Genomic DNA, 144,179 nt, shown 5'->3' on the forward strand with positions numbered 1-144,179 from the left:
TATATATATATATATATATATATATATATATATATATATATATATATATATATATAAAATACACAGTTACAACAAACACTTAAGGTTAATTAATCAAGCAAAGTGCATTTACAATGCAGTTTTAGCTGTCTCAACGAGAAGTCTACTTGATGTGCATTATGTGCATTATATATATATTATTATATTATATATATTATATGTTTTTTTGAAACCTGTATAAACTTTCATAACTTTTTACTTCTTTAATTAGCCTGGAGCACTTGAGAAACAGGATAATTATATTACTGATTAATGATTAAAACATTGACCTTTTGAGATGTCTCTCGCCCACGACAGAGACGCTTTCCGTCTCTGCGTGTAACTATCAGAGGCATGTTTTCATCGAAGTGGAGTGGTATTACATATACCTGGTGTTTTACAGAGTTTTTACAGAATCGAAGTTAGGTCTGACTGTACGCCTCAACTCGTAAAGCTGTCATCTTGGTAATGCGAACTGACACTGGGGTCAACGAGAGCAAAAATGCTTGCGGGTGCAATGTGGCGTTCTGCCTCTGCGAGACAGACGGGTGAGAGCAAGAGAAGGGGTAAGAAATAGAGAGAGATGGGGAAAAGAGAGAAAGAGAAGGGCAGAGACATTTGAAAGGAGATGAGACTGTACCTGTTGGAAGAGGGAATCCAATACAGACGTACAGAGACCTCTCCCCCGCGGCTCTTGGCATGTTTTCAGCTGCTTCCAGAGGATTCTCTTAGATCAACCATCAGACAGGTCAGAGTCTCTGGTAGCATATTTGCCTCCCAGCCAACATCTCAATACAACCTGGAATAAACAGCTGCAAGAGGAGAGAAGAGATTGAGTAACTTCATCCTCAAATTTGCGGGGGGTTAGTATGTGTGGATCGTGGGGTTGGGGCTCGCGTGGGCGGTGGTGGTCAAATGGGCAGTGGATGTCATAAAAGTGGAACGTGCAGCACTGTGTATTGTCAATCCACCAGAAATGAAAATATATATATATATACTGTATGTGTATATATATATATATATATATATATGTATACACAGTATATACTGTTTATATATGTATATCATAGATAGATTAAAAGAGTTTATGATGCGGGCCTGAGTACCCTCCATCAGTGGCAGATGTTTCTCCGTTGTTAATAAAGCAGTCAGTTTATCATTGCAAAAACTCTTACAACACATTTTAGTTTCTATTCACATCTTTGTTGAAGCCTCCAGTAGTTCCAAATATTTTGTAATGAGAGATTGTACATCACTTGTCTCAAACATCAAGTTTGGGCTTGAATTAATTTCCAGAGACGCTGTTCTCCCTCCTCCACTCCACCTCTGCTTCTCCACTCCCTCTTCTCTATCGCTTCCCTGTCCCTCTCTTCCTCCCTCCCTGCTCTGCCTGTCTTTATCTGTGTAGGGAGGAGTCTGGCCAGAAGCCCAGTGGCTCCTCAGGAACAGCTAAAGGACACACAGACCTGGATGGACCTCTGTTCCATCGTAATGGCACCAAGGGAGATGGTGAGTTTACCTTTTCAGCTTTTTTTATGCATCATTATGGGGTATTACGTTTCTCCACTAACTTTTCCTCCTCCATTCCCATCAGACTCTGACTCAGACAGTGAGCTGTCAGTGGATGAGCACAGCTCCTCCTACGCCTCCTCCCACTCCTCCGACAGTGAGGACGATGACATCGACGTCAAGCCAAAGTGGAACAACGAGAGGCAGCCCATTCACAGCACACCTAAAGGTACAGTACACGCACGGTCCAACTGAGCCTGTGAGCTTTATATTTATATTCCACTCAAAGAAGAAAAAGACACTTTTTACTCAGTGACTTCAATTAGACGTCTATACTTGTCCACCAAAAATATGAATGTGATAAACTTATGAACATGTGAATATATGAAATATAGCTATAAATTAAACAGATCATTTTTTACAGTGAAACTAATAATATGCTGCCTAATAATACTCAAAAACATCAGTATGGGTAATTATTCTGCATTATGGGTATTTTAACTTATGGTATAAATACATACAATTATACGTACATACTTTTACTTGTGCTATATTGCACTTTTCATGTGATATTACTGTAGTAAAGTATCTGAATACTTCATACACCACTGGTCGTAACGCACCAACACTGCCAATGATTTGGCACACTGGTACCTGTGGCCTAAAATAAAGAAATCCACAACCAAGACATAGTGGTTTAAGCTTTTCTAGGGTGGCAAAACAAAATTGGACTTTAAGATGAGACTATAAACCACGAGTTAAATCAAGTTGAGTCTTGTGTCTCTGGTGCAATGTGTCAAGTCCAAATCCTCATGAAATAAGTCCTGAGTCATCCAGTTTGTGCCTGAGTCCTGTTCCAAGATGGGTCCAGTGCAAGTACTGTATGAGATTACAACAAATTGTTATGGCTATTAATAAAACAACCAAGAATCTAACTTCTGGGCGTGAATGCAGTCAGTGCCTGAGTTTAAGTGTGAGCTATCCATCCACAAATTCAAGTCAAGACCAAAGTCCAAGTCCTTGACTGGAAAACTACAATATGAAATAAACACTGTAGGAGAATCTGAGTGGAATCTTGTTTTATTGCTTCTGCTTCAAATACGTCTTGTTCCCCCTCCATCAGCGGAGTCAGTGCCCAATCACATGAAGCCTTACTGGCCGACAGAGGCCACCACAGCCAGCGACAGCGAGGACCCTGGTGGGGCGGAGAGACTGAGGGTGGAAACCAAGGTCAATGTGGAGCTGCACCCCGAAAATAAGCTCAATCACATCGGAGAAAGAGAGAAGGAGTCGCTCCAGGAGAGAGACAGGCAGACACCAAGTAATGCTAAAGATACAGCGCCCTCTAGCCAACCAAACAGCAACAGCAACCATCAACCGGAGCAGAGAAAAGGTAAGAGAGGAGGAGAGCTCTGCTGGATTTAATCACATTTTTTTATATATTTATTTTCGAACATGTAAAACAAAATAAGGCACAATTTCAGTTTGTTCCTTCATATGTAAATAACATAAACAAGTTGAAGAACCAAAAACACAATATTCATACATATTCAAAAAGGAATGAGAAGAAGCTGTGCCCTTTTCCCAGCCCTTTTCCGCAAATCATAAATAAATCGATTACTTGTCCCACTTCATTAATTGCACTTTATTCCATTGTTAGGAAAAAAAAGAGAAAAAAAAAAAAAAAAAGGTAAATAAGGATAAAAATAAAAAAAGTTCAGTTCTTTGTTTGAACATCATCTTCCCTGTACCCCTCCAGAGTTATGTTTTTGTACTAAATGCTCCATGTTTGGACATTGCTTTAATTCATTCTTTAGACTGTTCCATAGTTTCACACCACGTATAGACATGGATGAATGTACTATTTGTCCCACTCAGGTATCTTAAAGAACAAGATCAGCTACCCTCCTCCGCTCACCGACAAGAACATGAAGAACCGCCTGAGGGAGAAGCTGAGCGACTACAGCTCCCCCACCATCACCTCCCCTCCGCCCAACAACAACAACAGCACCTCCTCCACGCCCCTTTCCTCCATCAACATCATGACTCCTTCGTCCCGGCCTCCCTCGCTGGCCTCCAACGATGGCGGCCGCCCCGGCAACCACGACAACAGCTCCGTCATCAAGCCGCCCATCGCCCCGCGGCCGCAGATCCCTGTCGGGTCCCCGCCGGCAGGCGTCTACAGGGAGACCAACGGGGGCGTGGCCATGCACTTGAAGTCAGGGACGGTCAACGGAGGCAACGAGTCTGATTCAGAGTGAGTAGAAGCTGAGAGAATGCGAGCATGCAACTATGACGGCTGTTGGTCATAGTTGGATATGAGTTATTTTGTCCTAATGATGAACTGATTGAATTAATTTATTATATAATTTAAAAAAAAATGATTTTGAAGAATTATAAAAAATAAAATAAAAAACTTTTTAGCCTCATATGGCTCAATGGAATGCATGTATCATAATAAGGTAAAGGAATAGTTTCACATTTTGAAACATGCTGATTTATTTTCACGCTGTGACTCAAACAAAAAAGACTGATACCACTATCAAGTCTGTTCTGCAAATACAAAGCTACCATTAGTAGTAATAATAATAATAATAATAATAATAATAATAATAATAATAACTTTATTTAAAAACTCAAGTTTACAAAGTGCTTGACAAAACAACACATAAGAGACAAGTCACATACCAGTGCCATAAAACCATAAGAGGATGGATGGACTGCCCAAGCAATACAGCAACATAGGCAATAAGAGAACCCAACAACAAAGGAGGACTCCAATTGAAATGGAGGATGCAGTTAATTAGATAAAAGGGGGGTATATATGATAAAAGGAGGTAAGATAAGATAAGATGAGAAAAGATGGGATAAGAGAGTTAAAAAAGAAGAAGGCATAAAAGTAAAACTAAGAGCATCTGAGTAAAACTGTGAGGTGTAGTGAAGGGCGTGATAGTTGGTTTAATTCCCCATTCTACTTTTAGATTCACTAAGAGAGTACGTGCACATTAAGATGGGGAATAAAAATGGGAGTAAACAAAAGGAAAACAATAAGAAGATAGACACATAGAAGCAAGCCTGTAAAAGTGAGTTTTTAGAAGACGACATTAGTCCTGGAGCTCACAGACATGAACTTGGTCTCACTCTTATTGAATTTACGGCAAATCAAATCAGCACATTACACAAAATGTGAAGCTGTTGCTTTGACTGTAGCATGAAATAATATGATCATCCTACTCCAGTGTTGCATGACTTCCCGTTTCCCCGCACTCACTTTTATATTGCATGTTTTCACCTTCCTTCCCCTCTCCTTGCATCCTTCCTCCCTGCATCCACCCCTCCACCAACACCACCCCACCCCCACCCCATCCCTCTTCCCTCCCTCCCTCCCTCCCTCCATGTCCTCTGCTAACAGTGGCAGTAACGAGACTTCGATCTGACCTGTTAGGAAAACCCAGACCAGCCTACCTTTGTAAGGAGGAGCGAGCAGGGGAGACCGCTGGGGGAGGAGCGCAAGAGTGTGAGAGTGACGGGGACTGAAATGAACAGAGAAAAAAAAAGAAGATGGAGGGGGGACATGAAGATTGGGCTCTCGCCTTGATCTGTCCATCCTTCCCTCCTCTCGTGTTCCCCACTCTCTCCGGAGAGCAGTATTAATTGCAGACTTTAAGACTGCCTGAATCAAGGAAATAAGCGATACCGGAAAGATGTGAGAAAAAATAAAGGGAATGCTGTGTTGGACTGTACCAAGAGAGGATGAAATGGAGCCATGTGTGCCAAAACCACTAAAGGAAACGGAGACGGAGAGTCAGAAGATGAAGAATGCCCCCAGCATGCATTGCACGCCCCCAAAATGGCCGTGGTTTTTGGGGGGGTCGTTATATCGCTTTAAGCTGGACAATAGTTTGGGACAGCTTCTTTTCTCGTGGAGAAAACAGATGTATAACCACTGTGCATGAACCCATACAAGCTGGTACAGTCTCATTTGTAGTCCAAATGGATTTCAAGGACTACAAGTCCCCCTAAAGCGTCATGAGACGTAAACTTGACACAACCTGTTCTCATTGACTTTTGGACACTTCCAACTTGTTGATACCGAACAGCGCTATCACACACCAAGTGCTCTTTTCTTCTTCTTCTTCTTTTTTTAAGTCAAAGAAAGGCCACTCCAGCCTCTCCATGCAGTGCATTTAGAGTGTAATTAATGTGTAGATAATGTTAAAGGTGAAGAAGAAATGATCTATTTTGTACTTAAGCTGTAGCAAGGACAAGTCTCTAAACTAAAAATCGTTTGCCTGTGTTACGTTGGGATTGTGAAAAATCACTTGATATGCTGGTTTAATCAACTGCGAACAATAATCTGTGCCTTCATCCTGGATCGAGGCCTTTACACACATGCACATGCTCACACACACACACATACACATATTGTATTAGCCTGCCTGCAGTGGGCTTTCAGGTGATGTGACACACCTTATTGTGCACACATGCACAAATAACAGAAGCAAGACTGTCATGTGTGTGTGTGCTTGTCCCAAGCACGAGCACAAACTATAGGGCTTGAATGAAGACTAATCATACAGAACGGAGGGGACCCCCCCCCCCCCCACCCCCTCTGTTGATAACTCAGTTTAAGCACTATGAACCTGAAGCCTTCTGTCTCCTTACTCCTGGTTACCAAAGTCATAAACTATATTGCATGTGCAGAGTAGGGTTGGAGTCAGCTCACTTTTAATTCAGTTTCATTACCAAAAAAAAAAAAAAAGTAAAGCACAGAATTAGGTTTAATAGATTCAATGTTTTTTGCATTTTCAGAACTATTTGTAAGTTTCACTATTGCCACATAGCTAGCGTTAGCATTAACAGCTGTTTACATAGCAGTCTAAAAGAAATGGAGTTATTTCAGTATCAAACTTGTTTTCTTAACTCGTCAAGAGAAGAAGAGAAGAAAACTTACACATACCCCCTCTACATCGAGCTGATAAAGCAACCCCTTAATGTGAATGAAAAGTCTTTTTTTCTGAGTCTGAATTCCAAGTGACCCGCTCTAATGCACTCTTCAGCTTGTAAGTAAACTTCTGTCTGTCTGGTTTACCACTCCCTGAATGCCTTTATACTATACATACTGTACGCCCCCAGTGTTTTGCCCTCATGCAGTCACTGCTGCCGATAAATGTCTTTGGTTTTTTTTTTTGGTTTTTTTTAGTGATCCAAGACACTGGAAATGTTTTGTAACATAATGTATATTTATTTTTTATGGTTTTAAGACACTGGAAAGAAAAGATGATTGTGACTGTAAGATTAAAGATGACATGATGAATTTGTAACCGTGTTGTGGCCTTTATACATCTTTGCTGAGGCAGAAGCTTTGCTAACTGAAACTTGTACACAATCCAAGGAAAAATTAGGCAACATCAAGTGATGAGGAACAGAATTTCTTACTCACTCACTTTTATAGTTTTAGGCTATATCAATTGTATGTGGAAATTGTTGGCAGCTGTCAATTTAGATTAATGAAATGAGGTAAACCTGCGCAATCAGTGATAATTAATGTTTTATTTACTTATCTAGCCATGTACAGAATTTTCATCCTGCTTTGCATATAGTACAAGAACCACATACATTTTAAAATGTACTTTAAAGATGCTGGATTTCTATTTTTTTTACAGTTTAAAAAAAGGATCAGGCACTGAATTAATTTTCTGTTGATGTTAAAACAGTTTAGGTCAGTTCACACGAGAATCTTCAGCCCTGTATACTCTTCTCATGCTTTGATTGGTACTTCTGTTCTGTACATCAACAACATTAGAAATGTTCAATTTGTTGCCAGGCACTGTCGATCACATCTGTATGTAAAGATGTGACAGATGTGTCTTTTAGGGGCTTTAGCGGTATGCTAAAGCAGGTAAGGTAGATAAGGAGGGAGGACAGAGGAACAGATACATTGACAGAAAGCTGGTAGGAATTCAACAGTGGTGACTGATTTCAAACAGAGAGTCAGTCTGAAGGGCAGTGTGTCTACTGTGCAGATATTGTCCATACAAGGTCATGTGTAGGGAGAGCAGTCCGTCTGAAACCTGGTAATCAGTGGACGATCGGACGACTGAGTAAACCTATGGTGTAAAGTCAGCACAGTGTGAGAGCTTATTAATGGTCAGCTGCTTCTCTGTTGGGCTGAACACATGGAGTCTGTTTGAGTCAAAGTGGGTGGGAGGCTTTATATGTGAGTATCTGTGTTAATCCCTATAGAACAGTGGTGGCTGATAGGTTGCCTCACTTTGATCTGGACCCGCAACTCCACAGAAACCCTAGTTTCTATAACATTAGGACAGAACAGACCTACTGTACAGTAAAATTAAGTTTCTTTTATTATTTGATACTGCTATTTATTTCACAAATAAATATCCTGGTATGAGATGATTATGCTTGTACTTGTGTATGTAACTGTAAATATATAAATTATATAAAACTGTCATTGAGATGTTTTTGACATGAATTTCTATTAAGCATGTGTCTGAAACCACTGGTTAGCCCCACACTAAACCTTTCCCCCCACATTGTTTACATTTTTTCCACAGCTCAGCTCACTTAAAGACCTGACACTTTGCACTGGCATTCCAAGGTAAGCCCTTGACTTAAATGTTTGTCTTTAGCCGTATGCACCAGATTAGGAGAGATGCACAAAAGCTGCAGTGGATCAAAGGGCTGGAGAGAAGTATAAGACTGTAAGGGTTCGTTTTGATTAACCTAGGGGTGTGAGTGTCTGGGGTTCATAGGTCATAAAGGACTTATGTAAGGTTAGTCACCATGTCAGGGCTGGGAAATGGCAACTGTGCCAAGTCCATCACCAATGCACATATTCACATCTAGAGCCTGCTGCCACTGTGGGTATTGCCAAGTAAATTATTGTCAGCAGGTGGAGTGAAAGGTTAGATGGCAGAGTCGGGTTTCAGAAGCCTATTGGGCGGTTAGTTGTCATGGCGACTGAAGCCTGTCCTCCCTTCAGGTGACAGAAGGTGCAAAGATGAAGTAAGGAGCACGGTCTGAGGCAGCATGTCAACATATGATGAGTATCAGGTTAGCTGTCATAGTAATGCAGCATGTTTATAGTAGATGTACACTATCTTCTCTATTACATGACATTACATGAACTTCTGTCAAAACAGGTATCATTCTGTCAGGTGGTCTGTATTTCACTTTGGTATGAAACCTTGAGCTTGAAACCTGAGGAGCTATGCAGGCAGCAGTAACTCGTCTCAGAGCTGTATCAGACTGACCCTCTGCCCCCCACTTTATCTCTGTTCCATCACAACCTGGCAAACTGAATTATTTAGAGTCCGCAGAGCCACAGTTGGCAAGCTGAACCGTGCTGAACGGGACCAGGTGGGAGGAGGAGAGAGGATTACTGATGCAACTGTGCCATCTACTGGAGGACAATGGAAAATCAAAGCTCACGTAGAGTGTGTGCAGTTTGTGAGGACAGTTGATGGGGAGAGGGGGATGAAATGCAACTTGCAACCAATTTTTTTTATTTTACAAGCAAAGGAAATCATAGGAAAGCAATTTAATTAATTAATGAATCAATTTAATTTAACTCAGCAGACGCTGGGGGTTCATTGCTACAGCCTTTCTTGGTCTAGTGGCTGATGGTGGCCAACGTGACTCTTATTCAGCAAGATGACATTAGTTTAGGTTTAGAAATAAAGGTTCTGTATAAAAAAAAATACTTAAAGAATATTAATCACAGAATCTGAAATACCTTTAAAGGAAGGATCTGTAGGATTTTCCAAAAAGATTAAAAGTAGATTTATACAAAAGAAATCCTGCTTAATCATCACCTATTGGCTTCTAGTCATGTGTGGTGTTGACTGTGTCTGCAATTACTATGCTTGCCTGTATTTTGATGTAGTCGGGGGGGTGTTTTCCCCAGCCAATGAGTGGATGTGCGGTGCCATGGGCCTGTATAAAAACAACTAAGATAGCCACTGGACACTAGATGGTAGATACACACTAAGCAGCGAAGAAAAGGAAAAAGAGCCCGAGTGAGGCGCTGCAGCTTTGGCCCATACTCGACCATCCTCAATTTCTCCCGGCTTGACTGCGTCCAGTCGCTGTCTTGGTGGTAGTCAAAGGAGAACTTTGAAGGCCAAAGTGGAGAAGAATTTAGTATGAACAGCAGTAGATCAAGGGTCACTCCTGACAACTGCTGTTGCAGGAGGTGTGTGCAGTTGAGCCCAATAAAAATTTGAATGTTGTGTTTACAAACTTCAATGAATACACCTATATAAATTTGAATTACTGATTTTGGACTGCCCATGCGAGTCAGTGTACAGTGTACAGGCCAGTATTTTTGGATCACATGCATCAGAAACAATGGTAATAATGATTATAACAACTCAGTCTGAGCTGACTTTGCTTATTTAAGCACTAACGTGTACAGCCTATATGACATTTACACTGGGCCACAGCTCATTTATACTAGTGACACCCCTGGTTTAAAGTTATGGTTCCTGTTAAATTAAAGGGATAGTTCACCCAAAATTCAAATTTCATCAATCTCATTATCTACTGTACTCACCCTCATGTTGACTAAGGGCTGGGAGAAGTTTCAGAGTCCTCCGTGGCTTCTCTGAGTTACAGCGGGGCTCTGTGCAGCACTGCATGTCCATATGACGGTTGAGAACAGAGCTCACTTTTCTTCGTCCAAAAAGACACACCAAAAAACATCCAAATATCTCCATAGTGCTCGTCTGTAATGTCCCTCTTGTGTTGAAGCCCCAACATGAGAAATTGTTCAGAAAAAAATTAAATAAGTCTATGTTTTACGCTTGTTTGTAGCGGAAGCTCCCAGTGTTGCTCTGCCAGAATCTCACGCGATTTGCGGAGCTGTGAACTGGGTGTCAATCCAAATCACACGAGATTTTGACGGACCAGGAAGGCACGGAGGACTCTGAAACTTCTCCCAGCCCTTAGTCGACGTGAGGGTGAGTAGATAATGAGTGAAATTTGAATTTTGGGTGAACTATCCCTTTAAAATATATACTTATTTAATTTTTAAAATAATTTCTTATGTTGGGGCTTCAATACAAGAGGGACATTACAGACGAGCACTATGGAGGTATTTGGATGGTTTTTGGTGTGTCTTTTTGGTACAAAGAAGATTGAGCCCCGTTCTCAACCGTCATATGGACATGCAGTGCTGTACGGAGCCCCACTGTAACTCAGAGAAGGCAAGGAGGACTCTGAAACTTCTCCCAGCCCTTAGTTGACATGAGGGTGAGTAGATAATGAGAAATTTGAATTTTGTTTGAACTATCACTTTAAGAGCACAAGAAGGGCTGACTTAATGCCACATTTGTAATGGATCTTGTAGTGCGAAGGTTTCATATCATATCTAATTACTTGTTAGATCAAAGTGATGTTCATGTGTAATCACCCGTCTTATCCAAATGTTTTTTTTGCATCAGCAGCCTCATGATCCGTCCTCCCTCTCCTCCCCACTGTCCTACAACTGACTCTGAATACACTGTCTGTTGCATAAGACACGCATGGTTGTGCAACCCTCTAGAAAATGCCGGTTTGGGATTAAGAGGTTTATTACAGGGTTTCTAAATGAGCGCAAAGGGAGGATTTGGGAAATCTCAACAGCAGTAGTTTTGCTAGAAGACATCTGAAGAGGATAACAAGCCAAAAACCCATTGTGTGTGTATTTGATTATTTTTGTGTATTAAGAATGACTAAGGGGAATCCCATCTAAAAGCATTAGTCCCCTTGTTTGCTGCGTAATCTGTGATGACTGTGCAAACCCTGAGTGGTTTCCCATCAGAGCTTAGAGTATTTACAGATCAAGTTTTGCATGGTTATTCATTTCCAATGATACATCCTGATGCAGCTGAAATAACGTGGATGAGATGAAGGCCATAAAACCATGGAGGCAGACAAGGGGACAGACAGATTTTAGTTACGTCTGAGCTGACGGTCCCGTTAAGTGATGCCTTCAAAAATGATTATGTAATGGGGATTAATAAGAGATTACTGATTGATTCAAATAATGTAATCAAAAGTCCCCCATAATTTTCATCATGTCTTTCCATCATTCTCCCTTCTAGGCACACTAGAAACACCATCTACTACAATACAGCTCAGGTCAGCATTGGTTGAAAAATTACATTCTCTCTTCTGATTGGCTGAGTGATCAAATAAAAAAAATATGGCAGATTTCAGATAAACACAGACAACAAAAAAATCCAAACGAATCCTATAAGGTTGGACAGTGGATCTGGGTGGACTGGTCTTGGCATGACAGAGTTATGACTGCTCTGTTGTGACATCACTAAGTTACTGGACCTCAATTTAATTATTTTCAGTATTAATATAGCAGCTAGACCTGCTTTGTAATAATAATAATTATATAAAAAAAAATATGGAAGGCTTACTTTTTTGCCCACTTGGGGGCAGCAGAATCAAGTTGTGAAAGTAACACTATCATGTTTCAAGTTGATTTATTGAATTTGTTATTTGACAGTTGCTTATTTAGCAACAGTTACTGTCATTTGGAGTTGTGTTTATGGCTACCATGTAAAATTACATCCAATGTTCACTCTCCTTTTATCTCTGTGTTGGTCTCCACCACCATCAAAGTTAAATAACGTTCACTAGCTAGCTGCCAACTTTGTCTTTCTGTTACCTAGTGCCATGTAGGTGGTGTACAGTAGATTGCTGCTTGGTGGTGACTGCAGACTTTCCAAGCTGATTTTCATATTGTCTGATCATTGATGCAAAATACTATGAGGCATGTTCTAGAAATCAAGGACTGTAAACATAACCTTTCGTGTCAGGTCTGCAGAAAGTACACATGGAAAATCGTCGCTTTCAGGGCCTCAAACATTTGCCTACACAAATGTGAGGGCAATCTAAACTGGCACTGTCTCCTTGTCAGTTCCACCTACAGCCACACATGGACTCCTTGTCACCTGGAGCTGCAACTGGCAGAAGGTAAGACACAATTATGACATCTTTTTCTGTCTCTTTCAGGTTTTTAAAGACAGACTAGAGCCTAGATTCATGTGGAAAAATGCTGGCAACGCTCTAAAGTCTGATCCACTTTCATGCTAACATGTTGAGTTCTTATAGGCTGCTGACAGTGTGATTTTGGTGAGGAGGTGTCAGCACGGCAGGACAACCAGGCCACAGCTCAAGTGAGCATGGCTGATCCTCATCGGCCTCATTGGTAGTCAGACAGTCACAGAAAGTACTTGTGATTACCTCCCCATAATCTACAGTCTCATCTCAGGGGTCAGGAGTCAAGTCGGCTCCTGTTTCTCTCCTGCTTTCTATCTGTTTCACCCCCGACAATCAAGTCCCTCTTTTTTTTTGTCTGTTCATTCACAGAGTGCGCCATGCGGAGTGTGGTGACGAGGGGATTGTCAGAGGATTCTGTTAAATCAAGGCCATTTTATCACACAGAAACACAGCTGCTGAATTAGGCGGATAACTGGGACGACAGGGAAGCCTCCGAACCTGGATTCTGTTACTTACAGAAGCGGAGTGGAGTCTCACTGGCGGACAACACAACCATGCAAAGGTAAGTGCTTCAGAAAACTCAAGTCTTTATTCATCTGCTCAGCCTCTTTGAGCTCGCTGACTTATCTTTGACATCAGCCTACTGTAGACTTTGCAGGCAGTCAAACACAGAGATGAACAAAACCACATTTATACATACATTTGTTTAACCAATGTTATCTATTAGGTCTAAATCACCAGTAATGGGGTCAGAGGTAGTGAAATTACAGAAAATAATTTTACACAATAGGCCTACACAAAGTAATTTTTACTAGGCTACAATAGATCTTGGCAGCATGGCAACATAAAGAGGCCTGTCAAAGTCAAGTTCATATACCTATTTCGTATTATTAAGTTCTTTTTTTTTCTTTTAAAAAAAAAAATCATTCTTAATTTATTTGAAAATTACATTTGGCTTATACAATAGGATATAGCTAGGATAAGAGATGAAGGCTACCGTACATTCAAAGTCAATAATATAGGCTAATATAATATAATATAATATAATATAATATAATATAATATAATATAATATAATATTTTGTAATCATTGATGTTTAATTACATTATAATGAGGGCACTGTTTACCCACCTGTTTTATAATTCAGCACTACATGATGACAGTGGCAACCACAGGGCGGTGGTAAGGAGAGGTGTCTGTGTCTGAAGCATGGCGCGCCGCCCACGGCCCCTTTAAGACGGCGGCACCGAACACTGACGAAATTTCCTCGGCCCTGCTCCTTCGGCCGTTTCTCCGAAATCAACAAGAGGCAAAAAGCGAAGCTGGTATCCGCAAGCTCCGGAGCCGACGGCGCTAGTCAGGGTCAGGGCAGCTCTCTCCTGGGAGAAGGAGGAGGAGGAGGAGGAGGAGGAGGACGCAACTGGTATTTCCCCCCTCTCTCTTCTGTATCGGTGTCTGCCTGTCTGAACTGAAGTACACCCAACAGGAGACGACATTTAGCTCGTCACTGAGAAAGAAACCAGCGGATATCATTGGGGATGTGTGGACCCGAGTGAGCGGTGTTCTTTTTTTTCCCCCTTCTTTTTTTAAATATAATTTGGACGGTCCTGACTGAGCAGCAGGTGTAACGTTACTGAAGGATAAAGCAGACTACAGGGAATCTCAGTGTTCATGAAACTTTGCTACGATTTGCGTGCTGGGTAAGAGCATTCGTTGTTTTTCCTCCTTTTTATCCGTATCTATAGGCTACGTCTGTTATTTAAGACATGGTAATAATGAAGGGTATTGTTTAATGTCATCATTCCGGATCACACAGAATGCGGATTCTTCGGTCTGCATGTTGTTATCTCTTCATGCTACCGGATGAGAAAACATGTCCGACAATTTGAGGGTTTATTGAAACAGTTGACTCGAGGCCTGACTTCAAACTCCACCGTTTAATTAAAGCGTTTTAAATGTAACGGTCACATTGTGTAGTTTGGCCTAGCTGACATCTCAGTGTCAGTATTCATGAAGCCGTTAAGTCTAACGGTCGTCCTCTCCTCTGTCGGTGCTGTTTTTCAAAGTAACGTCCATTGCCGCTTCCCCCCCTCCCCACGTAGCGTTTCTTCTTAATCATTATCCAACCAAGCTAATTTGTTCGCATATTTGAATACATTAAAGGCAGCCATTGCTCTTGTGGTTCATTTATATTCGTGCACTAACTTAGTGGAATGAAACTTGACCTGTTGTCCACCACTGGTGAAATTTGGATTATAAACGTTACACATTGTCTGATATACGGTTAAAGTTGCGTATCATGTTATCTGAAAGTGAGAAATGATTTGTGAAGTGCTGGCTGTGATGTATAGATAGATTATCTAGCAATAGCAATTATAGCTTATGGTCCAGCAGCAAAAACTCAAGTGTGAATGGCCTATAGCAGATACAAATGTTAACATTGTTAATGTTAACATGTGCAAAGGCAGCAGCATCGTCCTAAGTGACTTTTTAATTAAATGACAAAAAAATAAACGTTGACATTTCTGAGGAAAGGTGCTGTCAAACCAACATTAACTCCATTCATTTTCAGTAAGGAGGTGGGGCCAGGCTTTTACTTTCACGTCCTGTATTGTCACAGCATTGTTCTCCCCACAGAGAGTAGTTCACATTCGATTACAATTTGACCCGAGTTAGCATTGTCCATCCAAACTGAAAGAGGGGGCAGATTGGCTGGTTGTTAAGGAAGAATTGATTAATAATATCCATGTTTATATAACTGCTGCCTGGTGAAATAATAGCAGCAGAGAGTAGGAGGGATGGTACATAGCTGGTGGAGAGTATAAGGGCAGTGCTAGAAGGTTAACAACAACAAAGTATTTACATGCTTCAAAAAGCTACTAAAGTTGCATTATCTTCTTCTAAACTCAAGATATACTCTGACATCTTTTAGAACCAATGGAGACATTGTTGTGTGTATACATTACTCAGCACAGAGGTGAAGTTTTCTGCTGTCATTCCACATCGTCACACACATCGTGGTGCACATGACTTATGATGTTGGAAAGAAAAGCCTCACTGACACAAATAACCCAAAACAATATGTTGGTTTTGAAAAATGTGTGTCATAACTGGCTTTTATTCTTGTTCAGCCAAGTACACGTTGCCCAGAGGGTTGCATTAGTGGGGTAGATAAAAACTAGTGCATTCTTCTTGTTCCCACCATTTCCTCATTACTCTTTTCTCCAGATTGGTTGACTGCCTGGGACTCTCTACTTGCTCATGTTTCTCTTCGCTCCAGGCCCTTGTTTAGCATCCGACTACTAACAGAACAGAATGTGTCTAATTGGTCTAATTAAAGTCCATCACATCTGCACCCTCCTTCCTTCCTCCTGCTCCCTTGACATCAGATAAAAAGAAGATGAAAACATTTACAATAACAATTATCAAGTTTGAGATTGTGTTCCAGTTTAATTAGTATGTCTCTGCTCAGTAGCTACTTATCTGTCAGAGATTGGGCAGCTTGGTGCGAGAGGTGATCAGTGTTTCCCCCAGAAAATGTGTTAGTTAGGGTTAGGGTTAGGGGGGGGGGGCGAGCAGATCGATCGCCGGGGGGGATATTGCTAATTTTATTTAGGCGGCAGCTCTTTGTTGTTAAACCAACACTAAGGAACTTTTCAACCTTCATAAAATATTTTCATAACTTTTGTGATGATACATCGACTTACAACAAGTTGAATGACACCTCTGTCGTGGCCTGAGGGGGTCTGTATCATTATGGTCTGTATCTCTTTCTCTGGCGCTAAGCAGCTTTGAGGAGCATGGTAGGAACCCTGCTCTCACTTTACTTTCACTTTCACTTTTGCGAGTCACAACAAGGAGGGAACAGGCAAAACGGCACTTTAGCAATGGATTATGTTTGTGTTTTCACTTTGAAATGATCCACTGGAAACAGAAACTTCTGTTAATTTTAATGCAGGATATTTACAGGGCTTCACGCTAGTGTTCATGGGAAATGGAGTCTTCCTTCAGACAAAACACTACCGCTTTGGTCCACAGGCGCCGCCAAACTCAACCAAAACTGAAAGTTCTTTAGTACTGCTTTAAGGCGGCCGCCTTAACAGGACAGCGCTGCGGGAAACCCTGGGTGATATAATAGTTGCCTGTGGGCCAGTTGAAAAATGTAAATCTTTCTGCCAGACTTACAATGGCACCCAGCAGTATGGCCTGGGCGATAAACCGTAAATTTACTGATACCGAAATTTACGATGATAACTGACGTCATTTTGTCCATGTCGGTATACTCGGTCTTTTTTGGCTGTGTGTGTTGGTAGGCTATGTGCATGTCCCTTTTTTTTTTTTTTTTTTTCGTAATTCACTTTTTATTTATTTTCAACAAGAAAAAACATACATACCAACCATACCACAGGTCGAACAGAGCTCAAACCGAGTTTCTAAAAAAAAAAAAACCTAAAACAAAACAAAGACAAACAAACACACAGAGGGAGTCCAACAGAGACAATAAACCTACACCAATATGAATATATGCATACAAATGATGACTGGTGACAGAAGTTAGCCTAAGGGTGCAATTCACAATTGTATCAAGATGCTGCTGTATAAGGGCCCCATATTTTCATGTATAAGTCTTCTTTGTCTTGCAACCTATAACTAAGACGTTCGTAGGAAGCAATCTTGGCAATAAGTGCTGTTCTACACCATATCGTCTGGTGGACAGTTAGACCACTTCCCTTTGGTAGCACACCTAGTAGACAAAGCAGCGGCTGTCGTAACAGTCTGTTTTGGGCTCTGCGCCATCTTGTCCTCCGTCGTGTTCTTTTTAGGTTGTTGTTTCGCTGAACGAGGATGGTTTTGCCTCGGGTCTTGTGACATATTCATTGCTCGCCCTTTCCAAAACTATCTGGCAAAGTTTAGTTGATATATGGCGGCTATAACATGGGGGTAGGGAAGCCTAGAAGAGCGGAGCCAGAAGCTATGCAGCCATGTTGGTGTCTCGCCTCACCGGAAGTCGTGCATGTCCCTTTAAGAGCCGTACTACGTGTTCAGCGTGTGTAGTCACGTGACTCCACCCCATCCAGTCTGTAACAGGAAGGGTCAGAGCCGGTGACACACCGGCAGCAGCGCGGCGAGCGCGCTCATCTGTACTGAGACTGTTGTTATTATTTCACCTGAGTTAATGACACCTACACACACACACACACAAGCAATGAGAAAACACCTCGCTGAAATGTCGGATTAAAAACGTGCAGTGTCAGTCGCCACCGTCACGTGATATTGTCAACAGACCAGTGTGAAGGGAGTGACAAAGAGATTATAGACAGAAACGGACATGTGGCATCTGCTCCGACCCCATTATGAAATATTGGCGCCAATAATTAAGAAGCAGCAGCAGCCACAACTAAATGTAGCGAAAACGTTCAAAAGTTGAAGTGGCCGCGGCTGCTGAGGTAGTCATCTGGTTGAGGAGGAGCAGCTTGTTCCAAAAAGAAATTCTGGGGCCTAATGTGTGCTGTAATAGTGTGTGCTTATCAGTTGTTCAATAACTCTTAACAACTAAAAGTACTTTATTTGTATTTTCTTAACATATTTTCAGACAGTGTATAGTTTTAAAGTGGCACCTCTGTAAATACAGCAGTTATAGCAAAAAAAAATTGCAATAAATACAGTAGGTCCAGGGTCCTGGGGAGGCATGCTATTTTTTGCACGGGGGGTGGGGGGAGGGGTTGAGTAGTTATCGTTAATTTATCGTTATTGAGGCGAACTGCTCAATATATCGTGATATTGATTTTAGGCCATATCGCCCAGCCCTATTTTGAACCATCCATCACTTGTCACTTCTTTATGAATAAAGAAACGTGAATTGAGGAAGAGTCGCAGGACAGCTATCCATGGGAACATCCTGGTCAGGCCTGGCAGATGAGATATTTTGAGGTCATTAACCTTTTTGTCTCTGAGTGTCTCATGAACCTTGTAAAAGTTGAGAAAAGTAGCACAGGGAGGTTTCTGGCTTGATTGGGCCCTGTTTCCGCAGTATTTAAACAACATGGATGATGATGATGGTGATGATGACGACAGGATGTCCTTGCTTGATTTCATGCAACACATATAAGTGAGAGCACCTGTTAAAGGAAGTGTGGTTTACACTAGCTACACTGTGGTATTTCCACCTAACACTTAGCTATTGTCAAACTTTCTGTTTTCGTGAAACCAAACCTGACTGCCTAATGTCCCAGAAAATACACTTGCATAGAAAGTGGCCTACTTGTGTGAGTGCTCTAGCCTTTATTGTGCTCAACAGTATGTGCCTGTTTGAGTGCATCCACTGGCCCCCTTCTCTTTCATGCATGGCTGATGGGCAACAGTGAAATAGGATGTAAATGTAGAAAGAATCATTCCCTTCTCTTATGGCTATACCAAGCCAGTATCCTCTTATAGATGCAAATAACAAGAGATGATGTAGGCTACCTCAATAGTTGTTAAAGATGAGCATGTTAGTGTAAAGCTGAAAACATGATGAGCCATTAGATCAATGTATTATTTTGAAAGACTATTTAGAAAATGTTGACCAATAGTGGGCATTTTAAATCAAAGTCACAATTCTTAAAGGGATATTTCAACATTTTGGCAAATCCGCCTATTGCCATAATCCCTATAGTTTTAGGAGTAGGTTCATTACCTTTAATTGTCGGTGCAAGCTGTTTTTAGATCGGCGGGGCAGAGACCCGCTATGAAATGAAAAGTCACTCCGCCCAGCAGCCGTGTCTGGAATGTAGTTCTGGCTATGCATTTGCCTCAAAAACAACTGTCTCGTAACGTTCCATTATTATCTCATAGCGTGGTGAATGTGCAGGTCACAACTTGTCCACGAGAGCATTTTGGATTGTGTATTGTGATTGTGTATTTGATGAGTTTGATGAGGGAAAGGCGAAAATACCACGCGCCGTGCAGAGCTCACGTCTTGGCCCCACCGATCTAAAAACAGCTTGCACTGACAATTAAAGGTAATGAACCTATGGCAATATGCCAATTTGCCAAAATGTTGAAAAACACAAGTCACTGCACAAAAATGCTATTGATAAATGGTATGAAAAATTGTTTATTGAGTTCATGAAGAAAAGAAATACTTAAATTTAGTAAAATAATTTTTCATCTTATGTCTCATGATGTTTGACCAATAATACATTTCTATACTGTCAGCTTTGGTAATTATATATTAATTATAGAAACTACTAATTACTTTCTTGATTCATTGGTTGGTCTAGCAGAAAATAAGAAATGAAAATAAAACATGAAAGATAAATCAGCCACCAAAATGATGACGTAGGCTAAGATGAGACCTTTCTGCGGTTGTCTTGTGTTATAAAATAGAGAAACACTGATGTAGAGCAAAGGGCAGTAGACCGCCTGTTACAGTCTGAGATCCACAAAGGACTGGGATTGGCTCTCTCTGCAAGTGTGACCTCTTTGGCCAAGAGTAACCTCCAGCTACTACAGGTCATTAGCAGAAGATTAAACAGACAGACGTAAGCATACACTCGTGCGTGTGCACACACACTCAAGACACAGTATTAGGCCCGTGGAGGAGGTACACACCGGGCTCATAAAACTACTCACGCTTGACTAATGTATGCAGTCGTAAACAAATACCATCAACCCTGCAGGGTTTGCTACATTGTCATCTTTGTTGTATTCCAGGTTGGTATATGGTGTATATGGTATGTGTCAGCACTGGCTTGATTCAGTAAAGGTAGCTGTAGGTATCTTTGTGAAAGTACAAGCTGAGCAAATGACTCATGGAAGCTGTTATAACCAGACAGTAACAGTAGACCTTGAGCTAAAGCCTCTTCCTCCTCCTCCTGTCCTATCTTTTCATCTTTTCATCCTCTATTAAAGATGTTGTGGTTGAGACTGCCTCTGGACTAAAGATATTATTTCAAAAAGAAAATAAATAAAAGAGAGGTAGACTGAAGAACACCGCAGCAAGAGGAGGAAAAGAGTAGCATTGGGACATGTAATGTGCTCTCAAAAGCAGGCTTACTTTCTGAAAGAATTATGGCTGTTTTTGTGAATGTTCACAGTACACTAAACTTTAGGTGTTACAGAGTTTCAGCGGCGCTCTGAATGAAATGTTCTTTTCTGTTATTTCTTTCTGAATAGGTGAATGTGCACCTACGCTTTCACTGTCATCTGTCATTGACTAGACTTGATGACAGGTAACCTAGACTAGTTTTTAGTTTACCATTGGCCGACTGAACTGTTGCATGATGGAAGTGGATTCAGGTGGTTATTGTGACAAAAGATTTCATGGTAGCAGGTGTCTTGACAAGAGGAGAGAAGTGTTTATTAACCTGCCATGTTTCCACTCACCCCACAGGGAGGGAAAGATCAACCCACAAGTCACTTCTGTAATTTCCACTTCTTTGTGCACCTGCAGGTGGGCCAAGTACACGTAATACAGTATTTGTTTCTAGAATTTAAAATCTGGGAAATCTTTCATTGCTTTTATGCACATTTATCAGTCTAGCCTGTGGGTATAGTTCTCTTTGCACCATCTACATTTTCCTGCTTCCGTCTTTTCCTTCCACTGAAGTGCATTGTACTGTGGATGTACAACGAGAAGCAAGACAAATGGAATTTGGACTATATTTACACAGATGATTAATGCTCTCTTCAACTGATGAGGGCACACCGTCAAGTAAAATATGATATCGGCCCAAGCATGTTCCCTTGGAAATGTATGTCATGTGTTTCTGATCTGCTTGTTAAATCTAATGATCTAATAATCCAGGAATCAGCATACCATAATGTATCACAATGATTTATTAGCCCCCGACTGTTTTAGGGAAAAGTCAAATACACAGTAGTTTTATTATCAGAAGAAGCTACTTGTCTTGACTTGACTTTTATAGAAGTTAAGTGAGCGAGCTTAGGTAAACCAGCAGTAAGACAATAAGCATGTCACACAATGAGCTTATCCGTTCGTCAATCATTCATAAAAGAAAAGAAACAAAAAAAATGGTCTGACAGCTTGTCAGTCGATAACCATCTTGGCAGCGTGACAGTCAGTCATTCAGTCAGACAGATGAAGTTATCCCTGAGGATTAGATCAAGAAGAAACTACGTTTAATCCCTTCCCAAATGACAAACCGCAGCAGTCAAAAACAACAGCAGTCAAATTTACTACACATTCTCTGGCTCCACGCTTAGCTGCCGAAAAAGGATGATGGATCGCTGAGAGAATTTTTTTGACGTACCGCATTCAGTCTCAGGAATGACCGTGTAGAGTACTATAGGGGGATTCCCACTTTTTTGTTTCATTCAGTCAGCACTTCTCATTCAAAGAAAGGCCTTGGACATGGTGGCTACTTGGCCACTTCGGGTTCAAGAAAGAAACGTGTCAACGAGAGACTAGGATATGCCGATAGCCGCTTCACATCTGTTGCGTTTAAAAAAAAAAAAAAAAAATCGATGCCTATCATCATCTAACACACTTGTACTGTAGTTGGCTTGTATCGGCTGACTTTCAGTCCGCATTAATGAGGTCAAAAATCTTTTGTGTTCTGTGTTTCCACCATTGGCATTAGTTTTACTGCAGTGTCAGCCACTGCTTCTGAATGCAGAGGACACGCTGCAGCAGCTTGACTCCGGTGCCTTTGCGTGTGATGACATAACAAGCCCCCACTGATCTATCTGTCATCATTACATCTCGGCCCCCTCGATACCCAAACACAACCATCAAGCATTTTAAAAAACCTCTCACCAGCCGCTGCCGCTGCCCCTGCTATGAAAATCAAATCAATAAATGAGGTCAGTAGATCTGCTCTCAACTGTTTTTAGCAGAGGAGTGAGAGGATGTGGTTGTCATGGGTATAACAGGGTTAGTGCTTCTGTCTTCCTGTGTAGGCCTGAAGGGGAGAGCAAATCGCACGCAGTGACAAGGTTATAGCATCTATAGCATTAAAGGTTAGAGGTTTCCTGGTGTCGGGCCATATGTCACCTTTGGGAAAATGTATTGTGGGCACAGAAGGGGAATTAAGAAGGGTGTAGGAAGTTTGTATTACTTTGAGATGCATACTGAAAAACCATTGCACCTACAGTCCTTTAAAAAAAAAAACCAAATGTCATCACGTCGCATCACTAGAATTCAATGTCTATGTAGAACTATTACTTCTGAAGTGAGTCAGTGAGATGAATATAATTTTTTGCATGAAACCATTAGAGATTGCTGTGGTGATTTAAAAGAGTTGTATCTTTTAGAGTTGTCACGATACCAAAATGAGTAACCACGGTACTATACCAGACAAAGTATCACGGCTCCGGGTAATATCACGATACTGCAACCTTTTTTTATTATTATTATTTTTATGAACTGCAATGTATTTGTACAAGTTATAAATACTTATTAATTACTTATAATGTTGTTTGATGCATGATAAACATAATACTGGTGAAGTAGGAATTAGACTGAAATAAGCAATAAAAAACAAATAAATGAAGTTAGAATTTATATGGTTGAAAATAAATAACCATTCAGTCTCTTGCACATTAATTTATGTTTAACAAATATAAATAATCAACTTAGGATAAAAACAAATCCACTGTCTTTTAAAAAAATCTATTTGACAATAATGCTTCTTCTCCAACATAATAAACCATAGAGGACAAGATACAATGAACTAGAGGACGACCGATAGTGGATTTTTAAATTCCGATATAATAACGATAGTTTGGAGCAGGAAAAAGCCGATAGCCGATTAATCGGCCGATAGCCTACCCCCCGTGATATGACGACCCCGTCCCCGCTGAGGAGGAACTCAGCTGTTAGAAAAGGACCTAAACCAAGTCGAGTAGAGCCCATAGAGCCCAACTTTGTAGTGTAAAGAGCCATTATTGTGCGTCTGCCCCAACTCTGAAGCTGAAGCGGCGCTCTCTCTTCCTCCCTCCCGTCTTTCTCTAGCCGTCCTTTCAAAATAAAAGCACAAAAAGCCAGAGGGGAAAAAAAAAAAAAACACTGACTCGTGAGCTGGTGGCGGTGAGATATTTAGCGTGGCAGCCGCCACCAAATTATCTATGCAGGAACCCAGGCTGTACATGATTAAGAGAACATACTACAGTGTTTCTCATTAAATAACAAGAGAGTTTGGTTCCAGTCAGCCCCTCCACCTGCCGCCTCTCTCTTACTGCCATTGCAGCCGTGTTGTCGGGTTTGCTCTCCATCTCGCTGCTTAACCGCAGATAAACAATCACAAACAGTCACTTTATGATGACGTAGCGCAATGCGTATGACGTATATCAACGTGATGACGTACGTGTCGGAGGCAACCGTGCTTGAGCACGCTTGGGTTCGAGGTAGTGTGAGTGCGGGCCAGCGGGGGACAGAGGAGGGGGGGCGTTCGGGCTTCAGCACGGTACGGAACAACTGGCCCTAGTGTGAGTGCGCACCGCACCTACCCTCACCTGGGTCACTTCTCCGCTGCTGCCGCTGCACACGCCCCATCTCTCTCTCTCCCATGCTCTGTGTGTGTGTGAAGAGCAGCCCCGCCCCTCAGTGATCAGAGAGACAGAGCGGCAGGGAAGAAGCAGTTTATGGCGCTGTGGAAAAAACTGCAGCCATCGGCCACTATCGGAGCCAAGTTCCGCTGATTCCGATAGTTTGTAAAACGTCCTATCGGCGCCGATTAATCGGCCAAAACGATTAATCGGTCGACCTCTACAATGAAAACTACATTTTAATGCATTTTCTAGGTGCTTTATACTTGGACATCCTTTAACTCTTTATTCCTCAGCCTGTACACGGAGCATAGCCTGATATTAGCCAATGAGAAAATAAACAGAGCTAAATTAAAAATTAAAAATTAAAAATTGTCGTGTACCGTAACCATGTTATAACTTCATAAAATAAAACAAAATTGTATCGGTTCATTGTAAAACATGTAGGCCTATTTATTGATGCAAATCTGGTGATTTCTGTACGTAGGCTACAGAGCCCCGGTGCAAAGCTGCTGCTACTCTGTGTGAAGCTTCACTTTTCATTCAAACAAACCTCTACAAACCTGCGGGTAAGTTACTTAACGACCGTTTCCTCCGCGGGCATGACAACGTAGTTTGACCGGTTAACGAGCAGCTGCAGGCGGGTTGCTGACGAGTCACTCTCCGCTCCTCTGCCTCGCTGGAGCTGCACTTCTCCCAACGCGAAGCAAACTTCTAAGCCGTCATTTGGATAAACTAACCGCACATTGGGGATCTAAACCCTTACTTTCTCGCAATAACAAATATTAAAACTTAATAAATTAACGACCCTTTCCTCCGGCGGCACGACGACGTTGTTATCGGCCGGCTAAACGAGCACTGCAGGCGGGTTGAGGAGTCACTCCTCCTCCGCTCCTCTGGTGCTCACTGCAGCAGCAGGCTGCACCTCGATCACTTCTCCCAACGCGGAGCTAACTTCTAAACAGCCGTCATTCGGATAAACTAACCGTACATTGGGGATCTAAACCCTTACTTTCTCGCATGAAAAAATATTAAAACTTAATAAATTAACGATAGTTTCTTTCGACGGCATGACGATGTCGTTCGGCCAGGTAAACGAGCGCTGCAGGCGGGTTGAGGAGTCGCTCCTCCTCCGCTCCTCTGGTGCTGGTTGCAGCTGGCTGCACCTCTCTCCCAACGCGGAGAAAACTTCTAAACAGCCGTCATTTGGATAAACTAACCGCACATTGGGGATCTAAACCCTTACTTTCTCGCATGAAAAAATATTAAAACTTAATAAAGTGACGAAATAACAGCGCTACAGTGGGAAATAAAACAACCCGTAATGGCGGCGCGGCAGAAGTCGGGGTGGTGGAAGAGAGGTGTGTTTATGAAAGCAGGCGCCACGGTGACGTCACCGTAGGCGCAGAATCAAAATCTCGTAATGTTGTGGTGTACAGCCTCATGAGCTACTCTGGCTTAAACAAAGAGCCCAAACGAAAAAACTCAGCCACTTTCAAACCCCAGGTTTTCAGGCAAGTTTCCACTGAGGTCCAACACCAGTATACATGTTTTAACAAGGAAAAATGCGATTTCCGGGTGATGACTCCTTTAAGAAGTCAGATGGGATTGCTGTTGTTGGCATTTTATAACAGTTTCATAACACAGAGGTCAAACACTCACTGTCACTCCTTGTTAGATCTCTCTGAGATCTGTCTGACCCCAAAACTAGAACAAAACACTGTGGATTTGATCTGGTTGTCTGGAAATGACAAGATACTGCATTGCCTGGCCCGAATATTTGACACCCCCGATTAAAAGAAAAGGTTCCCATTTCCCTTTTTAAAGATAGGAAAGACTTTTACCTGTTGGGAAAGCAGAAAAGTGTCCCCAGAGATACCCCTGATTCATGCATGAAACCCACATTTGCATAGCTTGTCACACCCTGTCAGACTCTTGGAAGCAGTTCATTTCAAAATGTAAGGAGATGTCATGAACTTGTCTTGAATCTGTTTCCACCATGACAACAAAAGCTAACAGAGCTACACAGTTACATAAGCTCTTAGAAACTCCTGCAGGTTTGACTGTGTTCAAACCATTATAAAACTTTTCCACATATTCTGTCAGAAAACCAATTGAATACCAATTGTCTTTTTTTGTCCCTTCCAGGGTTGCCGTCCGCCATGTTAAGGTAAAGCCCAGGTGCGCGGTGTTGACCATGCTAAAGCGCCTGGACAAAATCCGCTTCCGGGGCCCCAGGACGAGAGACGATTTCACAGATCTGGCCGAGTCACCGCCCGCCTCCGACAACGAATGTAGCGATGACGTGCAGCTGAAGCCCAAGGCAGCTCTGCGAGACACAGAGGACCTCCTGAGAGACCCTGTGAGTGCTTGCCACACATTTAGGAAAGAATGTTTGGACCTCTGGTCACATTTGCAGTTGATCATGTTTCATGGAGGGAGCAGGAAGTGATTTGTTTCATTTCATTTCATTCCCTTTTGCTTTTTCTATTTCATTTATCAGTTCTTCCCTTATTCCTCTTTTTTTCTGTTTCTTTTAAGTTCTGTTGCCCCACCTTCATTCATATGGCTCTCTATCTTCCCTGGATAGACATTTATCTTGTTCTTGTCATAAACCTACACATGATCCTGCACTGGCTAGGATGAGCACACATTTTTTTTAAGGTACTAATGAATTATTCCATCTGAAAAGATTCTCTGACCGGGGCAGCGTTTAGCTCACTGGGTAGAGCTGCCGCCCCATGTTGAGGCTCAGTCCGGGCTATAATCGGCCGATTTAATCGATCCACAGTTGCAAAAATGAAAGAAAAAAACGGGGGGGAAAAAAAAAACAATGAAAAAACTTTGCAAGGAGTTGGCTGAAAGTGAAACACTTAAAGGGGTAAAGTCACTTTGTGAATTGTTATTTGACACAAAGTGCAGCCTAACCAAATATTTTGTTATTGTGAAGTCATTTAAATGAATGTAATATTTATTTGATATAATGTAGGCTATAGCTTCATACATTTAAGACCACTATCTGCCAGCACCACAAATAGAATCTAATTCTGTGGGAAAAATAACTCGGGTGCTTCATCATTTTAGACCATGCAGACTTTTTTTTTGCTCCAAGTCTTTTTATTTATATTTGTACATAGAAAGATAAAGTACAAAGTACATCAATTCAAAAGTATAAATGATCAGGAATAATACAAATATAAACAACAACCCCCACCCGCTCCAACGGAGCCCCATCCCTGCAACAATATTACTGCACCATTCGACAATCTTGTATTGAGTTGGTATGCAACCACTTGTATTACATGCATCACATACATATCTATATTTATATAAATAAAAAAGTGACACAATTAGAATAATATGAAAAATAATACCTAATTAAAACAAAAGAGCATGATAAACAAGTAAATAAAAAAAAAAAAATCAGACCATGCTGACTTTTTTGACCCCCATTCTTAGGGTGTTTTCACACCTGCAGTGTTAGTGCGCACTAAATTCAGATCGCACTAAATTTGGTCCCGTTTGGGTCAGTGTGAAAGCACATCGCACTCTAATGCACCAGAACTAGTGCGGCCTGAGGAGGTGGTCTCGTCTCGTCTCGGTTCGGCTCCAGCCGAACTCTGGTGCACTAGTTGATGTGTGAAAGCAACCGCACTCTGGTGCGACCCAACTGCCAGGCCAACTCAACAAGTTTGAGCTAAAAGGGCTCCCGTAGTCGTTGACAACGGGTTAACGCAGCGGGGAGACGGCCCGGTGCTCCGGTCCTACGGAGCTCTGTCCCCACAAAACGAAGCAGCAGCAGCAGCAGCAACAGCAGCAGCAGCAGCAGCAGCGGGGCAGCCGGTCGGTGTGTGTCCACTGAGTCGCTCAGACACCGACAGGTCGGCGGGTCCGTCCCTCGGGTCCGCGGAGCAGCTGATTACCGAGCTGCAGCAGCAGAGGTCCACCCGTGTTTAACGTTTAACCGGGAACTAACGGGACCGAGCTGGGTGAACGCAACCGGAAACCAGCCGGAAGTACCAAACAGAGTTCTACATGCAAACAATATAGAAATAAATGACCAGAGCTACTAACAACCGGCCCTACTGGAGTCTCCATCATGAAAGTTTTATCAATCAGCGCTTCCAGATTTCAACCGGTAGTCATGGAGACATGACGCTCTCCAAGTTTGGTCCCGATTGACAAAAAGCAGGTGTGAAAGCAACCGCACTAACTGAAACATGAAACAATGTATCATTTTAACATTTGGTGCTGCACTAAACATGTGTGAAAACATCCTTAAAAGAATAGGAATCGAGAATCGTTAGGAACTAGAATCGAAACGTGGAATCGGAACCGGAATCGTTCAATAGATGGCATGCGTTTACGTCATGTTGCCCTCGGCAACGCCCCTTTCGTTCGGACTGAGTGGCAAAACAAACCTCCCTCAACGTGCTGGCGGATAGCCGTGGACTCAAACTGGATAAAATATGTTATATCAAAACAAATTGATGTCAAAAGGAATCGACAACCAGCTCCCCAAAACCGTCTGCTCCACAGACACTGACAATCCTGTAACCATAGCAACACACAGTGTGACCGTGGTACCTGCAGAGTGACAGACAGGCTCAGTGTTACTGTGCAGAGGGACCAGATTACTGTCGTCCTGACAGTGACTCCCGACACTTAAACACGAGCTGCTTTTATTCTGAAAACCTCTGACCAGTCAAACTGTAGGATGTGTTGGAGGACTAATTTATCTAAACATCATAACTATGACACCTGAAACTGTAAACACAGCTGATCCATCGAAAAAAAGTGACCGCTCCAGTGAATTTACTTTCCGTCATTGAGAACAGGTTGTTGAATGTAACTCGGTCAAAGTGAGACGTATCCTCTAGATGTTTAACAGCTCTGTTAGGTCATGCTGCTTTACATGCTGGCAAAGCTACACATGTCAGACTTGTGTGGGCTCGGAGAAAATCGCTTCGTTACTTGCGTCGTTTCTAAACTTTGCCGGCTTTGCCACTCAGTGGACGTTCCACAGCGACTTCGGAGTACCGTGACGTCACGTGCATACCCTCTATTTCAAATGATACCCAACCCTACCCACTGTGACATCTCTCATCATCTCTTCCTCCCACGCTAGATACTGTTTATATTTCATGAAATCTGCAGCTGTCTCGTCCTTGTGGCTGACTAAAACACCAGCACTGTCGTCATCATCATGCACAGGCACTGATAGGGAGATACCTGAGTTAGAAACACTGGATTAGTCACTTGATTGTATAATTTCCTGAATGAATGCTGCAGGGATCTTTCTCCCTTTCATTTTCATCTCCTTTGTCACATTGTTTCTCCTCAAACAGACGGCTGATTGAACCTTTTAAGTGTGTCTGTGGGTTTTCCTGCTCCACATACAAATCTGGCCAAATCCTGGCGGTAAAGGAGTGGTACTTAGAGGGAAATACATCATTAAACCTTAAGAGGCCTCACTGCACCTGCATAAAAGATAAAGTGTGGCTTTTTTTGATTGGTTTTAGAGCTCTTTCTACTCTAGTGAAGTAGCTGACTGTGGGTATGTTTAACATGTGTCTGTCTGTATTTGCATGTGTGCACTTGAGCTTTCCGCTCTTTCCCAGTGCGTCTTCAAGCTGGTGTGTGCATTTGTGTTTGCCTGCGTGATTATCAGCCCAGTGGGAAGGCATCGCCTACATCACAGCACTGATGAGTCACACTCTGAAGCCCCCAAAATAGACCAAGATAGCTCTTATTCCTGCTGGGAGACACTCACAAACACACGAGACATGCACGCTTTCTCCTGCAAAACATGCATTGCATTCATTGCGTAAGAGCTGCCGCCGCTTGGTGCAAATCTCCTCTCCCCTGCATAGTGTCCTTCGTAGGTCCCTAGTGACACGCTGGAGCCAACCCATATTGCAGTGATGTCAGAGGTCCACACCTCACCTTCAGTACCTCATCTGTCAAAAAGAGGACAGAGCGTGCCCTTGGGCTGCCGAGTCCATGAACTGAGACTTTATGACAAACTAGAAACTACAAACTACAAAGCAGGTAGAATGTCAGAAGGCAGATGGTGCTCAGTCAACGCAGACAACTGTTTGGACCTCACTGCACTGGCTTCTCATCACTTTTCCTGCTTGATCCGGTGGCCTCCTCACTGTGTCTGTCATACTTTGCCTTTGTATCCATTATTTAGTCACATAAAAAAATGAAGGTCACTTCATCAACATTAATCATGTAACATTCGATCTGCATGGTAGATTCACATCTACAGTACACTTTGAGAAACTCGACATCTGGGGGCAAATTTAAAGGGATAGTTCCACATTTTGGCAAATTCCTTTTACGCCTATTGCCATAATTCCTATAGTCATAGGGTTAGATCATTAATCATTATTTTGAAATCACTCCACCCAGCAGCCGTGTCTGGAATGTAGTTCCGGCTGCATTTGCCTCAAAAACAACTCTGTCTTGTAATGTTACATTATTGAAATCTTGAAATCGTATTTCATAGCGTGGTGAATGTGCAGTCTTCTCCACAAGAGTGTTTTGGAGTTGTTGGATTGTGTGTTTGATGAGGGACAAGGGACCTGTACCTTTCTCCTCCATTGTGTTCACTGAGCGGCTCGCGTCTCTGCCCCGCCGATCTCAAAACAACATGCACTGATAATTAAAGGTGATGAACCTAACCCTATGACTACAGGGATTATGACAATAGGTAAATGTTGAACTATCCCTAGTATTATTATTTATTTTATTTTATTTTTCAGTCTGTTCATGTCTTTTTTTTCTTCTTTTTTTTATTAAACTTTCAGTTTCTAGTATTATTGAATATAACCTCTAGAGTTCCCTTTAATGTACATCTGCTTGTACAGTAAACTGTTCTTGTTATTATATTTTTCTTCATAAAAAAATTTGACCTTAAATCTGAATGCATAAGATATGGATTGAAATTTACCAGCTAACTGTAGGAAGAGCTGTAGCTTGAACTTGTACCTTTGCTGCTGATGCTGCTTAGATGACTGTGGTTGGGTTTACCAAGAAGCCTGCTGCCTACAATCACTGTGGTTCTGACTTTTGCTTTGCGGTAAGAGATGCCTGTTGTAAGTGTACCCGTAGGCTGAAAGTCTTTGTATTTATTTTAGTTTCACTCAGTGATTTGCCGTTTTTTGGTCGTGCAGATTTGACAAAAGTGTTCTCCCGATCCACTGTTGGCTGCAACAAAGAGTTTTTATCAGACAGTGTTTGTATGTGCATCATTTTTAAAAAGGTTGAGTATGGCAGGGTTAACAGGAAATCAGGTTGGGTAGGAAGAGTGGGGGAGGGTGTATGGTTTCACTGGCAGGGGAAAAAATAGTGAAAGTAGAACAGGCAGTTTAGATAATTTCATGTCTGACAAGTCGAGTAAAACTGCATTATCCATTACACTGCCATCATTTCCTACCAGCAGCAGCACATCATTATCATCAACCTCTGCTTTCTTGTTTTTATGTTTTTTCCTCAATTAATTGCCTAATGATTTGACAGCTCTGTAATATTACTGGACAGTCACAAAGTCTACTGATCTTTCTATCATCTTTCTATCTAAAACATCCTCTGTGGTACGCCAGATGCCTTTGTTAAAGGGATAGTTCACCCAAAATTCAAATTTCACTAATTTTCTACTCACCCTCATGTCGACTAAGGGTTGAGAGTAGGGTTGTGCCGATTGGCGATCCAATCGTCTATCGGCGATTGGAAGGACGATCGGCGATGTTTTGTTTTCTTGCCGATTTTACACACACACACACTCGCTACTTTTTTTTTATTGATCCAATGCGCAATCTGTTTGTTTTGTTTTAATGAAGCCGCTTCGCTGGCTGCTAACAGATACTCTGTCAAATGACAGTGTTTCACCAATCAAATGCAGCCACTGGCGACGTCCAATCAGACGGCGCCAGGTAGTCATATGACCGCACACAAAATCTCTGTGGTGAACAGGATGGCCACTCCGCCTCAAATTTGAGGAAACACGTTTAGCTGGTGTTGTGGCTGTGACGCTGCCGACGCCAGCCCTGTGATGTCACAGCCCGACGAGGTGTTCACTGATATGCCACAAATAAATTACGTCCGCCATGAATAGATTTTTCGGCTTTCGGCAACGCAATAGCGTTGCGTTTATTGATCATAGTGCTCTTTCTCCGTTATTAGCCCTCACACACACAGAGAGAGAGAGAGAGAGAGAAGCGCGCAGGCATGACAGCAGGGCACGGTAAAAGCGAAACTCATACGCTGCCGCCGCCCGCTCGTCCCCCCCCGCCGAACGAACGAACGAACACGTACGGAACGTAGTTACAGGAGTTACAGGGGGGGTCCCGGGCAGCAGTGCATTGCCATATGATGGTCGCTCTGCCAGTTCACGGCTCTGCCGGCGTGATTTGCACTGACACCGGCGGAGCCATGACCTGAGACACTGGGAGCTTCCGCTACAAACAAGCTTAAAATATAGACTTATTTAATTTTTTTCGGAACAATTTCTCATGTCGAGGCTTCAATACAAGAGGGACATTACAGACGAGCTGTGTGGAGGTATTTGGATGGTTTTTGGTGTGTCTTTTTGGACAAAGAAAAGTGAGCCCCGTTCGCGACTGTCATATGGCAATGCACTGCAACCCGGGACCCCCCTGTAACTCAGAGAAGGCACGGAGGACTCTGAAACTTCTCCCAACCCTTAGTCGACATGAGGGTGAGTTGAAAATGAGTGAAATTTGAATTTTGGGTGAACTATCCCTTTAATAGCTATTTATTTGACATCACAGATTGAAAAGTACCACCAGCACCCTGCTGGACAGCAGCACCAATCTGCCACACTTGCAGAAGGTCCCCTGTGATATTTGTGCTGATGAGCAGTATGCAGCCTTGAAATCACACCTTGTCTATTTCACCTCCTACTGCTAGACTCACACTGAACCTCATGAGAGAGGTGCTAGCTGAAAAAGCACCAGAGAACAAAGAGCATGGAAAAAGCATTTGCTGTAAGGATACAAGACATTTTGTGTCAGTCCTGGGCTGAGGGACACCATGTAACCCACGTCCTCGGAGACGAGTATGGGAAATGAGGAATTGCAAACCAGCCAGCGTAAACCGCAACAAAAAATCACAACCCCAAAAAATGATGACCCAAAAAGCGGAGCACAGAAGAAGACTGGAGTGAGGATGCAGCAGGTGACTGACTCAGTGTGAAGAGCAGGTTAGAGATCAGTTTGAGGTCTCTAAACAAGAAATGTCTAAATTAGGGGTGTAAGGGTACACACAAGTCACGGTTCGGTACGTACTGTACCTTGGTTCGGGGGTCACGGTAAAGTACAACAGACACTAATGAATGTAAAACTAAAATCTGTCTTGTGTTATAAAAGTAAAAGAAAGAGACAATATAAAATAAAAGAAGTGCATTAGGAGTGTTATAATGCCATTCATTAATTCTAGAGGAAAAAAACTTGCACTTGACAACTGGCAACTATTATTAAAAAAAAAAAGAAACTAACATCAATGTTGGTTTACACTAGGGCTGAACCCAAAAAATCAAAGCTTCGTTCGTTGCCATGGTAATCGATCATGAAGTCTGTGATTGATTGATTTTTTTTCTTTTTTTTTTCTTTTTGACACCGGTTCTCATCGGCAATTGTTACATTGTTTGTTTGCCATTACTTTCATTATTTCCGCTACGATCGCGATTCTGCTTTAAATACAGTAAAACTTCAAATAAGGGCCGAGTCCCAATTTGCCGCCGGTCCCAATTAACCGCCGGGTGTAGCAAAATATTTTTTATATTAAACGCCCATCCCAAATAAACGCCGGGTCAAACATTGTTTTTCTGGTTGCCAAAAAATATTCTATGCAAATATAGCGGCTGTCTCGTGACGTTAAAGACGGCCGAGGACCGACGAGACGCGCTCAGCTGTCCACTCCTCTCATCCGTACTTCAGCACCTGTCCTGGGCTGCACAGTGTCGGCTCGGCTCGCTCCTCGTTTTAAATGACTTATTACTCCTTTTAAAAGTAGCGTAAACAGCCTACTGTTCTCTGATTTCTCATACGTGTATTTAGTTAGGCTATACGTTGTATAGTTATACTTCATTCCCTCAAAAAAAAAAAAAAGGACAGTGGAGCGAGCCAACACAGGTGCTGAAGTGTGGGAGAGGAGTGGAGAGACTGGGCGTCCGCGGGGGTTTTGCAACTTGCGGCGGATCAGGAAGGGGCAGAGGACCGACATGACGGGGGGTCTCGGTCTCTTCGTACCTGTGCAGGCCAGGACCGCGGAGGTCAGCGAGACAGAGAACGAGTCCGCCCTGGCCGTATTTACAGTAATGCCTTGAGAAACGCACATATCGTTCCACCGCCGCCTGCCGCCACGGAGTGAAGCCTCTTTCTCCAGAAGGAGGTCCAGGTTGAACACTATTAAAGCTATGGTCTACGATTTGGAGGATTGGTAATTATTATTAACATAGTTTATACGACGATTATGGTCCTGTGGTCCGATATACACAATATAAATAGCAAAAAGAACCAAAAAAATCCATTCAGTCTATCACTACTGGTCTTCCTCCTCTCCCCGACACACAGCTGCTCCTGGCCACAGCTGCAGCCTGAGCGGGTCTCTCTGCACTGCGGCGCCGCGGAGCAACAGGCCCCGGTCTTCCTGCTCCTCTTCCCCAGAGAAAGCACTAGGGCTGGGCGATATGACCTAAAATCAATATCACGATATATTGAACAGTTCGCCTCAATAACGAAAAAAATAGCAGGGTTTCCCGCAGCGCTTTCCTGTTAAGGCGGCCGCCTTAACAACAAAGAGCTGCCGTCTAAACTAACGTCTTTAAAAAAAATAAAAAATGTAGCGATATTCGCCGCCATTCATGTGGAGTTATGGATTGTTGCTAATTTGCGATTTAGATCAAAGAGTACTGTCTGAGAAAATGTGTTTTAGCATCAGTTCATCAGACAGAAGATAACTCTTATGTTTTAGAATGAATTCTGCCCAGTCATCTCATGTGCATCTTTAGCCTGAAATAACTGAAGGCTGGTGATATGTTAAGCACAGGGCTATTAATCTCACAGCACTCTTAAATTTATTTAGATTTTGCGGAATCTCATTAAATGGCTATTTTCACTTATTTGCATACATTTTATGGTTAGATAGGCTCCATCATGGTGCTAAAAAAAACCAACAGCACACGGCATGAAAGTAATCATGGAAAAGATAATAGTGTTTTACAGCAGTAGCACACAGTGAGATTCCTCTGCTCACATCAGCCACGGCCGTGAAACAGGGAGAGCAGGGGGAACACAATAATTAATCGGCCGATAATCGTCCGGGGTGACGTCAGGGTTTGACCTACTTTTGATGACCAGGAGGCTCTGACTAAGAGTTGATGAGTGCATCTAACACATGAAGGTGTTACATTACCTAGCTAACCATTAGGAGAAAAAACAGCCCAAAGAGCCTTATCGCCGATGGCTTTTAATGCAGCAAATGTTCTTTTCACTCCGATCCTCCAAGTCCTCCTCATCGTTGTCTTTTCTACTACCTTAAGCCTTTCTCTTTTTCATCGATCCATCTGTCTCCATGTTATTCTCAAAGTCCCAATTCAACATCCTTTTTCTTCTCCATGACACACCTCTCTCTCTCTCTCGTTGTTTCCTTTGAAGGGCTTCTTTATTCAGGGACACTCTCTAAATCTCTGCACCCGCCTCTCATGTTACGTTTTGGTTCTTTCCCGTAACAGATTTTTTTCAGGTCACTGTCAGTTTTATGTTCTCTCTCTCTCTCTCTCTCTCTCTCTCTCTCCCTCTCTCTCTCTCTCCCTCTCTCCCTCCCTCTCTCTCTCTCTCCCCCTCTCTCTCTCTCTTGCTCTCTCTCCCGTGTGCTCTTGCTTTTGCAGAGAGCACTTCAGCTGAAGACATTACAGTGTGTGTATGCAGACACACACATGCTGGGTGCTGTCGGGGAGAATCTGCTGCAGCGTGTGTGTGTGTGTCTGTGTGTGTGAATGAGTCTCTTAAAGGAGCCTAGCTGTAGTGGAACAGTGGGTTCATCCTGCAGTGCTCATCATCCTGTGAGCACAGCCATCTCTCCTCATCCCGCTCTCTCCTCTCCTCTCTCTCCCTCCATCATCCACTCATTCCTAATTCCTCACACTCGCTCCCTCATTCCTCTCCTCTCTTACACAGTCCTCATCTCTCAATCTACACACATCTACATCTACACACACGTTGTGTCGCTAGTTGTGTGTGTATGAGCGTCAGGGTTAAAGCCCTTAGTCAGAGGTGTGTGAGTCATCAGTGTTGCCGTAGTGAGAAGAGGGGGAATATCCTCTTTTTCGCCTCCCTCCTCCTCGCTCTCCTGCTGGACTTAAACCGAGAGAGGAAACATTACCGTGAGTCATGGCGCCACCCGTGTGTTTGTGTGTGTTATGGGGTATTCCTGCTTGTATTCTTGTATGTATTTTGTTGTCAAGTACTCTAAAACCAAACATGTCTCTTTTTGTTTTCTGTTTTTGTGTGTGCATGGACCTATGAATGTGTATGTGCTGTATGCATGAATGTGTGTGCAGGCAGGTTCAGGGTCTCCCACCATGGCTGCGGCCATCCAGGAGTTCCAGAGGTCGGAGTCGGACCGACTCAATGAAGTCAAAGGTCACCTGGAAATTGCCTTATTGGAGAAACATTTCTTACGTGAGTACACATACAAACATGACACCAGGCTTCGGTCAGATGAGACTTCACAGCTGTTTCATCATTACATAGTACTACACACATGGCTATCCACAATCTAGGTGTCTCTGTTGCTACGGTTAGAGGGTCAATCGAATCTGAGGGTTGCCTGTTTAGTATATAAACTGAAAGGTTTGCTGGAAGCACATTGGGACATGTTATGCCTTTAAGTTACAGTTTATCATCCGTCTGTGTTGGTCATTGATTATAGTTGGAGTTTACAGTTATGATTTCACAGCCTATCACTAATTCTAGTGGGAGAGATTTCCATCTTTTATAAAAATCCATCTTACTTCCCAAAAGAAAAGCTTTGGCTATGCAGAATATGTAGGTGGTGAGGTTGTTTGCAGCAGAAAGAACAAGAAAGCAGTAGAATAAGGAAGTATGAGTTGCAATGTCTTGCAATGGTGACTCTGTGTTGTGTTGTGTGCTACCTCTTACTATAGTTTCTAATCTTTGATGAGGATCTTGTTGATCTCAGTACTGCATATGAAAATCTATCCTCCATGTTGACACTTCCTGATCCAAATCTAAGCATGTTTGTATCGGTCTGCTCTGTGGTTTCACAGTCTCGTAGCAGGCTGGTTTGTGCATTGCTCTTGGTTGAGTGTGCAACTTGACTCTAACCGATAAACAGTCAACAACAATCCTGTTGTCTCACGCTAACTACAAAAACCCACAGAAATGTTTGGCCAAAATAAAAGCTAAAATAAAACCTAGTCCTTAGTGTTTTAAATTAATTAAATGCTAAAAATCAAGCCTTTAATGCTGTCTAACTGTTGAAATTGAGATTCATTCAGGGTTTCCCGCAGCGCTTTCCTGTTAAGGCAGCCGCCTTAACAACAATGAGCTGCCGCCTAAACTAATGTCTTAAAAAAATTAAAATGTAGCGATATTCGCTCATTTACCTCACAAACTAAAAGGTCAACCAATAGTGGATTTTAAAGGCATAACACTAAAAATAGTTTAGAGCAGGAAAAGCAGATAGACAAAAGTGTTACAGAATTTTAACACATGCGCCTTCTGTGTTTCTTCTATGTCGCTTATTAGGATCTCATCTGAACAGATAAATACAGTAAATGGGTCGGGTCAGTGTCGGATTGATCTAAACTCCATAAAATCAGGGTTTTCCCACAGCGCCGGCCAGCAGCTAAATGGCCGGACATCAAAGCATCTTCAGAGACTCCTCTCTCCCTCCTGACGTCCAGAGTCCGTCACAGAAATGCAGTTTTTAAACATGAAACATCGTTATTACTTTTTACCGTGTTATCAGTTCTGCTTGACTTTGAGGAGAAGATCTCTGCTGATCAGTTGGAGAAAAACAACAACATATTATCCTGGACTCAGTCAACACACACAGACGCACACACTAAGCATCACAGCAGAGCTGTGAAGTCACACAAAGCTGATGACCTACGCTCATAGAAGGGTGCTGGATATGCAAGGTGTCTGTGTGCAATCATAAAGAAACAAGAGCCAACAGAACATGACCAAAACCAAGCAAACCACCGCAGGGGTATCTGGAAGGCAGCAGCCATCCAGGAGGGAGAGAGAGAGCCATCTTGGAAAGGAACTGCCTTTATAGATGAGGCCACAGGTGGGATGGATCTCCCCGACGAGGTGGGAGGGAGAGGGGAACAGAGAGGCCAGCAAAACACAAATGGAGGGCCCATATCAGTAGTTCCTGTAAATAAGTGCAATCAAACTAAGTGAAAACCCCAAAACACTCCATTTCAACCTGGCAAACCAGGAATATATAGAAGCAGGTATTTTAGTCTCAGCCACAAGTTCAACGACAGACAACTGTCTGTCTGTCATCTCACCGTTTAACTTAGTTTGACACAAATCTAAAAATGTGTGTGCGGTTCTAACACACAGAGTGGGTCACACACTGCAGGGTCATACAGATGCTGCAGACTACATGTACAGGTAGAGTTAGAGGAAATGTGCAGTTTACTGATTGGCAGAGATCTTGTCCTCTCAAAAACTTGATTGAAAAGGTAAAAACCAAAAAACAAATCAGCGATTCTCCAACAGACTGAGGATGTCAGGAGGGAGGGAGGAGCCACTGAAGATGTCTCCATGTCTCAATGTCTGGCCCTTTGGCTGCCGGCCAGTGCTGAGGGAAAACTCAGGTCTTGGTGTATAATAACCAAAAAGCCTTATTGTGCTCATAGTGCAACAATATGATGTAGTTGACCTCTAGCACAAACCTTTCTATTACTGATTAATATATGAATGTATTGTTTGCTAAATGCATGCAAGAGTTTACAGTGAAGTCAATAGCTACACGTTAATATACAGTAAATCAGGCTGATGAAATACCAGGCTCATATTTTACTTGAAGTAACCCTGTGTCAAGAAATCCATTTGCTCTATCCTCTTAACTGTGTAATTAGACTGCCCCTTGCAAGTTCAGTGTTTTCCTTATTGTCACAAATCCCAAAAACCAACAGCACAGAACACTAGGGGTGCAACGGTACAGGTAGCCCACGGTACAATACGTACCTCGCTTTTTGGCCACGGTTCTCGATACGGTTTCGGTATGTGTTTTATGCAGATAACTTTTTTTTCCTCCCAAAATACTGTTTAACTGTATATTATTTCTAATATTAGGCTACTACTCCTTGTAGAGCTCTCCTCTCTCTCTATCTCTCTCTCTCTCATACACACACACACACACCTGAACTGTCTGTGAACAGCCCCTAGCTCCCCCCTCTGCACACTCCTAGTCTTTCAGTAGGTCAACATTCTGAAGCCACTTTCAAACCGAGATCGCGCTGTATTGCCGTCATGGAAGACGTCACTATGCTGCAGCCACAGTCTCTCACTGGGAAAGAAGATGTTAGTCTATTGTGTTTTTTTAAACAGCCTTTCACCACCTCTCATCCCTGTCAGTCAATTCCTCCTGCTGGATCTCAGTCTTTCTATCGTGCGGCGGCACGCGGATACACGACCACACACATGCAGTGTGCATGGACAGAGTCCTGCTGGAACTCTAATAAAAGCTAAATGTGCTAAGTTGTGCAATTTTCCCCGCGATTGCGATCAGCGACCGCTCCTGCTGCCGCCTGTTTGTTTTCTTTTTTTTTTATTTTTCCTCTTCTGTGTGTGAGCTGCACTTTCAGTGTGTTGGGGGGGAGTCACTGTGAGTGTGTGGAGGCTCAACAGTGATTGGACATCAACTCGCGGGGGCGGGCTTTCGCCTTAAACGGCCAGGCACACACATACACAGCTGTCTGTAAAGCAGTAAGAGCTGATGCAAGCTGAATCTGAAATACCGCGGTCCAAGAGCGTATTGCACCGTGCAGGCCGTACCATCCCTACAGAACACTGAACCTTTGAATTACTTTAAACTCCTGACACGATCCAGGGTTTCCTGCAGACCTTATTTGGCCAGGCGCCCCGCCGGCCTGAAATCTGTAGCGCCCGGGCTACAATGTCCGAAAAAAAAAAAAAAAAGCGTATCGCCGCATGTTTACCGGGGCACATGCCCCGGTAAACATGCGCTGTGCCCCTCTGTAAAATTCTCAATAAAATTTCATGAATGAGTCTATTTTTCATCACAGAATAATATCCCTCCCCCATGACACGTCTAGTTGACAGCTTCTTTTTTTTTCTTCACTTTTATTGATAAAGTCACGTCAAACCAGCCATGAGGAGCCAAATGCCTGACGATCTACTGGCACTGACGCACCTGTCTTAATATGGAACTCAACATGAGAGAAAAGGTGCGCTCTGCTCTACCTTATTTCCATCTCACTCCACACACGTCGACATATGGCTTGTGTAGAGTAAACATGAAGACGTACAGCGCGATGGAGAGAGAGAAAAAAAATGGATCATACAGGGCAGGCAACACCGCGCACACACCAGCCGACCGCCGGTCTACTGAGTGAAATATGCAAGGTAGTCAGATAAATATAACATGTCTGAACCAAAAGGTGGCAAAGTGACTGGACTGATGAGTTTAGTTTTATTTTACCGGACCATGCCGACGCTGAGAGTGACAAAGTGACAGCTGACGCTCTCTCTCTCTCTCCCCCTCTCCGTGTGTGTGTGTGTGTGTGTGTGTGGTGAAGGGTTGTACAAATGCTGAACATTTTGCAGATGGGTTTAAAAGTCTGCACTAATGGTATTGACAGCATGCATAGCTGTGTGCCTCTTGCTATAGTGTTGTTATTATTAATAACTTCTTTTTGTTGTTGTGAATATCAGAATATATTGGACACACCTGGGAGTCTTTGAACTACTGCTCGCTTCTCATTAGTGTGACTGCTGAGCAGTCACACTATTGTTCTTCTGTTTGGCCATTTTCTTCCGCCTTTTTACGGTCTTCTTCTAGTCCTTCATACTTTGTGCTATTTCAACAATTCATATATCAAAACGTGCAGCTTTTTTTTAACTTTATTGGCATTACTTTTCTCTTTTTAACTATTTATACTTTTTCAAATATTTAACTTTTTCTGATTTTTTTCAGCTTTATAATGTGTGTGTGTTGCGTCTAACGAGCAGAGCCAGAGTGGTGCCAGAGTGGAGAGAGGTGAAAAAACATTCTAGAGTTTTTCTGGCTAAACTGTCAGCACGGCCACAAATTAAACTCTAGACAAATTATTTTCTCCAGTTTTGTAGCCACACTTGTCTTCTGGCTAAAATTCTGGTCAAAAATGCAAAGAGACTTAGATAATATTTTAAAATATTTTTTAAATGCAGCCAGGGAGCTCTCTGCTCTCATCCAGCTCAATGCATTTTTTTCACAGCAGCAGGAGAAGGAGCTCAACTTTGTAACTTGCTGTTAAGTGCTTTTTAAATCATTTTAATTCACCAAAAAATAGTCACAGGTCACAAAAAAGTCCTCTTCTTACTTGGTGTGGCTAATTTATACTAATTTCTCTTTATTTTAAGCATCATTGAAAAATCTCACATTCATCAAAGTCTCAACCTCTCTTCTTCACAACTCTGTCTGTAGTCCAGTTGGTAAAGTGGCCGCTTGCCAACCCCAAGGTCACTGGTTCAAATCCAGGTTCAGCACTCTTGTTATATTATGTTGAATTCTGCTCCCCTCCATCACCCTCAATTGGTTACAGGTGGTCGTTAAGAGACGCGTTAATTGCTAGTGCCACCGTTTGCAGCACATCATCACATTACAATGGCAACATGCTTATGTCTGTGCTCTCTGTGGCGAAGTGGCAGAGTAAAGGTTTACTGATCATGAGGTCATGGGTTCGATTCCTGCCTCATTCATGTCGTGCTTTCTGCTAGAGACTTCATTCAAATTCTGATTTGTAGACAAACTTCTAATGGCTCATTTATGAAGCTTTTTTAAGCATCATTGAAAAATCTCACATTCATCAAAGTCTCAACCTCTACTTCATTGGAAGTGTTGGAATGGCCTAGTGGATAAGGTTCCTGCCATCCAACCACAAGGTCACAAGTTCAAATCCCACCTGAGCAGTCTTGTTAGTGTGTCAGCCACTTTGAACTTTAACCAATACCACTTGGTCTGGTCACATGATCAAACTTGATAATGCATATGCGCCCCCACCTATTCTCTTTACCTCTTTCAATCTTGGTTTGTGTTAACATGTTTCTTGTTTATACCACTGCACTAAGATTGATTTGCACTGGAACTACAGGTTTGGGCTTGTTAACTTCAGAGTGAGACAGAGTGCAGTTCATCAACAGACAACAGTCTCTGCAACTGTGTGTACACTGTGGCCTAGAGGCAGAGTGAAAGTCTGCTGACCATGAGGTTGTGGGTTTGATACCTATCTTGGTCAACCATTTGAATGGTGATAACTGCTTGCACTATTTGCTAATTCTGCAACAGCGTTCAGCTGCTTTCAGCATTCACACGCATTTCCATCAGGAAATGCTACTTTATCTAGTTAGTGTGACTGCTGAGCAGTCACACTATTGTTCTTCTGTTTGGCCATTTTCTTCCGCCTTTTTACGGTCTTCTTCTAGTCCTTCATACTTTGTGCTATTTCAACAATTCATATATCAAAACGTGCAGCTTTTTCTGGACTTTATTGGCATTACTTTTCTCTTTTTAACTCTTTATACTTTTTAAAATATTTAACTTTTTCTGATTTTTTTCAGCTTTATAATGGGTGTGTATTGCGTCTAACGAGCAGAGCCAGAGTGGTGTCAGAGTGGATAGAGGCAAAAAAACATTCTAGAGTTTTTCTGGCTAAACTGTCAGCACGGCCACAAATTAAACTCTAGACAAATTATTTTCTCCAGTTTTGTAGCCACACTTGTCTTCTGGCTAAAATTCTGGTCAAAAATGCAAAGAGACTTAGATAATAATTTTAAATATTTTTTAAATGCAGCCAGGGAGCTCTCTGCTCTCATTCAGCTCAATGTATTTTTTTCACATCAGCAGGAGAAGGAGCTCAACTTTGCAACTTGCTGTTAAGTGCTTTTTAATTCATTTTAATTCACCAAAAAATAGTCACAGGTCACAAAAAAGTCCTCTTCTTGCTTGGTGTGGCTAATTTATACTAATTTCTCTTTATTTTAAGAATCATTGAAAAATCTCACATTCATCAAAGTCTCAACCTCTCTTCACCACAACTCCACTGTAGTGTAGGGGGTAGGGTGGCTGCTTCCCAACCCCAAGGTCACTGGTTCGAATCCAAGGGAAGAACTCTTGTTATGTTATGTTGAATTCTGCTCTCCTCCACCGCCTTCAATTGGTTACAGGTGTTTGTTATCTCCTTGATTACTCATACCAGTTTGCAGCACATCATCACATTACAATGAATGACAACAGTCTTGAAATCAGCGTGCTCTCTGTAGCCGAGTGGCAGAGTAAAGGTTTAGTGATCATATGGTCATGGGTTCGATTCCTGCCTCAGTCATTTCACATCATTGCTTGACTTTTGATTCCAATTATTCAGCTGTCATTGGACAGTCTTTGATTCCTCATAGTATAAAGCTCATTGTAACTCAGGTTCTCTGTGGCCATATGGTTAGTGTGTTAGGTGTTGTGCTATTTCAACAATTCATATATCAAAACGTGCAGCTTTTTTTTTTTTTAACTTTATCGGCATTACTTTTCTCTTTTTAACTATTTATACTTTTTAAAATATTTAACTTTTTCTGCCACGATTCCTTACTTTTTTTTTTAAGCAGAAGCCAGTGATCCTCTTATCAAAGGTTTTCTTTACCCCTCACATACTGTCTCTGTCTGTAGCCTAGTGGTTAGCTTGCTGGTCTGGAGACCTGAAGGTTGCTGGTTTAAATCTTGCCTCAACAACAATTATAGTGAATTATTTTCCCAGTTGTCCTCTGTTGACTTCTGATAACTTGCTTCATGTTGAAACTGCTGCTCTCAGCCTGAAATTCACAGAAATTTTCATTCTAAGTCATTCAAGCTTGACTCTCAAGCTTTCTTGGTGTTAACTGTGTGTGCACCGTGGCCTAGAGGCAGAGTGGAAGTCTAATGACCATGAGGTTGTGGGTTCGATTCCGACCTTGGTACATAATTTGTATGGTGATCACTGCTTGCACTATTTGCTAATTCTGCAACAGCGTTCAGTTGCTATCAGCAGTCACACCATTTCCATTCTTGGAAATGCTTTTTCTAGTTTTCTTTAAAAACCTCCTTTTGATGAAGGACTTGATTATGTTTGAATGAAAAAAACTCTGTTCATGCATGTGAATTTAAATAAATCACACATTCACATAGGCTACCATCACCACAGTGCATTTGTAAGTTTGAATGGTAATCGAATTAATTCATCAATTTATCCTTTTTTTTTTGCTGAGAACGGTTCTCAGCAACTGTTCTGGGGTTGAACCCCCCACTCACCTCCCTCCCTGGCCAAAGTTTTTTCCTGCAGGAAACACTGTGATCTGTGATCAGATAAGTATTCTCGACCCCTCCCGTACCTGTTTGTGCACCCACCACGGTCTGTAGAAATGTTTATACACTTCTGACGTAAACAGTGTTTTGCAGCAGCTCAACACATGTTGACACTGGACTGGTTTGCCGTGGCTGGACTGACCATCATGTGCACCGAAGAAAGTCGGCCGACCGTTAGAAAATCCATAACTGGTTCTGACTCTAAATATGCCAACCCTCTCTGCGTGCAATGGTAGATTTTGCATGACCACAGTATTGAAGTTATGCTATTAGTAGTTACTATTGCCCTGGTCACCACCAACAGGATAACTGTGCTACTGATGAGAGAAATGGGATAGATCATGGGTTTGTTGAGGAATGAATGGGCGTTGCAGCATCCTGATGTGTAACAAACCGTATGATGCTCATCCCAGGTCCACCCACTCAGCTCACACACCATTTCCAGGCTTGTCTAACCTGGTATCCAGTGAGGGGTTACTGCTTGTCCTGTGCCACTGCAGCACGTTGACAGGCCCGTGGTGTGTAATGGACTGTGAACCCCCCCGCCCCCACCCCCACCTCCTCTTTCCTTTTCAACTGTGCATGTCTATTAGAGAGAGAGTGAGAGACAGGGCGAGAGTGTGTGAAAGAGAATACCTCAGGCTATGTCCTCCCTCATAATGCCTGTGCCTGAGCTAAAAGGGCTGAATTCATTGTCACATTGTCAGGAGGCAAGCTAGATGAGATGCCTTCCTTCCTGTTTGCCCTTTCCTTGCGTCCTCCTGTCTTTCTTTCCTTTAAAAGAAAATTCCTCTAGAGCTCTCTTTGCCTTTTTTTCTCTCCATCCTGCTGGGCTGCTCTTTCAGTTTCTGCCTGCCATTCCCCCCTCTTCATTTCTGGATCAGCCTCAGCTCTCTTTTTTTCTAATTTATCCTCTTTTGATTTGATTCCCTTTTTCTTCTGGGACTCAGTATTCTGAAGTGTGTTGGCACATGGAGCAGGTAAAACAGCTGTGACAGGTTCATGAGAAATGCCATCTCAGCTTACCTAAAATGGCAGCCACTTGGCATTTTGTAAAGAGATGAACCTTCATATCACCCTGTGTTGATGATTGTGAAACAGTGGTAGTACCTCTGTTTTTTTCCTTTTCGTTCTTTCAGGAGCTTTGTGTGTTTTTATTGCTTCTGATTTCTTGAAGCCTGTTACCTCACTCTGACCATCTCATTCTCTGGTTATCCATTTCTCTCTTGCCTCCCAATCTCATGTTCTCTCTGTGTGGTCGTACGTCGAGGAACAGTGAAGCGGGACAATCCATTAGCACCTGACCTCTCTGCCTTACACTCCAGTCAATGTGTATTCTATTTCTCAAGTTTTCCTTTGCCCTTTTATATTTTCCTTTGTGTGCTTTTTGTTGTCATCATGTGATATTATAAAATGGGAAGAAAGACCTACGTAAATGGTGCATGTTATGTGTTGAGAACAGATGAACAGTCTTAAACGCTTGTATACAGTTTCTAATCAGATTAGCAGGGTGAAACAAACGATTCCTTGTAGCAGATTCTTATGTGTTTATGGGTTGTGTAATGTCTTTTCTGGTGATATAGGGAACAACATACCTTACTGTGGAAAGACTAGCCATACAGTACATTGCCCATGGCTAGCTGCAGTACAGGCCTGTTGTGCTAACCTTGCCATCTCACTGCCTCTCATTGCCTCATGCAGGTTTTTAGATAAACATAATGTTTACACAAACCATTTTAAGATGAATATAGCTGTCCAGAACAGCCATTATGCTAAGATGTACATCTGGGGCTGTTGCCACTTGATCAGCTGCACAGCACACCTCTGAAATGTCACATTCTTTTTATTAATCACAGGAGCTTTTTCTCTCTACCATTAAAATTTTTGCTGACAGAGTGACCAGTGATATAACTAGAAGATGCTAGCGTTGATTGCTGATCTGATAAACACATTGTGATCCACACACCGCGGAACCGGGGGGGCCAGGGGGGCCATGGCCCGGGTAACTTTTGTGCTCTTATTATTTTATGAATAGCCTAAAAGCTGTAGTAAAAAGTTGTAGCCTATATTTTTAAGAGCCAAGTCACCACCACCACACACATGCTGCCGATAAAAAAAACTGTCACCGAGTGCTGCATTTTGATTTGAATTTGTGAGTCTATCAAGTGCATTGTTTATCAATACGTCATGCGTGAGTGTCTGAGGCGTATCACGAAGCTCAGCCTACCCGGGGTTACTCTCAGCCTATCCAGCTGAACCTCCACAACACTGTCACTCCATCAGTGGTACCACGACGCTGGTTATCAACTCGGTAACTCAACCCCGGCTTGTCTTACTGTGAATTTGTGAACGCGCACGTATAAAGGGCGGATTCAAGGCAGCAGACAAATCACAACCAGAGCACCGCAGAGAGAAGCGAGGTGAGCGCAGTGCACACCTTATTTCTCCTGTGAGGAAGAAAAAAAAAAAAAAAAAGAAGCCTGTGGTCCGACCTGACCCAGTTATTGAATGTTTACGTTTATTTAGAAGTTTAATTGGTGCTGATTAAACTTGTGAATGAATGCTGCTCTGGATCCGATTCTTTCCTTATATATATAAACTTTATTTCAGACACAGGTCCATATCACAATCAAACAATATAAAAATATATAAATATTATACAACAGTTAGTTCCGACCGGTCCCAACCGAGCAATTTGATTGGACAACGAGACATTCCATAGTGCTGATATACAGTATAACAGCACTGGGACTTTTCACAGACATAATCACTCCGCTGTTCAGCTGGACAGGAGCTAAGTCAGAGCTACGCTCCCCATACAGGAGCTGTCCCATCTCTCTGCTGCTGCTGCTGCTGCTGCTGCTGCTGCTGCTACAGTTATAAACGGACCTGAACATTAAAACCTGGACCTAGGCCGACCTGGTCAGTCTAATTGGAGATAAATCTCTACTAAACCCGGCTGGGGAAAAAAATCGCCGCGGGGGCAACTACGTTTTGACGGTGATGTGTTTTGATATTAGCATTAGCTGTTGTTAGCCACGTAGCTCAGCTACTTAGCTTCAACTGTGTTTATATTGATTACATAGATGATAAACAAATGTAATACAGTATCGATAGCGTCTCTGTATCTTCACGCTGGTCCCGTTGCTGCGGTGCTAATCAGACACGGGCTCAGAACCAGAACCAGCACTGGAAGCAGCTCGGTGGAGAAGCTTGTAGCTAGTAGCAAGCTAGTATGAAATGTTTATGTGTTGCCTGGCAACAGCCTTGTCTCCCTTCCAGTTGCGGAACTATTTCTGTTGGCGGAGCCAAATAAATGATTAAATAAACAAACAAATCATAATCTCTTGTAGTTTATTACTGTTCTAAAATGCGCTCGTAGTACTGTTGTATAAAAGCAATATCACACTCGAGGTCGTGCTGTTGTACTGTATATCAGCACGGTGTGATTATCTGCGGCACTCGGCCTGCGGCCTCGTGCCTACGACCGAATCACAGCCGTGCTGATATACAGTACAACAGCACTCCCTCTCGTGTGATATTGCTTAATTATATTCTGATTCTTTTAAACAGTGGCCAAATAACAGAACCATTTTATTATATTAGACTAGGCTATAGTAGGCTATATAGCTAGCCTATATTTTCCATCTTTGCTGAGCATAAGGTTTGTTCTAAATTAAATAAAAGCCTGTCCCATATAGACGCGTGTCTCTCTAGACGGTTCCGCTCGGCACACACACACCTTCCAAAAAAAAAAAAACTATTGGCAGAAGTCTGGGCCGTGAGAACCGGCAGCCTACCTCTCTTATGGATAATTAGCGTCCAAATTCAATGGATTTGATCTGTCCCTGAAAATCCGTTGTTTTGATAGACTGTGTTTTCATAATTCATAAACTGGATACAATCACCGCAATTCTGTCCGGAGCTTCGCTACTTTTATTTCCATATCCTTGGTAACAGTAGGGGTGGGAGAAAAAATCGATTCACATAGATATCGTGATATCTTTTTTGACGATTTTTAAATCGATTTTTTTTTTCAAAAATCGTTTTTTTTTTTTGAAAAAAAAATATTTTTTTGAAATTTTTTTTTTTTTTTTTTGAAATTTTTTAAATATTGTGCAATGTGTATTTGTTAGCCTCTTTTACATACAGAGAGTACAGGCTTTGAAAAGGGTTTAAGTTCACTTTATAATGGAGTATGTTAATTTATAGGCTCCTACAGTATTTGTGTGCAGATAAATGTTAAAAATGCGACTAAAAATCGAGAGAATCGGCAATATCGTAGAATCGCAATTTAAATCGAATCGCCATCCAAAAAATCGTAGAAGAATCGAATCGGGAGAAAAGCATATCGTCCCAGCCCTAGGTAACAGTAACCCCCGGTAACCCGGGCTGCACACACAGCCCTTCATGCCGTTTTCTCTCCTCATTGGATAAAGGTTGTAGTAGGATAGAAGAGGTTTTCTCCTCGGCTTACAGCAGAGCAGTAACTGTGAGTGAAACTGTGACTGAGCAGGACTGTGATGGTGACGAGGCCTGTGTGTCGTTTTCCTCCCTAATTGTTTAACGGACAGTAACTACAGTATTATCTTTTGTGCACTTGTAGCTATAGGAGTGTATATTACAAAAAACAAAGTGATTTACAGCTTGTTGTTTATAAAGCTGCTGTTCTGTGCATGAGCTGTCAGTCAGTGAATACAGATTGTTGCAAAGCATTTCCCTCCTCCTGTGATTATACTTATGATGGGAAAAAATATGAATGACGTCATCAGCGACTAGTTGACGTCGACTCGACTTTCATAACATTAAATTCGACTTTAAAAATTCTGAAGTCATGCAACCCCTAATGTGTGGTGCTTCTAGTGATCTGAACAGTGCTGCGTTGGTTTATGAATGAGTTCAGTGGAGGGGGAGCTAAACCATGCAGGAATTTAAAGACCAGACAGATGTTCCTATATTTTATGACATCTTCCCAACTCAGAAGCTTGTGTTTGTGTAGGATGGTACAGTGATGTGAGCTGTTTGGTTTCTGGTTCAAGACTTTAAGGGTCTGCTTGTACAGGATTTCCAATGGCTTCAATGTTGAGCCATTGGTTTGTCCCCAGCTTGTGAGGCAGTATGTTAAATGCGACATGACCATGGCATTCTTCATATAATTTGGCAGCATTAAAAGTCATTGTGTTTCTTATTTAAAGTTTGCTAAACTGAACCTAACTCTTTGACTTACTTTTTTTATGTGCTTTTTGAATGTTAGATTGGAGTCAATAACAATTCCCACACACATCCTCATATGTGCATATCAAACCTATATGCAGTTTATCTGTGCATATATGGTGTGCATATATATATATATATATATATATATATATATATATATATATATATATATATATATATATATATATATATATATATATATATATATATATATATATATATATATATATATATATATGCGTATATGAAACTGGCCAATTTTATGTATGTCACATATATTCAAACCTATATTCAAACCTATAGGTTCTTTCTGTGTGGGATCGCTCATCTAGCATTTTCTTTCTTCTTACTGAATGGAAGGAGTGAGTGTTTATCAAGCCAGCTTCTGTCTTTTCTTCAGTCTTTTCCTGTCATCACTGGAGATATGAATTTTTCCAAGTCTAGAATCATCATTTGAGTCCATCCGACTCTTTCATTTGATTTAACCACTCATCTGTCATCTGTGCTCCAGCATGGATAAATACGGTCAACCATCAAAGTGAAATGTTTTAAAGATTTTTTTGTATTTCAGACAGACTTGTATTGTTTTGATAAAAGTGTCGGTCAATAATCGTCCCTTTTCCATCTTGCCATGAGCAACCAGCATCTGATTCGATGCTGCACGTGGCTGGAGTAGTTTTCCACGCCACAGCAGGGTGCAATAAAGCTGGATACATTGCTCAGAAGTTGGAGGCGTGTAGTGCAGCCTGTAGCTCTTTATCCAGCAGTTCATTGTGGTTGGCCGCTCCAGCAGTCAAACATGAAGAATTAGTTTTGGTGGAGCAAAAGGATCATTTGAAGCACTATCTGACAAATGCATTGCATTTCCTGTGGCTGCTCCACAATAAATCGTAGAAAGATCGTAGCGGAACTAATGAATGTATGGCAAACAAACACAGCATGTCTCCAAAATCAGGCAGGTTTCCAGGATGCCAAGTAGCCTACTCATTTCAATGTAACAATTGCCGATGAAATAGGGTTAAAAAAAAACGATCACAACGATGATCGATTACAACGAACGAAGCTTCGAAGCTTCAGTTTTTTGGGTCTGCCCTAGTAGGCAGTTTGAATCCAGTCTGGGGATGGTGGGTTTTGTTATTGAAAGCAAAAACTTATGGGCAAAGAATTCAAGCACGTAGCTTTGAGTTCTGGGAAATTATGATAGGTAGGTTTATTTATTTACCTTTTTGAAGTGTTGTACAAACTGTTAATATAAACAGTGTATTTGTATCAGGTACAGATCGGGACACAAACGAGGAACTGAAGGGCTCAGGCTGACTCAGAGTCGTTTATTTCAGGCAGGGGTCAAAACCAGGCAGGCAGTACAACAGGCGAAGGTACAGGTAATCGGCAGGCTGTACTCTAGGTCGGGGAATCAAAAACTGGTCATACACAGAGGAATATACTCGAGGAAATAATATGCTGGAACTCTAAGGACAAGACGATCTGGCACAGAGAGACACGGCTTAAATACACAAGGAGGGGGAAGACAATTAGACACAGGTGAAACACATTAGGGAGGGGAAAGCAATCACACAGGCAGGAAACTTGACAGGAAGACAGGTAAGACAAGGACTTCAAAATAAAAGAGGAAGTGGCACAACAAGAACAGAAAATCAGCTAAAAACCTAACAGACACTAACGGACCCTGACAATTTGCAGTCTAAAGAAGTGTTTTGTGATTGACAGGCCAATGTTTTTTTTCTCTCTTTCATCAGCCAGTATATCACTCTTATTAATTTGAATTCACTTGATGTTACCTTCCACTCAACACCAAAGATATAGAGGATTTCCACTTTGGCTGGTGTTGGCTTTTTAATGCTTCTGGTCTCCCAAAGACTTTTTTCAGTTTATAGTTGAATTTCAAATTCACGATTTTTTTCACTATGGAAAACGAAGGTGTTTTGGAATAGCATATATTTCATCGTTCCAGACCTTGAAGTGTGTGTGTTGATTTTGTGCTCATTTTTCTAATGGTGCATCAGCATACGTATAACCCAAGAAATGATTGGACTTCGTAGATTTCCTGCACGTTCAGTGTAGGCGTGTTCTCTCTCACTGACGTCTTCCTCTCTGCTGTCTAAAATAAAGCTGGGGCCCACGCTGTATGCTAAAACAAACACACTGCTGCTCAACTATATTATTTCCTGCTTTTGCAGGAGGCATGAGCTTCCATTGTGTGGGTGTGTTTGTGGGGCAGTGAGGGTGTTTGTGGGTACAATGATCCGTGTCTTTTCCTTTGGCTTGTGACTGAGCCATGCTATTCTTAGGGCACTTCATTAGTTAATTTCTAACCATGTTTCTAACTGGACTCCTAACATAGGAGACACGCACGCACACACACACACACAGCGGGTTATGTGCGTCCCTTTCACACTTCTGCTCTCTCCTCTTCAGGTTCTCGTTTATTTCCTTCCTTTCATCAGTTTCCTTGTTATTTCTTTCTCCCACTTGAGTAGTATGTATATACAGACACCTTACAGCAATCTACATTGTTTTAGTAAGTAGTAAGTCTTTTTTATGTTTTCATCATCATAAATGGATAAATGTGGATCCTCACTCAGTTCTACCTTGACCAGGTGTGGTAGTAGGGGTGTAACGGTACACAAAAGTCACGGTTCGGTACGTACCTCGGTTCAGGGGTCACGGTTCGGTACGGTTTCGGTACAACAGACACTACTAAATGTAAAACTAAAATCTGTCTTGTGTTATAAAAGTAGAAAAAAAATAGAATATAAAATAAAACAAGTGCATTAGGAGTGTTATCATGCTATTCATTAATTCTAGAGGAGAAAAAACTTGCACTTGACAACTGGCAACTATTAGCCTATTTTTTAAAAAAAACAAGAAACTAACATCAATGTTGGTTTACAGTTAATTTAGACTAGATGCCAGTTGCTTTGGTGATGTTTCTGGTCCTGTCTGTGTTCATGTCAAGAGGCTTAAAAGCAGCGGGATAAGTTGTTACACAGAAGTTGTCTGTTTCCTCGCACCAGTGATTGACATGTGGGAGGGAGGGTGGGAGGGGAGGCGGGTGAACATGCGCTCATAGCATGCGCTACGTGTTTGATGCGTTTCTAGCGACGCAGCGCGCATCCGTGAAATATCGCCGACGGACTTTGTCCGGTGGACCCAAGGGGGTAGATCGGACTACACGCAGGCGTAGCTCACAGTCGGCCATATGAGGACGGGCAACTTGCTCTGACTCTGGCTGCAGTTACAGTGCAGTAGATGGTGATCCAGTCATCTGCACTAAAAAAACGATTCATAACTCTGTGAAAAATAAATCAGTATGTAGCTATTACTTTAACTATTTGCATAATGTCACTATAATAATATATAATATATAATTAATTATATATATAATTATATATATAATTAATCACTATAATAATTACAAAAAAATATACATTATTAAAATTATCCGTGATTCTAAGTATGCTGCATCATAACTGCATAAACGTTCGTACAAATCAAACCGTTTTGAAATCGGAAAAAAACTGAGTAAGTTCTGGTCATTATAGCAGAACATGCAGCAGAGGCTTGATGCTCTGAGGGAGAGAGTTGCCCGTCCCAAGATGGCCGCCGTACTGGCTACGCTTTGTCATTGGGAAACAGCTGCGGGTGAGTCATCTAGTTCTTATATATATCTATGGGTGGACCAGTCGCTCGCCGTCGCCGTCGCCGCCGCCGCCGCCGTTGTGTTCCATTAAGAAGCCACGGTGAGATAAATGAAGCAGACAGCTCTCCTCCTCTAACTTCACTCTCTCATCACCTCTCTTCTTCGTCTGTTATGACGGTTGTGGCAGCTTCGAGGCTCATTACCGCCACCTAGATTGGAGGACTCAACTTTTTTTTTTTTTTTTTTTTTTTAACTCATTGAGTGCCAACCACGTAATTTCTCGTTTTTCGTTCCCATGCGTTGAGTGCCAAAAACGTAATTTTACGTTTTTTGCTTTTTTTTTTAAATTATGAAAATAGACACTTTAATACACATTATATGTAAATTTGGGGACTCTACGACGAGGAGAACTGAAATAGATGACGATCAAAGTCACATGACAGCTCATGATCTGGAAGTTTTTATCATAACTCGGCTTCTGCAAACGGAGTTCTGCATGCAGATGCAGCAGCTGCTGCAGCGCAGCTGCTCTGCTCTCACCCGCGCTGCTGCTCCAGCTGCTCCAGCTGCTCGGAGCAGAAACAGGAAGCTCTCAGCCGACAGTCCGCCCGGTCTTCATCTGGAGCAACACCGTGTCCTCCCCAAAGTCCTCCCGTGGTAAAATCTGATGGTCTCTGGGCCAAAGCAGACCGGCATCACCGACCCGTACCACAGAAGGACCGCGACCACCGGCGGGACCGGTCTTCCCGAGCCGCGGTGGCCGACTGACCCTCACGTTCCGCGGCGTGAAGCTGTGACACGGCACGGCGCGTCTGTGTTATTGTTGTTTAGTGGCGCCCCCCCCCCCCCGCCCCCGATGGTGGTTTTGTGAATAGAACAACAATTGTTGTATATATTTATCTTACACGAGCCCTTTGATCCAGAAATGCGAGTGTGAGAAGAGCGACAGGCACAAACAGAGCACCTTTCATAAAAGACGCTCTATCTCCTTTTCTAGAAAAAAAGGAGGGATTTTGGTGAAACCCAGCCATGTTTAGCTGGACTTTTCTCAGGAACAGAGGCACGTAGAAACAAACGGTTTGTGGTCACTTGAAGCATTAAGTTAAACCTTTCAATTGAGCTACAGTATGTGTTGGTGGCAATAATATAGAATACACTGTGGCTCTACAAAAATCATCAAAAATGGTCTAAATTGCCGGTACACTTGACTAAAACTTTGGAAAGGAGCGCGGCACTCAATGAGTTAATATTCATTCAGACGTATTCGTCGTGTGACTGTGTGCACCGAACCGTGACCCCCGTACCGTGACGGCACGGGACGAATACATATACCGTTACACCCCTATGTGGTAGTGATGTGGTAGTCAGATAGTCCAGTTTACAAATCAAACATCTTGAGTGCATTGAAAATTGAAACTTTAAATTTTGTGCATGCAGGGTAATCCACAGATGTAGAAAGTAGAGTTGCACGATACCCACGTTACCTCGCGGTGCCAAGTCGCCATGGTTACTACTATACCAGAAATCCTACATGACGGTACTACCGTGGATTACTATACTACCGGTGCCACTTTCCGCTAGCAGCCGCCTCTCCTCCTGGCTTCTCACTGAGCGCTGCTGTTATAAAAAAAAATAAAAGAAACCAAGGCAACTATGCTGCCACCGAACTACACAGCTGATAAATGATTGGCTGTTTGCCTGTTACTGGCGTCCTAATGCAGCAGGATCTCTGTTTAAAACGGCCATCGGAGTGAGTGCACAGGGTTCGTACGGTCATGAAAAACCTGGAAAAGTTATGGAAATTGAAAATGCAATTTCTAGGTCCTTGAAAAGTTATGGAAAAATAAAATCCTGTAAAGTTTTGGAAAAGTCATTGAAATATTGCGTGGTTAATATTTCGGATGTGTAATAGGCCTATTAAAAATAAATATAGTGTAACGCAATCGCATCGCCTGGCTCTAGCCCCGAACATTTCTTATTCAGCCCCGGATGTTTTCTCAGACGGACAGAAAGTGCACATTGACTGAGAAGGTAGTTTTGTAATTTCCCGGTCACAGTGAATGCAACACAGGCACGACGCCACGACCAATCAGAGAGAAGTGTTGTGGAAGCGGAGAATCCTCCTCCGTGTTTTATTGGCTAACAGCCAGGTAACCAAGGTAACTATCTGAACTCTAGCGTTCCGAGCGTTCCCAAATCATCAGAAAAATTGAAAAACTGACGTTTTTTTCCACGGAAAAGGGGAGACGTTTCTGCAGTTGTGGTGGCTCGCGGCAGGGCGGACTGGCCATCGGGAGTACCGGGAGTTTTCCTGTGCAGTGTGCTAATCTGTGAAAACACGCAACACTGTTACCTGTCAAAGCCGCTGTCACTAGGTGCGTTTCCATCAGCTGTTTAGATGCATCGAGATGTATCGCATCAGAAAATGGTGATGGAAACGCCGTGATTCGCATTAAAATCCCCTGATTCGCACAAAATGAAATACGCTCGCTATGGCCGGGTTTTGGTTGATTCGAATGGGATGGAAACAGCTGTATGCGAATCAAGTGTGACGTAGCGCACTTTCACCCCGTCTGCTCCCATGTTTGCAGTTCACTCACAAGACAACATCAGGGTTTCCGCTGTCACACAACAATTAATTAATTGTGGCGCATCGCCACGGCAAAATAAAAGCCCCCACACACCTTCATATGTGATTACTGCACAGTTCTTCATAGTTCCTCCTCAGTAAAAACCAAACTTATCAACCAGCGCGTCCAGCGTTCATTAATAAAGACTCTCTCTCTCTCTCTCTCTCTCTCCCACACACACACACACACGGGTCGCGTTATGACGGTAATAAACATGTGCGCTAAATCGCGCTAATGTGTTCAAATCAGACCGTCCGTCCGTCCGTCCGTCCGGGGGGGGTGCAAAGTCCGTAGATGGAAACACACATGATTCGAATTTCTTTTAATGCGCATTTCCCAGTAATTCGAATCACTTTGGATGGAAACATGGCTAGTGATCACTGCCTTAAGAGTTTAAAGTAGAACTCCATGTGAACGCCGCTGAAACCAACCCGGTGCTTCTGCTTCAGCCCGGTGACCAAGCTTTACACGGATCTGCGCCAGTTTACAGTATCCTCACGTATATTAGCGAGGTCGCTAACGGAGCTTTATCCATGTAAAAAAAAAAGCGCTCGTCGCGGTGGATATGAGAACAGCTGAGTTTTCCTCTACTACAGCATGTGGTCACAGTCTCACAGTGCACCCTTCATTAATATAAACTTCAGCCTCCAAGCTGACTGCCCTGACCTGTACCTGAACATCCATCACACAGGGACAACATGGAGCTGAGTTTTATTAATGTTTACATCAGGCTGAGTTCAACAAATCAGTGTGCTACTGCGATTTAAGTAGTTAAATACAGCAATAAGATGTAATTCATATCAGAGTAAATAGCATGATGATAGTGTAGTGACAGGAAAGACCAATTCACCTGTATGCATCAAATATTGTGTTGGTCATACCTAGAACAAGTTATTGATTGTCTGTTGATTTTTAAAAAAGTTGAAATATTTCCATGTATGAGCCATCAATAAGTAATAACTTTTGTAAATTTTTTTTTCAAAAATATATACTATATTTTCATAAAAATAATAATTAAATTAAAAATAATTTTAAAAAGGCTGTGGTATCGTGATAATACCCGGAACCGTGATACTTTGTCTGGTATAGTACCGTGGTTACTCCAGTCAGCGCCCCTGACCAAAGGCACTGGCTCATAATCTGGAGTTGGTCCCAGGGCGCTGCACCGTGGCTGCCCACTGCTCCTCAGGGATGGGTTAAATGCAGAGAAAGAATTTCACTGTACTAGCTGTATATGTGACAAATAAAGTACCTTTACCTTACCTTTACCTTACTCATTTTGGTATCGTGACAACTCTAGTAGAAAGAAAAGTACAGGAACAAGACGTGGTCTGTGTTGACTGGTATTAATCATGTGTCTATAGACACTGTAGGTATGCATTATCATCATCACCATCATCATCACTTTAAAATTTATAACCTGGGTTAACCCGAGACTCAATTCAGCCAAGTGCTATAGCTGTGTTTGAGGCAGTAATGTCTGTTGTTTTGACAATAGTTTGTGGTTATGCTACTTTGTAGGCCTGGGACGATAATCAATAAATCAATTAATCGCACGATAAATGAAAATGAATTCGATAATTTTTCCGGCCTCGATAAATCGCCATGTGCATGCGCACATATTTGTTTGCCTCCAACCAGGCTGGATGACAAGAGGCTTCACTCTGTGCATCGGTCTCAGCACCTGGGCCGTTTGTTTTGCAGAATGAAAGGAGTGAACCCTCTTTTCAGTCATCCAGGATCTTTGTTTCCCAGAATGCATTTGGCAGCAACCGGCGCTAGCGCTAGCTGTAAAGCTAAGCAGCTAAAAGCTATTTTACCGTAATTCTTGCTGCCAGGCTGTTAACACGTCACTTTTCAAAGTTTTAATATTTTTTCATGCCAGAAAGTCACAGTTTAGATCCCCAGTCTGTGGTCAGTTTATCCACATAACGCCTGTTAGGAGATTTCCTCCGACGTTTTTGGAGCTAATGTGGTAGCAGCGAGCAGGAGGAGCGGGGCAGGGCTATTCAATTGGCGGCCCGCGGGCCACATCCGGCCCCGAACCAATGTCCGAGTGGCCCGGCTCGTGGTCACCCAAAAAAAAAAGACACAGAGGGAAACACGTTTTGCGAGAACTCAAAATCCCTACTGCAGTTCAGACAGTGAATGCACCACTCAACGCAGCCTAGCAACACGCAACCCACCCACCCAGTCAGAGCGTTGTTTTGAAAGTTACCGGTAGAACTGAGGCTTGGTCGGTCAGCTGCTCTCCAGAAACGCCGTGTCGGGCCACAGCCGCTCGTCACGGAGCGGGAGGCTTCGCCGCGGCGGACGTCCGGACGGCCGAGGCCGAGGCTGCCCTCCGTGGTCCTGTGGTGCGCAGCGCTACAGGTCAGCGAGAGACAAGTCCCCGTCCGTCCGGGACCGACGGACCTCACACTCCACAGCGGGCCTCTGTGGCACGACACGGTGTTTCCGGTGAGCACGCTGATCGATCCTCAGCCCTCCCATCAGCCAACAATAAACCGTGGTGGCTGGTTAATACTCCACCAGTCTCTCCACGCCTTTCAGTCACACCGTCCACGCAGTGACAGCACGCCACGCTCCGCTGTCCTTTTTTTCTTTTTGAGGGAATGAAGTAACCAATAATTTAATTTTAACGCAACTAAATAGGCTACTTGCAATGGAATCAGAACAGTAACTTGATTAGGATAGCTACCTTTCAAAGGAATAATCCATAATCAAATACTTTACCAGAGTAATTTGCCACAAATGGCTTTTTGCTCCTTGTTTTTGACCAATCAAAATATGTTAGAAAAGAAATCTTTGTTCATCTTTAGGCCTAATTTTAAGACTAGGCTACATTTAGTGATTTACATAACCCCCTGCTGTAAACCTCAGTGGAAACTCAGACAGTAGGCCTCAGGAAACTTTTAGTTCCTAAAAAAACCTCCAATTCAAAGCATTAACAGCTACACCTTTACTACTACTATCACTAGGTACTACTTTGAATGACTTATTCTCTTTTTTCTGGCTGTGTAGATTTGTTTTTAATAGCTAATGCTGGGTTTTAAAAATGCCCCTCATTTGTCATAACCTTTCTTATTGACCGCTGAAAATGTTCGGCCCAGCTCAAGGTCTCGGTTTTAAAATCTGGCCCCACTGAATTTGTAATTGAATAGCCCTGTATTATGGTCTGCAGCAGCTCACTGGCCGGTCAACCTATGTCATTGGGGGAGAAAACGACTAAGAAAACGTATCAGCAGGTTTTTAGAGGTTTACCGCCGGCTGGTTTAATACTTTATAGGAGATAAATGCTAGTCTCATTGATGAAATCTTACATCTGTGGAAGTCACATTAGTTTGTTTGAATGAAAAGTGGAGCTTCAGGTGTGTAACATTATTGGACAGAAGAGCTGCACTGCACTGTTTATTATTTTTTGTTTATTTTATTTATTTAGGATAGTAGCTATATAAGTTCTTGTCATTCCAATTACAATGGTTAAAAAAAAATACTCATGAGAAATAAAAGTTTATCGCATTTAAAAGGGTCTACTTGCATTATTATAAAATATTATTATTATATTGGTGGTTAATTTGTTCTCAAAAAAATGTGTCAATAATATCGTTTATCGTCAATAATTTGTGGGACAATATATCGTCCAGCAAAATTTATTATCGTCCCAGGCCTACTACTTTGGTTAATCAACATGACAATATACAGTACATTTATAATGTACAAAAAATATCTCGGCAATCATTTGGTCAACCATTCCTTGATTGTTAACAGCCTGGCTGCTCCCTCCTCTGCTGTTTTTGCTGAGCTTTATGAGTTTGGAGATTTATAGCAGCAGCCACAGAGGACTCATAACATAGATGTAAATTATGCAAGTTAGCATTAAACTGTACTCTGAATCTGCTGTGTACGTGTGTGCATGCATACGTGCGTGTGTAAAATGACCAAGGTGGGAATATGTGAACGTGAATTTGAATGTGTGCCTCTCGGTTTGCCCATAGAGCACAACACGATTTATGATAAGCATTCAGAGAACACTGTTTTATTTGAGTGGTACCCCTGCAGGGTTTCCCGCGGCCGCCTTAACAGGAAAGCGCTGCCGCCTAAACTAACGTCTTAAAAAAATTAAAAAGTAGCGATATTTGAACTGTAAAATATTAAAAAGTAAACATTATTTACAACTGTTATTGAATTACTGTACATCAATGTCAAACAAAAGGCAAAATCTTCTTGCTTCAAGGTTTTATTTGTCACTCCAAATTGAAGATTAGCCTGCCCTACAGTAAAAATGGCCTAAATGAAATAAGAAGAGGAGTAAAGCAATATACTGTATTAACTCATTGAGTGCCGCGCTCCTTTCCAAAGTTTTAGTCAAGTGTACCGGCAATTTAGACCATTTTTGACTTTTTATGTAGAGCCACAGTGTATTCTATATTATTGCCACCAACACATACTGTGGCTCAATTGAAAGGTTTACCTTAATGCTTCAAGTGGCCACAAACCGTTTGTTTCTACGTGCCTCTGTTCCTGAGAAAAGTCAAGCTAAACATGGCTGGGTTTCACCAAAATCCCTCCTTTTTTTCTAGAAAAGGAGATAGAGCGTCTTTTATGAAAGGTGCGCTGTTTGTGTCTGTCGCTCTTCTCACACTCGCATTTCTGGATCAAAGGGCTCGTATAAGATAAATATATACAACAGTTGTTGTTCTATTCACAAAACCACCATCGGGGGCGGGGGGGGGCGCCACTAAACAACAATAACACAGACGCACCGTGCCGTGTCACAGCTTCTCCCCGCGGAGCGTGAGGGTCAGTCGGCCACCGCGGCTCGGGAAGACCGGTCCCACCGGTGGTCGCGGTCCTTCTGTGGTACGGGTCGGTGCCGGTGGTCTGCTTTGGCCCAGAGACCATCAGATTTTACCGCGGGAGGACTTTGGGGAGGACACGGTGTTGCTCCAGCTGAAGACCGGGCGGACTGTCGGCTGAGAGCTTCCTGGTTCAGCTCCGAGCAGCTCGAGCAGCTGGAGCAGCAGCGCGGGTGAGAGCAGAGCAGCAGCGCGGGTGAGAGCAGAGCAGCTGCGCTGCATCTGCATGCAGAACTCGTTTGCAGAAGCCGAGTTATGATAAAAACTTCCAGATCATGAGCTGTCATGTGACTTTGATCGTCATCTATTTCAGTTCTCCTCGTCGTAGAGTCCCCAAATTTACATATAATGTGTATTAAAGTGTCTATTTTCATAATTTAAAAAAAAAGCAAAAAACGTAAAATTACGTTTTCGGCACTCAACGCATGGGAACGAAAAACGAGAAATTACGTGGTTGGCACTCAATGAGTTAACTCATTGAGTGCCGCGCTCCTTTCCAAAGTTTTAGTCAAGTGTACCGGCAATTTAGACCATTTTTGAAGATTTTTGTAGAGCCACAGTGTATTCTATATTATTGCCACCAATACTGTAGCTCATTTGAAAGGTGAAACTTTCTGCTTCAAATGGCCACAAACCGTTTGTTTCTACGTGCCTCCGTTCCTGAGAAAAGTCAAGCTAAACATGGCTGGGTTTCACCAAAATCCCTCCTTTTTTTCTAGAAAAGGAGATAGAGCGTCTTTTATGAAAGGTGCTCTGTTTGTGCCTGTCGCTCTTCTGACACTCGCATTTCTGGATCAAAGGGCTCGTATAAGATAAATATATACAACAATTGTTGTTCTATTCACAAAACCACCATCGGGGGCGGGGGGGGCGCCACTAAACAACAATAACACAGACGCACCGTGCCGTGTCACAGCCTCTCGCCGCGGAACGTGAGGGTCTGTCGGCCACAGCGGCTCGGGAACACCGGCCCCACCGGTGGTCGCGGTTCTTCTATGGTACGGGTCGGTGACGGCGGCCTGCTTTGGCCCAGAGACCATCAGATTTTTAGCACAGGACACGGTGTTGCTCCAGATGAAGACCGGGTGGGACTGTAGGCTGAGAGCTTCCTGTTCTGCTCCGAGCTGCTGGAGCCTCGCGGGTGAGAGCAGAGCAGCTGCTGCATCCGGTTTGCAAAAGCCGAGTTATGATGAAAACTTCCAGATCATGAGCTGTCATGAGTTTTTGATCGTCAACTATTTCAGTTCTGCTCGTCGTAGAGTCCCCAAATTTACACATCAGGTGTGTTAAAGTGTCTATTTTCATAATTTTTTTTTTAAAAAAGGAAAAATTACGTTTTTGGCACTCAACGCATGGGAACGAAAAACGAGAAATTGCGTGGTTAGCACTCAATGAGTTAAAGCAGAAGTAAGCGATCCGGTCGTTTTGGCTAATGCTGCGTTCCAGGTAGGCTTTTGAAACCGTAAATTACAGCTTCAAGTCACAACTTACGACTTTGTAGCGTTTCAGGCAACCCACTCGTGTTTTCCGACCTGTTTTACCTGTGAAAGTCACTATAAAGGCCACTCATAACTTCCGACCCGTGAACTCGTACCAGATTGAACTGGTATGACTTCACAGTTCGGAAAAACACGAGTTACGAGTTTCCTTGAACGCACCATAACAGTCCTCGTCCCTACGTCACCACATTCACGGCGTCCCTTGGCTGCACACACAGCCCTGCATGCCGTTCTCTCTCCTCATTGGATAAAAACTGTAGGATACGATAAATGTTTTCTCCTCGGCTCAGAGCAAAGCAGAGTGACTGACAGACCCGTGTTTCAGACCAAACACTCTATGTAAGTGATTGCTGTCAGAAGATATAACTATTTAAGACTTATATTAACACAAATATATCACTTACTTCTGCTTTAAGCGGCAATATTTAAACATCAAAGATGTTCACATAGTTTGAAACAACGTTCAAAACACACACAGCCAGTATCAAAACTAAACATTAGGTCCACTAGCTTAATGCTAACGTATAATGTAAAACCTCATAGACGGGCTAACAGAAATTAGCATTGCAGCCATAGCAGTAAAGCTGCTAAAAGCTTTTTTAATTCTGGCTTTAGCACTGTTAACACGGCACAACATGTGGACCAGCTGGTCTTCCTCCATAACAATCTGACCACCGACCCCGTTTGAACTGTACAGTTAGAGCAATAGGCTATAGCGCATTTACCGTTTATTAGCGGGCAAGCACGACCTGTCCATGCGCCCGTGTGTGTGTGTGTGTGTGTGTGTGTGTGTGTACACGTATGTGTGTGTGTAGCCTACGTGCCACGCGGCCGACATCACTTCTCCTTGCTACAATCACACCATGGATGAATCGCGCACACGCTGTTGTTGTTGTGATCATGTGATCTCTGCATGCTGGAGCCGGCCGCTCTTCTTCTCTGGCAGGCGGAGCACCAACATTAAGGTGCATTGCCACCACGGTGGCGCCACCTACTGTGTTGGAGTGTGAACGAGAGTCACCTAGGACAGAAGTGCTGGAGCGGAATAATGGACTGCTTTTATTGGAGCGTTTATATTGGAGATTTTAGATGCAGTCCGATATAATCCGATATTAGTTTTTTTGGCTGATATCGGACAGATATCCCATATCAATATCGGATCGGAACATCCCTATTTGACAGATATTGCAATTGCAGTATGAGTCATGATTTTAGTGGTGATATTTGAAATTGCATTATTATGTTTTTATTCTTGACTTCTTCTCACTTCTAGTACTTTTGGTGTCTGTTTTCAACATTACTAACAGACCTCATTTGAACTTGGAGCTGACAGATGTTGGCAAGCTAAAAAAAAAAACCAAAAAAAAAACCCACAAACACATGTAGCTATGGTGTCCACAAGCCAAATGGATAATCACACAGAAGCACAGATGAACTGGCCATGTTTTCTGTTCACATCCACTCTTGTCCTGGCATGCTCAAGAATGCTCGTCTGCAGTGCTTCTATAGTCTCACATTGCACTTTGCAATCAGCAGCCCCTGCCTTAGTTGGGCTCTATTGGTTTTACTGTTACTCGTTCTGTGACATTTAAAAGAGCTAGATGTGTTTGTGAGAGCGGCTATCCTGTTTGAGGTCATCTATTGAAGGTCAATGCGGGGGAACAGGCCATGCTTTGTGCTCTACAGTGACTGGGTGATCAATACAGTGTCCTAGCTGCTGTCCTACTTCATACTGGGCAGGGGAACACACACACACACAAAGTTTACACACAAGCGTGATGCTGCAGCAGCATAGTGGACAGCTAATGGATCCAGAGATGAACAGCAATAGGCCCACAAAGCAATGTGTTTTTCACAACACCATCTGCTACAGTACTGTATAAACCAAACTAGCACTGGGAGGTGTACGTTCCACTGGTGTATATCAGACAGACATTAGTGTCTCAGTCCCTGCTGGGCTGGATTTAGAAAGCATATGGATAGTAAGAATCCAGACTTTCACAATACCTTGTGCAGTTTCTGCTGGGATGTTGTAGGTTGTGTCCCCTTCTCTTGGGAGTGAGTGGCGGACGTAATTCTTTTGTGGTGGGCCGCCACGAATAGATGAATGTGTGGGAAACACTGCGCAATACATTTACGCTACAATCAGTGTTGTTTTTGGCAGGCATTTTAGATTTAGTCTTAGTCTTTTTGATGAAAATACTTATTAGTTTTAGTCAATTTTAGTCATTTCTATATGTGATAGTTTTAGTTTAGTTTTAGTCGACGAAAACTCAACAAGGTTTTCGTCTAGTTTTAGTCAGTTTTAGTAAAAAAAAAAAAAAAAAGTCTTTTATCAAATTAATTCAATAAAGGAATGGTTTTACACATAATGTTTCCACCCAATGGCTTATGGTCTAAGGATTATGCATTAGCCTACACACAGATAAAGTGGTAACAGTAGCCTGGTGCAATCAGTTTTTTTTCTGCTGGATTATATTTAAAATACGCCCATATAGTATCTTCTGGTCGAGTGACGGCAGGTGTGTTGAGCAGAATGTGCGCTGCATGTCAGGTGGTGGGCGTGACCACACAAGGATGGGATGCAGCAGCGTTGCAGTCAGATACGTGTTGATTTTTAATTGACAGGTTATACGCACAATAAGCAGAAATGTCGTGCATTTTGAACGTCTGACCACCCGTCAGTCACCGGAGCAGCTGATCACTACCTGCACTCTCCCACTCTGATCACAAGCACCGGGCGCACCGCGGGCCCGCGGCTCGTCTCAGCAGCGTTGTTCTACTTTTGATGGAGCCGTTGCTAAATCATGTGAAGCTTAGAGTAATGACAGTCCAATATGAAATGTAGAGGCGATCACAGCCCGACCACTAACATTTACGTCCGTTCTCGTCTCGTCAACGAAAACTCACACACGTCTCGTCATGTTTTCGTCATCAGAGAGCCATGTTTATCTCGTCACCGTCTCGTTATCGTCATGAAAAAAAGGGGTGTCAACGAAAATATTTCGTCATCGTCAACGAAAACAACACTGGCTACAATGCTATGATGATCATCAGTATTGCTTACACACAGCACAGTCTTAGTGTCAGCTCAGAATGAGTGTCAGCTCAGACAATCCATCCATCACAAGTAGGGTCATGTGTCCTCAGAAAAGCACAACTTGGGTATAAAGTCCTGGTTCTTCTCTTCAACATGTTCTCCCTGAAAAATTTGCTTCAAAGTCTAAATGTATTGAATCTGCCAGATCTCTCTGACCTTTTTCTTTCTGCAATAAAGAATTGATCAATTACAGTTAAGATGATATTAATCCCGCATGGCTCCTGTTTGGGTATACATAGCACCTACTGGAGCCAATAGGAGTGTCTGATTTACAAACTTAATTTCATACATCATCAACTAGGGTTGTGAACGATAAACCGATGCGACCGGATATTCGGTTTAACAAGTGAGAGATTGGGCTGTATCGGTAGCAGCCTCCTGAATCGATTCAAATGAGCCATGAATTCCTAGATGAATCGGTTGTAGAGTCATGGATCGGTTATCGCTATGGGCTAGAGTGTCTAGCCGTTAGCGGTGTCTTTAATAACTCATAAATCAATCAACGGGCCACGTAAAAACTATTTTTTTCAGCGAATATCTTAGTTACAACACGATTCGCTAACTGGAGTAGTTTCATGTTGTGTCCGATAACGGAGGGGAGGGGGGGTTTAACAGATGACGTCCTGATGTTAGCTTTGCTGCTGCTGTTAACACACTCCCCATCCAGGACTAGTGCTGCACAATTTGATAAAAATGTGCGATTGCGATTATGGTGGAAAATATTGCGATTTGCGATTGCGATTACGATATTGTAAATTAATGCTGTAAGGAGTCTATTTGCTTGATTATCAAGCACAGCACGGGAAATAACCATATTTTAGGAGTGTATTTCTCAAATAATAAGTGTTTCCTTACAGTATCTTTGTATTAAATAAAAATAAGTAACTTTTTGTGCAGTTTCATAGTCTACTGCGATGCCATCATTTATTACAATGCCTTTCTCCCCCCTCCCTCCTCTCACAGTACACAGGTAGGACACAGACAGACACACACACACACGCACGCACGCGCGCGCACACACACACAGCGGAGGAGACGAGAGGAGACGGCAAATGAGTGTGGCTGTTACCATAAAATAAAAATAAAAAAGACAGTTAAAAGAAAACCAAACACCGAAGCTTTCTGGTTGTTCGCTCCAACAGGCATATGCCTCCTCGTTTTTTAAACGCACTGCACATGTTGCGGAGGAAAACACAGTTCGCTCCGTGACGCTAAAGCTCCACACCTGCTGTAATCACGGGGAGACGGTCCTGCAGCACACGGAGCGCTGTCTGCCAGCTGGGTAGTCACGTGATCAGACCTGCTGGTCACATGACTACTGACGGAGTCTGCTATGCTGCACACATTAGCGGCTCCGCTCCACACACTACAGGAGATAAAGTCCCGTTTACAGGCTCACGCGGTTGCACATTTATGTACTTTAAATCGCCAATCGCACTCTTTCGTGCGATTACGTAATCGCACGGCGTGACATCGCGATTGCGATTTGATTAATCGTTCAGCACTAGCTCGTACCCTCCGTCCAATCCCCTCGTCTCCCCTGCTCCTCCTCGTCCCGCCTCGTCCCCACCCCCTTCCGCTTAGAAACTACAAGTAGTTGTAACCGCTCTGAGCTGCTCAGCCACAGACACATGAACCCACCAATTCAGCGCCTGCTGCCCCCCACCCCCGGCCGGTCTGCCGCTGAAAGCCCACTAGGATTCAGAGAAGAACAGTACAGAAGCACAGAATGTTTTGCTGCCCGTATTACTGGTACCGGTGCCACGTCGAGTCTCCCTGATCCTCTCCCCGACACACAGCTGCTTCCAGCCGCAGCTGCAGCCTGACCGGGGTGCTCTGCACCCTGCACACCGCGGCCCTGCTGAGCTCCTGGTCTTCCTCCTCTCCCTGTCACACAGCAGCTTCCAGCTGCAGCCTGACCGGTCTCTCTGCACTGCGGCGCCGCGGAGCTCCAGGCCCCGGTCTTCCTGCTCCTCTTCCCCAGACACAGCACCCTGTCGCCGGTCACCCAGCGCCAGGAGTCTCCCTGTAGCATGAGGCTGTGCTAACGGCTGCTAATGGCGACGCTGCCCGTACCAGCGGTCGCCCGCCGCGGTCCCGTTGCCGGGGACGGCGACGACGGCAACTGGCGTGGCCTCATTACCGGCAGCTGGTGCACAGCGGCGGCAGCACAGCCTCATGCTACACGGAGACTCTTGGCGCTGGGTGACCCAGGACAGGGTCCTGTGTCTGGGGGAGAGGAGCAGGAAGAGTCGGGGCTGGAGCTCCGCGGTGCCACGGTGCAGAGAGACCCGGTCAGGCTGCTGCAGCAGCGGTGCTGAGTTTATGTTGAACAGGTAATCTTTGGTTTTATTGTGGAAGTTGTGACTGTGAATATGACATTTTACTCCGCATTCAAAGCCTTGTTTGGTTTCTGCAGCCAGGCAGCAGCAGCTTGTTGCTTGCTCCGCTCTGTTTTGTGAGGGGAGGGGGGGGGGCGTGTCGCGAGGAGGCCCCGAGGGGCGGGCCATACGAGCTCGGAGGGGAGGGGCGGGGGTGTGTGAGAGGTGCTTTTTTCAAATTTTTCTCATCCTCTTTCAAATCGTAGACCATAGCTTTAATTAACGATAACTCTAAACCCGGCTGAAAAAAAGCAGCCGTCTCCGTGACCGGCAACTACGTTTCGACGTATATGTTTTGATATGAGCGTTAGCTGCTGTTAGCCACCGCCTGTAGCTCAGCTAGTTAGCTTCATTGATAAACAAACGTAGCGGTCTTGTTGCTAAGGTAACCCCGCTGCCAGCCCCTGGAAGAACCGGTTCAGCTCTGACCCAGCAGGGAGTTGGTGCTGAACCAAGAACTGGTGCTAAGCAGCACTGGCTCCGAACCAGCACCGGAACCAGCTCGGTGGAAAAGGGCTAATTACAAAAACGTTCTCACAGAAATTGGTCCATGTCAAAAAATAAATACATTGACATGTGATTGTGTTGTTATTCTTTTTTTCTTTTTCTTCTTTCTTTTTTTGCCAGTGCTTTAACGCAACAATGCTTGGGGATATATATTTGAAAAGAAAATATTGTAGGCTACTGTAGCCTACTGTAAGATAGTCACTTTCATAGAATTCTTTATTTTATAAAATATCTACAACAAATATTAACCGTAGAATCGAATCGTCCTACACTGTATCGAATCGAATCGGTCTGTAATAAAAGGATATCGTTTTTGAATCGAATCGTAATCTGTGTATCTAGATTCATATCGAATCGTTTATCACAGAGAGATGTGCAACCCTATCATCAACAAAGATGGTGGATGTAAACTCATTGATAGATAAAGATGGAATAAGCAATGCACACAGCAAATGGTATGACTATCCAGATTTGTTTCTGCTTTACATGTTAGTTTATTAATAGATGTTAATGGCTTACACAGTCAAGCTGTGGTTTGCTGGATTTAGTGACGCTCCAAAGACAACATGATATTTGGGATCATATAGGATTGAATAGGATAAAAATAAATCCAAAAACATGGATTTCAGTAATTGAAAATCTTTTGTTTTGTATTTATGGAGCTAATTATGCCAGTGATTGAGTATTCCGTGGGACACTGCCTCATTACTCAGACTTGTACTCCGATGATGATTCATTCTCTGTTTAAATGGGCAGCTACGATACATGCTGCATGATAATGAAGAAATCCTGCTCAGAGCTCGCTAAAGAGCTTCTTTTTTGTCACAGGTGAGCTCTGTACGACAGGATATGAAGACGTGGGGGCAGAATTGGTCCTGACAGTTCAGTGCCAAAGGTTAATGTATTTGGATATTTCAGTTAGGTACGCCTTTGTGCCAGTGGCAGATGCAACTGGAGGCTTGACTCACCAGAGTTTTAAAATTGTCCATCCATCCGTCTGTTCCATTCTCGTGCAAGTGATATGTATCACATGAATATCAGGGGAATTTTCTGTTCCAGTTGGACTCCAGTTGGAAGTGATATGATTTTGGTGCTGAAAGGTCAAAGATCACCTTTGCCACACAGAACACGTCTCACTGGCTCTCACTCTTTAATTCGTACACTAACATATGACAAAATACTAATAGCTTTGATTAAATTCACTGCAGTGAATCTGCATATATGCAGTGAATTTATATATATTGCACAGGTCTGGACAGACATGAATGTAAACTGTAACTGGTTGGAGGAGGCATAGAGCCAGAAGGAGGTACCATATTTTCTGGACTATAAGTTGCGCTTTTTTCGTAGTTTGGCTGGCCATGCGACCTGTATTTAGAAGCGACTTGTATAAAATTTCAATGTCATCTATGACGCCGTACAGTGTTGCCAACTTTGCGACTTTGTCTCTAAATCTGGCGACTTTCCAACCCCTCTTTTTTGTCAAAAGCGACTAGCGACAAATCTAGTGACTTTTCCTGGTGTTGTTAGAAAAGTTTCTGGTTCGGAGACTCCGATGTGAAAACACGTATCACAGTTTTCAACGAGCAGCCGGTGCTGCTGTGAGCCCCGCCCCCGTTCCAAAGCACTCACAGTAGTGTCACGGAGCTGTCCCCGCTGCGGCCAGAGACCCACACCGCTCCACGTCGGAGTTGTTTTTCTTTTTCTTTTCTTTTTTTTTGACCCGGCCTGTAGTAGGCTATTTGGTGCCGGCCGCCTTTATTTGTTCACGTCTATGGATATTTGTTCATGTAAACAAAGCCCCGGCCATTATATGAGACCCGGCTATTAATTAAATGTTTCAAAAATAAATGCAACGTATATATGTTTTTTTCCTCTTCAGGATGTATTTTTTGACAGATGCGACTAATACTTCTGTGCGACATATAGTCTGGAAAATACGGTAATTCTGATTAAGAGAGATGATGTGTTGAATGGACCTGTAATTAATGTAGGACTGCCCCCAACATACAGTGTATATATATATACAGTATATACATACCCCTGCCTAGGGCTGGACGATTAATCGAATTTTGATCGTGATTACGATTTTGGCTTCTCACGATCATAAAAACACTGTAATCGAAGATAAACGATTATTTTTTTGTCTATTGGTGTTTTATTCTGAAAAACACACATGCGCGCTTCCGCCCCCGCGCCTGCACTGCACTCCTCTCTCAGTTAATGCTGTGGACGAGTCCACTCATGTGTTGACGGCGGCGTTTAAAAATCAGCGCCAGTGAAGAGAGAGCAGCGGCCACCGCTCAGGACGAATGAACGGGAAATAATAATTTAAAACACTCGCTCGTCTCCTCAAAGCGGCCGCACAACAACAACCCTCCTCCTCCTCCTCCTCCTCCTCCTCCTCTTCTTCCTCCTCCTCCTCTTCCCCCGGCCCGTAGGCTACATGTGCATATGTTTACAAAGCCGACAAGGAAGCAGTCTGTAGAGCGGCGGATAACGTTATACGATGTTACGACGTGTATTTGTGTAGTTTAATCGGTCATAAACAAGAGATCAGTTGTGGGGCGCGTCAAAAAAAAAAAAAAAAAAAAAAGTTATGGGGTGCGTTTGTGACGAGAGCTGGGACAGCGCAGCGGGGCGGAGGCTCTGATCTTCCCAGGTTGGATTTCATCCCAGAGACGCAATAAGGGACACACACAGAAGCAGAGAGCCTCCATTCTCCCTCTTAATAAGTTAAACCATGACAATTACTCCAAATCTGTTTATTCAAGGTAAAAATGTAGAAAAGTTAAGCTAAACATCCTGTATAGTTTCTGCTGCTGGATCATAAAACTTAAAAAAAAAAATATATATATATTTAAAATTATAAACTTAAAAACCTTAAAACACACATTGGCACTGTTTATTTAAGGTAATAATGTAGCATGGTCAAGCTATAAATCCTGTACCCCCCCCCCCCCCATAATCGTGTAAATAATCGTGATTTCAATATTGACCAAAATAATCGTGATTATGATTTTTGCCATAATCGTCCAGCCCTACCCCTGCCCCCTGCCGTCCTCTAGGGCCATGACTGGCTATATATAGGCCTATATATATATATATATAGTATATAGGGGAGCAACAAAACAGTTTGAATTCCAGGGCTGAGTTAGAATGTTAAATAATATTGGTAACAGTTACAGAGAAATACAAAGCAGTAATAATATCCCAAGATCCCAGATTTTAGATTTCTTGCCCAACATGATATTAATAGTTAACTGTCTAATAACCACATTATTGCAGTGACCATCCGTTGGGGGAAAAAAAAACTGATGGTGAGTGTCACAACTTCCTGATTCTCAGATAGATTTTGACTTAATTATGACAAGACGTGGCTCCAAATGTGGTGTTGTTGTTTTTTTTCTGTGACCAATCAACCAATGAAATTTAGGTTGAGTAATGACTTCTTGGTTGACTAACACTTGGTCGACTGGGGGCAGCCCTAAATTGATGTAGTGTAAGCATAGACTGTAAAAAGAATGGACGTAGCGTCCGTGACGTCACCCATTGGTTTGGGGGAGTCTGTTTTGTGCCGCTACTACGGGGGTTTGAGCTGCGCCATGTTGGATTCTACTTGCCATATTTGGAGCGGTGCGGCCGTTGGCCGGCCGAGAACCCGCCCACTGGCCTCGTAGCAGCGGTCGCCGGACCTGTCACTCAACGGTTCTGCGCCCTAATTGGCCAGAGCTTTAAACCTAATAATAGTAAAACTGTAGAGTTTAAAATAAAATTCACCCCCCTCAGAGTATGTGCGGGGGTAGAAACTATCGGTTGAGACCAAAAAAATAAAATGTACCAGGCTGTAAATATGTTTTTTTAAGCTGTAAAATCGGCTATTTTAACATGGGGCTTAATTGGAGTTGCTCCCTTCTGGAGCCAGCCCCCAGCGACAGCCGAGGGGATTGCAGTTTTTTGAACGCGGAAGTGAGCTTCACTTCTCAGACCGACAACTGCCCCCTTGAGTGTAAGTGAATGTACCTCATTTTACTGTAGTCTCTCTCTCAGTGAACTTTAGTCCATGGCATACAGTAGTTATTAGAGGGTTATTTTCGTTGTACTGAGATGAGTTGAACTACGGTAGTTTTTGGTCATCCATTATTCAGCAGCTGTAGCACAGCGTGTGAGAATGCAACAGGTGGCCATGTGGGTAGAGGGACCAAGCAGTCAGTGAATAATCACAGGCTCAGTGTTTTGGCCAGACAGCATGCCCACAACACACTGGACTGTATGTGCTGTCTGTGTTTTACAAGTAAGACTTTGAACCTCGAAATGTCACTGTTTAAGAAGCAGCTGTCAATTCCCTCAAGTCAGTAGCAAGACCCATGTATCCCTGAAACCACTTTGTTCCCAGTGCTTGGTGGAGACTGCAGGGCCTTTGACCAGATGACTACGTGATGTAATGAAATCTATGATGTGATTACTGTTCTCCAAACAAGCAGATGCTATCCTCCCCGCTGACACAACATTGGATTATGGAACTTGTTTGTCTAGATTATTTATTGCGTGTTTATTTCATATTCCCTTATAAATATTTGAGAATGAGCGGAGAGAGAGAAGACAGGCATACTGTTACTCCCCACACACAGCCTGTCCAGGAGTCTGGCTCTGCGCATTGTGAGCGGGAGGTCAGCGAAGACACAAGGCACAAGAAAGAGAGCGAGTTGTTTTGACCAGGCAGGGAGCCTGTGAAGTTTGAGATTGAGCCATTAAGTCAACATCATGTTGTGGGGGGGGGTATCAGGGCCAGAGTGGAAGGACGCCACTGACAGGAAAGAATTTTAAAAAGATACTAGAAAAGGTAGACAACATAATTTGACACTGTAAATAACTTGTTTTGAAGTTACTTCCAGAATTCGAGCAGCACTGATAGTTTAAATGTGATCTGATGTAAGTATGCAACAAGTGTCATTCAAAGGCTGGGGGGGGGGGGGGGGGGACTTGTTGCCTCACCACTGGAAATGAGAAAATCCTGTCTGTGTGGATGAGGGGATGGATAAGACATTGATTCTCATTTCCACTGGCTTTTCACTCTTCCGAGCTGGGTTTATATTGGTCTCCATGCCTGGTCTTCTCCTCCTCTTTGTCCCTGTCAGTGTCTTGAATGTCGTATTAACATCTGCAGATTGGCAGCGGGCCACAAATCTCAACCTTCCCTTTCTGTTCAAGTCAACTAGTGTTGTGGCAAACACTGTGGTGAATGGGAACAATGTGAGGCCAATGTGAAGCGGCTGATTCTCCCCCTCGCTCTCCCTCTCTCTGTGTCTGTCTCTCCCCTCACCCCCCATGCCCCCACCTTCCTTTAATGAAAGGAGCCATTGTCTCTGGCCTGGATTGAAAAACTCACACAGTACTTTTCCTTTGAGGTCTTAAAAAACGTTGCCTGCTTAGATGAAAAGCGATTTGCTTTGCTTGCGTATGTACAGTACTCATGCACATTAATGTTGCTTCACACTAATTTTGAACACATACGGACCAGAACACAACTATAACACGACACATTCCTGTACATATGCAGCCAGTCATATAAAACCTGTATTGACACATGAACATGCATAATGCGTGGCCGTGTGACAGTTTCCAGTGTGCAAAGAAATCTCAGATTCCAGGCCCTCTTAGTCTGCTGGCCACCCAGCAAAGCCCCACCTCTCTCTACCTCCACTGCCCTCCTTCTCTTTCTTTCCTGAGGCTAACACATTCACACCAGCTCCGGTCATTGACCATCACTCTCAGTGTGAGGAGGCCTATCAAAATAGTCTCTTGTGATAACCGGTGACGGATCAGCCAGTGCTTGGTCTCTGGATGGGACATGTGCAGTAAACATGGAGCAAGCACCTGAACTTTGACGAGTTTGGAGGAGTTTTGATGTCATCAGCCGGACCGGACCTGGAGAACCTGCAGCCATGGCTCAATTTCAAGAAAGACCCAAGGCGGCCACTCTGCCGTCCCGATCCTGTGCAAGCGTCCCAGGCACGGGTCGACTGCAGAGACGGATGGCTTTGTGCATGGAGGACTGCACCTTTGACAGTTTTGGGCTGCTTTACAGTGGAGCTGTCGATAAGATTAAAAGCCATAAAAGTAACCTCAACCTCAGTAAGTGTCATCAGCATCACCATCAGGAATTTAATGTAAACTTTTAAGGGTTAATAATTGGACAGTCTTACTTGGAAATTGCTCTGAACTGTTTCAAACTGTTATTATCAGGATTTAATCAAAAAGTGTCCAGTTAGACCCTGAACAACCCCAGCCTCTTCTTTATCGGACAATCATTCAACATGGAACAGACGTATGTTGGCTCATAACCTCTATCACTCTTAAATAAATCTCATCACAAATCAACTAAAAATAGAAAGACTTAAAACATAGCTTGTATTTTTTAAACTAAGTCTCAGCTTTGCTGCTTTACTAATATTCTGAATTGAAGGTTCTAAATCAACCCGTGGACATAACAGTTTTTTCAGTTTCAGTCTGGGTCGTGTCTCATGAAACATGACTCCACATTATGAGTAAGTGGTAAAAAAACAGATTGCGAGACTTGAAAAATGGAGGAGGATACAAGAGTAACAGTAGACAACCGATGGATAGGAAGAGACACATTAACACTAACAGAAAATGCAGTGGTTGTCCTTTTGCGCAGCCATGCATTAAAAACCAGATGAGCGAGTACCTCTGACATGGCACAAGAAGTTTGTGTTTCAGTGAGACATTGCATGAAGACAGCCTCTAGTCTGCATCCAAGAAAAGCTCCATTGCATGAAAAGCAGCCTGATGAATATTGACAGCACAGCCATTGGTCAGACAAATTTGTTTGGATCAGATGGAGCCCAGCGTGGTTGTCGTGGACCTTGCCAGGAATACCACAGTGTCTGCATAGTGCAAATTTTCAATCTTGTACAACCCAGCTGAGTGTTATCAACTGAGCTAGACGAGGAGAGGCTGATTAAGTTTTGTTTTTTGCATTTTAGCCTCATTTTTTCCAACAAACTTGACTTTTGCCGTGGGCAATGTTAAGATTATACCTACAATTCAATATTTACACAGAACAACTGGAGCACTTCTGTCATCATACATATTGCATACATATCTGCTCTATTACTCAATCTAAACAAGATTACATAAGCACCCTCTGGCCTCTAACATCATCCTAAATATTTTCTGCTGCTTTCAGGTCGTTATTTGCATATAATTTAAAGTATATAATTGTTATTACATACATCAATGTTTTTTAGCTTTTTTGTCAGAGATTAGAGTTTCATGGAAAGCCTGCATGAGAGAGAAGGTCAGTGCTATTAAAAGTGACATCTCCTGGCATGGCATTTAGCTAATCCCCTGCCTGTGTTACAGATAAATGGTCTAGTTACTAGCCTTCATTATGGCCAAAGAGACCTTGTGATATGGTAACCCAGGATGAAGATTTATATATAGAAGAGTGCAATCCAATTTTAGCAGCAGATATGGCGTGTTGACAGTATTATTAATATGCTATCTGATGTAGAGGGTCTCTGTGGAAGAGGAAAACGATTGTACTCTATCTCTCTCAGTCTGACACACATACAGTAGCATATTGTGTCATCCTGTTATCACACACTTGTGGCCACATACTAATGCAGTGTTTTGGATGATTCTGGAATGAGGCATCTCTCTTTCTGGTGTAAAGAAGGATGTGGAAGTAAGTAGCTATGGGGAGGAAGAGGTCGGAGAAACAGGAAAGAGTTGTAGAGGATCCTATACACACAGGAATGATGAAAGGGTTAACGAAGGGAGTGACATACTGTATGGCAGCAGGAAACATGGGAAGGAAGGGAGTGACAATTTGGTGAGATTAAAGAGGGTAAAGGGGAAACAGGATCTGGGACTTGAAGGTATGGACAACAGCACCCTCTTTATTTGTTTTACACTCACACACTATTGTTCCCATTAACCCTATATCCCAAAGCAGCTGTTTTTAAGCTGTTTGGGGCATAAACAACTAATCTAGTTTTGTCTACCCCACCCATGGTGCATTGCTGCTGCTGCTGCTGTTACCCCTTTTTCTAAAAGGTTTACAGTTGGCTATGGATCTCCTGGCACAAGGCAGCCTAGCCAGTGCTAAGCTGCTTAGCCCATAGCAACCTTTGGCCAGCCTCTTGCTTACACCGTCTCTTACGCACACACATACTCTCCATCTTGTTTACATATATACTGGTACTTCTTATTCTTATGTGAGCAGACTGGGAAAGGGCCACAGGTAAATTGTTCAGATTGAAGGGTACGTGAGAAGAGTCATATAACAGAGAGGAAATGAAAGAGGAAAGAATTGTGTGTTTGTCTCTGGTTTTCTGCCTCAACGCCCCGACGCACATGGTTTTCAAAAGAACGGCCAAAATGAAAGCTATAAACTGGAAATGAAAATGACGAATGCACTAAGAGGGTACGTTATGGGGGGTGCAGATACAATGTATGACTCCTCAGCGGGAGCAACCAGGGTTGCAGACTACGCTGTAGCTGCAGGAGGCGAGTGGCAATGAATGTTTTATTACTGTTAATGGGAAGAGATAAAGGACAAGAGTGAATTATGAGATTAGGTGATGAGAAAGGGAGAAAGAGAATCTGGCAGATAAATTCTTCTAATATGGATCTCCTGCTGCCTGCGTGATGAAATAATGTTGAGATTAAGAAGAGGGGGCATGGTGATGTTTGTTTTTATTAGCAAGGGATGCACATCTCTGCTCTTATCACTGTCTTTCATGTGAAGTAGAAGAATTAGGTCACAACTGTTCCAGGGAATACTGTGTTAGGTTGGAGAAATGTTGATATCATTGCTCAATGGTACAGCTTGTTTCTCTCTTACTGCCATCATATGGTGTTGTTATGGTGCACCTGTCTCCAATAGAACCTCAATAAAACATCATACTGTCAAGAAGTCTGTCTCTGTTCATATGCATGTGAATGGAAGAAGGATTTAGTCTGTGCTTGTTCCTGTCCTTGTTTTTCAGCCTAATGCTGTCGGTACTTAATTGGATGCATTCATTCATTAGTTCCTCTGCACATGTGTTCACTTTTATTGCCTCCCCTCCTCCAATATTCATGTGTCCCTTTAGTCAGGGACAATAGACTGAGAGGAAACACCGCTGATGTTGCACCCCCCCCCCCCAAGCTTTAAAGCCCCGATACCTGATACCACTTGATGATGGGAGCTGACGAAGTGGAAGAGTGGGGGACAGGTGAAGGTGAAGGAGACAGATGAACGGAAAGATGAAACAAGAGAGACAAGTACAGTCAAATTTGGCACCACTTTCAAAACAGAAATGTCTCTGTTATTTAGATTCTCAGGGACGTCCAGAATGATTGGCCATGTATGGTGTCGTATGTACTTTTCATTGCAAATAAGTGACCGGAAGAATTAATGCTGCTTGTGATTGATCGCCTTAAAACCAGTAACATGTGGTTAATGACCCACCAGTGCGTGACAGGCCAGTAAATGTTGGCTCTATGGGACTTTTTGAAGATGTGTTAGACACCATCTCTCCTGATGATCTCAAAGATTAAAGACAGCAAAGAAAATGCAGCATCTGTAATTCTTATGCCTCTTTGCTGAAGATAAGCATGAGTAGGCCTGGGACGATAATACATTTTGATGGACGATATATTGTCCCACAAATTATTGACGATAAACGATATTATTGACACATTTTTTTTTAGAACAAATTAACCACTAATATAATAATAATATTTAATAATAATGCAAGTAGACCCTTTTAAATGCGATAAACTTTTATTTCTCATGAGTATTTTTTTTAACCATTGTAATTGGATTGACAAGAACTTATATAGCTACTATCCTAAAAGAATAAAATAAACAAAAAATAATAAACAGTGCAGTGCAGCTCTTCTGTCCAATAACGTTACACACCTGAAGCTCCACTTTTCATTCAAACAAACTAATGTGACTTCCACAGATGTAAGATTTCATCAATGAGACTAGCATTTATCTCCTAAAAACTATTAAACCAGCCGGCGGTAAACCTCTAAAAACCTGCTGATAAGTTTTCTTAGTCGTTTTCTCCCCCAATGACGGAGGTTGACCGGCCCGTGAGCTGCTGCAGACCATAATACATCCATGCTGCAGACTGTGGGAAGCCCCGCTCCTCCTGCTCACTGCTACCACATTAGCTCCAAAAACGTCGGAGGAAATCTCCTAACAGGCGATAAGTGGATAAACTGACCACAGACTGGAGATATAAACTGTGACTTTCTGGCATGAAAAAATATTAAAACTTTAAAAAGTGACGTGTTAACAGCGCTGCAGCGAGAATTACAGTAAAATAGCTTTTAGCTGCTTAGCTTTACAGCTAGCGCTGCCGGTTGCTGCCAAATGCATTCTGGGAAACAAAGATCCTGGATGACTGAAAAGAGGGTTCACTCCTTTCATTCTGCTATGAAACAAACGGCCCAGGTGCTGAGACCGATGCAGAGTGAAGCCTCTTGTCATCCAGCCTGGTTGGAGGCCAGAGACCAGGAAAACAAATACGTGCATGCACATGGCGATTTATCGAGGCCGGAAAAACTATCGAGTTCATTTTCATTTATCGTGCGATTAATTGATTTATTGATTATCGTCCCAGGCCTAAGCATGAGGAGTGGAGATGGTGCCGATCGATCGGCAACTGATCAGATTGGGCCGATATGATAAAAAACGGGAAATGCAATCAAAGGTTAAAATCACCGATCCGATCACGTGTGTGTGACTGGCAGCATAGACGGCTGCATCACGATGAAGCCCAATAGTGGCATTTGCTGGGATTAAAGTTCTCCGTCGCAACAACGGATTTCGACCTGTGTGTGTGTGAGAGAGTGTGAGCGAGAGACACCACGTAGTGAGAGAGAACCCGGTCGCTCTCCCGGATAGACACCGGCGGACCACGGACCGAATCCAACGGCTGGATTCCAAAATTAAACAAAATACTCCTTACGTTGTCAAAACAGGTTCGTTACTTGTTTCAACCTTATTGACATATAGATGCTCAAATAAGCGATAGAAAACCATCTTTTTTCCCTTAGGTGTGTGACTCACGCCAGGAGTACACTGGGAACGGCCGCGACGCGATATATAAGCGGGGCGGAGCGGAGTTTTAACTGCTACACCAGGCACGGACGCGACGCGACACGGCTTCACTGTTTGTTGTTGCAGCTGTCAGCTTCACCTTGTCAAGCCTACAGTATGAGTGCACTTTATGCATCTCAACACATTTTTACACCCCTCCACAATGTAAAAAAAACAAACCCCATAATGTTGCACTGCTACTGGCTTTGCCTCTGGTACATGATACATTTATTTTAATCACTTTTAAACGTAATATATTCGTTTTATACACAGTTCTCTGTAGTTTTCTACCTGTTTGAGGGCCGCGTAGTATGCGACGAGGAAATAAAATAGACTCGGCGCGAAAAAGAAGAGAAACGCCGCCGCCCCCCCCCAACAGTGGACAGTATGCAGCAACACCACCCCACCTTGACTAAGGCAAGGCAAGGCAAGGCAATTTTATTTGTATAGCCCGTTTTTACAAACAGTTTGTCTCAAAGGGCTTTACATGGCATCGTAACAACATCCTCTGTCCTTAGACCCTCACATCGACTGAGGAAAAACTCCATGGAAACCCTTTTAACAGGGAAAAACAGGAGAAACCTCAGGGTGAGCAACAGAGGAGGGATCCCTCACCCAGGACGGACAGACGTGCAATAGATGTTGTTACAGACAAGAAAACAGTTTACAGTTTGTCACAGAATGTGCGGAATATGGAAATGTTAGCAGGGGTTAATGAGGGCAGTCTCTGGTGAGGGGAGGGGGGGGGGGCAGGGAGAGCCGGTCAGCTCGATGGGAGGACTGGGTGGCAGACTGGTCCATGGGAAGGGAGGGGAGGCCGGTCTAACGGCAGGGGAAGGGGTGGGATGGGGGCGATGTAGGCGGCGGCTGGTGCAGAGAGATGGGGCTCCGGTGGATCTGCGGAAACACAGAGAGAGTGCGAGACACCAAGGCCAAACTACAAAGTACAACAGAAAATGACAGTTCAAAAATATACTGAGGAGAGGAGAGGAGAGGAGAGGAGGGGAGGGGAGGGGAGGGGAGGGGAGGGGAGAGGAGAGGAGAGGAGAGGAGAGGAGAGGAGAGGAGAGGAGAGGAGAGGAGAGGAGAGGAGAGGAGAGGAGAGGAGAGGAGAGGGCTCTGAGTAACCAGATGTGTCCCCAGCAGTCTAAGCCTATAGCAGCGTAGCTATAAAATGGTTCAGAGCTACCTGAACCAGCCCTAACTAAAAGCCCTGTCATAAAGGAAGGTCTTAAGTCTAGACTTAAATGTAGTTAGAGTGTCTGCCTCTTTGACCCATGGAGAGAGCTGGTTCCACAGTAAAGGAGCCCGGTAACTGAAGGCTCTACCTCCCAGTCTGTTTTTAGAGATACTGGGAGTCACTAACAGACCTGCATTCTGGGAGCGGAGTGCTCTGGTAGGACAGTAAGGAATGATTAGTTCTTTCAGATAGGATGGAGCTTTATCATTAAGAGCCTTGTAAGTCAGCAGAAGGATTTTGAAGTCTATTCTAAATCCTACAGGAAGCCAGTGGAGAGAAGCTAAGGTGGGAGAGATGTGCTCTCTCTTCCTAACTCCTGTCAAAACTCTCGCTGCGGCATTCTGGACCAGCTGGAGACTCTTTAGAGAGTTTTTCGGACATCCTGACAGGAGAGAGTTGCAGTAGTCTAGCCTAGAAGTGATAAATGCATGCACTAGTTTCTCAGCATCACTCTGGGAGAGAATATTCCTAATCTTAGTGATACTGCGCAGATGGAAGAAGGCGGTCCTAGTCACATGTTTTATGTGGGAGCTAAAGGAAAGGTCCTGGTCAAAAATGACTCCAAGGTTCCTCGCGGTTGTACTCGGGGTCAGGGTGATGCCATCTAGAGTAGCGATCTGATCAGAGAAAGTGTCCCTGAGATGTTTAGGTCCAAACACAATGACCTCAGTTTTATCTGAATTCAGTAGCAAGAAGTTAGAGGACATCCAGGATCTAATGTCTTTCAGACAGTCTTGCAGATTGATGAGCCGGCTTCTGTCATCTGGCTCCATGGACAAGTAGAGTTGCGTATCATCCGCATAACAGTGAAAATTGATTGAATGCTTCCGGATGATGCCACCTAATGGGAGCATGTAAAGAATGAAGAGGATTGGCCCTAAGACTGAACCTTGCGGTACACCATGCGTAACTCTGCTATACTCTGAATGGTCGTTATTAACATTAACAAATTGAAACCTGTCAGATAAGTATGACTTAAACCATTTCAGGGCGGGCCCTTTAATCCCTATTTCATGATCTAGTCTCTGCAGCAGGATGCTGTGGTCGATGGTGTCGAATGCAGCACTGAGGTCCAAAAGTACAAGAACAGAGACGAGACCTCTGTCTGAAGCTATAAGAAGATCATTAGAGACTTTGACAAGTGCTGTTTCAGTGCTATGGTGTTCTCTGAATCCAGATTGGAAAGCTTCAAAGAGCTCGTTGCTGTGCAGATGTTCATGTAGCTGCTCCAGGACAATCTTCTCAAGGATCTTAGAGATGTAAGGAAGGTTGGATATAGGCCGATAGTTGGCGAGGACATCTGGGTCAAGAGAAGGTTTTTTAAGTAAAGGGTTAATGACAGCCACCTTGAAGGCCTGTGGCACGTAGCCTGTGGCTAAGGAAAGATTGATTTGGTTCAGAAAAGAAATGTTAATTAAGGGAAAGACATCCTTAAGTAGTCTTGTCGGGACTGGATCCAGCAGACATGTGGCTGACTTGGAAGAAGTAATTGCAGAAGTTAAGTCTGACAGGTCGATGGGAGAGAAGCTGTCCAAGTGTGTACCAAGTCTGGGAGGTGCTTCTATAGGTACCGTAATCTGTGGTCCATTACTAGCAATTTTCGTTCTAATATTAACTATCTTTTCGGTAAAGAAAGTTAGGAAGTCGTTACTGCTGAGAGTTGGAGGGATGGATGGCTCAACGACACTATGGTTCTTGGTTAGCCTGGCCACAGTGTTGAAAAGGAACCTGGGGTTGTTCTTATTCTTTTCTATTAAAGATGAATAGTAATTGCTTCTAGCATTACGGAGTTCTTTTTTATATATTAATAAACTATCCTTCCAGGCTTGACGGTCTTCCTCATGTTGGCTGGAATGTGTTTTCCTTTCCAGCTGTCTGGTCTTCTGTTTCAGAGCGCGCAGATTTGGGCTGTACCAGGGAGCTATTCTTTTCTGATTGATAACTTTCTTTTTCAGGGGAGCTACAGCATCAAGTGTCCCAAGGAGTGCTGCTGCAGTGCTATCCACAAGATAGTCCACCTGTGTGGGGGTGAAATCAGCATAACTGCCCATAATATGGTTACAGGATGTGGCACCAAGCTCTGCTGGAATAAGCTCTTTAAATCTAGAAACAGCAGTGTCAGATAGACATCTACTGTAGCGGGATTTTTTCCCAGGTAGGATATAATTTGTTAAAGTAAATTCAAATGTTATTAAAGAATGGTCAGACAAGACGGGGTTCTGAGGAAGAACTGTGACATGGTCAGTTTCTATTCCATAAGTAAGTACTAAGTCAAGGATATGATTAAAAGTGTGAGTGGGTTTGTTTACCCTCTGAGAGAAGCCGACTGAATCCAAAAGTGACTTGAACGCAGTAGCCAGACAATCATCATCGACGTCCACATGAATGTTAAAGTCACCTACTATAATGACTTTGTCTGAGCTCATTGCTAAATTTGACAGAAAGTCAGGGAATTCTTCTAGAAACTCAGAATAAGGTGCAGGAGGACGATACACTACAGCAAGTAAGAGTGGTTTTTCTGCTTTCCAGTCTGGGTGAGAGAGGCTGACAGTAAGGCTTTCAAATGTATTATATGAACTATTATGTCTAGGGTTGATAATCAGATTTGACTGATAAATAGCAGCCACTCCTCCTCCTCGGCCTGTGTTACGAGGCACATGACAGTTAATGTAACTAGGAGGGGTAGATTCATTCAAACTAACATATTCATCTTGCTGCAACCAGGTCTCAGTTAGTGTTAATATGTCAATATGGTGACTTGTAATTAAGTCATTCACTAGGAGAGACTTGGATGGGAGAGAACGAACTAACTGATTTTCTGCGGGAAACCCTGCAAAGTTAACATCAATAAAAAACTAGGCCTATGCATGAGTGGATGAATTAATGGGGAAAAAAAGAGTAAATATAATATAGTAAAAAATAATATAGTAAAAAAAATATAAATATTAAAGGGATAGTTCACCCAAAATGCAAATTTCACTCATTATCTACTCACCCTCATGTCGACTAAGGGCTGGGAGAAGTTTCAGAGTCCTCCGTGGCTTCTCTGAGTTACAGCGGGGCTCCGTGCAGCACTGCATGTCCATATGACGGTTGAGAACGGAGCTCACTTTTCTTCGTCCAAAAAGACACACCAAAAAACATCCAAATACCTCCATACTGCTCGTCTGTAATGTCCCTCTTGTATTGAAGCCCCGACATGAGAAATTGTTCCGAAAAAAATTAAATAAGTATATATTTTAAGCTCTTTTGTAGTGGAAGCTCCCAGTGTTGCTCTGTCGGAATCTGGCGCGATTTGCGGAGCTGTGAACTGGGTGTCAATGCAAATCACGCGAGATTTGGACGGACCAGGAAGAGCAGTGCTGGGAGCTTCCGCTACAAACAAGCTTAAAATATAGACTTACTTAATCTTTTTCGGAACAATTTCTCATGTTGGGGCTTCAATACAAGAGGGACATTACAGACGAGCACTATGGAGGTATTTGGATGTTTTTTGGTGTGTCTTTTTGGACGAAGAAAGGTGAGCTCTGTTCGCTGTTGTTGTGCTGCGCTGAGCCTCCCTGTAACTCAGAGAAGGCACGGAGGACTCTGAAACTTCTCCCAGCTCTTAGTCGACATGAGGGTGAGTAGATAATGAGTGAAATTTGAATTTTGGGTGAACTATCCCTTTAATAATATCGTCCCACGTGATCGATCGGTTCTGATCGGTAATCGGATCGGTGAGGCTTTAGGTGATCGGTGATCAGTATCGGTCCCAAAAAACCTGATCGGACCATCTCTAATGAGGAGCCTTTTGTGTTATGGTTATCCGTCCATCCCTTTCTCATGAAAACAATATTTATTGTACATATTGAGGGAATGCCTGCAAGTTCGGTGCAAATGTTTGTCTGGACCGAACGAACAACACGTGAGATTTTGGTGGTCAGATGTCAAGATCATGGAGAGGCAGAAATTTTAATTTTTGAATTGTACTGTAAGTTTGATGTTTTCCTCAGCTTTGAGCAGTTTGTTCTTTCGTTACCGTATGCTCCATACAATATGTCTAACTCCAAGAGACCTTCAGGTGTACTGCAACCCTCAGTCCGATGAAAACTAGAAGCTTTGTTAAATCAAACATTTTGAACATTTTGGATATTGACCCTCAGATATTTTTGTGGTGTTTTTCAGAGGAGGAGCTGAGGAAGCTGCGCGAAGAAACCAATGTGGACTCCCTGCGGCAGGAGCTGGAGAGAGAGCGAAGCAAGAGGATAGACCTGGAGCAGAAGATGAATGAGGTGCTCAAGACCAGGTAAGAGAGGAAGATGGAGAGCAGAGTGCAATGATGTTTGAGATGCCATGTAATAAAGAAAACAGAAATAAGTTGCATTGCATTCGATAACATTGCAGCATTTCAGAGTTTATTACAGGTCAAAGTGCGTGTGTGTGTTTCTGTTATAAATGGAGGCCTCAGCAGCTTACTAGGTAGGGAATTCCACAAGGTGTGTGTGTGTCTGTGTTTTGACTAATGCACTAATAGACAGAAAAGACAGAAACAACTGACGCACTGTGTCGCCAAGTGCACGCTGTAACACACTAGTTACGCCGGTGTCAGGAAAAGCCTGTGTCTCCAAACACCAGCCAAACAAACCTTAAACCCACTGTGCGCATGTATGACTCTGCGTGTGTGTGTGTGTGTGAGAGAGATCAGATGATGCTCCTGTGCCTGCCAATGGGAAATTCCACTGGGGCTCTCCAAGTGATTACCAGCAGAGAAATACTGCCTCAAGAATGTTAGAGACGGTTCAGGATTTCAAGGGAGGTGAACGAATGTAGCACGGGAGTTTTCCTCAGTTAATCCTTTGTCAGCAGTAACCAGCTGGAGAGATGCATGTGAAGATAACAGGCGGTAAACATCTCTCTTGTCACTAATATCCAAACAGCCTTGGGCAAGACCAAGAGGTTGTTTTGTGAATACAATTTTTGACTTTAGATTAACTTTGAAGTAAATCGATTCAAAGTCTTAAGTGATTTGTGGCTTATAATATTAGAAAAATGCATTAATGGGGCGGTGCGTGGCGCAGTGGTTAAAGCGGCCGCCCCATGTAGAGGCTACAGTCCTCAACGCCGGCGTCCCCGGTTCGAATCCTGCGTTGGGCAGACCTTTCCTGCATGTCATTCCCTCTCTCTGCCTCCCCCTTTCCTGTCTATCTCACTATGAGCTATCAAATAAAGGCAAAAAAGCCCCCAAAAAATATACTTTAAAAAAAGAATAATGCATTAATATTAGTGCTGTCAAAGTTAACGTGTTCATTTTGGAGATTAATTTTAAACATTTAACGCGTTAAAAAAACATTAACGCAATTAACACCGTTTTGTTTACTTGCGGTGGTGGCTGACCCATTACATGTGCAGGCAAAGCATGTACCGGCTGTAGCGCTGTTATTCTTCACTTTATTCGGTTTTAATATTTTTTCATGCGAGTAAGTAACCGTTTAGATGACCAATATGTGGTTAGTTTATCCACATGATGATGAAGTTTTGCTCCGACGACGTTCTCAGAGCAGTGACGCTCCACCAGCAGCGACCGTAGCGGAGCATCAGCGAGGCAACAGCCCGGTCTGCGGAGCCGGTCGGCCGGGTAACAGCGTCGTCCCCGGGTAGACAGAGAGCCCATTAACTTTACCGCAGGTCTTTAGAGGTTCACCGCCGGCTGCTTTCTTTCTTTTTAGATTAGTTATTGAATGTTTGTTTAGTTGTTGATGAGTTTGTTTGAATGAAAAGTGAAGCTTTGTGTGTGAATTGGACAGAAGAGCAGCGCTGCCTTGATGTACACAAATCACCATCTACAGATCAATAAATAAAACAATGAACCGATCGGTCTATAGCTATTCAATTTAATTTACGGAGGGAAATTCAGTGATGTGGTTGTTTTTTCGTGCACGTCCGCAGCACAGCTTCGTAGGAAAAAGGGAAAAACAAAATATGTTGGCACATGCCCATAAGTGGTCTGGAGTGGTCTTGATGGTTTTGATGGTTTTGATATTCAACCTGCACTTCAACACATGTAGGCCTGGGTTGTTTTGTTATTATTTCTGTTGGAGAATATAAGCAAGTGGCCTTTTTTGTGCCAAATTTGTTCTTCACAGGAGAGAAACTGTGTTTAAAGTTTAAAGAAAGCCATTAAAATAGTCTTTGAATTTAAATATACTTTTTGTGTTTATTCTACACTAATTTGATAATTGTACATGAATAAGTTTTCATTATAAGCTCAAGTCGTAAGAGGACTAATGCAGTTTATTCGTTGATAAATTAATCGCGATTAATTACAGAAAATTGTGAGATTAATTAGTTTATTTTTTTAATCTATTGACAGCCCTAATTAATATACAAAATAATATATAATAACTAATAAATAAATAGTATGTACAAGCCTAGCATGATCAGCCTCAAACTGCTTCAGGTTTATGACTCAAAATAGTGATGCAGGAGAAGATCCCTGCCTCACTGCTCCCCTAAGGGGGCTTTCACACCTACCTCGTTTGGTCCGGACTTTCGGACTTTCCAGATAGTTCGGATCAAATTGACAGGTGTGAAAGCTCCCCCGGACCACGGTCCGGACTAAAGACCGAGTCTTTGGTCCATCCTCAGGAGGTGGTCTCGGTCCGGACTATCCTGGACCAAGGTCCGCTGCTGCGTAGTGTGAAAGCATTTTTTTTGAAGGTTCGAACTATCAGACCAAATACAGGAAGTCACGTCAGATTCGCTCGTGCCGAAAAAAGTAAATAAACAGAAAAAAAAGGAAAGAGGAGCCACGGCAACCGGCGGCAACACTTGGGGAGAGGAGGAGATCATTATATCCAGATTTGGTCAGAGGGATGGGTGTGTCAGTGTAGGCTACACTTGTAAACGTTTACACGGAATTAAACAGTAGAGTCTTTAATATAAATCCCCAAACGATACATGCATTTTTTATATATATATATAGGCTAGCCTATTTCTATATATTGACCCGAATATATTTTTTTCCGTCGAAAAAAGTCTGAAAAAGACGGATATTTATCAGCGGGTGACACCAAACAACGTCTGCCCCATCAAGTCAGAGCTTTTATTTCTCTCACACTCACACACAAGTGACCTGGAGAGATGCAGCCGCATCTGACAGGAGGGTCGCGCGTGTGTGCGCATAGCGTGTGTGTGTGTGTGTGTGTGTGTGTGTGTGTTCCCCTCCACTACACAAAACAGCTGATCGCTGATCGCTGCCACTCTGATCAATGAGAGCATTTCGCCGCGGCACAACCCTCTTTTTTTCTCTCCTTTCATCAGCTCTAAACTCACTCTTCTGCACCGCGATTACAAACCACAGCGTGCTTTCCAGCAGTAGGCTATATATATTTTTTTACACATATTTTTATTTTATTTTTTGCAGAGCACTTTCTATGCGCTAACGTCAGACGCACGCTCATCCGTCATGACGTCGGTAGATCTTTTAGTCCGCTGTCATAATAGCAGTGTGAAAGCGAACTTTACTGGACTATATGGAAACAATGTAACAAAAAAAAAATTTAAGTCCGGACCTTGGTCCGGACTATTAGGTGTGAAAGCGCCCTAAGTCTCTGAGACTGAACTGGGGGATAAAAACCACTCCAAAGATTTCACTGTCTAACACAGTGATGCAGACCTTACCATAGGCGTGTAATTGAGTTGAGATCACATGATTCACCTCACTGTCATGCTCATCACCACTCACTGATGCCTCATGCCCTGTAAATAATCTTTTTCATTCCTTTCACTTTCTGTCTCTGTCTCTGTTTCTCTCTCTTTCTCTTTCTCTCTCTCTCTCTCTGTCTCTCTTTCTCATTCTCTCTCTATCTTGTCTGTCTCTGGTCTTTTTTGCCTGGCATGCAGTACCTTCTAAAAATAATCATCAACCCATTTTACACTGCAACAATGAATTTATTCAATAATGAATTCATGAATAAAGTGGCAATACAATAATGAATGATAGTTCTTGAATACATTCTCTGATGCTCCTGAACACATCAGTGATGTAACCTGGAGTCCTCGGGTGTTTCGGGTCTTTCAACAATCATACAGTGGTAGCCACATAGAAGTTCCCCTGCCATGCTGCTGCCATGCTGCTGCAATGAGAGCTCCAGGAGAGCTCCAGCAAAGTCCCAGCAGCTGGAGTGACCCCCTCCTTTTCCTGGGCGTGACTAGTTTTTACTGGAACTCCACCCATTCAATGAAATACAGGACATGACCAGGAGATGGCGCTTCTCTCACAGAATAGTACATATCGCCAGAGGCGGCATTTAAAGCGTGAGTGGAAAGTCACATAAGGGCCGAGATATACTTGCTGTAAACTACGCGTACGCGAGCTGCCGCGCGTATCCTGCGTCGCGTCACCTTGCGTCGATGTGCGTTCGGTCGCAGGCGACGCATCAAACGGACGCAGGATACGCGCGGCAGCTCGCGTACGCGTATTTTACAGCAAGTATATCGAGGCCCTAAGTCATAGAACCACGAGTACATGTTTGATTTAAGAAGTGAAATTATAACAGACCTAGCTACTGGAGATGTGCTGGCCACTGTTTTATCTGGAAATAAATTACTGTAGCTAATAATACCTACTGTCAAATTTTTGATCACAATTTATTTACTGTGAATCTACATTTAAAGAGGAAAAACTAAGGGAGTGATGAAAATCATCTTTTGGAAGATGTTTGCAGTTGCAGGTATTCAGTGCATGCCTTCGACCAGGGAATTAGCATTATCATTGCTCAGTCTTTTGTTTGTACTAATGGGCCACCTATTGGTCACCCAGAGCCTGCAATGGAGCTGGCTGTTCAACTTTGAAGGAGGAGCGGGGGAGGGGAGGTTATGTTGGAAGGCTGTGGCAGCTCGGCCAGACTCTGTCATGCAACAACATTCAACCGGAGCTTTGTGCTGTTCCCGTAGAGGGCGATGCTGTTGAGACTTCTGGGCAACCCCAACCATCTCCTGAGGCAGCTGCTGACCTTCCTCTCCAAGGTCTCCACAGTGGACATGGGGACCTCATAAACAAGCAGCAGCCATAGTATCCTTGGCAGAACACCATGCTGGTATATCCACGCTTTAAACTTGCCTGGGAGGCCAGATATGTCAACTGCTCTTAGCCAGCTATCCAGTTCCTGGCAGGTGGACTGAAGCGATGAAGAGTCCTTGAGGCTGCTGTCGAACACACTTTTCACTGGCTTCTCAGAGATGGTTGGTATTTGCTTCCCTTCAATGTTCAATCGGAACCTGTCGGTGACCTTGCCCTTCTTCACCACTAGTGCTCTGGACTTGGCTGGTTTAAAACTCATCCGTGCCCACTGGATGAGCTTTGCAGGATCCATCTACACCCTGGTACCGACTCCGTGGTGACTGTCAGGTCATCCATAAAAGCCCTGATTGGTGGCTGGCGGATCCCTGATTGAGTACGGGGGCCCCGACACCCTGGCTCAGCTGACTTCACAATCATGTGTTCATGTTCAAGGTTACCGAGATGGTGCAGCCTGTGGTTATCCCCACCTCCAGCTGATGTTAAAAGATAGTAAAAAGAAAAACCAACAACAAAAAATTATAACCTGCTAAAGTTGTACCGCCCAAAAAGAATTTCAGTGTGTTTTTGAAGATGTTGGTTTTTTGAAGCCAGTCACAGACGTGGCAGGTTCACCTCCTTCCCTTCACCTCTGTTGTCAGCCCTGTGTCACCCTGGCTCGTGGTGACGTCATCCAGCACTGTTGTGATGACGGCAGCTTTTTCAGTGGGAATGTGAGGAACTGCTGTAAGTGGAGCACAATTTGGTTCTTGGCTGAGCTCTGGCTGCTCGTCTGCTTCAGCCGAGATACAAGTGTTGACGACAAGGTTAGTGGAAGAGAAGCAGCAGAGTTTGGTTCTGTATCTTCTTCCGTACCAGATTCCTTGTTTAGATATTCAGACACTGGGACAGTTACAGTCTCCACACCGTTGCCACAGAAACACTGAGTTGATCTTATCTCTTAAAATACAGAGAGAGGATCAATTCAGTCTGTCTGTTTTGCAGTAAGTATTTCTTGACCATTGAAAATATGATGACCATAAATCCATTAAAAATGTTGTTTCAAACTATAGGAAGGCCTTTTTACCTTGTGATTAATATTTGATTCTGCATATAAGCCTCCTTATTTATGTCAGATTAACAGCTCGAGATACACTCATCTCCATTTAGTGTTTTGCTGTAGCCCACAGGTTTGCCATAGAATTTGCTTGACTCAAATATAAAGAGGTAGAAACTACTGTGTGAGCTTGTAGGTGCATGTATGCTCAGGCTCTGTGTACACTCTTGATTTTAACCTGTATTTGTTTGTCCAAAAATGTTAGACATAACAAAAGCAAATGGAGACTGAAATTGTTTTCTTCCCCAGTCTGTTTCATCTGTCTGTGTGTGTGTGTGTGTGTGTGTGTGTCTTGATCTGTGACAGTTGTTGATTTAGCCAGTGCATATTAAAATGTGAACTTCCTGAGACCTGTCTGCTGTGTGACTTACAGCCCTCACAAAAGAGAAGTGAGACTGACACTTCTCTCCCTCTGCTCTCTCTACCACAGGCTGGAGGACTCCCCACCACAGCCTCCCCGAAAACAGCAGTCACCCTCAAACAATGGAACAGGTAAGACCTTGTGGGGGAACAGAGGGGGGAGGCCGTGGGGGGCCGACAGGAAATTAGTAGGGAAGGAAGACTTTGACGGCTTCCGAGTGTGGGAGTAAATCAAGAAGACGCGTGTGCATGCGCGTGTGTGCAGGGGAGCTGGGGATGTGTGTGCGGTCGAGTGCTTTATAGGAACATACTGTGTCAGAGGATTGTTGGGTTACTCTAGGACATATAGCTGTGTGTGGGGTGCATGGTAACAGAATTACATAACTACAGGATGATTTTTTTAATGTGGAATGAGTTGAAAGAGGAGCAAAGATGCAACAAAACAAGCTGTATTCACACACTGGAAACAGTTTGTGTTGTGTGTGTCTGTTTATGAGTGGTAGAAAGATGAGTTTCCTGAAATGTTTCCGCTTCTGTTTTGGGTTGAATAACAGTTATTGTCATTGTTTGTGTGTGTGTGTGTGTGTGTGTGTGTGTGTGTGTGTGTGTGTGTGTGTGTGTGTGTGTGTGTGTGTGTGTGTGTGTGTGTGTGTGTGTGTGTGTGTGTGTGTGTGTGTGTGTGTGTGTGTGTGTGTGTGTGTGTGTGTGTGTGTGTGTGTGTGTGTGTGTGTGTGTGTGTGTGTGTGTGTGTGTGTGTGTGTCGGTCAAAGGGAGAGACCAAGTGGCTAATTATGGAAAATGGGTTATGATTGTAGATCATTTCATCTAGGGCAGACAAGCCTGAGCTCCAACTACTGTCATAAGGGTGTGTGTGGATGTCATGAGTGTTTTAGCATGGATTAAATGTGCATTGTTTGTATGGTTGTGTGTGTGCTGTGTGGATTAAGGGACATAGAGAAAGTGAGCGTAACATGTTAGATAAAAGACAGGGGCTGAACAGAGTCATTTTGGCTGATGGGACTGTGGTAACTGTAAACTACAGATTAAAATAGCCTCTAACTGAATGTCATCATCAACAAAACACTTGATTTTTTATAATACATCTGTCGGAGGAAAAACAATCGCCCTAAAGCTTTCATGCTGCCATAATTACATTGTCTTTTTTTAACTGTGTATTTATCCTCTCAGTGCAATTTGACTGAGCCGCTTTTGTTTTTTCAGTCTCGCTTCACAGTCACCTGTGAAAGCTGCTCAACACACCCTCAGTCATACACCACAGTCACCTCAGTCATACCACCTACCACCTATACCACCACCACCTAGACATCCATCGCTGGATGTCTAGGTGGTGCTTAGATAACAACGTGGCTTACATAGATAACTGGACCTCCTTCTGGGGAAAGACTGGTCTGATTCAGAGAGATGGTGTCCATCCTACTCTGGATGGTGCATCTCTCTTATCTAGGAACATAGGGCAATTTATTAGCCATGCTAATCCCTGACAAGCACCCAGAGTTTGGGTTAGACACACATTCTACATCTCGGAGGCGACGTCTTTGACGGGCTTCCTTCGCCTTTCAAATGAGGCAGAGCTCAGTGGGAAACAGTAGGAGAGACACAGGCCGAGGGCAGTGGGACACAACACCGGGGGAGAAGCAGGTCGTGCAGCTGTGCAGCGCGGACGTGCACGGAAAAACAACTGCGTCGCATCAAATGCGTGCCACTACAACTTTTGAGTTGGGAGCACGCATGACGCGCATGAATGGGTTTGAGCGTGCGCCAAAGACGCTCCATCTGAAGGGCCCCTCATGCACGATGCACACACGTTCAAGGCCAAAATCACCCATAGCCTTTGCAGACAGGCAGGGAAAACCCTGCAGCCAGCTCCCCAAACATTCTCGGATGGTGATTTGGGTGTTTCCTTATCCCAGTGCTGGGGCTCACAAGCACACACAAACAATGCGCTGGGACACGTGTTTCCGTGTCCCAGCGCATTGACTTACAGGCGCCTGTAGGCACAGAGACCGAGAAATACAGTACGTAAACTATTAGAACTCAGTCGCGGGCCACATTCGGCCCGCGGGCCGCCTATTGCCGACCCCTGATCTATATCATCTTTATTTATTTAATTTCTTTCAATTGTAATGATTATGGCTTACATTTGATGAAATAAGCCTAACCCTAAAATTCACTATCTTAAAAAAAAATGTGAATATTACAAAAGGCCAATTAAAAAAAATCATTTCTAATATGGAAATGTTGGTCTTCCGAAAATGTGTCCATATGCACTCAATACTTGATTGGGGTTGACTTTTCCATGATATTCTACTTTATTGAGATGCACCTGTACATCCCATCAGTTTTTAAAAAAGAATGGTCTCGATTATTGACATGATAGCTGCACTACCCACTATGTGTACCATCCAAGTACAGTAAAACCCTTCATAGTTACTCTGGCCATCGGGACAAAAGCCAGTGGACCTCCATGTCAGCGGGCCGGTGGACTGTTCTTTAGACACCGAGTATCAAGTACCTTCCTAATTACTCCAGCTCCATACGCTTTGGACGGCTGCGGCTCATGGGCAGGGTTGAGGGAATAGTTTCCCCTCATGTCAAACCTAATCTTAGGCACTGATTACATTCCCCTTCTGTTCTCTTTAGCAGAGAAACAACAGAAGGAGGTGTGGAGTTCACGGCTGCAGAAATGGCTGTACGAGCGCTTTGGGGTTTACATCGAAGACTTCCGCTTCCAGCCAGAGGAGAACACAGTGGAGACAGAGGAACCGCTAAGTGCTAAAAGGTGGGAGAGCTGCTTCAGAATACAATATGAAGTGTCTGCCCCGAGGTATTGATCTGTGGTTGTTCAAGGAGATGTGGAGACAGAAGTTCTCAGGGTGTGCTGCCATTTAGTACATTTATTTGCTTATATGTGAGGAGTGGAATAATATTTAATAACTTGAATGTATTCTTCAGATGTATTAAAATCATGTACTGATGTGTACCTTAGAGCTGTGCTGCACTGTCGCTGACTCACTGCTGAACTCTTTCTAAATCCAATGCATTCAGATTGTCCTTGATTTTACAGAGAGAGGAGAGAAAGAAATCTCTCACTTATTCTCTCCTTCATTCTTTCTCTCCTCTTGTGTAAAGGCAAGTGAGTCATTCCAGGCTGATGAAGGCCGAAGTGTTGCCACCTCCTCTCACACCTAAGAAAGCTTCTTGTTTTGTGTGCGTCTGTTTTTGCACAAGCACTTACGTCTGTTCTGAACTTGACCTTTTGTGTTTTCAATATAGGTTGACAGAAAATATGAGGCGACTCAGTAAGTACTCAAAACATTTACAGAACTGATTTTCATGCTGAAAAAATGTCCTTCACTTAGGGCGCACTCACACTAGGGCCAGTTGTTCCGTACCGCGCTGAAGCCTGAATGCCCCCCCCCTGTCCCCCGCTGGCCCGCACTCACACTGCCTCCAACCCAAGCTGCTCAAGCACGGTTGCCTCCGACACATTCGTCATCACGTTGATCTACCAACACGGCGGATGCGTTCTGACTGCAGAAAGAACGGCGCTTTGACCAGTTGTCATGGTTATCTTGAAGTTTAATCAAAGCGACGTTAACTAGCGATGTTTACGGTTGTTTACATGCGGTTGCAGACACGAGGTGGAGAACGAGCCCGCAGCGCATTACGTGTGCGCATTCCTGGCCAAGCGTACCGTGCCCAAGCCTCTCCCAACCGTGCCGAGCCAGGGAAGTGGACCATGCTCAGGCATGGAACACTTGCACTCACACCAGCAATAGAATCCGGACTTTAGGGGGCAAACGTGCTTGGGCACGGTACGATTGCCTAGTGTGAGTGCGCCCTTAGAAAACCTAAGTCTGGTATTAAGATTTACATGTATATTAATGCTCAGAAATGTATACCGATAGCAGAGAAACTGTGATTTTGACATAAATTCCTGTACCCTTGTTTCAGAGAGAGGAGCCAGACCTGTCACCAACTTCTTAAGGAACCTCTCCGCCTTATCGAATTGGCACTCCGTCTACACCTCAGCTATTGCCTTCATTGTGAGTGTACACTTCTCCTACTCATAATTCTCAACTCACAAACACATTATTCTTTGAATTTCTGAAACTATCTATAAGTAATATATTATTCAATGTACAGGAAAGTAGGATCCAGTGCTTTAAGTGGGCCGGTACGCACTGGTACGGAGTACCGGCACTTCTAGATTTGAACCCCCGGCGTACCAGGACTTTTTACGGCGTACTGGGGAGTACCGGGAGTCTGGACGTACTCTGTCCTGTTCTCATTCTCACTGACCGATTCGTGATAGTGATGCCTCTTTCACCCTGAGCACCACGTTCTGTTGCCCTGCTCTGTTCTCCGCTGCTCCTTTGTGTCTCACCGAGGGGCGGGGCTGCCGCGCGCTGCGCGCTCTCTAACTCATGGCTCTCTCACATGCACGGAGCGCACGCCGCTGCCTCGTCATAGTATCCATGTGCTGCAGACGAGACGTGAATGTGGAGCGACTAAAACCTTCGTGAGTTACAGTATAAAGCCATTAACATGACTTCCCAGTGGTAGCCTACCAACAAGTAGCCTACCACTTACTGTATTCAACATGCTTAACTCATTGAGTGCCATTGACGTATATGTACGTCAATCAAAATCCAACGCTTGAGTGCCAATGACGTCCATAGACGTCAAATGCACTTTTCTGCGGCTGGTAAATGGGGACGCTCTCGCGCACACTGTGAGTAATTTTGGGGCTTCTGGAACGTGTAGAATGAAGAAGACTGTAGATCAGAGCAAGAAGTGAAGAAGAAGGAGAGGTCGAGCGCGATCGGTACGGAGATAAAAAAGTTGGAAAAAGTTTCTATTTCTAGAGAAAAATGACGGGCAGAGCCTGGAACAAGTGTAACGTGGAGCTGGAGGAAAGCTTAGCCACGGATACTATTAGCATAGCTCCAGCAGGAAGTGATGGGAGGAGGCAGGAAAGGTAAACTCATCTAGATGATCAGCACCAAAATGCCAAAGCGAAAGCGGATCGCGGAATCAGTTTCACCAGCTGCTGTCTGAAACCGACGTGACGACGAAGCGAGAGATCAGCGCGGCCGCGTCCAGCACAGAGGCTGAAGACGCCATGACGTCTCCCTCCCTACTTCAGAGACGAGGGGATGCAGCAGGAGGAGAAGTAGGAGAGGAGTAGAGGGGGTTAGGAGAGGGTGAAGGGGGAGGGGGCAGCAACTGCTCGTACTTGTTGTATTTTAGTTGTTGTTGTTTTGTTTGTTTGTTTTTTTTTGGGGGGGGGGGTCAATGAAAAAACATGTGAAATGAAATTTTCTGATGTCTTACATGTTTTTGAAGCCAAAATTAAAACGGATAAATCACTGTTTTTCTTGAGAGACTCTCTTTCACAAAAATGCATTTTCCCCAGCTTTCTAGAAAAAAGTGGTCTTTTTGGTGCAACCAGGCTCTATTCAACTTAAGATATAGGGCTGTTGCTGTCAGCTTGTTAGAACAATGACAGCTGACAGGCTGTTTATCTGGCCACAAATCACAAAAAACTTCTAGCTGAGACAAACCAGCCCTAAAACCTTGTCTAACATTAGGCTACCTGAATGTAGTGAATCATAGCAGCATCTGGAGGAATTACTCATTCAGCTTGATTTTAGTGAAAATTTTTATTTGTTTCCAGATATTGTGTTTATTGTGACATTACTGTTGTAAACGTTGCTGTTCCTTCTGCAGAAACAGTTACAGTAGTGAATAAACTCATGTTGGCAATAATTTGTTGATGCAAAAGAAACAGCAATTAGGATAGGATAGGGACACTTTGTGAAGTGGGTAAACTTCAAATAACAAATACTGATTCATTTGTCGTCATACATTATTCACAGATGGATTTTAACAAAAAAATACTTCTTAAAAATCTTTCTGGAAAGTTCAATTGAACGTTTTTTTTTTTTTTTAATCAGCGAATGTACAGTAGCCTGTCACTTAATGATGTGCTGGTATCGACCGCCCACCGCCTAATTTACCAGCCAACAGCTGAAAAGGGGAGTACCGGTACTTATTTTTTCCCACTTAAAGCACTGGTAGGATCTATAACTTGACTCTGAGCCTCTTTGTTCTTACACCTCTAGTAGATGACAGTTAAGTCATTTCTGCTCCACAGTGACAGATTAACATTGATTCTTCCAGGGACTGTAGAGGTCTAATCAGATCTTTGTTAATGTCCAGAGTCAGTAATTATGCTAAATCATCTTCAAACCACTGACCATACAGGCCCAGACCTTCTCAATATATCAAGATGATCTTGTCCTTGTGCTGACAGGTGACTCTAATAGCATCTTCTCCTGCCATTATGAAGCCCAGAATTAAATGTTGTAAGTCATCATGTCATAATGAGCCTCCCCTATCATCATAAAAGGGAACCTTCGATTTATCTTGTCATCAGTTTGTTTTTTCCCCCAGACTTAAAGCCACACAGTTTTCCTGAGCAGAGGTCTGTTAATAAAGCATGGCAGGAATAAACAACCACGGTGGAAGAGTGACACCTAAAAGATTAATTATTTTTGTATCATTTGAAAATTTTACAGAAAGTCAGGAGTTTTCTGTCAGGGTGGATGAACTGCTATCTTGGGGAAAGAAATCAGTCATTGCATTAACTTATTGAATACAAATTATGACAAGTGAACAGCGTTATGGGCTGAAATCATTGAAGTTGATGGAAAAAAAACATGTCCAACAAACCAAAAAATATTCTATATTTTAACTATAATTCTTCTGTGTTGTCTTTTGTCTGCAGATCTATATGAATGCTGCTTGGCATGGCTGGGCCATTCCCATGTTCCTCTTCCTGGCTATCCTGCGATTGTCCTTAAATTACCTCATTGCCAGGTAAAAACATTTCTAAACAGTTAATTGGACCGTCTGTAAGTAGAGAAGCAGCAAGTGTCCAGATATTATGATGTTAAAGCGCTGCTGCCTCGGCTTTCGATTTGATGCATTTTTCAGCTGTTAGATGGTTAGTGTAATAAAACCCAATTAAACTCTGTAACAGAGATTACAGCTGTGTTTTTTTTCTTCATTGTATAGTTTTTGTTTCCATTCAACAAAACAGTGTCTACAAAAACTGGACACGCAACAAAACAAACACAAAACGTACACAATAGCTCTTACATGAGAGATGAACATATGGCATAATACAAGAGGTGGTGGGCCAGTCTTACAGTACCCGAATGTCGTTCAAGTGCACAATAGTCCTTTTAATAGAATGGAGGAAAGGTCCAGCCCGATATAGTCCAAAAATGGGCGCCACACTCTGTAGAATTGATCTACGCTGTAATGTATGACGTTGGTAAGATATTCTAGAGGGATCGGTTCAAAAAAATGTTTACGCCAACCACAGACAGAGGGAATCTTGTCACTGACCCACTGCAAGAGAATATTTTTCCTAGCTGCGAATGTTAGAATATTATATAATCTTTTGTTGACTGCTGTTTTTAGACAGTCACCTGGAGGACCTAGAATCACAGACATGGGATCCATTTCTATATTAATGTGAAAAATTCTCTCCATTTCACTTATAATTTCAACCCAATATATTTGAAGTTTATGGCCAGAAACAATGAGTTAAAGTTCCCACATCAGTTTTACACTTGAGACATAAAGGGGAAAGAGAGCGGTTGAAGAGGTGCCTGCGGTGAGGGGATATATGTAATCTGTGTAAAATCTTCAATTGTATTTCTCTTGTCCGAGTACAAATTGAAATCCTTTTTGCAAGAGACCAAATGGTATCCCACTTTTCTTCATCTATGGTCGCAGACAGCTCCCTCTCCCACACACCTCTGACCCCCTGCGCATCAGTAGTAGAAAAACCATTAAAGGGACAACGAGGAGTTTTGGAAAAGCAAAGCGTTTTCACACTACATTTATGAGCCTCCGCGCGCACCATAGAATTCTTTGACCGGCGCAAGACAGACTCATGTTTTCATTCATCAAGAATTAACGGCGATTCGGCTGCGTTATTCTCATGACTGAAAGTAAGGAAACGCTGGTCGGCTCGACCAGCATCTCCGCCACCACTAATAATAACAAAATAACGATAGAGACAGAACGATATATTTATCTAAAATGGGCCCATTAACAAGTGTGAGTAGCGGAGATTCATCCACATTAACGTGAGACTTTTTTATAACCGAATAGAAACTCCTCGTTGTCCCTTTAAGTGCATGGTAGCATGAGCTCAGAGACTCTTTCAACTGTTTTTGAAACAGAATTTTCTCAACAGCAGATATTTCAGGGTGATCAATAAGGGTTGTGCTTTGAATGATATAATGCCTTATTTGCAAAAAGCGAAAGAAATCTTGTTTGGCCGATTTGTAACTGTTAGTAAGCTGTTCAAATGACATTTTATAATCTGAGAAAAGGTCACTGAGACATTGAATATTCTTATTAGACCCCCCCAAACCGGGGTCTGAAGAACCTGGTGGAAAAGCAGGATTATTTATTGGGGTAAAGATGGATGTTATATTTGATCTTCCCTCGGGATGGCTTTTAGAGTGTTGATTGTTACATGATTTGTACAAAAGGCTTTAATTTCTTTAAAATCAATTAAAATAATATGTCACTTAGTTTGCACTGTGACAATCCTGTCTCAATATCCAACCAGATTGAAGTTTTACCCTTAACCCAGTCGTTTACAAATTTTAAATGGGCAGAGTTGATACATGGTACATATATTCAAATATTTATTGATGCCTGCCTGCCGGTGAGAACCGACAGGTGCAACATGCGCTTAACTCACGCCTATTCTTAGACAAAAACACAGTCTGTCAAGCACACGATGAGTGGGACATTTCACCTGGTTGATTATAAGCAGTAGGAAAGAAAAGGGGCAGAGTCACACACGCCTGAATTTGGCAGGTACTCACATTGCTTCATAAAGTACAGTCCAGGCACAATGTTAAATGAAAGGAATAGTCCGGTGGTTACAAAAATTCAGGGCAGCGACTCCACGTAAGTCGCAGCTGCCTCCGGTGTGTTAAATCTCTTCTCCTTGCCGTGGACCGACAGCTTCAGTGTAGCGGGATATAGAAGCACATAATCCACATTCTTCCTCCTCAGACAACTCTTCACCTCGTCAAAAGCCTTACGTTTCTTGGCCACCGCCGCCGAATAATCATTAAAGAGGGAAACTTTGATCCAGTCTGCTGGCTGGTTCAGCTCCGTAGCAAGGCGCCGGGCTGCGGCCATCACTCGTTGTTTATCAGCAAAGTTGTGAAGTTTCATGATGATGGGTCTGGCACGTTGGCTAGTGTCCAGCTTCGGTGCTAGGGAGCAGTGAGCGCGGTCCAACTTGATCTTCCCAGTTTTAGTTGTGAGATTGAGATAGGAGGGAAGCCATGACTCCATGAAAGTGACTCCATGCCCTCGGGTAGCCCGACCTGACGGTTCTCTAAGTCATCTATATTGTCTGCCATGTCGGTTATTTGTTTTTCGAGTTGTTTCACTTTAGCCTGCAACACATCCGTCGTGTCTTCCACGCCTGAGATCCATGTCTCGTCCAGGCTCATTATAGAGCTGCTCTCAGGCGCATTTATGACGTTTCACCAGGTGAACACGTATTTTAGACGGATATTCAGGAAACCTCACCGGAGCTTAACAAGACAGGTGTTCACGCTACGACGCCATCTTGCCCTCGGCTTCAGCTGTGTTAGTGGTGAACAGGTGCAGTGTGAAGAACAACAAATGGTGTGGCTGTAAAAGGCAGATATTTAAATCATGCACAAATTCTTGTTTCGATGATCATCATAGCTGTACCACGGACCCCCAAGACATTTTATCAGACAAGATCAACACCAGCTTTTACTCACTGATGCAAACAGACAAATGTAATTGATGTTACATAACCATCAGCAAAATCATTCAAAATGGGGCGTGTTTGTTGGGGATCATTATGAAATGAGGGCACATTAGTATTTGTCAGACATCTGTCTGGAGTCAGACTGTCAAACTGGGACAGCTTGTTACCTTAAAAATGAAGGTTGTAAAGGGGTTTGAAACACTAACTTCACTGGATGAAGATGTGTTTTTGGTGACCTAGTTCAAACAAAGCACACAAAATATCTTTTTTTTTTTTTTTACAATACTCAATATTTCTTTCAATTCCAGAGGTTGGAGGATCCAGTGGAGCATTGTGCCTGAGGTCTCTGAACCCATGGTAAGACAACTTCTCACCCCCGTGTTTCACAGCTTCCTGTCTGTCAGGAACCTCTACCCATCAGTGGAGGACAGCGTGGCTTATTCATTTGTCTCTTTGATTTATGCAGGAGCCTCCAAAGGAAGATTTGACTGTGTCTGAAAAGTTCCAGCTTGTACTGGACGTTGCGCAAAAAGCACAGGTACAACACACATGATGTAAATTATGATTCTTCCTCGAGAAAAGTGCACAGATAATGGAACAGTATGGCTTCATACAGTGATTCAACTCTCTTAACAGAACCTGTTTGGAAAGATGGCAGATGTTTTGGAGAAGATAAAGAAGTACGTTTTAAAAATGCCTGCATTGCAAGCAACTGGTATGAAATGACTAAAGCTCAACTCGCATCTTGTTTCTCTTCTCCTAAATGATTCTGTGTGTTTGTCTTTCAGCCTGTTCATGTGGGTGCAGCCAGAGAGCACCCGGAAACTTTACATCTGCCTGTGGGTGGCTTTCATCACCTCCTGCGTCCTGCCATACAAGCTGATGGGCTTCATGATGGGTGAGACACACAAATTGGATGGGGATTGTTGAGCTGCTGTGCAGCACAAATTTCCGTTAAGGACAATAAAGGTCTTTTAAGTTTAAGTAAATACACACAAAGCCTTATCCTCTGGGCATACTGTACATACTGCATTTGGCTCTGAATGAAAATACTTATGCTCAATGCAACACACACAACCAAGTACATTCATGCAACACTTGTGTAACAGTTCTCCCTGTGCCTGTGAGGAGCAGCTCTAGGCTGTTGGCATGCCTGATTATCTGATGAAACTGTTTCAGCTATTCCTTGTGAACACAAGGTCTCCAAAGTTCTGTGTGATTCGTATTTCTTAGAAAGATGCTTAGAGCAAATGTTGACAACAATGGTACTGTTTATTCTTGCTAACTAAACAGGGTTGTCTCTCCTCACGTGAGCCCTAAATGCACCTCCCTGTTGGTGTAAATGTAAGGGACTACCAAGAAATCACTATAGAGAATGGATGCTGATCTAACGTATTTGCCAACTCTAGTTTTATATGGTTGTCAAATGTTCCTTGGATTTTTGTGGATTTTTTGTTAGTTCTCCCTGTTCTGTACAATATATTGTACAATATATTTATTTACAATATATAATACCTTATTTTATATATTTTTTAAAAAGCCAGCTCATACTCTGGCTGTATAAATGTATTCAATAAAAACTTAAGCGTTTTTCAATGTGTCCTTTAAAGAAGAAAATACATAAAGAATTTAAATGATGTGAAGGATAGAAAAAGCTTCACCAAGGTCTAAGAAATAAACAATATTTGAGGTCTTGGGAAGAAGGAGTGACTTGACCTGACAGCATTGCTGTGCAAGATGTAGATGATAACCTCTGCTTCCACAAAAGCTGTTTCCATTCTTTCTCTTATTCTGGATTTTTCCTCTCCCAAGGCCTGTATGCTGGCATCAAGTTCTTCATCATAGACTTCCTGTTCAAGAGTTGTCCAAAGCTGCGTGACAAGTACGACACACCTCACATCGTGTGGAACAGCCTTCCCACCGACCCCCAGCTCAAAGAGAGGACCAACGCCACAGTGTCGCGGCGGGTAAGACGACCAAAACACTTAGAAAAAAAAAACACATGTTCATCACTCCCTCATTTCCTTCCTTCACGTTTGTGCTTTCCTCAACTTACTCCCAATATACACATGCAGATTACTACTAATTCTCTGCTCAAGCCGTCTTTGTTGCAAACCTAAAAACCTCCACTTTAGCCAGTTTAAGGTTACAGCTATAGGGGCTTTGCATTTGCGTCACAAAAACCTTTTGCCAACATTTTTTCTGGATTTATCTTTTATTTACAACCAGCTAATTATTGAAGTATCTACTTGCCACAGAATGAACTTGTGTCCAATTAACATGTGATACAAAATGAGTTGTAAGATTTACAAATAGTCCTGTTTGTGTGGCAGTAGAGTTTGGCTGCACGTCATGCCTTTCATGTTGGCATGAGCCCACCTACTGAACTGTCAGTCCACCTCCCACCACTGACCCCCCATGGAGAGGCACAGAGAGAAAAAGAGATCAATAACATATTACATATTACTATATTACTACTCGTCAATAATACATTAAAACGCAGCCGCTCACTGTGTGTTCTCCTGTTGTGGATCGTGCACACTGTCTGTCTAGATAGGTTTGAGTGTGTGTGTGAGCTTGTGTTTGTGTGTTTCTGCTGTGGCCTCAGTCACAGGTGTACTCTGTCGTTTTCTCTCTCTCAGCTCTCTGGCACAGAGAAGGTAGGGACTCTGGTGTGTTTCCGTTTGATTCCTCTATTGTGCCTGGGTGTGCTGCCAGCTCAGGACTGGCTCAGGACTGGCTGTCAATGATTGCAAAACAGAATGGATCAAAATGTCACAGTAACTTTTATTAAGTTGAAGATATATTTTTCTAACTCCTCATAAATATCAGACTCATTTTTGTCAAATTTTTTTTGTCAAACTAGTGAATAATAACTGATGTTTTTGATCCATTGACATAGATGCTCTGTTAGAAGTAGCAGTGTGTTTAACTGAGTAGATCACATGCACATAGAATAGTCCCTTGACCACTGTAATTTTATATTAGCTCAATTAGTGCCTATTCCCCACTGTAGGTAGTAATTATCCCTCTAATGTAATTGCTTTTAGATGTTTTAAATGGTGTTGGTTGATTAATTTCAAGCTTTTTTATCATATGTAGCTATTTAACCTACGGTGACCTCACAATAAAATTCTAGCTTAAATATACGAAGGTACATTTTAGTAGTAGTGTGATACATACACCTACACAAATACTATACACAGTATTATATATGTTACATTTTCTGATAGTTAAACCAACTAACTAAGCAGCTGGCTTTACAGTAACAGTATGAATGTTGAATGGTGAATGGTGGCCTTACTCTCTGCTTTGCACGTCCCACCTGAGCCAGCTGCAGAGAAACACATGGTGCGGTAATGAAAGCTGAGGAGCTGTTTCAAGAGCGGCCACTTGTCCCGACAGATCCGGGAACATTCAGTTCTGTTGGATGGTTCCCCATAACGTGTTGCTATACTTGAGTTAAAATATTTCTCCCTCTCCTTTCTCCCTTCCCTCGTTATCACTCTTGTCTTCCTTCACGGCCATTTCTCTCACTTCCCCCGCCACCACCCCCCGGCCCTCCTCTCCCTCCAGGTTCCGCCGGTGGTCTCTCGCAGCAGCCTCGCCACCGTCCCATGTGGGGTGGGCAGAGAGGAGGAGACCGGTCGCTCCCACAGCACCAAGAAGGGAGCTTTTCATGAGATCTTCAATCTGTCAGAGTCGGAGCGCCCTCTGGCGGGTGAGGGGACTTACTGCTGAAAAAGAAAAACTGTTGTGGACCTGTTGATATTCTCATTGTGTGACCCTGAGAAAACAGATAAATGTGGATTTTCTCAGCTCAGTGGTTTTAAACCAGTCTGTGTACATGTTTTCCAATGATTTTTAACACAAATCAAAGTTCTCAATGTTTTCTACTCCATGTTCACAGTGTGTGAGAACGGCTGGAGGTGTTGCCTGATCAACCGAGACAGGAAGATGCCCACAGACTACATCAGGAATGGCATGCTCTATGTCACAGAGAAGTAAGTGGGACATCTTTTCTCCTGAGGGGATCTTCCATCATTACATCTCAGACTGCAAAAGAGAAAAAAGAGGTTACTCTAAAAGGTCACTTAAGCAAATGGCTCTGTGGTAATAAGTTCTTGAAACGGTTCTTTTCTAAGAGCTACACCCCATCTTCTCTCTCTCTCTTCTCCCGTCTGAGTGTGCCAGTCAGTCAATAGTGGATCAAGTAGGACAGGCCTCCTTTTGAGAATATCTGATCTTTAAATCTCTTTAACTCTCTGGGTACCTAACTGACAACAAGTCCATTTAAGCTGTGGTCCGTTTAGCTCAGCCTCTTTGTTTTCTCAGGACCCCTCTCAACTTTTCACCTCCATTCTTTCTCTCTGTCAGTTACCTGTGCTTTGAGAGCTCCAGCTCCAGGTCTGGCTCCTCCAAGAAGAATAAAGTCATTAAGCTGGTGGACATCACTGACATCCAGAAGGTAACCACACTTAAATACACTTTTCATTTTTAATTGAATCAAATTGGCAAGCGGATTTAATCACAGCAGATGAATCTTCAAACTATAATGACTGTCCTGCTTCTTTTTATCCACCAGTACAAAGTGCTATCAGTCCTACCAGGAAGTGGGATGGGAATTTCCATAGCTACTCCTTCAACTCAGAAGGTACAGTACATGTTTCTTTTCCATTATACTGTGGGTAGTGGTGGTGAAACCGAAGCTTTCTGAAGCACTGAACCACATCGAGACAATGACACTGAAAGTGATTCACTGCTGCGGAGCATTTGATACAGTCAAAATAATGACATCTGGCTGTTGAAGGGAAGAATTGACAAGGCGTCATGATGTCATGACTGTCACAGGTCTCATCCTTTCATTCAGTTTTTAATAAAACTTAGTTCTCTAACCAAACCGGGTGTCATAATGTTATTGTAGTCAAGGAGAATGTTGCAATATAAAGTCTGATAGTGGGTGCCTGTTTTGTTGGAGTCTAACTCTAAGAGGTATTATTATCAGCTGAAGAAATCATTTTATATAGGTATAATGGGAGAAATGAAGGATATGCTTATGCAACCAGCCCACCGACACTTCTGCTTTATATGCTCGAAACAGTCGGGCAAGTGGTGTTGAGCGTAACATCACTAACTGTTGGTTCAGATTCTTCATTCTCTCATTAATGGGTTAAAATGACGAGTGTAAGAAATATTTAACCCACTTGATACTAGAAGCAGCAATAAAAATGAATGGTAACATGTTAACCAGTATACATATGAATATATTTTGACCAGATTTTCAGGTATCTTGGTAGATTTACTTTGGCAGACACAAGTTGAAACATGAGGCTTTCACTGGACAACAACAGTATATCCTTTAAAGGATCTTAGGGCAGGATTTGTGAGAAAATACACGCATTTTATGTTTTGTAAATAATAATGAGTGAGGAAGTGTTCAAAACCAAAAAAGAACGAGCCCACCCGCGTATCTCTCCATTGCCCTGAACGGGGTCTGTGCTGCATAATGCACTGCAATTCAGGGGGTGGATTTTGCACGCTGGCTGGCGGACCTGATGTCAGATGACGCTGCATGCGCGTCCCCGACTGCCTTCGAATGGATACATGAAGAGGGCAACCGCGGATCCAAATGACTGTTTGGGAAGCAATGGACTCTTCGCCCGCCAGCAAACAACCCAGCACAACTGAAAGCCCTGTTTAAAGCCATACTAAAGATCATCTATCATCTATCTATTTCTCTACCCCCCCCCCACCCAATTAATTAATTTTAGGAGATTAATGTTGGTCTCATTGATGAAAATGAACAACTGTGGCAGTGGCATTAGTTTGTTTGAATGAAAAGTGAGCAGGACTGCCTCTGGGCTACGTACTGAAATCACCACATTTACGTAAATAAATGTTTTTCAATGAACCAATCAGTCTAATATATTTTATTTTGTTAAGTCAACATGGTTACTGTACATGGCAAAGATTATTACCACTTTAAAACTTAAAATTGGTCTGTATTTCTATCGCTCTGGTTGGCAGTCGTCGGGGCGGTGTGTTTCACTGTTTCCTTTCTCCCGACTGTGGCTGACGAGAGGCGACAGACTCGTTGGACAACGGCCGTCGGCGTCGGGGCAGTGTGATCCTGGCTTTAAGTAAACAGTGAAGAGTCTGTGCGCGCTCCCGTGCCGGTGGCTTCGCTGGTTGCTGTAGTTACCTGCAGCGGCCGTCGCGTCACTAGCCGTTCTCATTGATCCTGCCCTATGATCCTTTAACATTATAGGACAACTCTCTGCAGTGCAATATGCGATATGTAGAAATGTTTTAATTATTCAGCATCTCTCTCCTCCAGCCATTAGTGTTTGGTGCCATGATCCACAGAGACGAGGCCTTCGAAGCCATCTTCACACAGTACATGAAGATCATGACCACCACCAAACCACCAGCCGCCGCAGAGCTCTAGACCACCTGCGTACCAGCAGCACAGTACTCTGTACTGGGGCTAAAGCCTCCTGAGTTTCTACTGGACTGGAAGATACTTTTGAAGACCACACTCCTCCGCTCTGCGAGAGCCTCCTCCTCTTGTGACGAGCATCAGCTCCTTCATCGACGGTCACGGACTGGACTTGATTGGTGGCTTCCTGCTTTAGGCCACATCAGAGAGGTTTTCAGAGTGTCGATGGGATTTGGTCACATGACGCAACTTTGGGGGGGGGGGGCTCAAGTGTGATTTTTAGCAATCAGCAGAAGGCTGGTGAAGGGGGCTGGTCCTCCTCTCCCACCTGACCTGACCAACTGACTGGCTGACTGGTTTCCTGACCTACTTGTTTCTGTGTTTGCATGTTTGAGCGTATGTGTGTGCGTGCGTGTGTGCGTGTGTGCGTGTGTGCGTGCGTGCGTGCGTGCGTGAGTGCGTGTATGAAGGCAAATTAGGTCTTAAAGTGTGTCAAGTGGCTCTATTTTTCTCAGTAATCAGTCAGTGGTCTGCTGTTGTAGGAAGATCTCAAGAAGTGCTCAACCTGGTTGTGAAATGAATATCCTAAAAAGATAAAACAGTTAATTCTTCTGCCAGAAATCTGTAGAAACTATTATATAGGATTAGCTCTATAAATCAGTGCAAAAACAACCATTGATGTTGAGATATTTAGATGTTAAACTGGCTGATTGGTACCTCTTGGCATGGTCCAACAAAATTCCGAGTATTAGCACGTGCGCGGTCAGTGATAGTTTTTTTTTTTTCAAATGTGTATTAGCTGTGAAAATGTCAGATCACAACTTGACTGACACAGAGCCTTTCTGTTAGTTTACATCGCTGCTGTCTAACTCCTGGATTTCCCATCTTGTTTTTAGACACACATTTCAGCAGCGACACAGTTTTAGTCATCTTTGTGGATCCAACAAGCAGAAGATGTGCGCTGCTTTCTGCATCCGCTTTCGGTGTCTGTAAGTGTGCGTGTGTGAAAAGTGTAGTCAAAAATGCCTTTCTTTTGAAAAATGTATTTTCTTTTTTCGTGTAACAAACAGCCTTCGGGACGAGTAACCAGTGGTCACGCAGCTGCTGTTTGCATCTGAGACGAGAGCACAACACTGGCTGCTGTTTAGAGTCGTGGCACAGAGCAGAACATAGCGTCACATGTCTAAGTTCCTCTTTTCAAGGCATAGTCTTTACGTACATAGTGAGATTTTCTTTTTCCAACAGGGGTATTCTCCCTGCACTTTATTAGAGCGTTAACTGGAATTCCTGACATTACTGTGGCAGAACAGACTTCAGATGCTCACTACTTCATTTGGAGTCCGTGGTCAGTGTTTTCAGGTAGTTTCAAAAGGTATTTCTCTCTCTGTCCGACTACTTGAGCCCAGCACTGGTCCGATCCTGCTGGTGTCAGTGCAGCACAAACTGAGTCTGAACACACTGTATTAATGTTAATGTAGAATTGATCCATGCCACAGGGAGGATGTTACTGTGAGTCAAATGAGCAACAGACTGACCATAAAAGAAGAAGGTACTTCACCTTTATAACGGAACAACTGGCGGATTACTTTCACATCACTGCCCTTCACAGTAAAGTGTTGAGGTATTTCAGCCTTTAAGATGTAAATCATCCCAAGGCCAGTGGAGAAATACTCATAACACACATCCTCTTCTGATTGGGTGTTGTCATGTCCATATTCCTATATCTGCCAGGCTGTGTGAGGTTAGATAAGCAGCAACAAAATCTGTGAGTCCAATTTCTGAAATCAAAAAAAAAGAAAAAAGAACAGGATTATGAGCTATAAAGATATGCCTAATTAGTTTCTGGATTGTTTGTTGTTGTTTATGCTTATTTGTTACGCCACAGTGAGTAGAGACTGACATCTGGGTGCTCTTCCACTTGTTCCAGATCTTCTAAATGTTTTTTTTTAAACAGTAGTCTATGAAGTATACAGATAGACGTCTAGAATGAACTGAATATTTCAGCGTCACTTTATTTTAAGCCACCGTTTGCGAGAATAAAGCTGGCCTTTGCTCTCGCAGAATGGTTTGATATGTAGAAAATATAATGCCAAACTACATGAGACACTTTACCGTGTTATGTGAGAAGAATGGATTTAGGGTACAGCAGTTGAGGTTGTCATTACTCTTCAGATTTAGAGACAAATTAGTAGCTAATCCACACTCTCAGATCCTATTTACTGTATACCCAGCAGTACAAGCTTTAGTTTTCTTGTAAATCTTACAAAACACTGTTCAACCTTGACATTTGAATATTTGCCTTTATTGTGGAAATTTACACTCATTGGACTCTTGTTTCTGGTTTAATAATCTTTAATCACACTTGTTACCTTGTGCTCAAGAAAACCATAGGATCATTTACAGTTTTCTGCCCTTTAGACTCTTGGATTTAAAATGTCATGGTTTCCCTGGAAAGTCTATACAAGTCCTCTTGTTATCATTGTTAATTAGAATCAACTGGATATGAAATTGCTGGAGATGCAACGGACCAGTTCAAACAACCATGTTATGATTCATATTATTTTTTAGCTGAAATGTAATAAGGATGAATATTTTTTCTTTGACATGTATGCTTATGCCTGTTATTAATAGGCTGCCTTTCCACACATGGATTTCTATTTTTGTTTAGGAATAAATTTGATCCATGACGGAGGGAAACCTGTTGGATATTAGAGCAGGTAAAATCAGTAAAGTTAATGAACACTGTCTCACTGTGTGATTGGATGGCTCTTTGTAGTCTTAAAGCTTTTACCTGAAGCCTTTTGTAATCTGTTAACTCTGAAAATCAGCTCTCGGGGGGTTTGCAGACCCTGATCCAGGCTGCACTCAGATAAAGCACAGAATGTATCACGTTTCAATTTTGTTTTTTCTTTTGCCAAATCCTTACATTTTCTGTCTGCCATATTCTGCCTACGCTCATGTTTACAGATGGTTGTAAAATTTTATATATTTTTTTCAGCTGTTCTTTTTTCTTTTCTTTTTTTTTACAACCCAGTTTGAATTCCTTTGACTCTGGAGTTATGAAGACTGGATGGCTACACTGTTCTTGAATTAATGTCTCTGCTCTCATTGGATCAGCACCACTCATGTGACTATCTCTGCTCATCTTTAACCAATAGGAAACTCAAATGATAGTGACAACAGGAGCTGTGTTTCAAATTTCACATGTAAATTGTCATATCCAACATCACATTACTTGGTTACAATGTAGTGGAAGTTGCAGTAAAACATCTGATTCACAGGCTTCATCCAGAGCAGAGATGGTCATGGTGGACTGGGATGGCAATAGTAGTGTTTTTGAAATTTAGTTTGTCTGTTGTGACTCAATGCACCTTTTGAAGATTGTAGAAGGTAGAAATAGAGCACGAATTGGATTCCCATCGTTTTTACAAAATAATGAAATAAACTGTATGCACTTGTACTACTGTAAAGGCACTTTGGAGGGAAGTGTCCAGCAAATATTTAAAATATGTTGTTTGAAATTTTGGAAAATATGCCTGCTTGCTTTCTTCTTGAGAACTGTGAAAAGATTGATACTACTGTCTTGTCTTGTCTGTCTGGTTTAGACAGGTTTTATTACTTTTGGATAAACTGGAAAGCTGGCTAGCTGGACAGTTTCCACTTGTACATTTTCAGTAACATCATAATTAACCTCTGTCTTCATTCAAATTGTGAAGTTCACTTCAGTTCAAAAAGGAATACATAGTTACTGACTTTTTTCAAAGCTAAGTGATCACATGACTGTTCAAATGCACCTCTGTACATCACAAGTCGTGACCACAGCACTTCCTGTGGCTTCTCATTGCCACTGGTGTTACCTGTTGACGTGTTGGCAGAGGGTGGACCCAGTGGCACCTTCACTAGAGGTTCCCAAACTCTATACTTCCTAAAAGATTTTTTGGTCATTCAACCATTTGACAGAAGTTGTCATTTAGTTCTTCCTGATGCAGTGTAGACAAATACAGGTAGGCTGTACAGAGGGAGTCGTGACACTCACTAAAAATGTAATCATCCAATTGTTTGTGCAAAAGAAGCTGTTGGGAAGTTGTTTTCCAGGCGGCTTATTACAAACTAATAGCTGGCCACATGGGGTATCACAAAACACTGACTGGTTAATGGCCCGATTCTATTGGCCTGGCATTCAGGGAGCTGTACACTACTGGTGTGCATCCTGCCTCAAATTGGTTAACAATTGGTTAACCAACAAGCTGCACCAAAAGCACCCATTGCTCTTAACTGAGGTTCAGTGAAACCATCAGGTGGTTTCACTGAAATGTATAAGGATATCATTTTTGCTTTAGTCCTGGTGGGCTACACAACACAATTATACTCACGCTGTTAGGCAGGAAATCGAGTAGGGTTCTGGACCTGGTTAGAAAAAACTGTGAGGAAGGTCCAAGCCTGAGAGGAAATAAGATTTAGTACATCCTGGACCTGAAAGCAAAATTCCATTCAGGTCTAAGTTGTAAAGGGTCCTTGTACATGTGTTTTGTTTTTTACAACATATTTTTGTATGCATTCTTTTATTTTCTTCCTGTGTGATTTGCTTTTTAGAAAACATACTTTGTAAAACTCCTTCCTGGTGTTCAGACAGGTGTGGGCCAGTACGGCTCAGGGGAACAGTGGTATCAGTCTTCACATGTAACTCTCAGCAAGAAAACAAAAATGCTTACTGACGAAAATGTTAAAATATTCATTTTTTGTTTTGTCATTAACGATCAGCTAGATAATGACTGCCATTCTGTGCATATTGCTACTGGTAAATGATACAGAACAAGTGTGAGGATGTTGCTGCTTTCATAATCACAGGGACAAACAGTGTTGTCTTTTCAAGGTCCCCTCCATTGAAGCTGGTGTCCTCGCTGTTGTATTAAATATGTGGTTTCTCTAACTGTGTGTAAATGTTAATTAAGCGTTTTCCAAAAGCATCTCAACATCCTAGTGATCCACACCGCATGTAGAGTACACCAGGGTTCCTGCTTCTTTCTGGACAACTCGACTCTTGCAAGGCTGCAGAAAAACCTTTATCTGACATTCTGACTGGAGCAAATCTAAAAATTTTAATTAAAAACATCTCAGTCCTGTTTTATGGATTGAGACAGAAGTCGTCATATTTGGTACAGCCAGTGAACAGCAAATTAAAGCCTGAGTGTCACTGGTGAAACACTGCAATCATCATAATGGGTAATTCATTTGTTATCTGTGACGGTAACCTTCTTTTTTTTTGTCAAAGAGGAATTTGTATACAAATTATTGAAATGTACAGTGAAGAAAACAAAGAAGAACACTGAGTTTTTAAAAGACACGTCTATTGTAAAGGATAATGTGATGTACATTTTTTTAATTTAAGTAAATTAATTTAAGGTATTCTGCTCTTCTGTGTCTTTTGTCCATGCATTACAACACCGACTGGAGTGTGTTTTGGCTCTTTGCTGCAGTACCACTGCTCAACCACATGATGTCACTGTGAGACTTTGTGTTAAGTTTAAAACCAATCAGCTGGGAGGGTTTTCTCTTTGCCCTCCTAGTGCTGAGAGTAACGACACTTCCCGTGTTAAGCCATTTACAGCCAGCCATATTGTTGTATATTTTCTGCACAGGAAATGAATGAATATGCAAAATTAAAGAGATAGTTCACCCAAACTTCAAATTTCACTCATTATCTACTCACCCTCATGTCGAGTAAGAGCTGTGAGAATTTTCAGAGTCCTCCGTCCCTTCTCTGAGTTACGGGGGGGGGTCCGCGCAGCAGTATTTGTCCATATAATGGTTGTCAATGGATACTAACTTTCTTCGTCCAAAAAAACACACCAAAAAACATCCAAATACCTCCATACTGTTCGTGTGTAATGTCCCTCTTGTATTGGCGCCCCGACATGAGAAATTGTTCCGCTGGTCAGTGCAAATCTCGCGTGATTTGCACTGACGCAGGAAGAGCAGTGAACTGAGACACTGGGAGCTTCCGCTACAAACAATCTTAAAATATAGACTTATTTAAATTTTTTCTGAACAATTTCTCATGTTGGGGCTTCAATACAAGAGGGACATTACAAACGAGCAGTATGGAGGTATTTGGATGTTTTTTGGTGTGTCTTTTTGGATGAAGAAAGTTGGAATCCATTCACAACCATTATATGGACAAATACTGCTGCGTGGACCCCCCTGTAACTCAGAGAAGGGACGGAGGAAAATTCTCACAGCTCTTAGTTGACATGAGGGTGAGTGAAATTTGAATTTTGGGTGAACTGAGCCAGGCCAGGCTCAGGCCCTGGCTCAGACCACCACCACTGAGCTAGTGTGCTAACCTGTGGATATTGAAGGATGCCTCGCGGTGGAGGAAGCAAGAAGGATAAAGGTGACTGTGAGGCGACTGGAAAAGACAGTTCATTCTGCCATCCAACTACCCAGAGTGAGTCTGAAATTATCAGTATGGATGCTGTCAAAAAGCTGATTTCCCAGTCACTAGAACAACAGAAATCCCATTTTGTGGAGATGCTTGATAGATAGATAGACTGACACTTTTAACAAGTTTGTTAAAGTGATTATGGACTCCACTAATGAGAGACTGGATGCTATGAATAGGAACGTCCAGGAGCTTAAGGATTGCATCCAATACACTCAGAAGGACGTTGATGAAATTAAAATCAAAGTGCCCAAGCTCTCACAACACTCTGGAGAATGGCTTTCGCAAGATTTGTGTCTTGTCACACTTGAGTCTAAAGCCGACTACCTTGAGAACCAATCCAGAAGGAACAATCTCATTTTTGATAGTTTGAAAGAATCTTTCCGTGAGAAATGGGAGGATACAGAGAAGCATGTCCGGAAACTTATCTCTGAGAAGCTGAACCTAGATGCCAGTGCTATGGCCATTGAGAGGGCCCATCGTGTGGGGAAGCTGGACTACAGGGAGGAAAGGCAGCGGCCTAGACCAATTGTGGTCAAATTTTTAAACTTTAAAGACAGAGAACTGGGGCCTCATTTATCATTGTGGATACACCTTTTTTTACACCCTTTTTCCCCGTTTTGTGCGTACGCACTTTTCTCTGCCAAATTGGGATTTATCAAACTAAAACCTGACGGGAAAAAGTGCGGACATTTACACCCATTTTGACCCTGGCGTAGGGGAGAGTGGGGTAAAGTGAGACACTTTTTACATTTGCTCCCCTCTAAGCAAGCTAAAATGATTTATCAGTAAAATTTACACATTTCCCATTAATTCAGGATGTTGCCTAGCAATGGAAATTATCAGAATGTATTTAGGACGAAGGGCAGTGAAAATATGATTGTTTTAAAAAAAGTGGTCTTGTGTCTCACTTTACCCCAGGTCAGGGGTAAACTGAGACAAACTAGAAAAATCAATGGGGTAAACTGATCCACTTACTTTTTCCACTCTGAAACTACCATAACAACACATGTTGTAACAGCTAGAGTCCTGACAGCTAGCTTGACAACCACACTTCCCAGATCGAATGTCGGAATCATGGGGATTGGTCAATTAAGCACTTTTGTTTTCTCAACACAAAGTGACTCAAAACCAAAATCAAATACAACACAAAATGTTTTAATTAACATTCAAATGACAGATAGAACCAGTTAGATAGTCTGGGGGTCAGATTGTAGGCCCCGACAATCGTGACCATTTTGATCAAAAGTCCTCTTGTGTGTGGGGGGAGCCGACAAAGTGGAATGTGACTAAAATTGAGTTAATTAACCAATAAAAAAGTGAGCTGACTGAGAGCACATAGCATAACGTAAAGCAGTGTGGCTACAGATCATTGATCACGCAAGATTTCTGGCTTGGGGGACGAGATTCTAGTGTAAATCTTTGTGTGTGCTGTGCTCACAGTCTCACTCATGGATTTATTATAATACATCCATGGTCTCACTTTACCCCGCAGCATTTGTCTCACTTTACCCCAACACCCCCATTTCAGAAAAAATGACCTCTCTTAGAAATTCCGGCTAATTTTCAGCCAGCATCATCACATGGTTTTATGTGTTGGTAGTTCATCATCATGTATCATAGAAGTTTTTCTACCTGAATCAATTTGCTTTGGCACAACAGTTGATTAAGTTGACAGCAAGAAAATTTACTTTTACATGCAAAAATCATATTTTTGTGAAAAAAACATGCTTTCCACAGCATCATGAGGTCCTCTTCTTCATAGCCATTGGGAAATGGAAGGGGCTTGAAAACATCATGGTCAGATGACCATAAATGTGTTCCGTTTTCTAGATATAGGAGGTGTCTCACATTACCCGGTGTCTCACATTACCCCACTCTCCCCTACCGTGATTTACACCTGTTTTGAGGAACAGGAGGAATTGGCAACAACGTTGCTGAGTCAGAGAACTGCAGCATGAGGGGGAGAGAGGAGCGCGGAGTTCATTTAGAAGAGCACAGTAGGATTTTTTTGAAGTAATTGTGGTAGTGGTGGACCGTTGATGCTGGCAATCCAACCCGCTCTATAATAACACTAGGCTCTATGTTAATTGATAAACAGAGCGGATTGAGGATTTTGCTTTTTTGCTTTTACATACGTCTGTGACGTCTGACAAGGATCAAACCTGCCAAGTTTAAAAACACATCAGCAGCAGCGCAAACTGATCTGCAGTCTAGACTGTTATTAATCTGCCTGAGTTAACGAGGTGCACGTGAGTTTGGAGCTGACGAGAGGAGAGAATAAAGAGTGAGACAACACGGCCCTGAGGAGGAACTGTGAAGGACTCAGCTGTCATGGAAAATTACCTAAATCGAGTCCAGTAGAGCTGTAACTGTGTGGAAAGGCCTGCAAAGTAATGGTAGGTAACAATATGGCTTTAGCCTACATTGTTTTAACATCTAGGTGTAAAAAAAAAATAAAAATTCTGGGATAAAGGGGCAGATTACATAAGATTATTCTTCTTTCTGCTCCCGTTTGTTGAGATTTGGGAGGTTTTTGTTTATATTGTAGCTTATTAAAATGCAAGATAATATAGGCCGGTGCATATTCTCATTTGCCCAGGTCATAGTATTTCAAAGGAGGTTAAATCGAAAGCAACTGGACTTAGTTATTTGTCTAGGAAGACATTTCACCTCTCATCCAAGAGGCTTCATCAGTTCATGTACGCAACTGACCAGGCTGGGACTGGTCCAACTATCTGGTGTGGAGACTCACTATTTAACCTCTTGTGTGGGCGTTCACAAGGGTGATGATGTCACTGTTGTGCTCCAAGTGCCAACGACAGTCGTTAAAATTACTGTCTTTGATGGAAAGTGGTTTCGACTTCGTTAGTGCCCTATGTTGTTATAACGACAGTCGTTGGAGTCACTTACCACTTGTGAACAGTAGTTGTTCTTTGAGGCTAGATTGTTGAATCTCCTGGGAAGGGATGAAAGGGCAGCATTGTAAATTGGAGATAGGTGGTGTCTCAGACCTCCTCCCCTGTTGAGGGATGGTTTCTCTACTTTTACATAGATGGCGTCTTTAACTCCTCTTTCAAACCATCTGTCCTCTCTGTCTAGGATTTTGACATTGCTGTCCTCAAAGGAGTGGGTTTTCTCCTTGAGGTGTAATTGGACAGCAGAGTCCAGGCCTGAGGAATTGGCTCTCCTGTGTTGGGCCATGCGTTCAGTGGTTGTTTTGTTTCTCCAATGTAGAGGTCTTTGCATTCCTCGTTGCATTGGACTGCATACACCAGATTGCTTTTGTGGGTGTGTGGTGTTTTGTCCTTGGGATGTACCAGTCTCTGTCTGAGTGTGTTGCTGGGTTTGAAATACACAGGGATACGGTGTTTGTTAAAGATCCTCCTGAGTTAGAGACACATATGGAATGACTATGTTGTTTCTCTTGTTTTGTCTTTCTTTCTCAACCACTTTGTTGGTTTTCTTTCTGGAAGCAGCTGCAGTTTTCACAAAGGTCCAGCTAGGGTAACCACAAGTTGTGAGGGCGCCTCTCAGGTGCTTGTGTTCTGCCCCTTGGGCCTGTGAGCTGGTGGGCACGTTATCGGCTCTGTGTTCTGATAACACCAAGCTTATGTTCCAGAGGGTGGTGAGGGTCGAAAAGTAGATATTGGTCTGTATGTGTGGGTTTTCTGTATACCCCAATGTGGAGGCTCCTGTCCTTTTTCATATGGACGTCACAATCTAAGAAAGGCAGACTATTGTCCTTGACATCTTCTCTGGTGAACTTGATGTTTTTGTCCACTGAGTTAATGTGTTCGGTAAAAGCTTGCACCTCTTTGGTTTTGATTTTAACCCATGTGTCGTCCACATACCTGAACCAGTGGCTCGGTGTTGTTCCTTCAAAGGAGTTCAAAGCCTTGTTCTCTACCTCCTCCATGTATAGATTAGCCACAATAGGGGATACTGGTGAACCCATGGCACACTGAAAAAACTGAAATGGCAGCACTCACAAAATAAACTTGAAATATTTATTTAACGCACAGCAGTGCCTGATGGACGCGTTTCAGCCCTTGGCTTTCTTCAGCGTGAGATTGCTGAATGGGTGTGACCCATATATATAACCTCCCGGACCTCCCTCGAAAACACCAGCTGATAATCAATCAATCAAACACTTAGTCAACAAATAATAATCATCACATGACACAGAAGATTATGCTACAAGTGGCCAATAGGTATTTGAAAACCTACACCATACTTAATAAGATGGCCACACTACATAAAGTCACATATTGGATCAATATCACGTGGTGAACAACACAAGATCAAATATGTCAGATCTAATACATCACATAGTAAACACTAAGTGTCAAACATCTTGGAATAATAATTAGATAAGAATAATAGATTAAAAACAGTATACAAATATTTAAAAGAAACGAAAAAGATCGAAAAAAATCGGAAATATATATAAATCCACCAGAGTCCTCTAAACAGGGATCCTTAGTGGTGACCCATGAAAAACTATCTAACACTCAAAATCAGGCAGATGAAGCTGCATACTCACATTGTTCAACGCCTGCATGCAGACAAACAAAACCACATACAAACAATGCTCAATGCGTGTACGCAGACCTGTTCGCTGGTCATAGAACATCCACATAATTAGTTACAATATTCACAAAATTCATAAATACATAGAAAAATCTAAACAACATTCATAAGAAACAGGACAAAGACAGCTCTTCATGAAATTCGGTCTGCAAGTGATGTATCCAGTAAGCTTCTCTCTGTAGAAGTTTCTTCTCTCTGTCCCCTCCTCTCGGGGATGGTCTGACTGTCTCTATCCCCATAAACCGTAGGCTGCAAACACCGTGGCCGGCCTGATTAAAATGTCTGGCAACCGGAGATTTTTCATCCCCATTTCTTATGTTGCTTTTATGTTCTGATATTCTAATCCTCAGTTCTCTTTTTGTTTTACCAACTTAATATAGACCACAAGGGCATTTTAATAGGTAAACCACATGTGTGGACCGACATGTGACTCTTTGGAGCGGCATGTTCGGAGGAGTGAAGCGCAACGTTATGGACTGTGACATGGATGAAGATTATTTCGGGAGTGCAACATGGACTGGTGGCGTGAGTGGCGTGAGAGTGGAGCTCCCGCCGCCGTTTCGTGGCGACGGCGAGAAGCCGTTTGCTACGTGGGTGAAGCAGTTTGAAGCCGCGGTCCACGCCCAGACGAGAGGGACCAGGAGCGGGGGTTACACCGCCACTTTGGTGAATCTCCTCCCTACGAGGCTGGACGGCGCGGCTTTCCTGTTGTGGGACACTGTACCGCCGGATGTTCAGTGTGATTATGAGCGAGTGAAGGAGAGGTTAAAGGACGCCTTTGGACAAAAACAGTTCCTCCTGTACTTCCAGACGTGCATCTCTGCGCGGCCCCGTCAGCCGAACGAGAGTTTGGAGGTCTATGCAGCCGACGTCTCCAGGCTCGTGGCTGAGGCTTTTCCTGACTATGACAGAGCCGCCAGGAATGGTGAGACTTTCAGACGTTTTCTTGCTGGACTTGACCCTGCCCTCCAAGCTAAGTGTCATGAACAGGGGGCAACAGATGTGGAGGAGGCTTTAATTATTGCAGGCTGTTGTGAACGGGCCAGGCAGGCTCTGAGGGCAAGCACACCTGGATTGCCCTACTCCAACCCACATCCGGCTGTTGTGGCCGCTCTCAATCCGGCGTCACCAGGTGTGTTGGACTGTAATGCTAACGCCACAGAGAAGCTCGTTCATGCCATGGAACGACTCACCTCGAGGATGGACAATTTACAAACGGAGGTGAGGGATTTGAGAGCGCGTGCCTGTGGGACTGAGTGTGGCGGTCGTGGCTCCCCTTTTCCTGGGGCTCGTCAGCAGAGCCCGGGGGAGCGCAGAGAGCAGCGGCGTGCCTGTCACTGTGCTTGTGGCGGGTTTGGATGCAGGTCCACCTCCAGGGACTTCCGGAGGGACGACAGCACGAGAGGCCGGTCTCCACAGCGCAGGCTTCAGGGAGGATACGGTGACAGAGAATGGTCTCCACGGGAGCGGGGGACCCGAGACACCACTGCTGGCTTCTCGCCGCGCCGGCTGGACAGCGAGGGCCAGAGGGAGCCGCGCTTTGCAGAGGAACGTCAGCCGCGACGGGGAGTGAGGTTTCTATCTCCCTCGCGACGGTCACCATCTCCATCCCCGCACGGAGAGGAGCGGGGAAACTTCCAGTAGCTGGCATCGAGACCCGGATGCCAGTGTCGCCACCACAGGGTCACAATGACAACTCTGCAGCAGCGATTCCGGACCCCACGGTGGACTCCTGTTCGGTGGGTGAGTCCGAGTCTACGGCCTATGTTAAAGGACTGGTGGAGGGAGTTGATGTGACTGTGTTAATTGACTCTGGCTCTAATGTTTCTTTGATTTCTGAGGAGTTCAGAATGTCCATCCCAGCTCTACGTAAACGTGTGTTGAATACACAGTACATGTATGCACGTGCAGTGAATGGACAGTTATTGGACACTTTAGGTACTGTGGCCCTTCCAATGAAGCTGGGGGGCAGGTCTTTTGAACAAACTGTGCATGTTGTGCGGGGGGCTACACAAGCTATTTTACTGGGTTTTGATTTCATGCGGCAGACTCATGCAATAATGGATGTGGGTCGTGGGCTTCTCAGCATTGGAGACATTGACATTCCTCTCTTGCAAGCTACAGACTTTATTCCAAAATGTTGTAACATCTCCATGTCTACTGATGCTACTGTTCCACCTTTCAGTGAAATGATTGTCCCTGTTCAGGTGGGCCCCCCCCGCGTTGCTGGACCAACTATTGACTCTTACCTGGGCTATTTAGAGCCTGAGGTGCGTGACAACATGGGACTAGTGGTCGCACGCACAGTAGCGCCTGTGAAAAATGGATGCACTGTGGCACGGCTACTCAACCCGACCGACCAGGAACTGAAACTGCGCCCTGGGTCTCACCTGGGGGTATTTCACCATGTTAATGACTGTGACATACTCACCCCTGCAGAGGTTTTTGGATCTCAACAGGTGGATTCCCCCCTACCTGATGTAGCTGATTGTCCGCTGTCCGACGATCAGAGGCAGCAGCTGCAGACCTTGCTGGGGAAACATCAGGGAGTGTTCAGCCCTGCACGGGGTGGAACAGGCAGCCCCAACCTGATCAAGCACCACATTCAAACAGGTAACAACCCCCCAATAAAGCAACGGGCCTACCGCACTTCCCCTGACAAGCGGAGGGAAATCAACAGGCAGGTCCAGCGCCTTTTGGAGGATGGCATCATCGAGGAGAGCTGCAGCCCTTGGTCCTCTCCTGTGGTTCTTGTCAGGAAAAAGAATAATACATGGAGATTTTGTGTTGACTACAGGGGCCTCAATGCTGTGACAATAAAAGATTCCCACCCTCTGCCGCGGGTCGATGATACGCTTGACGCCCTAGCAGGAGCCACCTGGTTCAGCACCCTGGACTTCTCCGACGGCTACTGGCAGGTGGAAGTGGCGCAGGAGGACCGTGAAAAGACCGCCTTCACCACCGGCCAGGGCCTCTACCAGTTCAGATCCATGCCCATGGGCCTCACAAATGCACCAGCGACATTCCAGCGGGTCATGGAGCTGGTGTTAAAGGGGCTGCCATGGCGCATCTGCATGGTGTATCTTGACGACATATTGATATACAGCAGGTCGTTTGAGGATCATCTCTCTGCTCTGGGGGAGGTCTTCACCCGGATCGGAGCAGCTGGGCTACGGCTGAACGCCAGGAAGTGCCACCTGGCCCGGGATCATGTGGTCTTCCTTGGGCACGTCATCTCTGCTGAGGGGCTTCGCCCTGACCCCAAGAACACAGAGAAGGTGAAGTCATGGCCCGTGCCGAGGTCCGCCACGGAGGTGCGTGCCTTCCTGGGGCTCTGTTCCTACTACAGGAGGTTTGTGAGGAGTTTTGCCCAGCGAGCCGCCCCCCTCAGTCACCTTACAGGGAAGGATGTCCCGTTTCAATGGACTGCAGATTGCCAGGAGGCGTTTGAGTTCCTGCGGGACGCTCTCTGTGCTGAACCTATAATGAGTCACCCAGACTTCACTCACCGTTTCATTCTACACACCGACGCTTCCCAGGTCGCTGTGGGGGCAGTGTTGGCGCAAGATGCTGACGGTCTGGAGAAGGTGGTGGCGTATGCTAGTCACTCCCTCACAGCAGCCGAACGACGATGGTCTACGTACGACAGGGAGCTGTGGGCGATAGTGTGGGCTATTCGTCATTTCAGACACTATTTGGGTCTTCGCCCGTTCACTATTGTTACAGATCACCGGACGTTGTTGGGCCTTCGACGGCTTCCCATTGATAATGACAGAACGGGGCGTCACAGCCGCTGGGCCCTGGAACTGGACCCTTATGACTGGGTGATTGTGCACAAAAGTGGAAGTCAACACACTAACGCGGATGCGCTTTCACGCAGACCGGACCTCAGCGCAGAGCTAACGGACCATGATTCCCCTGATCCTGTCCACACTCTCGTGCACAAAGGTACCCAAACAGTTACAGACAATGACCCCAGGACCGTGTGCGCCATAGAGACTCCCAGTTCCACCACGGCCCCTTCAGCAACCCCCAGCTCCAGCTCCAACCCCCATTTGCCTTCTGACCCCCAGGCTTGTGTGGACCGAGCTTTAATCTACACTCTGTCACACGACGGCTCCAATGTCAAGGAGCTCCAACAGAGTGACGCTGACATCAGACAAGTGTTGGCCTGGCTGGAGGAAGGTCAGAGACCCCCTAGGTGGAGGCTGAAGGATGCTGGTCGAGGTTTAAAGAGACTGTGGCACGAGTTTCCCCGACTGACCTTCGTTGATGGACTGTTGTGCAGGGTTGTGTGGCTGTCTGAGGGGGGGCAAACAACACAAGTTGTGGTCCCTGCTGTCTTGGTCCCCGAGGTCCTCAGACACCTGCATGGCACACCTTTGACGGCTCACCTTGCATATGAACGGGTCTTGGCACGTGCCCGGGGTGTTTGTTATTGGCCCACTATGTATGGTGATGTTAAAGCTTGGTGTGATCAGTGTTACGCCTGTCAAAGGAAGAAGTCCCCTGTTCCTCGACATCATGCCCCTATGAGGACTTCACAGGCAGAGAGACCTTTCCAACGTGTCGCAGTCGACATACTGGAGTTGCCGGTCACTTCCAAGGGCAACCGGTATGTTTTGGTTGTTGAGGACTATTTCACTAAGTTCGTTAACCTGTATGCCATCGCTGATCAAAAAGCCACCACGGTGGCTGAGTGTCTCTTTCAGAACTACATTTTGGAACATGGTGTGATGGAAACGCTGCACACAGATATGGGGAGGCAGTTTGAATCAGAGATGGTGAAACATTTGTGCAGGCTGCTGGGTGTAAAGAAAACTCATACCACTCCATACAATCCAAAGTCTGACGGGATGGTAGAAAGGTTTAATAGAACACTTATTGACCAGTTAGCTAAAACACTCTTGTCATGTGAGGGAGAGTGGGACTCTTTCTTGTTGCAGGTTGCCTTTGCATACAACACCAGTGTACACTCCAGCACCGGGTTCACGCCTTACTTCCTCACACACGGCAGGGAGGCCCGGACGCCGGTGGATGTAGTGCTGGGCCCGCTGATGCAAGGCAGGCCGGTAGATGGGTCCCCGGAGGACTTTGCTAGTTCTCTCCTCAGGCGCTTGGACACCGCTTTTGATCAGACAAAGGAAAACAACATTGTGGCAAGCAGAAGGAAAAAGACTTTCTATGATGCCAGGTTGAGGCACGAACCATACGAGGTTGGGGACCTTGTGTGGTTGAATGACCCCACAGAGAGTCGCCGTAAACTGGCTCCCCACTGGAAGGGACCTTACTTGGTGCAACGGCGAATGGACAGGGATGATGAGGTTGGAGTCACCTATCAGATTAGTAGCCCATTCGGGGAGGAGCCCCCGCTGCAGACCGTCCACTATGACAGGCTGCGGCGCTACAATCTGCCGGTTGCTTTTCCCTTGGAGGGCCCGTCTAGAAACCTCCTCTCCCCTTCCCCACCCACTGTTCTGCAGGAGGAAGCTGCCGCGCCTGGTAGCCCTGCGGGCGCATCCCTCTTTGATGAAGTCATGGACTGTGGTCGTGGCACTGGCGTAGGTGCTGGTGGTTGCCCTGACCAGGCAGTTGCCCCGCCGAGGTTCTCTCGGGTTGGTAGGTCGTCACGACCCCCTGCTCGCTTTAGGGACTATGTAATGGAGTGAATGTTTACATGCTCAGGTTTATTGACTCCCTGTGTTTTAAGGGGGGGTTGCGTGTATGTTGTGTTTCTATTGTGTGGGTTAATGAGGCTGGGTACACGTTACAGCTGTGTTTATTGAATGTTTGCCTCATGGCCTGTTTGGCTGTATACATGTGTTGTGTTTTATATGCACATCATTTTCCCCCCCTGTGTGTTTCATTTACATGTGTATTGAGAGATGGGGACATTCTCTACTGTAAGGGGGGACGCATGTGAGAGTGGGGCGCGGGTGTGACGTCAGAGAGAGGCGACAGTGTTATTGTCTCAGAGTTCGCGGGTGTGAAAGGTAAATAAACGGAGTGTGTTGCTCAGCTCCAAAGAGTATTATGTTCGTGAGTTTTTGTCAGCAGAAAAGAGTGACTTTAGAAGCCCCATACACCTCGGACGCTACAATTACAAAGCCTCTAATTAATTAGATTAATTGTTTTAATTGAGTCCTGGCCCTATTACACAAGATAAACACACACACACACACACACACACACACACACACACACACACACACACACACACACACACACACACACACACACACACACACACACACACACACACACACACACACACACACACACACACAGGTAACCTAATGTGGTTACAGCTCCTCCATATCAGTGCTTATAGAAAGATGATCATGTGTCTGTCTGATCAGCTCTGTCTTGACCTTAAGATCGTGGGTTTGATTCCCATGTTGACAGAGATGGCAACACCGGCAGTAGCCCCGTGGCCCATTCAAAATTTCCAGAGAGGAAATTTTCTAGTTGTTCCTATCAGTCTTCTTTCTAAAAACAGAGGTCTGTAACATATGAAATTTCTTAACATTCACATCCAAAAACGATACTGTTTCTCTGTCAGCCTCCAGAGTGAAAGAGATGGTAGGAACACGTAGCCTGGCTCTCGCCAGACCCTTGTAGTTCCGCAAAGCTCCACCAGAGGCGCTACGCTCAGCTTCACACAAGGGTCTGGACTCGAGGCCAATGCAAACTTCTTCCCCGGAGCAAAAAATAATGAACCAATCAGGATCGCCGGGCGGGACTTTCTGAGGTGTGACGTAGCGCTGAAGCGACTGTTTGAGTCAAACAACAATGGCGGCTCGCAGTGAGTGGCTGAAGTAGCACGTCATTCAAGATAACGGACAAGTGGTTTATCCAATCACATACAAGATTTTTTTACAAGGCCCCGCCTTCTGAAATGAATCGCCTATGGAGCAGTCCCAGACCCTTGTGTGGAGCTCAGCGTAGCTTTGCGGAACTACAAGGGTCTGGCGAGAGTCAGGCTAAGGAACACGAGAGTCAAGATATGTTTTGAACAGTTCAAGTTCTTCTATTGTGCCAGTAAACACAAAAAAGATATCGATATATCTAAACCAGCATTTCACAAGATCAACAAATGGATTGTTATGATATGGTCTTCTTCAAACTTCCCCATACATAAGTTTGCATAATTAGGGCTGAACGGGCTGCCCATAGAGACCCCCTGCTGTTGTAAATAGAAAGTGTTGTCAAACCTGAAGTAATTCTTAGTGAGGACCACTTCAGACAATTCTAACAACAGCTCAGTGGCTGGTACTTGTCGTTCCCTTGAATTTAAATAATAGTGAAGAGCTTCTAGTCCCTCTTTGTGGGGCACATTCGTGTATAAGCTTGCAATGTCCATAGTACACAGCCAATCGGAGTCAATGATCCCACTCACAGATTTCAACTTCCTTAGAAAATCTGAGGTATCACGTACATAAGAAAGTAAATTCGTTACCAGAGGTTTAATATGAAAATCTACAAATTGGGAGATAGGCTCCGTTAAAGACCCAATCCCCGATACGATGGGGCGCCCCGGAACAGGTTCCTGGCAGCTTTTGTGTATTTTAGGTAACGTATAAAAAATATGACGTATGGGATGGTCCTGCGTCATGAATTTGTGTTCATCTTGTGATATACTGTAAGTTGATTAGTGACTGACATGTCAAGAATATTTCTAATTTCACCAGAGAATTTCAATGTGGGATCATAGCTCAAGGGTGTGTAAAAGTCAGCATTACTTAATTGATTCATAATCTTAGTGCTATTAGGAGTCTTTGTTTTGTAACACAATTGCGCCTCCTTTATCTGCCTTACGTATCACAATAGATTCATCCTTATGTAACCGGGTGGTTATTTGTTGTGTGAATATATATGTGTGTTCTCCTGTGTCCCTCAGTCTCTGATGCTGCAGCAGGTCTGGCGCCTCGCGTCAGGTGTGTGGTCACGCCCCTTACCGGCACCTGTAGTGCGGAGTCGCTCATTGGCTGTTAATGCGGACCTGTTTAAATAGCCCCCGTTGTTCAGTTGCTCTCTCTCTCCTCGCCTGCGTAGGCCCGGCAAACGGCTCCTCCGAGCCGCGGTCTACCGGCGCCATTATGCGCCGGGGTGTTGGTTCTCCAGGTATGTAGCGCAGTCTCAGAATGCTTTAAGTGTTATAAGGTGCAGTGTTGACAATTTTCTGTTGTAGGTTGGCGTGTATGCCGAGACGGTGGATGTGTGTGTGTCCCCCTCGGTTAGCCACCGCTGCCGCGCTAGCTTCTGACGGCTACATTATTTATTGGTGCAGGCTACAGCCCGCCATGCAGGTAAACAGTGCCACAAGTCTTACGTTATTGTGTCTGTTAATGTAGCTTGTATGTATTTATTTACATCTGGCTCTGTTTCTTTGTTTAAAGCCTGCCTGGCGTTAGGCTGTTGTGCCCTGCCTTGCCTCTTGCCTCTTGCCTTTTATCTCCACGTTTTGTTTCTTTTTGTTGCCTTGCTCATAGTTGCTCTGCCCTCGTCAGTTAGACGCTCGTTTTAAAGTAGTGTACTGTAGTTCAAGACTGACTGACCGTGACTCCTTAGTGGGGGGTGGGAAGTAGCACAGCTTTGAGGACCTGCAAAAGTTATGCATGTAGCATTATGGGTTTTGTTTTCTTTTGTGTTGATTTGAGTTTGTTTTTTGGTGTATATAAGATATTTTGTTTGGTTTCTTTTCTCTTTGTTTGCTGTGCAGGACCTCAGCTCAGTTATTTCCTCAGTCTCAACTTAAGCTGAGTCTGTGGTATAGATTAATATTGTGCTCAAAAAAATAACTATAATTGTTTTTTACAGAAGATAAGTAACTTAAATAAATTAATGTTCCCATTTGTGACTAAATAAAACTTGTTAAACTTTTTTCTATAACCGTGCCTGTATTCATTTGTGTACCGACCTGTGCATGGGTTGTTTTTGGGAAACCCTCTGAGAAAGTAAAGTTTGAAAAAGAGTAAATTCTTTAGGTGCAAGTCCTAAGGTGGCGTTGTTGGTGTAACTCTCTAAAGCATCCTTTCGGTTACCGCCCCCCGCCACACTTAGAAAGGACCTGAAGAGCCCGTCTCTCTTGTGGTGCTAAGTTAGAATGACATTTATTCACATCAGGCAATGAAAATAATAATACATATAACATGTATTAAAGTGTCTATTTTCATAATTAAAAAAAATTCTCGTTTTTGGATGATATATCCGAGTTTGGAGAAATTTGAAGACATTTTTCATTTTTGGCCAAAATGTAACCCGTGGGGTTGACGTTTTTTTTCAAAAATGGCCTGTGTGGTTTTTGGATGATTTATCCGAGTTTGGAGAAATTTGAAGACATTTTTCATTTTTGGCCAAAATGTAACCCACGGGGTTGACGTTTTTTTCAAAAATGGCCTGTTTGGTTTTTGGATGATTTATCCGAGTTTGGAGAAATTTGAAGACATTTTTCATTTTTGGCCAAAATGTAACCCGCAGGGTTGACGTTTTTTTCAAAAATGGCCTGTGTGGTTTTTGGATGATTTATCCGAGTTTGGAGAAATTTGAAGACATTTTTCATTTTTGGCCAAAATGTAACCCGCGGGGTTGACGTTTTTTTCAAAAATGGCCTGTGTGGTTTTTGGATGATATATCCGACTTTGGAGAAATTTGAAGACATTTTTCATTGGTTGACGTTTTTTTCAAAAATGGCCTGTGTGGTTTTTGGATGATATATCCGAGTTTGGAGAAATTTGAAGACATTTTTCATTTTTGGCCAAAATGTAACCCGCGGGGTTGACGTTTTTTTCAAAAATGGCCTGTGTGGTTTTTGGTCATTTTCGCCAAAACCACCGGCCCGATTTCAACCAAACCTGCTGCGTTGGACTCTGACCCCCAGATGATATATCAGGGTTTGGAGAAATTTGAAGAAATTTTTCATTTTTGGCCAAAATGTAACCCGCGGGGTTGACGTTTTTTTCAAAAATGGCCTGTGTGGTTTTTGGATGATATATCCGAGTTTGGAGAAATTTGAAGACATTTTTCATTTTTGGCCAAAATGTAACCCGCGGGGTTGACGTTTTTTTCAAAAATGGCCTGTGTGGTTTTTGGTAATTTTCGCCAAAACAACCGGCCCGATTTCAACCAAACCTGCTGCGTTGGACTCCCCTCGGAACCCCAGATGATATATCCGAGTTTGGAGAAATTTTAATTTTTGGTAAAAAAAAAAACTTTAACCCGCGGAGTGGCCCTTTTTTTCAAAATGGCCTGTGTGGTTTTTGGTCATTTTCTCCAAAACCACCGGCCCGATTTCAACCAAACCTTCTGCGTTGGACTCCCCTCGGAACCCCAGATGATATATCCGAGTTTGGAGAAATTTGAAGAAAATTTTAATTTTTGGTCCAAAAAAAAAAATTAAAATTTCTTCAAATTTCTCCAAACTCGGATATATCATCGGGGGGTCCGAGGGGAGTCCAACGTAGAAGTTTGGTTGAAATCGGGGCAATGGTTATGGAGAAAGTGACCAAAAACCAAACAGGGGATTTTTATGTGTTTTTTTTTTTTGACCAAAAAAGAAAAAATTCTTCAAATTTCACCAAACTCGGATATATCATCGGGGGGTCCGAGGGGAGTCCAACGCAGAAGTTTGGTTGAAATCGGGGCGGTGGTTTTGGAGAAAATGACCAAAAACCAATGAGGCGAATTTCATGTTTTGTTTTGTTTTTTTGACCAAAAAAAAAAATTTCTTCAAATTTCTCCAAACTCGGATATATCATCGGGGGGTCCGAGGGGAGTCCAACGCAGAAGTTTGGTTGAAATCGGGGCGGTGGTTTTGGAGAAAAGGACCATGAACCAAACAGGCGAATTTCATGTTTTTTTGTTTTTTTTTTGACTAAAAAAAAAAAAATTCTTCAAATTTCTCCAAACTCGGATATATCATCGGGGGGTCCGAGGGGAGTCCAACGCACAAGTTTGGTTGAAATCGGGGCGGTGGTTTTGGAGAAAATGACCAAAAACCAAACAGGCCATTTTAAAAAAGACGACAGGGGGGAGGGTTACGTTTTTTTTTTTTGACCAAAAAAAAAAATTTTCTTCAAATTTCTCCAAACTCGGATATATCATCGGGGGGTCCGAGGGGAGTCCAACGTAGAAGTTTGGTTGAAATCGGGGCGGTGGTTTTGGAGAAAATGACCAAAAACCAAACAGGCGAATTTCATGTTTTTTTGTGTTTTTTGACCAAAAAAAAAAATGTCTTCAAATTACTCCAAACTCGGATATATCATCGGGGGGTCCGAGGGGAGTCCAACGCAGAAGTTTGGTTGAAATCGGGGCCGTGGTTTTGGAGAAAATGACCAAAAACCAAACAGGCGAATTTCATGTTGTTTTTTTTTTTTTTTGACCAAAAAAAAAAAAATTCTTCAAATTCCTCCAAACTCGGATATATCATCGGGGGGTCCGATGGGAGTCCAACGCAGAAGTTTGGTTGAAATCGGGGCAGAGGTTTTGGAGAAAATGACCAAAAACCAAACAGGCGAATTTCATGTTTTTTTTGTTTTTTTTGACCAAAAAAAAAAAATTTCTTCAAATTTCTCCAAACTCGGATATATCATCGGGGGGTCCGAGGGGAGTCCAACGCAGAAGTTTGGTTGAAATCGGGGCGGTGGTTTTGGAGAAAAGGACCAAAAACCAAACAGGCCATTTTAAAAAAGACGACAGGGGGGAGGGATACGTTTTTTTTTTTTCGACCAAAAAAAAAAAATTCCTTCAAATTTCTCCAAACTCGGATATATCATCGGGGGGTCCGAGGGGAGTCCAACGCAGAAGTTTGGTTGAAATCGGGGCGGTGGTTTTGGAGAAAATGACCAAAAACCAAAGAGGCGAATTTCATGTTTTGTTTTGTTTTTTTGACCAAAAAAAAAAATTTCTTCAAATTTCTCCAAACTCGGATATATCATCGGGGGGTCCGAGGGGAGTCCAACGCAGAAGTTTGGTTGAAATCGGGGCGGTGGTTTTGGAGAAAATGACCAAAAACCAAACAGGCGAATTTCATGTTTGTTTGTTTTTTTTTTGACCAAAAAAAAAAAAATTCTTCAAATTTCTCCAAACTCGGATATATCATCGGGGGGTCCGAGGGGAGTCCAACGCAGAAGTTTGGTTGAAATCGGGGCGGTGGTTTTGGAGAAAATGACCAAAAACCAAACAGGCCATTTTAAAAAAGACGACAGGGGGGAGGGTTACGTTTTTTTTTTTTGACCAAAAAAAAAAAATTTCTTCAAATTTCTCCATACTCGGATATATCATCGGGGGGTCCGAGGGGAGTCCAACGTAGAAGTTTGGTTGAAATCGGGGCGGTGGTTTTGGAGAAAATGACCAAAAACCAAACAGGCGAATTTCATGTTTTTTTGTGTTTTTTGACCAAAAAAAAAAAATGTCTTCAAATTACTCCAAACTCGGATATATCATCGGGGGGTCCGAGGGGAGTCCAACGCAGAAGTTTGGTTGAAATCGGGGCCGTGGTTTTGGAGAAAATGACCAAAAACCAAACAGGCGAATTTCATGTTTGTTTTTTTTTTTTGACCAAAAAAAAAAAAATTCTTCAAATTCCTCCAAACTCGGATATATCATCGGGGGGTCCGATGGGAGTCCAACGCAGAAGTTTGGTTGAAATCGGGGCAGAGGTTTTGGAGAAAATGACCAAAAACCAAACAGGCGAATTTCATGTTTTTTTTGTGTTTTTTGACCAAAAAAAAAAATTTTCTTCAAATTTCTCCAAACTCGGATATATCATCGGGGGGTCCGAGGGGAGTCCAACGCAGAAGTTTGGTTGAAATCGGGGCGGTGGTTTTGGAGAAAATGACCAAAAACCAAACAGGCGAATTTCATGTTTTTTTTGTTTTTTTTGACCAAAAAAAAAAAATTCTTCAAATTTCTCCAAACTCGGATTTTTCATCGGGGGGTCCGATGGGAGTCCAACGCAGAAGTTTGGTTGAAATCGGGGCGGTGGTTTTGGAGAAAATGACCAAAAACCAAACAGGCGAATTTCATGTTTTTTTGTGTTTTTTGACCAAAAAAAAAAAATGTCTTCAAATTACTCCAAACTCGGATATATCATCGGGGGGTCCGATGGGAGTCCAACGCAGAAGTTTGGTTGAAATCGGGGCAGTGGTTTTGGAGAAAATGACCAAAAACCAAACAGGCGGATTTCATGTTTTTTGTTTTTTTTTTGACCAAAAAAAAAAAATTTCTTCAAATTTCTCCAAACTCGGATATATCATCGGGGGGTCCGAGGGGAGTCCAACGCAGAAGTTTGGTTGAAATCGGGGCGGTGGTTTTGGAGAAAAGGACCAAAAACCAAACAGGCGAATTTCATGTTTTGTTTTGTTTTTTTGACCAAAAAAAAAAATTTCTTCAAATTTCTCCAAACTCGGATATATCATCGGGGGGTCCGAGGGGAGTCCAACGCAGAAGTTTGGTTGAAATCGGGGCGGTGGTTTTGGAGCAAAGGACCAAAAACCAAACAGGCCATTTTAAAAAAGACGACAGGGGGGAGGGATACGTTTTTTTTTTTTTGACCAAAAAAAAAAAATTCCTTCAAATTTCTCCAAACTCGGATATATCATCGGGGGGTCCGAGGGGAGTCCAACGCAGAAGTTTGGTTGAAATCGGGGCGGTGGTTTTGGAGAAAATTACCAAAAACCAAACAGGCGAATTTCATGTTTTTTTTGTGTTTTTTGACCAAAAAAAAAAAATTTCTTCAAATTTCTCCAAACTCGGATATATCATCGGGGGGTCCGAGGGGAGTCCAACGCAGAAGTTTGGTTGAAATCGGGGCGGTGGTTTTGGAGAAAAGGACCAAAAACCAAACAGGCCATTTTAAAAAAGACGACAGGGGGGAGGGTTACGCTTTTTTTTTTTGACCAAAAAAAAAAAATTTCTTCAAATTTCTCCAAACTCGGATATATCATCGGGGGGTCCGAGGGGAATCCAACGTAGAAGTTTGGTTGAAATCGGGGCGGTGGTTTTGGAGAAAATGACCAAAAACCAAACAGGCGAATTTCATGTTTTTTTTGTGTTTTTTGACCAAAAAAAAAAAAATTTCTTCAAATTACTCCAAACTCGGATATATCATCGGGGGGTCCGATGGGAGTCCAACGCAGAAGTTTGGTTGAAATCGGGGCAGTGGTTTTGGAGAAAATGACCAAAAACCAAACAGGCGAATTTCATGTTTTCTTTTTTTTTTTGACCAAAAAAAAAAAAAATTCTTCAAATTTCTCCAAACTCGGATATATCATCGGGGGGTCCGAGGGGAGTCCAACGCAGAAGTTTGGTTGAAATCGGGGCGGTGGTTTTGGAGAAAAGGACCAAAAACAAACAGGCGAATTTCATGTTTTGTTTTTTTTTTTTGACCAAAAAAAAAAAATTTCTTCAAATTTCTCCAAACTCGGATATATCATCGGGGGGTCCGAGGGGAGTCCAACGCAGAAGTTTGGTTGAAATCGGGGCGGTGGTTTTGGAGAAAAGGACCAAAAACCAAACAGGCGAATTTCATGTTTTTTTTTTGTGTTTTTTGACCAAAAAAAAAAAATTTCTTCAAATTTCTCCAAACTCGGATATATCATCGGGGGGTCCGAGGGGAGTCCAACGCAGAAGTTTGGTTGAAATCGGGGCGGTGGTTTTGGAGAAAATGACCAAAAACCAAACAGGCGAATTTCATGTTTTTTTGTGTTTTTTGACCAAAAAAAAAAAATTCTTCAAATTTCTCCAAACTCGGATTTTTCATCGGGGGGTCCGATGGGAGTCCAACGCAGAAGTTTGGTTGCAATCGGGGCGGTGGTTTTGGAGAAAATGACCAAAAACCAAACAGGCGAATTTCATGTTTTTTGTGTGTTTTTTGACCAAAAAAAAAAATTTCTTCAAATTTCTCCAAACTCGGATATATCATTGGGGGGTCCGATGGGAGTCCAACGCAGAAGTTTGGTTGAAATCGGGGCGGTGGTTTTGGAGAAAATGACCAAAAACCAAACAGGCGAATTTCATGTTTTTTTGTTTTTTTTTTTACCAAAAAAAAAAAAATTCTTCAAATTTCTCCAAACTCGGATATATCATCGGGGGGTCCGAGGGGAGTCCAACGCAGAAGTTTGGTTGAAATCGGGGCGGTGGTTTTGGAGAAAATGACCAAAAACCAAACAGGCGAATTTCATGTTTTTTTTTTTTTTTTTGACCAAAAAAAAAAAATTTCTTCAAATTTCTCCAAACTCGGATATATCATCGGGGGGTCCGAGGGGAGTCCAACGCAGAAGTTTGGTTGAAATCGGGGCGGTAGTTTTGGAGAAAATGACCAAAAACCAAACAGGCGAATTTCATGTTTTTTTTTTGTGTTTTTTGACCAAAAAAAAAAAATTTCTTCAAATTTCTCCAAACTCGGATATATCATCGGGGGGTCCGAGGGGAGTCCAACGCAGAAGTTTGGTTGAAATCGGGGCGGTGGTTTTGGAGAAAATGACCAAAAACCAAACAGGCGAATTTCATGTTTTTTTTTTTTTTTTGACCAAAAAAAAAAAATTTCTTTAAATTTCTCCAAACTCGGATATATCATCGGGGGGTCCGAGGGGAGTCCAACGCAGAAGTTTGGTTTTTGGTCATTTTCTCCAAAACCACCGCCCCGATTTCAACCAAACAGGCGAATTTCATGTTTTTGTTTTTTTTTTTGACAAAAAAAAAAAAAATTCTTCAAATTCCTCCAAACTCGGATATATTATTGGGGGGTCCGATGGGAGTCCAACGCAGAAGTTTGGTTGAAATCGGGGCGGTGGTTTTGGAGAAAATGACCAAAAACCAAACAGGCGAATTTCATGTTTTTTTGTTTTTTTTTTGACCAAAAAAAGAAATTTCTTCAAATTTCTCCAAACTCGGATATATCATCGGGGGGTCCGATGGGAGTCCAACGCAGAAGTTTGGTTGAAATCGGGGCGGTGGTTTTGGAGAAAATGACCAAAAACCAAACAGGCGAATTTCATGTTTTTTTTGTGTTTTTTGACCAAAAAAAAAAAATTTCTTCAATTTCTCCAAACTCGGATATATCATCGGGGGGTCCGAGGGGAGTCCAACGCAGAAGTTTGGTTGAAATCGGGGCCGTGGTTTTGGAGAAAATGACCAAAAACCAAACAGGCGAATTTCATGTTTTTGTTTTTTTTTTTGACCAAAAAAAAAAAATTTCTTCAAATTCCTCCAAACTCGGATATATCATCGGGGGTCCGATGGGAGTCCAACGCAGAAGTTTGGTTGAAATCGGGGCGGTGGTTTTGGAGAAAATGACCAAAAACCAAACAGGCGAATTTCATGTTTTTTTGTTTTTTTTTTGACCAAAAAAAAAAAATTTCTTCAAATTTCTCCAAACTCGGATATATCATCGGGGGGTCCGAGGGGAGTCCAACGCAGAAGTTTGGTTGAAATCGGGGCGGTGGTTTTGGAGAAAATGACCAAAAACCAAACAGGCGAATTTCATGTTTTTTTTTTTTTTTTTGACCAAAAAAAAAAAATTTCTTCAAATTCCTCCAAACTCGGATATATCATCGGGGGTCCGATGGGAGTCCAACGCAGAAGTTTGGTTGAAATCGGGGCGGTGGTTTTGGAGAAAATGACCAAAAACCAAACAGGCGAATTTCATGTTTGTTTGTTTTTTGACCAAAAAAAAAAAATTTCTTCAAATTTCTCCAAACTCGGATATATCATCGGGGGGTCCGAGGGGAGTCCAACGCAGAAGTTTGGTTGAAATCGGGGCGGTAGTTTTGGAGAAAATGACCAAAAACCAAACAGGCGAATTTCATGTTTTTTTTTTGTGTTTTTTGACCAAAAAAAAAAAAATTCTTCAAATTTCTCCAAACTCGGATATATCATCGGGGGGTCCGAGGGGAGTCCAACGCAGAAGTTTGGTTGAAATCGGGGCGGTGGTTTTGGAGAAAATGACCAAAAACCAAACAGGCGAATTTCATGTTTTCTTTTTTTTTTTTGACCAAAAAAAAAAAATTCTTCAAATTTCTCCAAACTCGGATATATCATCGGGGGGTCCGAGGGGAGTCCAACGCAGAAGTTTGGTTTTTGGTCATTTTCTCCAAAACCACCGCCCCGATTTCAACCAAACAGGCGAATTTCATGTTTTCTTTTTTTTTTTTGACCAAAAAAAAAAAATTTCTTCAAATTTCTCCAAACTCGGATATATTATTGGGGGGTCCGATGGGAGTCCAACGCAGAAGTTTGGTTGAAATCGGGGCGGTGGTTTTGGAGAAAATGACCAAAAACCAAACAGGCGAATTTCATGTTTTTTTTGTGTTTTTTGACCAAAAAAAAAAAATTTCTTCAATTTCTCCAAACTCGGATATATCATCGGGGGGTCCGAGGGGAGTCCAACGCAGAAGTTTGGTTGAAATCGGGGCCGTGGTTTTGGAGAAAATGACCAAAAACCAAACAGGCGAATTTCATGTTTTTGTTTTTTTTTTTGACCAAAAAAAAAAAATTTCTTCAAATTCCTCCAAACTCGGATATATCATCGGGGGTCCGATGGGAGTCCAACGCAGAAGTTTGGTTGAAATCGGGGCGGTGGTTTTGGAGAAAATGACCAAAAACCAAACAGGCGAATTTCATGTTTTTTTGTTTTTTTTTTGACCAAAAAAAAAAAATTTCTTCAAATTTCTCCAAACTCGGATATATCATCGGGGGGTCCGAGGGGAGTCCAACGCAGAAGTTTGGTTGAAATCGGGGCGGTGGTTTTGGAGAAAATGACCAAAAACCAAACAGGCGAATTTCATGTTTTTTTGTTTTTTTTTGACAAAAAAAAAAAAATTTCTTCAAATTCCTCCAAACTCGGATATATCATCGGGGGTCCGATGGGAGTCCAACGCAGAAGTTTGGTTGAAATCGGGGCGGTGGTTTTGGAGAAAATGACCAAAAACCAAACAGGCGAATTTCATGTTTTTTTTGTGTTTTTTGACCAAAAAAAAAAAATTTCTTCAAATTTCTCCAAACTCGGATATATCATCGGGGGGTCCGAGGGGAGTCCAACGCAGAAGTTTGGTTGAAATCGGGGCGGTAGTTTTGGAGAAAATGACCAAAAACCAAACAGGCGAATTTCATGTTTTTTTTTTTTTTTTTTTGACCAAAAAAAAAAAATTTCTTCAAATTTCTCCAAACTCGGATATATCATCGGGGGGTCCGAGGGGAGTCCAACGCAGAAGTTTGGTTGAAATCGGGGCGGTGGTTTTGGAGAAAATGACCAAAAACCAAACAGGCGAATTTCATGTTTTTTTTTGTTTTTTGACCAAAAAAAAAAAATTTCTTCAAATTTCTCCAAACTCGGATATATCATCGGGGGGTCCGAGGGGAGTCCAACGCAGAAGTTTGGTTTTTGGTCATTTTCTCCAAAACCACCGCCCCGATTTCAACCAAACAGGCGAATTTCATGTTTTTGTTTTTTTTTTTGACCAAAAAAAAAAAAATTCTTCAAATTCCTCCAAACTCGGATATATTATTGGGGGGTCCGATGGGAGTCCAACGCAGAAGTTTGGTTGAAATCGGGGCGGTGGTTTTGGAGAAAATGACCAAAAACCAAACAGGCGAATTTCATGTTTTTTTGTTTTTTTTTTGACCAAAAAAAGAAATTTCTTCAAATTTCTCCAAACTCGGATATATCATCGGGGGGTCCGATGGGAGTCCAACGCAGAAGTTTGGTTGAAATCGGGGCGGTGGTTTTGGAGAAAATGACCAAAAACCAAACAGGCGAATTTCATGTTTTTTTTGTGTTTTTTGACCAAAAAAAAAAAATTTCTTCAATTTCTCCAAACTCGGATATATCATCGGGGGGTCCGAGGGGAGTCCAACGCAGAAGTTTGGTTGAAATCGGGGCGGTGGTTTTGGAGAAAATGACCAAAAACCAAACAGGCGAATTTCATGTTTTTGTTTTTTTTTTTGACCAAAAAAAAAAAATTTCTTCAAATTCCTCCAAACTCGGATATATCATCGGGGGTCCGATGGGAGTCCAACGCAGAAGTTTGGTTGAAATCGGGGCGGTGGTTTTGGAGAAAATGACCAAAAACCAAACAGGCGAATTTCATGTTTTTTTGTTTTTTTTTTGACCAAAAAAAAAAAATTTCTTCAAATTTCTCCAAACTCGGATATATCATCGGGGGGTCCGAGGGGAGTCCAACGCAGAAGTTTGGTTGAAATCGGGGCGGTGGTTTTGGAGAAAATGACCAAAAACCAAACAGGCGAATTTTATGTTTTTTTTTTTTTTTTTGACCAAAAAAAAAAAATTTCTTCAAATTCCTCCAAACTCGGATATATCATCGGGGATCCGATGGGAGTCCAACGCAGAAGTTTGGTTGAAATCGGGGCGGTGGTTTTGGAGAAAATGACCAAAAACCAAACAGGCGAATTTCATGTTTTTTGTGTGTTTTTTGACCAAAAAAAAAAAATTTCTTCAAATTTCTCCAAACTCGGATATATCATCGGGGGGTCCGAGGGGAGTCCAACGCAGAAGTTTGGTTGAAATCGGGGCGGTGGTTTTGGAGAAAATGACCAAAAACCAAACAGGCGAATTTCATGTTTTTTTTGTGTTTTTTGACCAAAAAAAAAAATTACTTCAAATTTCTCCAAACTCGGATATATCATCGGGGGGTCCGATGGGAGTCCAACGCAGAAGTTTGGTTGAAATCGGGGCTGTGGTTTTGGAGAAAATGACCAAAAACCAAACAGGCGAATTTCATGTTTTTTTTGTGTTTTTTGACCAAAAAAAAAAAATTTCTTCAAATTTCTCCAAACTCGGATATATCATCGGGGGGTCCGAGGGGAGTCCAACGCAGAAGTTTGGTTGAAATCGGGGCGGTGGTTTTGGAGAAAATGACCAAAAACCAAACAGGCGAATTTCATGTTTTTGTTTTTTTTTTTGACCAAAAAAAAAAAATTTCTTCAAATTCCTCCAAACTCGGATATATCATCGGGGGTCCGATGGGAGTCCAACGCAGAAGTTTGGTTGAAATCGGGGCGGTGGTTTTGGAGAAAATGACCAAAAACCAAACAGGCGAATTTCATGTTTTTTTTTTTTTTTTGACCAAAAAAAAAAAATTTCTTCAAATTTCTCCAAACTCGGATATATCATCGGGGGTCCGATGGGAGTCCAACGCAGAAGTTTGGTTGAAATCGGGGCTGTGGTTTTGGAGAAAATGACCAAAAACCAACAGGCGAATTTCATGTTTTTTTTTTTTTTTTGACCAAAAAAAAAAAATTTCTTCAAATTCCTCCAAACTCGGATATATCATCGGGGGTCCGATGGGAGTCCAACGCAGAAGTTTGGTTGAAATCGGGGCTGTGGTTTTGGAGAAAATGACCAAAAACCAACAGGCGAATTTCATGTTTTTTTTTTTTTTTTTACCAAAAAAAAAAAATTTCTTCAAATTCCTCCAAACTCGGATATATCATCGGGGGTCCGATGGGAGTCCAACGCAGAAGTTTGGTTGAAATCGGGGCTGTGGTTTTGGAGAAAATTACCAAAAACCAACAGGCGAATTTCATGTTTTTTTTTTTTTTTGACCAAAAAAAAAAAATTCTTCAAATTTCTCCAAACTCGGATATATCATCGGGGGGTCCGAGGGGAGTCCAACGCAGAAGTTTGGTTGAAATCGGGGCGGTGGTTTTGGAGAAAATGACCAAAAACCAAACAGGCGAATTTCATGTTTTTGTTTTTTTTTTTGACCAAAAAAAAAAAATTTCTTCAAATTCCTCCAAACTCGGATATATCATCGGGGGTCCGATGGGAGTCCAACGCAGAAGTTTGGTTGAAATCGGGGCGGTGGTTTTGGAGAAAATGACCAAAAACCAAACAGGCGAATTTCATGTTTTTTTTTTTTTTTTGACCAAAAAAAAAAAATTTCTTCAAATTCCTCCAAACTCGGATATATCATCGGGGGTCCGATGGGAGTCCAACGCAGAAGTTTGGTTGAAATCGGGGCTGTGGTTTTGGAGAAAATGACCAAAAACCAACAGGCGAATTTCATGTTTTTTTTTTTTTTTGACCAAAAAAAAAAAATTTCTTCAAATTCCTCCAAACTCGGATATATCATCGGGGGTCCGATGGGAGTCCAACGCAGAAGTTTGGTTGAAATCGGGGCTGTGGTTTTGGAGAAAATGACCAAAAACCAACAGGCGAATTTCATGTTTTTTTTTTTTTTTTACCAAAAAAAAAAAAATTCTTCAAATTTCTCCAAACTCGGATATATCATCGGGGGGTCCGAGGGGAGTCCAACGCAGAAGTTTGGTTGAAATCGGGGCGGTGGTTTTGGAGAAAATGACCAAAAACCAACAGGCGAATTTCATGTTTTTTTTTTTTTTTTGACAAAAAAAAAAAAATTTCTTCAAATTCCTCCAAACTCGGATATATCATCGGGGGGTCCGATGGGAGTCCAACGCAGAAGTTTGGTTGAAATCGGGGCGGTAGTTTTGTAGAAAATGACCAAAAACCAAACAGGCGAATTTCATGTTTTTTTTTGTGTTTTTTGACCAAAAAAAAAAAATTTCTTCAAATTTCTCCAAACTCGGATATATCATCGGGGGGTCCGAGGGGAGTCCAACGCAGAAGTTTGGTTGAAATCGGGGCGGTGGTTTTGGAGAAAATGACCAAAAACCAAACAGGCGAATTTCATGTTTTTTTTGTTTTTTTTGACCAAAAAAAAAAATTTCTTCAAATTTCTCCAAACTCGGATATATCATCGGGGGGTCCGAGGGGAGTCCAACGCAGAAGTTTGGTTGAAATCGGGGCGGTGGTTTTGGAGAAAATGACCAAAAACCAAACAGGCGAATTTCATGTTTTTTTGTTTTTTTTTTACCAAAAAAAAATTTTTCTTCAAATTTCTCCAAACTCGGATATATCATCGGGGGGTCCGAGGGGAGTCCAACGCAGAAGTTTGGTTGAAATCGGGGCGGTGGTTTTAGAGAAAATGACCAAAAACCAAACAGGCCATTTTAAAAAAGACGACAGGGGGGAGTGTTACGTTTTTTTTTTTTTGACCAAAAAAAAGAAATTTCTTCAAATTTCTCCAAACTCGGATATATCATCGGGGGGTCCGAGGGGAGTCCAACGCAGAAGTTTGGTTGAAATCGGGGCGGTGGTTTTGGAGAAAATGACCAAAAACCAAACAGGCGAATTTCATGTTTTTTTTGTTTTTTTTTTTACCAAAAAAAAAAAATTTCTTCAAATTTCTCCAAACTCGGATATATCATCGGGGGGTCCGAGGGGAGTCCAACGCAGAAGTTTGGTTGAAATCGGGGCGGTGGTTTTGGAGAAAATGACCAAAAACCAAACAGGCAAATTTCATGTTTTTTTTGTTTTTTTTTTGACAAAAAAAAAAAAATTCTTCAAATTTCTCCAAACTCGGATATATCATCGGGGGGTCCGATGGGAGTCCAACGCAGAAGTTTGGTTGAAATCGGGGCGGTAGTTTTGGAGAAAATGACCAAAAACCAAACAGGCGAATTTCATGTTTTTTTGTTTTTTTTTTACCAAAAAAAAATTTTTCTTCAAATTTCTCCAAACTCGGATATATCATCGGGGGGTCCGAGGGGAGTCCAACGCAGAAGTTTGGTTGAAATCGGGGCGGTGGTTTTAGAGAAAATGACCAAAAACCAAACAGGCCATTTTAAAAAAGACGACAGGGGGGAGTGTTACGTTTTTTTTTTTTTGACCAAAAAAAAGAAATTTCTTCAAATTTCTCCAAACTCGGATATATCATCGGGGGGTCCGAGGGGAGTCCAACGCAGAAGTTTGGTTGAAATCGGGGCGGTGGTTTTGGAGAAAATGACCAAAAACCAAACAGGCGAATTTCATGTTTTTGTTTTTTTTTTTGACCAAAAAAAAAAAATTTCTTCAAATTCTCCAAACTCGGATATATCATCGGGGGTCCGATGGGAGTCCAACGCAGAAGTTTGGTTGAAATCGGGGCGGTGGTTTTGGAGAAAATGACCAAAAACCAAACAGGCGAATTTCATGTTTTTTTTGTGTTTTTTGACCAAAAAAAAAAAATTTCTTCAAATTTCTCCAAACTCGGATATATCATCGGGGGGTCCGAGGGGAGTCCAACGCAGAAGTTTGGTTGAAATCGGGGCGGTAGTTTTGGAGAAAATGACCAAAAACCAAACAGGCGAATTTCATGTTTTTTTTTTGTGTTTTTTGACCAAAAAAAAAAATTTCTTCAAATTTCTCCAAACTCGGATATATCATCGGGGGGTCCGAGGGGAGTCCAACGCAGAAGTTTGGTTGAAATCGGGGCGGTGGTTTTGGAGAAAATGACCAAAAACCAAACAGGCGAATTTCATGTTGTTTTTTTGTTTTTTGACCAAAAAAAAAAAATTTCTTTAAATTTCTCCAAACTCGGATATATCATCGGGGGGTCCGAGGGGAGTCCAACGCAGAAGTTTGGTTTTTGGTCATTTTCTCCAAAACCACCGCCCCGATTTCAACCAAACAGGCGAATTTCATGTTTTCTTTTTTTTTTTGACCAAAAAAAAAAAAATTCTTCAAATTTCTCCAAACTCGGATATATTATTGGGGGGTCCGAGGGGAGTCCAACGCAGAAGTTTGGTTGAAATCGGGGCGGTGGTTTTGGAGAAAATGACCAAAAAACAAACAGGCGAATTTCATGTTTTATTGTTTTTTTTGTGACCAAAAAAAGAAATTTCTTCAAATTTCTCCAAACTCGGATATATCATCGGGGGGTCCGATGGGAGTCCAACGCAGAAGTTTGGTTGAAATCGGGGCGGTGGTTTTGGAGAAAATGACCAAAAACCAAACAGGCGAATTTCATGTTTTTTTTGTGTTTTTTGACCAAAAAAAAAAAATTTCTTCAATTTCTCCAAACTCGGATATATCATCGGGGGGTCCGAGGGGAGTCCAACGCAGAAGTTTGGTTGAAATCGGGGCGGTGGTTTTGGAGAAAATGACCAAAAACCAAACAGGCGAATTTCATGTTTTTGTTTTTTTTTTTGACCAAAAAAAAAAAATTTCTTCAAATTCTCCAAACTCGGATATATCATCGGGGGTCCGATGGGAGTCCAACGCAGAAGTTTGGTTGAAATCGGGGCGGTGGTTTTGGAGAAAATGACCAAAAACCAAACAGGCGAATTTCATGTTTTTTTGTTTTTTTTTGACCAAAAAAAAAAAATTTCTTCAAATTTCTCCAAACTCGGATATATCATCGGGGGGTCCGAGGGGAGTCCAACGCAGAAGTTTGGTTGAAATCGGGGCGGTGGTTTTGGAGAAAATGACCAAAAACCAAACAGGCGAATTTTATGGTTTTTTTTTTTTTTTTGACCAAAAAAAAAAAATTTCTTCAAATTCCTCCAAACTCGGATATATCATCGGGGGGTCCGATGGGAGTCCAACGCAGAAGTTTGGTTGAAATCGGGGCGGTGGTTTTGGAGAAAATGACCAAAAACCAAACAGGCGAATTTCATGTTTTTTGTGTGTTTTTTGACCAAAAAAAAAAAATTTCTTCAAATTTCTCCAAACTCGGATATATCATCGGGGGGTCCGAGGGGAGTCCAACGCAGAAGTTTGGTTGAAATCGGGGCGGTGGTTTTGGAGAAAATGACCAAAAACCAAACAGGCGAATTTCATGTTTTTTTTGTGTTTTTTGACCAAAAAAAAAAATTTCTTCAAATTTCTCCAAACTCGGATATATCATCGGGGGGTCCGATGGGAGTCCAACGCAGAAGTTTGGTTGAAATCGGGGCTGTGGTTTTGGAGAAAATGACCAAAAACCAAACAGGCGAATTTCATGTTTTTTTTGTGTTTTTTGACCAAAAAAAAAAAATTCTTCAAATTTCTCCAAACTCGGATATATCATCGGGGGGTCCGAGGGGAGTCCAACGCAGAAGTTTGGTTGAAATCGGGGCGGTGGTTTTGGAGAAAATGACCAAAAACCAAACAGGCGAATTTCATGTTTTTGTTTTTTTTTTTGACCAAAAAAAAAAAATTTCTTCAAATTCCTCCAAACTCGGATATATCATCGGGGGTCCGATGGGAGTCCAACGCAGAAGTTTGGTTGAAATCGGGGCGGTGGTTTTGGAGAAAATGACCAAAAACCAAACAGGCGAATTTCATGTTTTTTTTTTTTTTTTGACCAAAAAAAAAAATTTCTTCAAATTCCTCCAAACTCGGATATATCATCGGGGGTCCGATGGGAGTCCAACGCAGAAGTTTGGTTGAAATCGGGGCTGTGGTTTTGGAGAAAATGACCAAAAACCAACAGGCGAATTTCATGTTTTTTTTTTTTTTTTGACCAAAAAAAAAAAATTTCTTCAAATTCCTCCAAACCCGGATATATCATCGGGGGTCCGATGGGAGTCCAACGCAGAAGTTTGGTTGAAATCGGGGCTGTGGTTTTGGAGAAAATGACCAAAAACCAACAGGC

The 144,179-nt window shown here is 43.0% G+C and overlaps 2 protein-coding genes across 6 annotated transcripts in view; both read left to right on the top strand.

Moving 5' to 3' along the window:
* celsr1a (cadherin EGF LAG seven-pass G-type receptor 1a) overlaps positions 1-4,964 on the top strand; it is a gene marked incomplete at its 3' end in the record, with an annotated part of 97,647 nt that extends 92,683 nt beyond the window's left edge. The window contains exons 33-37 of the mRNA XM_083999879.1: positions 1,427-1,527; positions 1,613-1,756; positions 2,651-2,920; positions 3,406-3,784; positions 4,940-4,964. Of these exons, the coding sequence (XP_083856005.1) occupies positions 1,427-1,527; positions 1,613-1,756; positions 2,651-2,920; positions 3,406-3,784; positions 4,940-4,964 (919 nt within the window). The remainder of the gene's footprint in view (positions 1-1,426; positions 1,528-1,612; positions 1,757-2,650; positions 2,921-3,405; positions 3,785-4,939) is intronic.
* Positions 4,965-14,003: 9,039 nt separating this feature from the next.
* gramd4a (GRAM domain containing 4a) lies at positions 14,004-109,513 on the top strand. Of its 5 annotated transcripts, none has more exons than XM_083999892.1 (20): positions 14,004-14,247; positions 26,186-26,399; positions 36,627-36,747; positions 85,046-85,166; positions 91,466-91,527; positions 94,057-94,195; positions 94,690-94,715; positions 95,371-95,462; positions 98,210-98,301; positions 101,578-101,626; positions 101,736-101,807; positions 101,906-101,949; positions 102,058-102,167; positions 103,082-103,236; positions 103,912-103,929; positions 104,846-104,990; positions 105,180-105,273; positions 105,647-105,737; positions 105,855-105,923; positions 107,607-109,513. In XM_083999892.1, the coding sequence occupies exons 1-20, from the start codon at positions 14,219-14,221 to the stop codon at positions 107,715-107,717; spliced, it is 1,854 nt and encodes a 617-aa protein (XP_083856018.1). In that variant the 5' UTR covers positions 14,004-14,218; the 3' UTR covers positions 107,718-109,513. The 5 variants fall into 5 exon arrangements, with proteins under 5 accessions (XP_083856018.1, XP_083856019.1, XP_083856020.1 ...); XM_083999893.1 differs by having other exon boundaries at positions 94,060-94,195; XM_083999894.1 differs by lacking the exon at positions 103,912-103,929.
* Positions 109,514-144,179: the final 34,666 nt, after the last annotated feature.

This window comes from Trachurus trachurus, assembly GCF_905171665.1.
Source record: "Trachurus trachurus genome assembly, chromosome: 23".
NCBI classification, from domain to species: domain Eukaryota; kingdom Metazoa; phylum Chordata; class Actinopteri; order Carangiformes; family Carangidae; genus Trachurus; species Trachurus trachurus.

Coding starts and splice junctions, on each gene's coding strand:
- gramd4a (XM_083999892.1), top strand. CDS start 14,219: ATGAAACTTTGCTACGATTTGCGTGCTGG. Junction 14,248..26,185: donor TGCTACGATTTGCGTGCTGG/GTAAGAGCATTC, acceptor TGTCCCTTCCAG/GGTTGCCGTCCGCCATGTTA. Junction 26,400..36,626: donor AGGACCTCCTGAGAGACCCT/GTGAGTGCTTGC, acceptor ATGTGTGTGCAG/GCAGGTTCAGGGTCTCCCAC.